The sequence below is a fragment of the Camelina sativa genome, chromosome 15 (genome assembly GCF_030686135.1).
Source record: "Camelina sativa cultivar CO46 ecotype springtype chromosome 15, ASM3068613v1".
NCBI lineage: Eukaryota > Viridiplantae > Streptophyta > Magnoliopsida > Brassicales > Brassicaceae > Camelina > Camelina sativa.
Genome location: NC_141894.1, coordinates 15,326,346 through 15,449,513, shown reverse-complemented (window position 1 = coordinate 15,449,513; position 123,168 = coordinate 15,326,346). Strand labels below are relative to the sequence as shown.

Here is a 123,168-nt window from a genome sequence, read left to right as displayed (position 1 = left end):
AAATAAAAATTTCTACATATTAAAAAATAATTTGTACAAAAAAACAAGAATTTTTGTAATAATAAAAATAGTTGTTAAGCTGCTTACTTCTTTTTTGTAGTAATGATTGATGAGTATTAAATATAAAGATATTAAAGATAATGTACAATAGTTAATTTGGATGTGAAACTAAATTTCTTCTGTTGGCATACTTTTTCAAACATTATTTATATATATATATGATGTTTCAAAGTATTTTCTAATGATTAATAGAAATTTATATTATCATACTGATTAGGAGTAACTTCCTCAAAATCGCAAAGAAAATCTGTGTTTTCTGTTCTTATTGTATGAAACAATTTGATAATTATTTTATACTATTAATGCATAAATTATTTTATACTATTAATGCATAAATTATACTGGTAACATTTATTTATAGTAAACTATATGATTTTTAAAAAGTTTATTCAATCTTATAGTAGCGTATACTAGGGAATTAAATAACAATAATATTAGTTCATTTGGATAATTGAGATATTAATATTGTAAATGTTATGGTTTATGAAATATAATTTATATGATGGTAAATGGACACAAATGTTAGTAAAGGACTCAGTTGTAATTAATATACAATTGTTTGTTAGTATATGTAAAGCAAATAGTTATGATAAAATATACAAATTCAAAATATGCACTACTGATACTAAAATAAAATTAAGGGATATGGTCTATGGTCACAGCGCAAAGATGTGACCCTTTTTTAGTTAATACTTATATGTCAAAAATGTATAAAACGAAATATTATGATAAAAACATGCAATCCTTTAAATTAGTTTTAGGATTATTGTATATATCCAAAGCATGCCAGAACTAGAAACTAGCTAGGAATGCATGAGCTGCTGCCCAGTCTAACTCCAGCTGTTCCGATTAAAGAATGTTCAGTAAATGACTCCATCCGCGTCAAGTGAGAGACACTCTTTGAACAATCCATGAGCTTTCTCACAACGGAACCACACGAACCAAAGGAAAAGGAAAGCGCTAGCTCACTCTACCAAGCTCTTTCCCCGAGGTGGGCTAGTTCCTCCAACAGCCGTGTTAGCTAATCCCCAAACCAAAGCACAAGCCAGCACTAACTCTTCTGGTATGTTGGCTTTCAGAGCTGGTATGTGATATTCGGAATTGTTTTGACCTTTGTGATAATTATTATGGCTTTCGAAGCCCGTGTGGGATACTTGAGATTGGAATTTGACCCTAAGGGATATTATTGAACTTCATGGTAATTATGGCTTTCAAAACTAATGTGATCTTCAAGATCGTTTTGGCCTTCTTGGGATTGATTTTTAGGATCGTTTTATTGCCTATGGCTCAAACTCGATAATATTGATACAGTAAAAATTTGGGAAATTGGAAAACATATTTACTAGGACGTTGCTAATGAATTTTGTTTTGTTTTGTTAAAATGGTAATTGTTATTATATAGCTTTGATTTCATTGGCGGTGGAGAAGTCTAACATTCATGGTAATAGAAACATATACTGTACTAGTTATTTTATCCAAAATTATTATTATAGGTTATTAGGTTTTGATTTCATACTTAATTAAGAATACGCCAAATAAATAAGGGAGAAAGAAAGTTGAGGTTTGATTGGGATAGGTGTCACGGTAATCTTACGTGAGATGGGTACGTACGGACGTAGGTTCTCCAAAAAAAATCATGCATTTTTCTACGTTATTTTCGAGTTTACAAATATACAAAGCTCCTTTTAGTTTATTGCATGTTTACGACTCGTGAATCACGCACGACTCACGAGTGTACCATACATAACTTTTCACAAAAGGATAATTTCTTTTGTCTATAAAAGATATTCTCTTACTAGCGAAGATATACTGCTACAAATGTTTTACATCAACCAAGATTTATAAGTAATTTAGTAAAGCTTCAACGAACGAATATAGTTTTTTTTTTTTTTTTTTTTTTTCCTTTAATAAATGAGAACGGATATAGTTGGTGCCTTGGTGGGATAGATCATATTATATTTTAGCAAAAAAAAAAAAAGAGATAGATCATATCATTTTTCTATGATGCACCTTTCTAAAGAGAAGAGCTAGTCACAGTTTTCGTTTGTTTAGATAGATCATATCGTTCTTTTCTAACTAGAGCCAAATAATAATGGGTTAATGTCTCAACATTCAAAAATTTCATTCATAGCAGGCTCAATATTGTTAGAGAGGATATTTGCATATATAAGATATATGCATGGCCTCCTATAAGGTCCGTTAAAATAACGCTTAAGTGCATTTGAAGTTTTGTACTCTCTACTCGATCGTCTTTATTTTTAGAACATTCGAATTGAGCTAATCCTAAACCACCAAGTCGTCCTCCTAATTAATTATCGTGTATATATAGTTATACAATCAACAAGTGTCTTGATGACCAATTTTTTTTTTTTTTAAATAGCTTTCTATTCCCTCGTGGTTCATGATCTACTTTAATACTGTAGTTTTAGTTTACCATCTTACGAGAGTGTAGTTGTGATGATCGCACCGAAGACAAAAATGTTGTAAGTTGACAAAATCCCAATTTCAGTTCGATCAAAAAAGAAAGTTGGAGATTTGTGGAGTTAATTAACAGCAGCATCATTATCATTTTGAAGTGAAGCTAAAACTAAACTAGTAGAGTCGATAAATATTAACCAATAAACCTGAGGCTTTTACAAGATTTGAGTAATAAAAAAAAAACTAAGCAAGTCCTAGTGGAAGTCTCCACACAATGTTTTGTGCTTCTTAACTCGAGAATCTGAATTCTGACCTTCACAATTTGAAAACCAATCAAACCTATCATTCTTCTTTACCTCAGAGAATAAACATAACTCTTCTTGGTTTCTTCTCGGGTAAGCCCGACTAGACCCGACATCTATTCTTTTCGAGGGTTCTGAAGATATACCAAGCCTCAAGGACAAATCACACATCCTCTCTGTTGCTTCTTCTGGGGGTTTTATACCAATAGGCATGCCAATGATTATGGGCGCTTCAGGGACTCTAATAGACATGTCCACTTGCTGAGTCTGATGATTACCTCCGTAATACAAAGGATAGACCGAACCCAAATTGACTGGAGCTGGAGCTGGAGCTGTAGTAGGAGCAGGAGCAGTGCTATTTCCTTGTCTTATTACCAATGGCTTTTGATGCATTTGCATGGACTCATGTAGAAACGGGTAACCGCGAGGTGGAGCTACACGCTTGTTGCTGTTATCATCATGTACATCCACTGGGATCGCAGCAGCTTGAGAGGTATGGATTGGTTTAGTGGATGGTTTTTGAGCTTGCTGCTGATGATAGTCATGCTGGTATGGCGGCTCGTTAGGCGATGCAGAAACCGGTTCCTGGATTTTTGGACCCAGGTAAGTCCTTATGTTACTATGTCGTTGGCTTCTTGAAGCTCTAACAGCAATGCATCCCAGGTTAAGAGCAGCTAACCATAACCCAAAAAGAAACCACAGATCAAACACACAATAAAAAGTAACAACGCACAACTCTTTTAGAAGTTCAATTCATAAATTCAGCAGCTTTTAGATACTAACTTCTACACAGTTTCCATGAGCGATTCAAAATGCATAAGCTTCACACTAGAGCTATTGAAACAGTTAAAAGAATCAAAAAACAAAAAGAACAATTACCTTCAACACAAGGAGGCAAAAGAGGACCAGTTTCAGTACTCTCATCTCTTCTAATAATAGTATCAATGGCATCATTTACTCTATTCCACATAGTATCAGCATCTGTATACTCTTCCTAATGGAAACCGAAATCCAAAGTCAGGATTTGGCTTTGATGAAACTGAAAACAAACCATAAAGAGAGAAGAAATCTAATATAGAAACCTCGGAATTGGCTTTAGAGTACATGATCTCCTCAGCTTTTAACACAACCACAGGGAGCTTCTCCTGCCACTCCTTGTTCTTCCTTGTGGCCGCGCTGTGTGCTTCCATGGCAAGCCTGCAACAACAAAAAATAAAACCCCCAAAATTAAGAAACAGAACAATAAAAAGATAGAAACCCTAAGAGAGACTATGGTGGCTTGAGTGAAAAAAACCTGAAAATCTGGCGGATAATGGAACCACGAATAGGTTGATGACGATCACTATGCCAAGCTCGTTTCACACACTCGTAAGGTCTTGGTCCTGGCCTCGGCATTTTTACTCCTTCTTAAATACTCGAAATTAGCTTCTTCCTCACAACACTAAAGCAGTGACACACTTAAGCAACGACTCACTCACTAAATCAAACAAATCGGTCAAAATCTCCGGCGTATTTTCCGATCAGTGAGTTCCGGAGTACGAGTCGTTCAAAGGTGTTTGTGGAAAACCTAAAAAATCTCTAGGGGACCGATCCAAGGAAACAGATCTGAAGCTTTGAAGCTCTGAATCGTTTGGGAAACTCGTATTCTTGAGCTCTCATATCGGGTCACATCTCCATCACCGTAGTGGAATCTCCGATTTGTAGTAAGCTAGCTAGCTACCACGTCGCCATCGTCGCCGTTTCTGGAAATGGAAACGGTGTTGTGTTGTGTGATGTGATTAATTGATTCGGGACCGCTTCTCTAAAACGAACCAGTTTTGTTCTTTTACTATTTTACCCTTCTTGTACTTAACTGTCCTTTGTTTGTTTCCCTCAAATTGAAGAATACCGGAATTATATTTACTAAACCGGATTTGGATTTTTGTTTATAAGAAACGACAGCGTTTTAAGTTGTGTCTACCACTTCTGATTGATTTGAGAAATCTGGATTCGTCTCCTCCATTAAAACATCTCTGACATCGATCTCCATCTCTCTCTCTCTCTCTCTCTCTCTCCGTCGACCCTCGTTGTAAAAAAGATGAAAGCTTTCTACGTATTTGCCGTCTCCCTTATTCTTCTCACCTTGAATTCTCGGGTTCGTTTTGTTATTCCTTTATAATCTTCTTTCTCAACTCCTTACGGGGATTGTTTTTGTACATATGAGACTTATGGATCTGACTTGTTTTATGAATTGGATCGATGTTTGTGGATAGGGAGAAGCAAGTGGTTCTGTTTTCTTTATTGATGGATCCAATAACCAATATCTTCGTCCACGATCGTCTAGTGAGGTAATGGTTCTCCTCCCAATATAAGTGGACGAGCGATTTGGTGATTTTGTATTTCTATCTGAGATCGTTTCTGGAAAATGAGTTTACGGGTTAAGTCTCATTCGGTATAGGTTTTGTTTAGAGTAATTGTTTCTCTCGTTTTGTGGGTGTAGATCAGGTCAATGTAGTCTTACAACAATAAGATCCAATTCTGAAGTTTTCTTTGTATGGTTTTGTTTCTTTTGTGGCTCTTGATGAGAGATCAACGAATAGGTTCCATATTCATGTTTGAACAGTACTCAAGTTTGTGACTTTATGAAAAGAAGTTAACCTTTTTTTCCTTGAATTGAAATCTACAGGCGCTTCCTATGTCTCCCTTTGAAATATCTGCAGCAGTGTCTGCTTTGTTGGGTTTTGCACCTTCAGCAACTTTGACTGCTGATGGCTCATCCAAGGTTTTTGAGTGTTCTAGTAAAGTTTGTTCTTTTCTTTTTTTTTTTCGTTGGTTAAGTTCTGTACTTCATCGTCTATTTGTTTTGTGTTTTTTTTTTTTTAATAGCTGAACAAGATTCTAAAACCTAATCCATTTGAGAGGCCTCAGGCTGCTTTTGTGCTAGAAATCGCTGGAGCTGATGGTATGGGAATAATACACTGGATAGCTTTAGTTTTCTGACATGAACCAGAAATTTAAAACTGTAATACATTCAAGTGTTTATTATTTACTTGCAGATGCGCTTGTGGAAACGAACCCCAGTCATTCTTTCTTGGGAAATGCCATAAGGAGCAATATAAAGTCTGACTCTTTCAAAGCTGATATTGAACTCTCAGGTGCCATCATAGCTTGAATAGCAGAACTATCCAATGAGCATGAATAGTTTCTAATTTTCTGCATTTGGGTTTGAGTCTTGTTTTGGATTATATTCTGACAATCTTTTCATAATTCTGCAGACAGTGAAGTAGTTGTTGTGTCTGTCGATGAAGCCTCATCTGATGTGACTGACAAGGACATTAATGATTTTGTAAGTTAACAGCACCTGTCATTCTAAGTGCAAACACACTATTGTTTTCTTTGTTAGTTTTAACGTGACCACCAGTTAACTGTGTGGTTATAATATCCTTAGGCATCTTGGTTGGGTGGATCATATGTTGCTGGCTCTGCTGAACCATTGTCTGGATTGTTGAGTGTCTCTCTGGCTGGGGGTGCTAATGTGGAGTTCAATTTAGAAAAGGTAATATCCTTAACTTCATCAAATTATAGGAAATTACATTGGAGATGTTCCTGCATTGCCTCTAGATATTGTGATTTCCGTATGAAGAAGGCATATGACATGTGTTATCCTGGGCAGGAAGCAGAGAGGAAATTTGTATTGAACATTTTGGGTCTATATCAGAATATCAGACGGGCTGTCAGCGTTCATGATGATTTATCTCATGATATTGAGAGAACTGCTGAATTAACAGTTGGACGCTTTGGTGGTATCGATGTAAGGGCATTCATTTTTCATTGTTCTTTTTTCTTCCTGTTTTCTCAGTGTCTTAGTTTTGATATATGTATATTGGAGGGTGGGAAGCTCAATGTATACGTAAATATATCCTCCTTTAAATCTCTGGAAAACTTATGACATTTCCATTGACCCGTAATGGTTGTTGGTTGTGCACACTTTTCCAGCTACTCCTGCTTAGCTATTTTAGGAATAATAGAGATTTCGAAACTGAATATGATAAGTTTTCATGGAATTGGAAATTTTTTTAGTTGGTTGTAGTCGTTTAAACTATCTTTCTCCTTGTTGTATCCAAAGGATCGTAAGACAGTAAGACTAGTAAGGACCTCGTAATGAGTTTATCTTTTTAACTGCCTTATCAATTATTTGGTCTCTAACGTGATCAAAGCATTAATAAACGTGACAGCTTGTAGACTTTGCTGCCACTTTAAGTTAATTAACATTGAAAAGTCTTATTGTTCAATCATCTTGCTATTGTACTTGTCTTTTGTGTTTTTTTTTGCAGAGCTTGTCAATGTCTGATATCATTTATTACTCTCTCTCTCTGGAAATTACAGGCTTTAGCACAGGAGTATGGACAAGGTATGGCTAAGCAAGGGATGAGTGTCTTGCTTGCCACCCTATCAAAGCTATTTGAACTGTTGGAGACATCTCATAAAGGTGAGTTGTCTCTATGATTTAATAAACTCGTCTTTAAAGATGTGTCTTAGAAAGTAATTCAAGATGGTGGACTCTTAGACTGAAAACTTTTCAACGGAAACATCTCTCTTTTTCTTAACTGTATTTTTAAGTAAGCTTAGAGATTTATGGGCTCTTGCAGGCCAAATTGTTGGGGTGATCGTCCTTGATGAGAGAGTAAATCAAGTTTCAGAAAATCTTCTGAGCATTGGGTCTTCTCGTTCATCTGCACGCTCAATGGCGGAAGTAGAGGGAATCCCACGTCCAGCCATCATTATCGCTCAAGTTTTACTTGTTAGGCTGACTCTTGCATGGTTGACCGGAATAATTCTTCTCATTGCAACTATCCTTGGGGTAAGATTACATGCCTTCTATCAGTTAACTACTACCACGCAGATTCTTTGGTCAATGTAGTACAGTTGTATCTTTCCACCTAAAGTGGCCTGCCAAAGAATTCTCGTAGTTTGTATATTATCTTCGTAGCTGAACACTGAACGTATTAAGTTGTTGGAAGTTGACATGGTTATCATGGTGGTTGCAGGTGTACTTCCTTATGTACATGCCTTTGACGAAGGATACACTGTTATATTCAAACGTGAAACTTGATTAAGACATGAAATGGAGAGCTTCAAAACGGCAACCGGACACCGATTCTGTCTCCAGGTCGTTCGTTTACATCTTTTTGTGTGTATCTAAGCCGTGTTTCTCAACTGGCCGCATTTGAAACCAGTGTCATTTGAATGTTTTAAGAGAAGGATGAAACTTTTAGTGGCCAGAGCAGTTGATGTGTTGTGTATATTGCCATATTGGTTGCATTCTCTACTTATAATTATTTTCTTTGTTACTACATACATTTGAGTCTCTGTCCTATTAATAAAGAATACGTTGGACACTTCATGTAATCTTATGTTTCATGAAAGAGCTTTTTGATAATGGAATCTGCATAGATTAGTGCAATGTCTCTAAGGAGCTCTCTATTATGCGTCAAACATCATTATGCTGCCCGTTTACAATTTTCATCCCCGAGATGGCGTTGCCTTCATTCAGACATGCCTAGACAAAACATACCAAACCAGTTGAGGTACTTATTCAGAGTTGTTTCTGGGTTGTAGTGAAGTGGTTTTAATAGGTTGCAATTTCTTCGTCATCTGTTATTAAATTAAACTAATTTAAACGAGATTTCGAGATAATTATAAGTTCCACTAGCGATAAGAAAAGAAGTTGTGTTTTCTCAAGTTAAGTAGGTGAAGAGAAACCTCAACAAACAAACAAAAAATACAAATCATTTATTGGGGACATGAGTATGAGGAAACTCATGTTTTTGTCTGACGCTCTGATCAAACTAAGTATACCGAGTTTTCCTGCTATTGTCTCTTTAGATTTTTGCGGTTCATAAATTCGTCTTAGGTTTGGCTTTGTAGGCAATGCGTCTGGTCACACTGCGCATTGTCACAAATTCCTCTGCAGAAGATGGATGTATCCCAACCTGTGTTTGTTCACAGAGCAAATTTGATTATTAGTTAGAGAAATGTTTGGACTTCTTTTTCTAGAAATGTTTTCCAGGAAGATTCTACTTACCGTGCTGTCGAATTGTGCTTTAGTTGCTCCACACTTGAGCGCAATTGCAATCCCCTGCATTGAGCATAAGACACCAAGTAATCAAACTCAAGTCGATTACAAACGTTAAAATGATATCAATACTTCTAAAAGCTCAAATCATGTTGTCTTCCACCCTGAATCTCGTAGATGGGTAATGGGTTAGAAGGAAGAATTTTTCCTTGCTTTCAGAACCTTAAGACAGTCGTCGTCTTAAATTTACCTAAATCATTTTAGCCGCTACCTCATGTACGATTTTTGAACGTTACAAGTTTACATTATATGGTGGGAATATACATACTCATGCACCACCCACACTCTGAAGGAATAAAATGAAAGTAGAAGCTATTATTTAGGAAAACTTGCCTGCATGATTTCAGCTGCATCAGGACCGCACATGGATGCTCCAATAACCTTATCAGTCTTCTCATCAACTATTAGTTTCATCAATGTCTTTTCCTGCCGTCTATCACAAATAGAAAATGTGTTTAGATTAAAGAGAGGGATAGAGTCCTCAAAAGAGTGATCAGGTGCAAGCATGTTGAAGAATCAGGGAACGATTCTACAAAATGAAATCAAGAACTGTGTGGGCCGGATATAAGGATTTTTCAAAAAATCAGAATTTTTGATGCTTGCATACCCAGAGATGGTGTTCTTCATGGGATTAAAGCCTGAGGTGAAAACCAGAATATCACCGGTTGCTTGTTCCACTGCTTCTTCTTCGCTGAGACCCACCACAGCTAGTGGTGGTATGCTGGTAAACAGAAGAAGAAAAAAAGTGAAACCTTCATAAATACTTCAGATTGAATTGGTATACCACTGTGAAAACATATGCCAAAATAGAAGAACGATTTGTGGAGTACTTTCAATTCTCTATAGTTCCAGATAGTAATAGAGAACGAGAGATTGTTTTGGTATACAGTACATATACAGATATACTTTAAGTCATCATTACAGTAAAGAGGCAACCAGTGTCTACAATATAACACAAATTAAAACTAAAATTTCCTCCAATCAGAAAGAATGCTTACCAAAATACAGCACAGGCAACGTTGCTGTAGTCTGCTTTAGTAGGCTTCCCACCAAAGACAGTGTTCTGCAAATATCAGAACAATCCCACTTAACAAATGGATTACATAATTAGACATTTCCAAACAAAAAAAGCTGATACATTTGGTGGTGGAACAACTCTCGGGTGGTTTGTGTAAACTATAAGTGCAAGGTACGAGGCACGTACCGCGAAGCAGCTGGCCTCCATTAACGCTACAGGTGTAAGGTTAATTCGGTTTGTGGCATCTCCCACAGCCCATATGCTTGGTATGTTAGTGCGTGAGTACTCATCAACCTGAGGATAATGTAGTGAATTAGTAGCTGCAAGAGTAAATATAATATCTGCAGCAATAGGAACTTTATTACAACCTTCACAGCTCCAGCCTGATCAAGTTCAACACCAACAGCTTCTAAATTTAATCTCTTGGTATTAGGATTCCTGCCTGTAGCAAATATGAGCAAAAGATAAATTTGAAAAATTTGATCAGAGGGAGGAAGCAAAACACAAACATTCAAGGATTGGAAAAGCAGAATAAAAGAAAACTATTGTTCCATAAACCCAAAAGCCACGCAGGTGAATATGTATTAAAGTAGAAGAGAACAGAGATAGAACTACTCTATTATAATCAAATAGAAATTTGAGAATCAGATAATAATAAAAAAATTACCAGTAGCAAAAAGTACGACATCTGCCACAAATTCTTCTCCATGAGACGATATGACTTTGATCCCATCATCTGTTTTTATCAACTAAATTGATATTGTATGTTCAGTTAAGGATGATCTCATAGCAGTGAAAGGAACTGTATATCCTATATAGTAGAGACATGAAAAGCAACCAACATATTCAGATACCTGAGTCAAACTTGTTTGCGGATGCAGATTAATGCCCCTTCCTTCAAGATTTCTAGCAACTAGTGCCCTCATTTCGTCATCAAACCCCCTGAAAAGGTAAAATTTTAGAGAGAAAAGACGCCGAAGAAAAAGGAATGAACTATCAGTAATTTGACCGAGAGCCAAACATAAGGAAGGACTTGTATCACGTGACAAAAGAGGTATGGTTGGTATTTTGTGACTGACAGAGAGTAAAATCGCACCTTAATGGAAGTTCCTTCCTGAAGAATAAATCTACTGTAGCTCCCATTCCACGCCATATTGATGCAAACTCCACAGCAATGTACCTAATTAACAAGTAAACAGAAAAGAGGATTAAACCATTGAAACGACAGCCATGCTTGGTACATCAGAAGGAAAACATTGAGGAAGACATTACCCTCCTCCAAGCACAACAGCACGCTTAGGAAATTCTTCCAAGCTTAAAGCTTCATCTGATGTAATAGCCAGCTCCTATAAAAGACAATTTATGTACATAAATCAGTAGACGTTCCCTACATAAGAGTTTATAGTTTTTTCTCGCAGACTAATTTTACAAGAAGTCATATTGCAAACATACATTATTCCTATTAAAATCTTTCCAAACTTACTTCGAGTATAATGATTTCATAAATACCAAGCAAATCACCCTATTGTACATAAAAAATAAACATGAACACAGAACTTACATGTCCAGGAATATTAGGCTTTTGTGCCCGACTGCCAGTGGCAATCAATATGTGCTTTGCGGTATAGCTTATTTTCGTGCCATCTATTTGTTTCACCTCCACATCATTGGGACCGACTATTCTGCCTTCACCTTCATACAATTTCACCGCAGCATTTGCCAATAGCCGCTTGTAAATATTATTCAGTCTTAGTATCTCATCAGTCTGCACATAATGAATTTATGATGAAATTTTTCACATCACCAAGATATCCAATGTATACTGAACACAATAGAAAAAATATTTAGCATGTCATAATCATTTCCCACCATTTAACTTTTCATACTTGACCAAAAATAATATAAGTATCTTCAGGAGTTTTGATAGTTTCTCTTTGTGAGAGATCTAACACGCTATACTGCTATATTACCACCAAACCATCCAAAAAGTTAACCCCAAAGATCACTTGTCTTCAAAAAATTTCATCATATGACCTTAACAACTTACAGAATAAAGGGAGCCAGTCCAGCATTTACAGAGAAAGTAATAATGCTAAAAAATTTCGAAGTGCAAGTGTATCATGACATTAAACCCGTGTAAAATATTTTACACCGTTCATAAAATATTAGAAACAATAAGGCATTGTAGTAAGTCCGGCATACCTTCTTTTGCAAAAGCTTCTTCCATGTGAAGTCAACATTCTCATTTATTTCCCACCCGTAGTTTTTAGCATCCTGTCAACAGACAACCACAATACACATCGTCAAATACAATTTTCTCTCACTTTACATGACTAAGGATTTATTTTCTTCTGTTAATAGAACAACATATAGCCTAAAAAAGATAATGAACAGGACTACAAATGTTAAAATAATGATAGGGAAAATGAATAATTAGGAACTTTGCCCTTACAGCTAAAAGAAAGACGCTGAAATGGTAATTAAAAGGAAACAGTGGTTCTTACCTCAAGTTCACCACCGTAAGTTGCCCCATAAACCAGAATCTTTTTGGGAACACAACCACGAATAACACAGCTGAAAAACACCAACAAAATTATATAATCGCGTAAAATCAGATGCCAGAACTAGCTGATGAAGGAAAAGATAAGAAAAGCCCTATCTAACACACATTTAAACAAGTTTTTTTTTTTTTAAAACGTTTCACCCCAATGTAACAGAAGAGTAACTATATATCATGCACTAACGAAGATAGCAGAGGTAACATATATGGATAGCAGAAAACTTACGTTCCACCAACTCCTCCAATCTCCTCAGAGCTAATAGGGTGAAATGGAAGCTCACAAATACCCACCTACAAACATTGATACAGAACAACAACAACACCACCATTAACAAAAACAAAAAGATACCATCACATACATAACACAAAAGAGACCAGAATCAAAAAACTGAAACGGAACACTGCAAAGTAAAAGATCTCAGAGATACAAATTCCATTTCGGGGAGACAACAGCCCAAAAAGGTAGGCATACAAATATACACAGACTAATGTTTCACGATCCTAAAAAGAATCAATTCACCTTAGCGCCTTGATTAGCCGAAAACCTAGCAGCACGAACACCACCACTCCCGGCACCGATTACAAACAAATCGAAATCATAGTTTGCTTCCTCAGCCGTCGCTTTATCAACCTCTCCATCAACAAGCATCTTCCTCGCCATAATTGTATAAAATCACAAATCCAAACTGAACAGGGAAAGAAAAGCCAAATCGCTGATCAATCAACAACAGGAAATGAAAAAAAAAAAAAAAAAAAACGAAATCAAACGAAGGAACACAGCGAATCTCGAATTAGTATAAACCCGATCGAGACGAGGTTGTGTATGATGATGATGATGAAACCGTTTTATGAATCTCAAAGAAGAAGACGCAGTGGAGAGAAGTGTACCTTAAAGCGATGGAGTAAGAAGAGAACACTAATAAAAAGATCCAAAGAGGAGGAGAAAGAAAGAACACACAGATACGGTGACGAGCCAAATAAACCAAATGATTGTGTTGGTTTATGTAGTGTAAGTAAAATCGGATCTGTTTAATTAAGGTCAGTGATCACACGACCCAATGGGTTTTTAATACTGAGTCAAAAATTAAAATACTATTGATTTGTCAATCGTTCGTACTTTATGATGACGTGGAATTTTATTTACATCGGATATTTTTATTTTGTTATTAGTTGTATTAAATAAATACCAACTTAGTGCTCCCTACGAAACATATGCTAAGCTATCGAAAGCGACTTTTATTTAAACAAAGAAGAAAGATAATAGAAGAATCTTGAAAACTCTATGGTCTATATTGAACAAACGATACTACGCTATTAAAGTGTAAAGCGTACTTAATATGGTGCTGGTTGCTTTCATTACGTGTCTTTTCTTACAGCCAATGGCGTTTAGCGAGAGAGAGAGAGAGATAGCTAATAATAAAGAAACAGTAGGCGAAGAGCACAAATTGTTCTTCTTCTCAAGGTTACATTTATTAAAACACAAATACAAGAGTTTTAAGTCACAAACTTTTCACCAAAATGCTTTTTTACTTGGGGACGTTTCCATCACATCTTTAATGAAAACTTTTTCCCCACCTCTTTCTCTATTAATATTACAACTCAGCAGGATCCTCTCATCTCAGCTAATTCCTCTTTATGATTTCTTTAAGTTACTCCAATAATAATCATATCAGAGATGTGAATATACTTATATGTTATATAATAAAACAGATTTGATTTTAGCAGGAACAACTTAACGCTGAATTGCCGAAACACTTAGCCTTGTGTTTCACGACTTTGACGTTGTGCGAGAATCTTCGGCTTCTAGGTGACAAGTGAACTCTGTCCATCATGTTTATCTGAGGAGCGTCGAGGATTGCCTTTGGCAGCGATAATGCCCATTGCATTCCCCATATAGCGAGCGGTCTCATATATATCAATGACCGGTAGTGCCCATCCATTGTCCAACCTTCCGGTGTCTGGAACCAATACCTGTATTCGGTTCAGACCAAAAAAAACATCATTGTCATGCTCACCAATTACACCTTTACACGCTACCGCATTTGCTGTTTTTACTCTTCTACAACTTGATGAATAGATACCATCAACATCAACATCTAGACCTCTAATCTTTTCATATATTCTGAATTCTGTATAGCTTCAAAAAGATTACATACGAAAATCCATATACCAAGGTTTATTAGCTGTTGTGATTCAAGGACTACTTTCCAAGGTTTAGTAATAAACAGTGTCATTTTGATATGTATATCTTATGCGATTGTGTGTGTGTGTGTGTGTGTCTGATACCGATAACATTTAATAGATTGAATATAAAGAAGGCGGAATACTTACCCAAAACCTTCTTCTGACCAGCCAGCTGTGAAAATTCCCTCAGCAGTGGTGAATCCTTGTTCTTCCATTCCAGAGAGGATCATAGTAGCTGCAGCTGCGTAAGTAACACCTGTCCATATCTCACGTGACTGCATGCACGTCTCATCCACTTTCCCATCAGGATGCATCCCATTTACAGCACCCATTTTGCCTCCTTTGGTCTTCATCACATTAAAATCAAATATCTTTTGCATAGTGCTTCTAATTTTGGATTCCTCGAATAATGGAGGCAGACCTGAAGATGCGGCATACCATTGACCTGCCAGCTGATCAGTCTGTATAGATTTGCTGTTGCTGCTTGTCCCACTGTCGTAGTTGAAGTATGATCCATTCCAGAGTTTCTTTTCCAGTGCTGCCTTTGCATTCAAAAATTTATTCTTACACAACTCTGCAAAGAATTTGTCACCGATTTGGAGAGCCATTGCTGCCGCAGCTTGAAGAGCAGCAAGCCACAGGCAACCGCAGTAGGCACTCACACCATGAACAGTCCACGTATCATATGTCTGATCTGGGAAACCATCATTCTCTATTAGATCGTCATTGTCTCTATCAAACTGTTCCATGTACTCCATAGCAGCACGAACTGCAGGCCAAACATCTATTCCAAATTGGTAATCCCCTGTGGCTGCAAAATCTCTATACACCTGAAGCACAAACTTTGGGTTAAGATCTTTCCACCTGCTTGTGTCATGTATGTTGTAGGCATTCATCTCGTTCCACGGATCATGCATCCCCAGATCGTGAGGAACCGCACCTCTGACCTTGCGAATTCCCACATTTCCTTCTGCCAGGAACTTAACCTTCCTCCCATCTTCAGACAACACAGCTTTGGCAAAATCTCGCTGGATATTAAGTTCTATCTTTGGGAATAGCATAAGGAGCGCATATGATGCATAAAAGTGCACATCATACGTACACCACATCACATACTCCACACCTTCCAAATACAGAAACCGGCCAACATCATCGCCATCATCTACATGCCGAGTGTCAACAAATAAACCATTCCGGTTATGAATAGCTGATACTTCATCATTGCTTTTTATTCCAACGCTGTTGCCGTTACCAAGGTTGTTATGTTGATCATTAATGTCAAGTCCATTCGCCTTACCATCTGAATTTGCTAAACTCGATTGTTGATGCTGACTATTCCCATTGGAATCGAGTGAAGCAGAATCTGCAACAGAAAACCTTTGATAAGGTGATACAATAGTTTGCAGGTAACAAAATTTTGTTAAAAGCAAGGACACAAATTTACACTCAAAAGATTGCCTTTGAAGAGGCATATAGACGCTTACCTATCCAAACTGTACCACCAGCAACCAAAAAGTAAAGCTCATTAAACAGAGTGAACTTGTACCTACAAAAAGCAAAATACTTCAAGGGAGAACAGAGAGAGAGCAATGTATTCAAAGATGGATTAGGTTCCAAAGTGATTACCACTCAGGGAGCCTTTCATCTTTGAGAATGGGATTTTGCCATGCCTCAATATCTTCCTCCCACCTCTTATAATCTGAATTTGAAAACCAGTGCTAGTCAATAATGCATACGCAGCACCAGTCCACAGAAGATGGAAAGAAAATTGTATGTGTGTGTAACAACAAACAAATTCAATTAACAGCATTATCAGGTAAACATCCAAACAGAACAGTGGCAACTTAAATGAAGCATATGACAGTCAGACATCAGACTATCAGAGCACCACGGATACATACTTGTCAGTGCATTATGCACAAGGTCCAGTGCTGCTCTTGGAGAGGTTCCATAAAATTTAGTGTATCTCCTGCAAAACGAAGACCGATAAAGACAGAAAACAGAACTCAGAAAAAGAAAATGACACAGTGCACTTGCCAAGCTAGTCAACCTTAGGAAGAGACTACTAACGTTGCACTTTATTTACCTGTCATATGTGCTTCCCTTTGAAAATTTCACTTTCGGTGACGACCATGAAAGAGCAAAAGACACAGTGCACTTGCCATGAGCTTCTACCCATGCCGAAGCTGAGACTGCTGCACAAATAGTGTCTCCAGCTAACGAAGGTGTGCTTGGCCCGCTATTGAAGTTTTCTTGATCAAATTTTCCATCCTTTTAGAGTGAATAACTCAATGTTAGTCTCATATATAAATATATATGAAACCAAAGGTCTTATACGATTGACAATTCAGACCAAACAACAATGATCAATGAAATCCACATGCACATAGTATGATAACGATGATACAAAGAAAATCACCTTTTCCATTGTATCCCACATATCTTTCGCTGTAAAAGAACTATCTTCAGACAATCCAAAGCATGGTAAAACAGTTACATTAACATTCTGCGTCTCAGAAGCAGCAATCGCAAATGTAACCGGAGGATTTCCTTTGCCTGTCCTGCATAACCATCACACATCAAAACAAATCTACCCGCTTAGAGTAAAGAACACAAACCTTTGACTGCAATAAGAATATATTCTGGAAGATCAACTTCATCGACGGATCATGTGAATTAATAAGCCACTAAAGAGTGTCAAACACTCAAGAAGCAAGACAAGTGTAAATTTTTAAAGGAAAAGGATTTAAATGGCGATCCTTTCTCTATGCAGAGAGAGTAAGAATAATATGCATTCCAAACTTTTTGAATCGATAGATAGAATCATTTGTATTGATATCAAGCATAGCAACCATTCAAAAGAAGACGGATAAGAAAATATGACTAGACTATATATTCATGCAGACACACAGCATTAGAATGAATAACGCTACAAAAGAGTTGAAAGATAAGGAGACACGCATACACTTGGACAGATAATGCATCAAGATAAGGGCAGTACATTAGTACATTGAGCACTCACACATTAAGAGAAGCCTATCTAGGGAACAATTTGGTGCTAATCACTGAATGGGAGACTCTGGCTCAACTAGCTATTTTCTCTGTGTTGTGCATTTACTATGTCCGATAAGGTGTCCTTCGTTGGAAAACTTTCTAATGATGAGTTAGTCCCATTATATATTTTGCTTATTCATCAGATCATTGCATACTTCAACTCTAGGCAGTGGTACTGCTTTTAACGGATAACACTTACGGTGCTGCCATTTCCTAATTACCCTCCACTAAACCAGAAAGAAATAATGGCACTGAGGACCACACTTTTCAAAGCGTTGAATCTACCACGGAATATATGTAAACCAACTGTAATATATAGTTATTAGGGTAAAATGACTTGCTTGTGATGTAAGAGGACACCGGAGACCCCATCTTCGCCTCTGAAAAGAAAAAAGAACCCCAAAAAAAAATTAAACATCAACTTGAAGCCACAATCACGTATGGAAATATGGCACATATTTCATCTTACATGAATGGCTCATTCACATGACCCCCTGACATATGTGAAGTCCCACCCATTGAATTCTGCACAACATAAAAGGTGATAAACATAGGTTCCCTCTACTCTTCTGGATATAATGTACTTGAAATGATTCAAATGTCAACTCACCGCCCAAGTGAAAAGGAGGCTGACTTTTGCCCTTTCCTTTCCAGTGTTCACTAACTAAAACAAAAAGTGTACGTTATAAGGTTTTCCTCATATTTTTTTTTGAAAAGGACTGATGATCTAACCATTTCTGATATATAATATACGGATATGTGGAGGTTCATTATCTAACTTGCCTCAGCCATCAGACAAATTTAACAAGAATAAGTAAAATAGCATTCCTAAGAAAGATGGAATCTCCCACCAAATAAGCCATCTCACATATCTGTGGGAGCTACTGCTACAACAAGAATCCCATGGAAAGTTCATGTACATTGTCGCTTTGATTACCTACTAATCTAAGGGAAAAGCATCACTAGAGATCCTTACATGTGGAATGTGCACAACCTAGATATTGAGAAGCTTGCTAGCTAAAATGTAAATCCATTCTTATGTCACATGCTTTCACAGAAGCTGAGTACCAACCCCGTGTGAATAAACACTCAATGAACGGATTACTTACTGTATATACAAAAACTGCTGCTGGAAGACTACTATCTCGATAATTATTTGGTATGAAGGGAGATATTTGCCGGCATGAGATCTTCAACTCTGGATCAGGCTCACCTACAAATAGAAGAATCATTACAAGTGATACACGGAGAGGAATATGCTAGCTTCAAATGAAAAAGTTCTGCAGGTTCGTACCATCATATATAGTCCAAGCCCGAGGAAATAGAGCATGATAAGTTGAATGCTGGCCATTCAGATTCCAGCCCCATGAAGAAATACCTTTATCACGTGATTTCCTGAGACCATGAAACCAATCTAAGGTACGTGAATTAAGAAAAAAAAAAAGCATCATTGAAATAAAGATATTTATAAAACAGAATTTTACCCTAAACTTCCATGCTGGCCTGGAGCCAAAACTGATGCAAACTTTTTGTGTCCACCATCTCGAGAAATAAAAATCTGCAAAGAATGGGCCAAGAAAATGTAATAAGATACACAATTTCAGAAATTATAGATAACATAAATTGAAAACATTACAAACAAGAAAACATTTATTGTAGTAGTAACATTATCAAAAGCGTGCTAGCTGAATGACGAAGAGAACATGGGTAACCACAGAAGAAAACTTACTGAGAACTGATTGGACATCATAGGTGAAGGATCACAAGTACCAGGTGTAATTTGCCACTGCTTAAATTCACCCCTGAATCCCCTAGATATGCTTCCACTTCTGCAAATTTACCAGCAGCATCAGTCAAACCTAAACTAGGAAACTATGGCAAATAAAACGAAAACTCAAGAGGATATCTGCTATGTACCCCATTCCTCCAAGTGGAACACCTTGGGAAGCAGATGGTTTGCAGTTCTCTTTGGTGAAAGGATCAATAGGTGCTTTCTGTAGCAATCAGAAGTTAAATCTCCACAACAAAGACTATAACTTTGCACCATAATCATTTTTACAAAAAAGGTTTTGTGTATATCAAGAAATTTTATTGTTTCAGAGATTTACCCTTCCATGAGAGGCTTCTTCCCTGACATAAGACCATAATCGTATCCCCAAACGTACCTGTACTTCCGAAAGCAAGAAGTAAAGAAACACCCCAACGACATTTAGTAAACTCCGAACTAAATCAAAATCTGGAATTTGACAAAATAACAAGATGTATTGATTACCATTTTAATGGCTTCCCTAAACGTAATAGTAAACTCTTTTAGGATATTGGCATGGCAGTTTAACCTCCTCCTCCATGCGTGTGGTGGCGGAGCAGCACTATCAAGATCAAGCTACAAAAACGAGCGGATACCAAAACCAAAAAAAGTAGCATAAGTCCAAGTCCAAGTTAAATTCTCCAAATCCTAATGAATCTTTCTCAGCATCTAAATCTAAAAACTAGCACAAAAAAAAAAAAAAAAAACAAATAGACTCACTAATTGCAAGGTACTTTTGCTGATGAACTCCTCAGCCGGCCATGAATGCTTCCTACGGTGAAACAAAGTTGCCCCCACCATATCTTCTCAAAAAATTCCACACTGATATCATCAAAGGAAATTGGATAAACAATAAGAATCAACACGAACTTGCTTATGCTTCTTCACTTCCAAAAAAAAAAATCGATTTTTGTTTTTAATTTTCAACCTTTTATTTACATCAAAAAGAACAAAAGTTCTTTCTTTCTCAGGCAAGCATTTGCAGACGACGCCGTTTGAAGTCGCAGCAAATCTGGAAACTTTCAGATCAAAACGCTACGGGCGAATCTCGAAAAAATTCGATCTGTCAAAAAAAAAACATGAAATCCGATTCCTTTTTCTCAGAAGAAGGAGGAGGAGAAGAATTGGATTCGAATCTTTGGAAATTGGTGTGATTGAAAAGGAATCTATGTGGAAGGAGGAGGAAGGAGGAGACTGGTGACGTGGAGACGGCGTGGCGAGCGGAGGATGGACGAAGCTTCTCTTTCTCATACGGTGGCAACTGGCAAAGTGCCTCTTTTGATTTGCGTGCGTATTATTGACGATGACGAAAAGATTAACACTTTCGTTGCGTTACGTTTTTTTTCGCATTTCAGTCCTTTTATTTTCGTCAAATCTAGTCCTGGGCAAATAACCGGAACCGAACGGACCGAACCGAAACCAAACCGAAATTTCGGTTCCGGTTCGAGTATGGTTAGTAGATAATAACCGATTGGATAGTGTTTCAATTATCTATGGATATCGGTTATTAACCGAACCGAACCGATATCCATTCGGTTAGCCAAGAATTGAACTTGAGTCTCCTGCAAACTTGACCGTGCAAAGTGACCACTGCACCACGTTGAAGTTATGTCATTCTAATACATGTTAAAATATATAACGTAATAAAATTAAACTAAAAAACCACACCAATATCATATATATTTAGACCAAAATACCAAAATATTTTAAATAAACCAAATATTTGGAAGTTTTTAGATATATTTGTTAAATTATAATCAAGTTTAATTTAAATAATATTTTTTAAAAAATATATTACACTGTTTTGGATACCCGGAACCGAACCGAAAATAACCGAAACCGAACCAAACCCGAACCGAAATTGTAAATTAACCGAATGGATCCTAAATCTCTATATCTGAACTACCCGGAACCGAATGGATATATCCGGAACCGAACCGAATACCCGAACGCCCAGGACTAGTCAAATCTGTTGTTTTTTTTATCCTTTTTTTAAAAAATATCTAATCAGAACCACGTTTTATTACTAATTACAAACATTATTATTAACTGAGAATCTTATACCGACCACATCTGGTTTATAATATTGAGAATCTTATACCGACCACATCTGGTTTATACAAACATTATTATTAATTTTTAATTGTTATGAATCATCATATAATACATAAAGTAAATAAAAATATTTTATTTTTCTGCATATATTGTGATTTGATTTTTTTTAATGGATATATATCTCCATATACTTATTTAAGCAATATTGTTAGAAGTTTAACCCATATATTTTACCAAAAAAAAAAAAAAAAGTTTAACCCATATATCTAGACTTTTAAAATCAAAAATACATTTCAAGATATAAAATTAAATAAAAATAGAAAAATACTACTTTACAAATATATCTAGACTTTTAAAAATCAAAAATAAATTTTATGATATAAAATTAGTGTCTATATGACATTAATAACTTTTAACTTTTTTATAGAAATAATATTACATTGGCAAATCTTTTGATATGAGATATATATTGGGTTACTAATAATTTGCAGGAAAGAAATTTGAACTTGGCTGATTAGTGTCTTGTTAGAAATGTTTATAATTATATTGATTTTAAATAAAATTAGAAATCATAATAAGTTTTAATTCTTACTGCAAGAGAAATGTTTATAATTATATTTATTTTAAATAAAATTTATTAAGTGTTTACTGCAAAATAAGATTCTCAAATTCAAATCTTGTCTTCATAATTTGGAAATTAATTCTTATATGGTAAGTTATTGTTTTATTGGTCTTTTAGATTTACTGCTAAGATTTACTTTTTTTTGGTAGTGGTAATCCCGCTTTAATTTATTAAAAAATGAAAACGAACTTAAACATGTATATATGAGCTTTGAACTCGCAGTTCCTTGGCCATCCTCCCTTACAATTGACTCCATACTTGGCGGACAAGACTACTAAAAATGATTGTTAGGTACATGCAACAAAAGGAAGTAAATTGGTTTAATAATCAAATAATAATTACAAAACTTATTTATATTTTTTTAGTTAAAGCTATAAAATAATTATAGGATATAATCGACAAAACTAAAATAAAACATAGTGCCTCCAAAATATCTACATGACGTGATCTAACATGCCATCGTCTTCTTCATTTGAAGATTGTTCCAAATTACCTTGAGTTTTTTTCTGCACAAAAGAAAAAAAGACTAAATATTGGGTTAAACCACCTTAAATCGTGTCTTTGAAATGTAAATAGCACAATGCTACGTAAAAAAAATCACATTTGATATTGTTTACATGTACGATAGAAGCATTGTTTGTTTTTTGCCAATGACCTATGAAAACAAAAGAGTTATGTTTAGCATTTTTTATTTTATTTTTGTACTGCATCGAGTGAGATGGTGAAGTGGAAATCATGCTCTCTATATCATAAGGAGATATTGAAATAAAAAGATAGAAATCATTGAGTCAAATTATATGATATGTACATACACAAAAAAAGAAAAAAGAAAATGGGAATAACATTTCAAACCTAATTTTTAAACATAAGACCATTGGAATGATTGGATCCTTCGTCCATTTCATGAATTAGCGGAGAAGGAGAAGACAAAATGGTCCTATAGAAAAAGCAAATTCTATAAGTTGAATCATCAAACCAAATTAAAGACTTGAAAAAACACGCCGAGGTCCCTCTGGCGCAGAAACCTGGACTCTTTTGAAAAGGAGTTAGATGTAAGGATTCACAAACATAACCCTCATATATAACGTTTTATCAATATGTCATTTATACATATTTTTCCTCATATAGTAGTGCTTCAAGGGGTACAAACATGCACTAAAAAAAGGAGGCTCTTCTTAGCTATCAATTCCAAAAATGAAATAACATATAGATAATATATGTTATCTGTAATTCTGTAAATATCATTCAATTTAGTAGTTTGAAGCCAAACAAAAATATTGTTAAGAAATTTGATTTACCAACTCTTTGGAATTTTTTTGACATATCCTTTATTTTATCATATATAAATCACAAGTCACATTACCAATAAATATATATCACATAGATTTTATTTTCAATTTAAAAATATAGCAAAATAAAAAGAAAATCTAAGACTCTAACTTCCTCGTTCAATCTCCACTATCTCCATCTTCCATAATCTTAAATTCCTTAAGAGCTGATATAAAACCAATGCACTAGCAAATTTCTTTCCAAAATTACTCGACAAAATACTTATCAAAAAACTAGTATTTAGACATGCACAGTATAATTTGTTTATTTTGAATAATAATTATTTTAGAAGAAAAGCGATAGTATTCTTAACGTAATATTAAATCAATAATGTTAAATCACACCAAAAAAAAATCAATACTGTTAAAATTAAATTTAATATTTTGGATTTTGTAATCCGTAGATTATGATTTGATATAAATACAGTTGCAATTACATGGAACTTTATGGATCAATTACAATTTGATATAAATACAGTTACAATTTTAAAAATCATAATGTCACTGTCTATGACATTTTTTGGTTGTCTTACGATAGTTAATTGATGAATTAAAATTTTGTCAAATAACAAAAATCTATGCATAGCGACATCGACGTGTTTTAAAAATATATAACAAGTAACACTAATTGTATTGTATCATACTCATATATTTGTCAAATTTAGTAGCAGAAAAGAAAAATCGTTTTTTGAAGAGTAATATGTTAATATCCAACTGTTCATGTATAAATCTTTTCAATAGTAAAATTAACCTAAGTAAACTAGTTATGAACTTATATATGGCAATGGTTTAACAATGTTTTTCTGTAACATTTTGTGTGTGTCACTTTCTAAATTAAATGTTGTTGTTAAGATTAAAAAAGTCAGACTTGGTTATCGAATTGCATAATAAAACAATATGCGCAACGACATCTACGTAATTTAGGTGTATAATATTCAAATATATAATTCCGTAGCAATTTTAATTTAATAAAAAGAAAATTATGTCAAACGATGTACCACATAATTTTAGCTAAGCTCATGTTTAAACTTTTGTTTAGTAAATCACAGTAGAGGTTCCAAACATAAACAAAATGAGCTATAACTTTAATTTTTTTTCAAGTTTTATTATGGACGAGGGTATTCATAATTTTTATTTTGAAAAAGAAGTCTGAACAGAACTCGAGTGGTACCGTTGATCAAAAATAGTCAAAAAACTGTTTTCTTTTGTTTTGTTTGTGTAGTGTTCTATTCCTTCGTAACTCCAACATTCATTTAAGTTTTCTTCGTCTCATAAAAAAATTTATGTGCATATATGCATGTATGTGAACATCTAAAGTCGACAAAGCCAATGGGGGAGTGGAGGCGGAGGCACCGACGTGGAGAAAAGAAAAAAGAAAGAGTCAAAAGAAAGAGTCGTTGCCGACGTTATAGGGATGGTGGATGATGTACCTAAAACAAACCGAAACTCCGGTTCCATAATCCAACCGTAAAATATGAGTGAATATTAAATGTTTCTATCCAAATTACTCCAACGAACCGAAATTTTAAACATTGTACACGAAAACATGAGGTTGAATTACATATTCAAGGTATATTCAAAAATATTTGTTATATTTAATGATACTTTTATGTCGAAATATACCAGAAGATATTCAAAAATTCTTAATTATATATGCTCCAATTATGTATACCCTTTAACAAGATGTAACCTAATTTTGTTTAAACTAAAAAAAAAATTCAGCTTGTGTTTTTCTCTTCTTTTCAAAACCAAATCAAACTCGATCCAACCGATATTTACCAGAACCGAAACTAAATCAAAATGGGTTCAATCTGATATTTACCAGAACAAAACCGAATCATATATAAAAAAAAAGCCGAATCATATAATTATAAAATTTGAGCAGATGCTAAATTGTATTATTTGAATCCGAACTCGAATCCGACCCAAATCCGATCATAAAATATGAATGTGTTAGTTTAGCTAAAACTCAATTGGGTGGGGTGACATATGTTTTTTGCTCAATTTTTATTGTTTCGGGCTGATCATGACCATAATTTTTTTTTTTTTTTGTCATAAAGAGGTAAGTTCTTACAACATACACCGAAATAGATAAAGAAGAAAAGGGATAAGGGCTCTATGAGTTCTTCAAGAGAATCTGTTGGAACCAGGGTGGATTCGACCATGAAGACAAGCTTCGCGAGATCCTTGACCACCAAGTGGTCAACAGTAGATGTAGCGACAAACGCAATCGAGCTTTGAATAGGGGGTTTCTCAGTGGCATCTTTAGATGGGTGTATCGCCACCATGAGAAGTAAAGTAGTTGGATCAATGGTATTCAACACTTTAAGATCGAGGCTTAAATCTCTAGAAGGAGCTTCAGCTGGGGATCGAATGGGTTGGGTATCAAACCGTAGCAAAGCAGGTGAGTCCTCCCTCACATGAATCTCATGGCTATGGAGGTTAAGGAGTTTCACACAAAGCTTGCAGCCGGTTTGGCCTTGATTAATAATAGCAGACCTGAGTTTCCTATCTTTCAGTGATTTGTGATAAATGGGCACCATGGTTCTACGCGTCAGATTCACGCAGCTTGTAGGATCAAGTTCCAGATTAGAGTTCAGCAATAAAGGGACCTAAACACTGCTAATCGATTGGCTTTGACAAGGATATATCTCAGACCATTCTGAAGACCACCATATACTGCTACCGAGGAATCCTCGACTTGACCAAGCAGATAAGATTGGAGCTAGAGAAGTTGAGTTTGACATCCCATTGTCAATCACGGGTCTGGGTAGGACACTCCAGAACCCGACCAGTACACACAAAACACAGCACAAGAAGCTTCGACACTCACATTGACTAGAGACAGAATAAACAGTCTCAGCCTTCCTTGAAACCGAGGGTATAATACCGTTCTTTTTTAAAACAGATTCATCCCTATGAACAATGAACAACAACCGAAGCATCCTAGATAGGCAATAAAACGATGTAGAACTAGAGGACTTGCTTTGGTCTAATAATCCAGGTTGATACTCGAATATCCGACTCAATGGTATCGATACAAGATTATATCGAGAAGCGACCATCGGTGATGGACTGAGCACAAGGTTAAAAACAAAGTACCTCTTGGGCTTAGACTTAGGTGATGTTAATGGGCTGAAATAGGATCCAAGGCCTGATAACTCCAACCCTAGAAACGGATTGGGTGGCCATGGTGGGCTGGTGGTGCGGCGGCTGACCAGAGATGGTTTCATGATTTGCAGTGAGCTCCACATCTCCGGTAGGCGGGACAGCAACATAGTAGGGTTCTGAGGGAGAGTGGCGGCTGGGGGAAAGATCCCATGGAGGAAACCAGTTTTTTAAAAATGTAGATCTTTGCTCTTTACATCCACCATTGGGGGTAATACCAACAGCGAGAGGAAGAGGGGGTTCACCGGATTCCAGATCCTTCCTTTGTCGCAAGTTATTGAGGTTGTAGAGCTTAGAATATTAAACAGGGTTGAAACCAGAAATAAAAAGGGAGAAAAAACCTTAGCGAGAAATCTAAGGGAAAGAACAGCGAAGAAAATAAGCATAGCGGCGGAGATGGTCCGACGCCGGTGAGCTTGGAATTTTTTAGCGAGAAAAAGGCTTCGATATTCGTACCTGAGAAAAAAAGAGGGGTCACGTCTTTTCTATTTTTTAATAGAATTGATCATGACCATAACTTAAATCGGAATAATTAAAACAGTTAAGATTAATCAATATGCAATTAAAAACAAATCGAAAATCAAACTAGTGTGTATAATTGGACAGTCTAAATAGTAAATATAAATAGTTTTAGAATTTTTTAAAAATTTCCAACTATTTAAAGAAAAATGGTTGCAGACATCTTGTAATTTGTATAACAACAATCAATTGGACATGAATCATGAACATATTTGGAGACAGTCATATGTTGTCCGTGCGGATTGACTAGACTAATTCATATCCCACAGAAAAAGACAATGTTCATATGGGCGGGTCATATCACTCCGGTCAGGACCAGTTCGATAGCGCGTAGGTCTAATAAGTTTTTCTGAGTAACACCCTGAGGTCACAAGTTCGAACCTCTCTCACCCCATTTTTTTTTTTTTGCATTTTTCCCAATTTCGAACAAATGATGTCACAATCTCATCGTTTTACACCACCGAGGAATCTGTAAACCGCAATAAACATTTTTAAATGGAAACAAATAATCAAAAACTTTTTTTAAACAGAGAAAATTACATATGAACTCGGTTGCGCCACGTGGTCCCTCCATTGCCGTTACCTTCCGGTGAAATACCCCCAACAAAAACACTCCGCTTCTTCCACTTAGAGCCGTAGAGCACCACCACCACTGCTTCTTCATCTACCACCACAAATCTCCAATCGATCGATGGAAGCAGCAGCAGTGCCACGTCTCGTCTACTGCGGACCTGAGCCAATTCGATTCTCCGTCTCCTCACGCCGCTCCTTCATCTCCGCTATCCCTCCCCGTATTAACAAACGCTCTCGCCGGATTCTAGCCGTCGCTACTGATCCCAAACCTACACAGACTACTACTCCACCCAAGTCCACCACCGTTAACGGATCTTCCTCTTCTTCTTCTTCATCTTCATCGTCTTCGTCAAAAGGAGTCAACAACAATGTTTCCACGGTACGATTCGACTTCTTATAATCTGTGAAATTCAATTTCTCCTGCCCGATGATTTCGTTATTCGAATTTTGATTTGTGGCGAAAAATGTTACAGAGAGTTAGCGATGTATCGAAAGAGATTAAAAGAGTGAGAGCTCAAATGGAAGAAGATGAACAGTTATCTGTGTTGATGAGAGGTCTTCGTGGTCAGAACTTGAAGGATTCTGTTTTTGCTGATGATAATATTCAGCTTAGGCTTGTTGAGGTAACACTAACAACAACAACCAACTCTTTTGGCTATTCATTGTTTCAGCTAGGTTTTGGCAACACTCTTAGCATTGTTAATGTTTGATTTCTTCTTTTGTTGGGGTTTTGTAGACTGGTGAGAGCAGTGAGTTCTTACCTCTGGTATATGACCCTGCTACCATCTCTGCGTATTGGGGAAAACGTCCTCGTGCTGTTGCTTCTCGAATTATTCAGTTGCTTTCGGTTGCTGGAGGGTTTCTTTCACGTATCGCTGGGGATATAATTAACAAGAAAGTCAAAGAGGTGATATTTTGTTTAGTGCTTTCTTAATCGTAGATGATAGATGGGAAGCTTGTTTGCAGTTTGAGTCTCATTTTTCATCTGTCATCTGTCATCATTTTCAGAATGAGGTTGCTAGGGCAATTGAATTAAGGGAAATTGTAACTTCCTTGGGTCCAGCTTACATTAAACTTGGGCAAGCTTTGAGTATTCGACCAGATATATTGTCACCTGCTGCAATGACAGAGCTACAAAAGCTGTGTGATAAGGTATAATGCAGCAATTCTGTCGTTCCTTCATCCATTTCCATATTATGTTGATTTCTACCATTCGAGTTTTATGCCTTTGCAGAACTAAATGTGGCTAGTTTTTGTTTATGTGAAGGTCCCTTCATATCCTGATGATGTAGCAATGGCTCTAATCGAGGAGGAGCTTGGGAAGCCATGGTTTGATATTTATTCTGAGCTCTCTCCTTCCCCAATCGCTGCTGGTAAGTCCCGACCATTAGTTAACATGCTGGCCTAACCATTTTAGTAGGTTTTTGTTTATGTCTAATGATTTATTCTTTTTCTCGTTGTTTAGCATCCCTGGGACAAGTGTACAAGGGACGATTAAAGGAAAATGGGGATCTAGTGGCGGTGAAAGTACAAAGGCCTTTTGTTCTTGAGACGGTGACTGTTGACTTGTTTGTGATACGGAATTTGGGTCTATTTCTGCGGAAGTTCCCTCAGGCAAGGTTTTGTCTGACGGCTCAGCTTATGCAGTTTTGTGATTGTTCTCTTTCACCTCAATAACATTCGATCTTCTTGTTCTTTTGGGAAACTTTGTGCAGGTGTCAGTAGATGTTGTTGGGCTGGTTGATGAATGGGCTGCTCGCTTTTTTGAGGAGCTGGATTATGTTAACGAGGGAGAGAATGGAACATATTTTGCAGAAATGATGAAGAAAGATCTTCCACAAGTACGCTTCATAACTTTTCTAAATGGGCACTTCAGTTTGTTGTTTATATATGAGCCGTATGGACGTCTGATCATAAAATTTGTATTTGACATGTATCTCTGTGGATTTACATCTATGGAATTGTTCCTAATACTGAAATTACTTTTCCAGGTTGTTGTGCCTAAAACCTACCAAAAGTACACGTCAAGGAAGGTTCTTACAACACAATGGGTTGATGGAGAGAAACTGTCACAAAGTATTGAGAGCGACGTTGGCGAACTTGTGAATGTTGGTGTTATTTGTTACCTAAAGCAGGTAATGTTTCCTACATACTTGTTGAGGAGCATAACAGATGTGGTCTTAGGTTACTTGCGTTCATGGAATTTTCCTCTTGGTTCAATTTCTTCTGTAATCATCCTAAGCGACATAGAGCTTGGCTTGCATATAAAAATACCTCCTGAGACAGTTAACTTCTTAGGGTAGTTATCTATCATTTTCTATCTGACATTGCATGGCTATTCAATGTTTTTAACCGATAATTCCTATTCATCTAGTGAGTAGAATGATTTTGAGCATGTTAAAAGATAAGCAACAGCTTTCGACACCAAAATACCTCTTCATATCAAAAGTCTGTGTTGGCTTTCTCTGTCCTGTTTTCTGGTCATTCTGCTCACACACTTTTTCCTGTTTTAAAAACAAGATGATGTGCATGTATATTGTTGTTAACACTCCTACTGTTTTGTGCTTCAGTTGCTTGATACTGGGTTTTTCCATGCTGACCCTCATCCTGGAAATATGATTCGTACCCCAGATGGAAAGCTTGCCATCCTTGATTTTGGTAACGATTCTAGTTCCATTTATTACATTTTGTGGAAAATACCCTTTGGATATCACAGTTACATTCAATGTGATATGAGAAAAGAAAAAAATTGTTGACATCCTATCCTTGTCTGTTCACTGACAGGTCTTGTTACCAAGTTGACCGATGATCAGAAGTACGGAATGATTGAAGCCATTGCACACTTAATTCACCGAGATTATGATGCCATAGTCAAAGATTTTGTCAAGCTTGGCTTCATCCCTGATGGGGTCAATCTGGCACCTATATTACCTGTCCTGGCCAAGGTTTTTGATCAGGCGCTCGAAGGTGGCGGAGCCAAAAACATCAACTTTCAAGAGTTGGCAGCAGATTTGGCACAGATCACTTTTGACTATCCTTTCAGAATTCCCCCTTACTTTGCCTTAATAATTAGGGCGATTGGTGTGCTAGAAGGTATAGCTCTTGTGGGGAATCCTGAATTTGCTATTGTGGACGAGGCTTATCCTTATATTGCTCAGGTATATTATATGAACTCTATTAGTATTAGTGTTATTCAGTAAGTAGAGTAGAATTTTTCTTTCTGGCCAGTCCATTCATTCACTGTCTTTTAAATTAATCTTACAAAATACTGATGGTTAACGTCTTCATATGATAACCTCAAAATTTGTAGCGGCTCCTGACGGATGAATCTCCTCGCCTGAGGGAGGCTTTGCGATACACAATCTATGGGAAAACTGGCGTTTTTGATGCTGAAAGATTCATCGATGTGATGCAAGCCTTTGAGACATTTATTACAGCAGCCAAAAGTGGAGGAGGGGAAGATATGAAGGGAGGCATGGCGGAGCTAGCTCTTATGCAAAGTAAGACAAGCAGTTTGAGTCCTATGTTTCCAGCTAGTGCATCCCAACCGGACCAGCCAGCTCAAACGAGAGTCGCTTTGTCCTTTCTGCTTTCCGAGAAAGGGAACTTCTTCCGCGAGTTTCTGTTGGATGAGGTAATAATCAAAATCTAAACCACTTTTTCCCGTCTTGTTACATACTTACTCTGAACTACTGTACAAAGTATAATTTGGACACTAACAAGCTCATAGTCACCACGTGATGATTTTAGAACATGCTTATTCATGGCATGGTGAGTTCTGACCATTTTTGTGATTACTCAAAACAGATAGTAAAAGGCATTGATGCAATCACAAGAGAACAGCTGGTGCAAGCAATGGCGGTCTTCGGATTCAGAAACACAACCCCAATCTTCGGTATGTTACCTGCAACATTGGGACCGTTCAAGCCTGCAGCACTCCTTCCATCCGTGACCGAAGAGGACAAGGTCATCTTAAACAATGTTCAGAAAGTAATCGAGTTCCTTACAGCAAGAAGCTCCATGTCAAATAATCCTGATCAAGTAAGATTCAGTAATTTCTCATAAATTCAACGTTATAATACTTGAGTTTTTTACTTATGTGTGGTTAATATCATAAAACAGGTTGTAGATGTATCTCAAGTTGTTCGGGAACTGCTTCCTGTGTTGCCTGGGATCTCTGCCACAGTACTGCCTGAGATAATGAGTCGGCTTGGGTCACGAGTGATGGCAAGAATAGTCCGGGACACGTTTTTGTGAATAGTTGGTTGCAGTGCCATAAGAGGAGGCCACATTTTTCTTCTTCTTGTTTTCTTTTTCTTCTATCTAGGCTGTATTTAAGTTGATAGTATAAATCTGTATGTAATATAAAGTCTTTTGTTTATAAAGTCCATGACATTATTAATAAAAACAATACCTTATATCTATAAGGAAATTTCTACACATTTTATACTCTAAATATAATATAATACTAATAATATTTATGGAATATAATTAAGAATAAACTAAATCTGTTTTGGAATAATTGGCATATTAATTAAAAAAAGGGATAATTGGAAAAAAAAAAAAAAACTGATTTTGAGTTTTCTTTTTTCAAAAAAACCAATCGCCTGTAGAAAAAAACTTATTAAAAGCAAGATTAGTTTTCAAGTTTAAGAATCGTTCACAATCGTTCAAAATAAGTTCACAATTGCAAATTTATTCACTGTGACTTTCATAATGTGAGTTTAGTAAATGTTTTTTTAAGAAAAAAAAATAGCAAAATTGTGATTTAGAATTTTTTTCCGTTTATCCTTGTTCTCTTTAAAACAATTTTTTTAAAATTTTTTTGATATTTTTTTAATAATAAAAGCCACATTTTTTACATGTCCTAAGCCCCAATTAGCCTTAGCACGGAGCTGTGTACAATTGTGCATATAAGTTGCATTTCGAAGTGTAAAAGAAATATATAGCTGATGAAAGATTGCTTGTTCGTCTTTTAACACATATACCTGCTGTAATAATAACACAGTTGCGATGAGACAATGACTTAGCCTTGCCAAATATGGCCGTGTTGGACATCTAAATATATAAAACTAGATTAAGACCCGTGCTAGAGCACGAGTTAAAATTCATTTTATTTATATTGTAATTTTTATATAAAATATAATTTATGTGATTACTTTTTAAAGTTTTTTTGGATAAAACATTATGCAATAAATCATATGCTAAATATGATGGCTGAAAAAAACACATATTTTGTAAGTTTTATATTGTTAAAGATTCTATATAAGTACCCATGCTATAACAATGATTAAATTTTATTTTATACAAAATTTTGTATATTTTATATTTTAAAATAAAATTTTACTGTTATATTAGTTTATGTATGTGAAGTTATTTCAATAATATATATTCTACATCATGACTTGAATGTCATTATAAGACATAATTTTTTAAATTTAGTTTTTAAAAAGCGAGTTATTATATTATGAATAATTTAATATATTGTTATACTTTTTGTTTTAATATACTTGGTTTCATGAAATTCTTTTATATTATAGTGATATATTATTTACCTTGCTATAACAAATCAATTTAGAGTATTTATAGTTTCTAACTTTTATATCAAGTTTCAATATTTTAAAAATATTTCAAAATAAATTATTTAAAGTTTATTATATTATATAAAATTATAAAATTCAATAAAAAATAGGAAATTGAATTTAAATATTCAAATTTTGACCGTTACTCAGTAAAAATTTAACTAAATAGATATTATTTATAAAGAATAATAATACTAAATTTTGAATATTTTATAGATTGACAATTTATATTTTTTTAAAAAAATTCAACTTATGGTATATCCAAAAAGAAAACTATTTTTTAATTATAATAAATAATATGATAATTTATTTGTTTCATAAAATAGACTCAAATATATAATTTAGATATATGTTAAGTATAATGATAATTAACAAATTAATATGTTAAGTTAGATATCAAAAGATTATTTGATGAATAATTTAATAAAGAAAATTAATATGGTAAGTTAGATGATATCAAATGATTATTTAGAATATTTTCTTTAAGATTTTCAGAAACAAACTTGTAACCAATTAATCTATAACCTATTTGTAACCAACTTATCAAAATTATATAATCTTGTGCACTTCAATAAAACGAGATAATAAAACATGTTTTGATATCAGAAGATGTATTATTGACTATAACATAATATTCTAAATACAAAGGTCGAATCACATAACAGGCTTATTGGAAACATAGGCAAAAGAAGAGATGGTTCAAAATATTTGCTAATCAGTTCCACTCTTTCTTCAAGAAAACAGTGGCAGAGCTTGCTCTCCTGAAGCATAAGATATGATACGCTTTTTAAGTGGCGAAATGTAGTGAGCCCCGTGGAACGCAGCCGCTCTTAAAGCATTCAGTGGTCCGAAATCCACTGAGTACATCTTCTGGATTCCATCTAAAACTGCCATCATTGCCATATTTGCAGGTTTTCTCTCTGCTTCATATCGCTTGAGCAGATTCGCCTACAATTAAAAAGATCAGGCAATCAATACAGAGGAAAGAAAAAAATAAAGATGGGGTTTAGAACTTAGAATTCGAGCGTATACCTCGCCTATATCGGTACCAAGAGCAATGCCCTCTGCAATGGCTTTGGAGAGAGCGCATGCATCTGCAAATCCCAGATTCACTCCTTGACCAGCCAACGGGTGAACAGTGTGAGCTGAGTCACCGACAAGAGCCACACGCTTTGACACATAATCTTTTGCGTGCCTTAACGACAAAGGAAACATCATTCTTTCTGAAGAAAGCTTCACAACTCTGGGAGGAGTTTCAAACCTTTCCTTGGTGGATATGGTCACATTTCCTGTAAGCCAAGAGAGACTATCCCGTGAACTTGTAGTCTCTGGATGTGGACCATATCCAGAATCCAGAGCGTCGTTTACAGCTTTGATGAAGTCATCCTCGTTCATAGATTTGCGATCTGATGCCTCTTTTGGGTCCATAGTCCATACTATGTTGCTAAACTTATCACCAATGGGAAGAAGTGCGATGGGGCCATTGGGTAAAAACCGTTGCCACGCTGTGTAGTTTTCGAAAGTGTGCTCAACAGTACAAATGATAGCATTTTGTGAGTAGTTCCATCCAGTTGTTTTGATCCCTGCCAACTCCCTCACTTGCGACTTAGACCCATCAGCGCCTACCTGCACAAAAATGGTTAGATATCCTAAACTTGATGAGATTTAGAAACAGTTCCACTTAAATCTGGCGAGCCAGGAACACCTACCACCAGTTTTGCATAGACACTATTTCCATCGCTTAGTTCCAGCTTAGCAAGGCGTCCTCGCATAAACAAGTCAGTTGTAGATGGCACTTCACCAAGATCTGTCAGCGAAGAGCTAGGTAGCATATCCATCGCGTTCAACCTTGCGGGATAAATAGTCTTCTGGAGATCTGATTCCTGCGAATATAAGGCCCTCATAAACAGTCTTTCTGGAAGGTTGATTGTTTAGCTATGCTTCATATGTTGGAAAATCAAATTAAAAGGTAGTTCGAGGTTTTGAACGAGTAAAAGCACTGTAGTGGAAATGCAAAAGGATCGAGATGCCAGTTACAAGCATTTGGCTCAAACAACATATCCTTACAACAAAAAACATGATAGACTGCATCAAGATGATGAATAAAACTAGACTAGAACAGAATAAAAAAAGCAAAATACCTGTACACAAGATAGCTGAGAACTCTGAAGAACTTTATTCTCCACCACACACCTGGATCATGCCAAGAATGAGAATGGGTACACAACTATTAACATCATCAAGGATGCAGATGTAGATAGCAATATGCTTACCCCAAAACATCTTGATGTACATCATTAGCATTGTATCTTGTATATCCAAAGCCTGTATAGTCCCATACCTAAAGTACGAATCATGACAAATAACTTTGTTTATCCTTCTAGCATATCAGTGTCAGTATACGCAGATGCTTCATAGAGTACATCACACCTAAATAAATCTGATTGTAGTTTTGCTTTTATAGTGTAACTTCAAACAAAGAAAGGGATACTTTATACTTTATACTTCAAACAACTTCCACCAAAATTGTTACCCAAAGATTTGACAGAGAAAACCAATTCCTTAAGAGTTTCTCTTTGAACAAATAAAAAGATATCAGACACCATCATCATAGAAAAGCTTCGGAAGGAATGTATAATGTTAACAATCATTACCTGCATCTTATCAAAATAAGCATGTCGCTGTTCCTCAATGTATTTCCAGGCGCCAGTAGCTGCATAGTCCCAAAGTAATAACTAAAAAGGATATCTATAGACTGTGGGAAGTGACAAAGACTGAGCTCAAATATGGGTTCCTAGGGGTATATTCAGCCTTTTTAGTTACCCTTATGCTAACATATAGTAGCTCTTCTGTTGGCCAATTCTAGAAAGTTCACACCACTTCGAAAGAATAATGAGCAGAAACTGTGGGAAGGAACGAGAAAGTCCATTACGTACCTTTGAGGAAGGATATTGTTGCAGGTGTAACTGTACTGACTCTGGGATCAGGTGGATTCCCTTTCTCTATGATATTTTTTCTCCCCAAAAGAGGATTGTTGTCAATAATCGCGACATTCAAGTGTTTCGTCAATGGCTTGCTTGCTGAAAGAACAACAACAACCATGCCATCAAATGAACAACTATCTATTTAGTTGGTGGCAGAACATAAATTACAGGCTAATCGAGAGAAAAAAAAATTCAGGACTAGCAACCATTGCTTACCTAAAGAAGCAGCTAAAGCGATTCCAACCATTCCACCACCAACAATAGCAATGTCATGTTGTGGACCATCGTCAGTAGGATTTCTTTTTGCAAAACTCTCCTAAATCATGAAGTAAATTAATCTACAACTTGTATAAAATTATACTTCATCGTCCCATTTTGGAGATGCTTTAATATCTAATAAAGGATATCACAACTATTATATTCATGTCCCAAACATGATAAACTACCACAGTAACCAGCTAAGGCTTTGAATGCCAATATCCTCTCACAACAGCTGCACTAAGAATATGAAAAATCCAAAGTAGCGAACCTAATTCTTCCAAGACTAGTATGAAATGTCACAAGGACATAAAGAGGGGGAACTTACATTGGAACCAGAAGTAGAAACTTTATGTGTCACATCAGTTGAGCAAGTCCTCCGCAGAATCTTTGTTCCACAGACATTTGAACTAAGTTTCCTAACCAGCACCCTGTCCTAGAAAGCCAATTAATATTAGACATAGCATGATATAATATAATCTTCTCTATTATCCAAAGAAGCTAAATAATCTAACAAGCAACCCAGATTCCTATACAATTGCTGAAAACTTGACATACAACCACCAAACATGATGATCACCGACAAAACAAAACAAAAAAGGTTGAGACTTTAACAGAGTAGTTTCTCAAAACTTGGAACAAGGAAACTTAAAAAAAGCAACCCAACATCAATTGATTAGCCAAACAAGATGAAAGATTAAAATTTGATTACACAAATTACAGTGATTCAAATTAATAAAACCAAATTACAGAACCTGTTCATGGTATTGTGCAGGGTTGAGACAACAATAACTGGGTTTCAGTCGTTAACGGAATCTAAGACCTAAGGAAGGAAGTGCGGTGGTGTGCGACTTTCTGGTGAACTTTGGCTTTTGCTCTTTCTCCAGTGGGCGACGAGGCGAGGAGGAAGTCACAAGTTCTCTCTCGAAAGCAAATTGCTGGTTTCCATAAAAGACCGGTTTACTCGGTCCGGTTATTCAATAACCCGTTAAGATAACCGAATTTTTGTTGGCTTTGTAATTTTTTTAAGAAACCGGACCGGTTTACTATTGAACCGGCGATCTAAAAGGGCTTGTTTTTCTCACAAGTCATCACAACAAAACACACTACTTGGCCAAAAAAGATCCAGCAGCACATAATATGTTTTTACATCACACTTAAGAAGAAGAAGAAGGAATAAATCCCAACCGAATTTAAAACATACATTATTGCAAATGTCTTCAGTTTATGTTACAAAAAAATGACTGTGTGAACCACTTCAATAAAGCATAAGCCTTTCTTTGATATATGTATACTCACGACCAAATCTCATGAAGAAGACCTGCGTAGGTTAGTTATTATATGTTCTCAAGACTTGTTGAAGTGATTATTAGTTAGCCTTGTTCTGCCTTTTTACCCTTTTTGGGTTTTTGTTGTTTATCTTGTTTCCTTTTCTTTGATTCAAGACTCACCCAAGTATAACCTGTGGGAATAGCAAATGGGTCTTGTAACGTTTTCGACTTACTACTACTACTCGTCGAACCATCTTTGTTTGATCTAGACCGACGAAACCACGACGACGATGAGTTTGTGAAGTCAGTTGCAGCAGCTGGACTCTCATATCCAGAAGCAGTCGGGCTCGAGAGAGGCGTCTTAAACTCATCTACAGGCTCAATTTCTTCAAACTTTGTAAATGTAACTAGCACTTTTATCGTAGGTACCACTGGTATAGCAACCTACATTTACAAAACAATCTCAGAACTGAAGAAACATTAGATTAGCTCTTAACCTTAAACGTCAACGTACCTTGACTGGAAATGTTCCAGTGGGAAGCTTTGTGGTAAGAAGTTCTCTGAGACGACGTATAGCTTTAACTTTGTTTGCAAGTATGTCAAGTAAAGGAAGCAGCTCTTCAGTTTGTAATGGGAAGTTTGGAGATAGCCAGAGAACAGGACGTAACCCTTTCTTGTATTCACTTTCTTGGTGTGTCTTACCAGAGACTGTTGCTTTTGGTTTCCTATAATGCTCATTATCTACTGAGTGTCTTCCTGGTTTTATCTGATTAGACTCTCCCAAGAGATTACTCACTTTCTCATTCACACAAAGGGAGCTTCTCGGTGGTGCGTATTGAATTTGCTTCTCTTGTTTACTCTCTTTTTTTCTCCATCCTCCTAACCAACCTTTCTTCTCTCCTTTCTTGTTAGACTGACTAAAATCCATGGCAGGAACTTCAATATGATCGTCGTGCTGCTGATGATGATCAATGAAACCATTCTCACCACTTACATTTGGGAAGTCTGGTAAATCTAACTTAAGAGCAGCTTCTAGTTGCTTTTGCTCTTCATCTGTTAAAACATCGCAGAGATCATCATCGCCGTTCTCTTTCTGATCACCCGATGCACCAGGAACCTTTCTAGACTTAATGCTAACAACCACATTGTTCATCTCATAAACCTTAGCTTTCCAAGGACCAACCATCTCACTCTTCTCCTGCCTCCTCCAATTCGTCTGAGGAGACAGAACAGCTTGTGTCACATCAATCCCTGGTCTAAAGATATTGCTCTTACACATCGCAGCCACTTCTTTCTTAACATCTTCTTCTGATGGAACTCCACAAGCACCATCCAATGCATTCACCACTTCTTTGTCTTTATGATTCACCATGTAAAGAGATCCACGAGAAACTTCACCATCCTCTGACCCATCACCAAGAAACAATATACTCTGATCAGACCGTTGAATCTTGAACCCATCAAAACCAGCCATAGTCATATCAGCTCTCAAATTAGATCCCACCTTCCAAACCTTATAAGTATCAGACGGTGCAACCTTAGAGACAAAAGGCACAACAGAGCTTTCAAAGTGAAAACTCATCTCCAAGTAAAAATCTTTCATCTTACTCATCGTAGCTATCAAACGAGGTAGTCTCCTACACCATTTAGCCCAAGCAAGTGGCTGATAGTGCCTGACTATAATCATCGCAATCGCTTCTTGTCTACCGCAAACAGCTTCTTGCAACGCGTTCCACCCTTCCTCGTTCTGTAAAGTCCAATCAGCTCCAGCCACCATAAGCATTTCAACTGATGTTGAGTCACATAGCTTCACAGCTAAATGTAGCGGCGTGTCGCGGCTTGGAACATCTCTTCTATCAATCACAGCAGAAATGGCATCTGATTTTGCTTCCTCGGCTAATGAAGCTGCTTCTGTTTGAATCTCACAAGGATCTTTAGGCTTTGGAAGAGAAGACAGTATTGACTTAAGACCAACATAGTCTTTAGAAGCAACAGCTCTGTGGACAGAGCTGTGTATGTACTTTGAAACATCAACGTTCTCCATTTGATCCCCAAATCAGAATCTCCAATATTTTTCAAGTCGTACAAAACCAGTAAATGGATCAAAATCTCAACCTAATTTTTCGATTCAGAACAAGTCAAACTAGAAAGAATCAGGCTAAGATCGAGAAACAGAGTTAGACCCTAGTCAAGAATCAGAATTTGCATTGTAGGTCTAAATCAAGAAATCGAAAGATGTATGAAAGGTCTCACCTTTTGTCTCTTCAACTTCTAACTTTCTCCGCAAGAAAGAAGATGACTTCTTCTTACTTCATCATCTCAAGCTTTTCACTCTTTTAATCTTCTTCTTCTTATTCTCTTGTGTATTGTTTTGTCATAGGAGAGAGAGAGAAGTTGAAAGAGAGATTCTTGTGATCTAATTACAGATCAGAGACACATGTGGGAACGTGAAACAAAAAAACCACACAGAGGGATTTAAGGGTAAAAGAAAAAAAAAAGAAAAAAAATCAATCTCGAGATTTGTGTGAACTCTAGAAAATGAATAAAGAAAAAGAATTTGATAAAATCTGTAGAATTAGGTAAAAATAAAATCTGACAAAAAAAAATTTAGGATGATTGAAAATTTAAGAATCAGTCGTGGAGATGCGATGTGTTTAGTGGGAGGGAAGCAAACAAATCCAAAAGACACATTGACATTAATATATATATATATATATGTATAATATCTTTCTTATTATTAATGAGAAATATATGGTAAAATAAGAAAAATATATGATAAAAATGTAGATAGTCAATATATTAAAAAATGAAAATTTGTTTCTGTCAAAATGGGTTGAAGTTGATGGATCAATCCAAACCAGTCTAATCCATGGATTTAATGAGTAAAAAATTTTGGACATGAATAGATTAATGTGTTTAATGAATTAGGATTAGAATGGATTAGTGAGTTAACCATAACCAAAACCAATAGAAATTAAAAAAAATCTAAATTAATATAATCTAAACCGATTTTAGTAAACCAAAGAAACCCTAATCTGCATCTTATCTTTCTCACCATCATAAATAGCTCTCAACCTCTCAAAGCTCTCTAACCAGATTTCTCTCATCCCAACTCTCTCACTATCTCTCTTCACCACTAAAGGATTCTGCGTGTTGCATGTTGTGATCCTCTTCCTCTTAGCAGCAAAAGCTTAGACTCTTTAAGGGTCTCCTTCTTCTCTCTTCTTCGATGTTACAGGCAGAACATCTCTAGGTAAGTAAGTATCCAGCGAACCCGGGTCTAATATTTGTTTTAATTCATTAAAATTTGTTACTTGTAAGAGTCATATTTTGAGATTAAGTTTGTATGATGAGTTTCCTCTAGAAATGTTGATGTTGAGTGACTTCTTCAGAGTTGAGTATGTGATGAACATTTATTTATCTGCTATGAATAAGGAAGCTGAAGCTGAAAGGTTGTATGCGAATGTTGCATGAGGGGATAAAGATGAGATTTGGCGTTGTTACTGACTGGTGACTGGTGAACGAGAATGTAATGATTCATAAGGAAATGTTCTTACAATGACCTCACTGTGAGTGCTCCTTCATTCGATGTGTGATGTTCTTTTGTTATTTATCTCCCTAACTGTATATCTCTGCACTTTAGTGAATTAGTCTATTGATCTTCATTTTGAGTTGCTTAGATCTCTCTTTCCGGGTTTTGTTTTAATCATAAGTTTTCATTCCATTGTGTCTTTGTTAAGATGATTCATTTCCATATCTGAAAATGTTTTGCTCCATTGAATATTATAATGTCTTTTATGCTTTTATTGTCTATTTTATTCCAAATGTTCAAACACTTAGGACATCTCCAACCCACCTCTATATTTGCTTTTTAACTCTATTTTAGAGTAAAATCTACTCCAACCCATCTCTATTTCTACCTCTATAATAGAGATCTCTATTTTTTCCTCTATATATAGAGGAACTCTATTTTTTCCTCTATAATAGAGTTGAACTTTTTTATTTATAAAATGGTCCTTAAACTTTTAACATTTTTATATTTATGATCAAAATAAATAAAATATATATATTTAAATAGTTTAATAATAATTCTCATAATTTAATGAAGTATATTAATAGGATAACTGATTATAAAGTTAAATTTGACTAATTTTAATATTTTGGTTTAAAATTTTAAAAGGTTTTCATATAGAAAAGGTTTTTGTATAGAAAAACATTTTTAAAATTTGAGACTATCAAAAGAAAATTTATATAAAATCTTATTAAATATAAATAACTTAAATATTTTAGTTTTTATTCATGCCATAACATTATTTTTAATACAACAAAGACTAATTATTTAATATTCTGGTAAATTACTTCTGGATCCACCAATAACATTATTTTTATATGATGCAATATATTTCTTTTAATAAATGTGATATTTAAATAATATTTATGAATGTTAAAAATTTAAATAATATCATAATTTTATGAAAATTTCATAAATACTAAAATAAATGGGTTAGTTTGCAACTTTTATAAGTAAAAAGGTATTAATAGTAAAATAAAAAAGGAATCTTACAGAATATTCTTTTTTTAGAGGAAAAAATAGAGGTATCCATTAGAGCAAAAGTCACCTCTATTATAGAGTTTCTCTATTATAGAGGTAAAAATAGGGAAAACCATTGGAGATGGTCTTAGAGAGCATAGAAGTCGTTGCTAATTTCCATTGGAAGGCTTAATCTTGTTTTGTCGTATTTATTGCCTTAATCTGATCAGCACCCCCATTATTCTTACTTTTAATTATTATTTTTGAAAATTATCTCTTTAGTATAAATTTGGATGATTAATTACAGTATTTCATTAATCACTATATATACATGATTTATAATCTCCCTTTTAATAAAAGGGAAGTACACAACTTAGTTTTTGTAAACTTTATATTTTTTATAAATGATTACAAATGCATAAAAATAGGTTATATAAAGGATATACATAAACCATAAATTAACAACTCTTCATATATAGACAATAAATAATAAATCCATAAATCCCATAAATCGTGGAGCAAATATATCTTCGGTTTTTTAATCGGATAATATATTATAATAAACAATAGTAATACATAATAGGCTTCTACGATAACATAGGCCCAACTATGACATTGTAAATCGTTTGTTTATTATCTTTCAATCCACATATGGCCTATTAATCAGAAGAAAAAGTATACAAAATATCCACATTTTAAACATTTTCCGAGAAAACATATTTTTGAAACTATGATTGTTTTAAAATATTATAAAAATAAAAATAAAAGACAAACAACAAACATACATGATCATTTTTTTTAAAGTAAAATTTGAAAATACAACACTTTAAATAAAAATTAAATTATAAAAACCGAAAAAGATTCTAATCCGTGCTACAACACGGGTCCAATCCCCTTTATAATAAAACGGAAGTACACAACATTATTTTGGTAGACTTTATAATTTTAATAAATGGTTACAAATAGGTTATACATATATTATAAATTAATCCATATATTAATTGTAACAAATAAAACCTTAATTGTAGCAGAAAATATTAAACGGGTTATTCTAAATTGATAGTTCATGGATATTCTAAACTTTATTTCGGAAGATCACGTAAATGGTTCCAAATATCTAGAATCACAATATTACCAATTTATTTTCCACAGATTTTATTGATAAACCACATCAATAAAAAAAAGTTATTAAAGGGATAATCATAAAAAGTAATCAAATCTCGCTAATTTAACAAGATTAATTGTGATCTTCGGGATCGTATTCAGAAATTAAAAATTAAACCTTAATGCTAGATTAGGACCGTGCTAGAGCACGGGTTGAAATTCCTTTTATTAATATTATAATTTTAGAATAAAATATCATTTATATGATTGATTTTAAAAGTTTCTAAGGTTCTAATCTAGCATTATTATGATCTTCAGAATCGTATATTATTATAAAATTATAATATAAATAAAAGAAATTTCAATCCGTGCTCTAGCACGGATCCTAATCTAATCTAGTATAAAAAAAGATTGTTAGTCTATTGATATGCCTTAAGTCTCTAATCCATATCGTCACACGTATAAAAGGCCACGTACGAGTTTACATAATTTGTGTCTCATATATAAACTCATGGCCGTATATATTTTTTTTTCAAAATGCAGGAGCATAAGTTGATCAGACAAACCTCTAATCTTTTAAACCTGAGACACCCGGTAACATTGTAAAAAACTAATTTTATTGAAACGTATTTTTGAGACATCAAATTTTTATCATAAATTTGTGACATTTTAATATGATATTATAACTAAATTTATCTGTTACAAATTCATAATATTTTCGTCATTATATTATGACGGAAAAAAGCATAACCAGAATTTGTCACAATTAGTGACGAATATGCTATGATAATATTAATCGTCATTTTTATGACTACATTGTGATCAATATGTTGTTGCAAATTAGTTATGAACTTATAACAGATATGCAAGTCATAGTTTGTGATATTAAAATGAGTAAACATTAGTCATAAAATAGTATAAATTGTTATATTATTTATACAAAGCCCATTAAGCCAATTCTCTAATCCTAATTTAAGAAGATTTATTTAAAAGATGATTAGAGTTTTATTCTTTATAATTTTGTGCCTCCTAAATCTAGAGAGAGAGTAAATCATTTGAGAGAAAAAGAACAAAAAACCACAGTTGAGATTAAGGATAAATCTTACATGTTAAGTTTTAATTTTTACAGTTGAGATTAAGGAGCCACGTAGTTTATTATCTAATATTTTCAGATACTTGTTAAGTTTTATGTCAGATTTAATAATTATTTGTAGATTAACTACACATTACCTTATAAAACATTGATACAACCATTTTTTTTATACGATAAAACTCTTTCTATGAAACTCTAATCATCTTATTAGCTTCTTCAAAAACTTTTACTTAACTGAATCAATTTGCACTTCTTCCTAGCATCGGTATGAGATAGTGCATCATTCAACTTGTTTCTCAAGTACCTTCCTATATGTTCAAAATATTGAATTTGTCTAAAATGATTAATATGAAGAGAGAATTAGAAAACCTAAAGAAAAGTTTGGAAGACTAGGCCAGTTGTCCTCAATACCTTGTTTGCCTAGTTTTGGTTTATTTTTATCATTGTTCATTTATTTACAGTTGCTTCTAAGCATAAATCAAATCAGTTTTGGAAGCTGAACATAAAAGAACAAGGATGTAATAAAAGTAGAGTTTCAAAGAAAAATGAATGAAATAGAAGCCAAACATAACACTAAAACGATAGAGATATAGAAAAATAAGAATCTTGTTATAAATAACGAGCTGTTGGCAAATACACTTAAGTCCAAATGTACGCATTTGCCAACAACTTGTTATTTAAAACAAGATTCTTTTGTGTTTCTATCTTAGTTTTTTTTAGTGCTATGTTTGACTTCTATCTCGTTAATTTTTCTTTGAAACTCTGCTTCTATTTCAGCCTTTGTCCTCTCATGTTCAGCTTCAAAGCTTGATTTCTACTCACGGCAACCAGAGTAAAGAACAATGATATTAAAAAAAACAAATCGAAATTAGATGTAAACATAGTATTCAGGAAAACTGAAATTCTCTTTCAAAGACTTCTTTAATTTCTCTGATTCTCTTCACAACTTAATCATTTCAGACATAATCAAGTTGTTGAACACATACGAAGATATTTGTAGAACATACTTAAGGATACTCTCTCCTGCACCATTGCTAAGAAGTGGTGGAAAGTGATTCATTTAAGTTTAAAAGGTTTCTAAAGAAGCAAACAAGAGCATAGCTTTATAGGGAGAGTATTTTATCATACAAAAAAAGTTTGTGCCTATGTCTTATAAGGTTGTGTGTGATTAATAATTCAAGTAGTTACTAAATCTAGCATAAAAATTTACAAGTATCTGAAGAAAATTATACAATAAACCAAAAATAAAATATAACTTTAAGATTTGTAATATATATATATATATATTGTCAATCAAACATTAATTAAAAGTGAATTCCAATGTTAGTTGTCTAAACCGGAAGAAAAGAGTTTACAAATGAAATTTCAGATAAAAGATTTGTAATATTTATTTTATTGTTTACTATATTAGATCACCTATATTTTATAATGATATTATCCTTAATAATCAATCTATCAAAATTAATTATGTCAACACATTTCTCCATTTTATTGATCATACATGTTTTGATGGATTCACGTTTTTAGATCTCACTGTAATGTTTTACTTATCCGATGAAAACAGTTTCTTTTGACTCCAGTTGTGAGTCCTACAAAAGCAGGCTCTTGTGTTCCTGAACGAGGAAGAGGGACCTTAGACATGCAAGTGTAAGTTTGAGTACTCAGTGGTTTTGAGCGGTTGGGAGCGATTGGAAACAGTTCTTGTGATTGGTACCAATCGCTAGCAATCGCTATCACCCGCAAACGCAGCGTTTGCGGGAGATAGCGGGAGAAACAATCAACACATGTCTCTGACTTTTATTATGTGTCATTTTGAGATTGTAACATGTTTAAATTCCAATAGTATATGATTTTTTTTGACTTAGATGATTGGCATACTAATAATCTATGTTTTTATCGGTTTTTAACCGTGTTTTACATTCAAATTTTGAGTTTTTTCGATTAAAACAAGTTGGTTTCTCGGTGTTTTTGTACTATTTATTATATTTTCAGGTCCTAAGATGTTTTGGATAGAAAGGAGAATTATTGGACCATTTTGGATTGCTACCGGACGTGATGGGATGAAGTCAGGAGTTCAAGACCGATCAGTCCTTACTTACGAGCATTTGGTCCCCATTCTTTCAGAAAAAATATCTTTATATTGATCCAGGACGACAAGAGAAGCCTGGACAGATCGTTCCCATACCCGATACATTTTTTTTAAACTGGCTTTTTAGGATTTTATCTTGATATTTAAGTAGAGCCTCGATTTCTAAAGATAAAACTTTTATTCGAGACGACTTTTCTGCTATATGTAAGTTTGGGGAGACAATTTTTACTTTTGATTCCTTGTTTAATTTAGAGACGATTTATAGATCCTATATGCATTATTTTGCAATTCAATAATGTTCTTGTTTCTCCATGTCTTAGTAGATTCTTAATTGGGTTTAGGGTTTTAGAATGGTTGCTATGATTAATTAATCGATGTTAATTAGGTTGTTAACTTGGGGATTGATCTTAGTTTTTTCATCTACTGTTGTTCTTAATGCTTAAGCTAGAATGATCACCTAGATTATGATCTTAGGTTAATCATCGGGAACCAAAAATTTTGTTGAGTTGCTTGTAAAACATAGGTGAGGAAAATAATCTTTAGCCGATGAGAGTTGAAATTAAGACACTTTGTGAATAAATCAAACTTGAACTTGTAAATGCTTGCTTAATTTGCTAGATTCAAATGAGAGATTCAGATCTAGTGAATTCCCTACATAAATAGGTAACAATGTGAAAGTAGGTTAGCTTTACAATTGTGATTTAAATTCGAAAACGATGTTTAATGCATATCTATGTTGTCTGCTTTCCTTATCATTTTTTCTAACGAGTTCTTGTCCTCAATGCCTTTACTTATTAAATACAACTACTTGCGTTTATTTATTGTTTTGTTAGTCATTTTAATTCACAAATTCTTTGTTTTAGCTTTACTTAGTGAAGAATTTATAGTGTAATTGCTTGGTATACGAGGATTCAATCTTAAAGTATTATAATGATATACATACCACTTGATCGTGGTAGAGTACATATTAGGTTTTAATTGACATTTGGTCATATACTATATGGAAGAAGGAAAGTTGGCACTGTATATATTTTTGGAGTATCCATTCATATATGGTAAAAAGGTTAATGATAAAAGTACAAAATGCTTTCGTTTATCAATCGATTTATTTTACTTGGACTAGTTAATATTACTAATATATTTTCTTACATATTATAGATAACAATGACGAGATGATTATTATTTGATCTGATCCAAATAATGTTGAGGACCATTTTGTAGAAAACAAAAGAAACATGAATGAATTTAATATGTTTTCTGGTTAATTATATAGTTTTAGGATCTTTTTGTATGGTTAAAAAACATGAATTGAAATCTAAGTTTCTTCGCTTAGTTTGAACTTGTGTAATGAATTGTGTAACGGTGTTTGCAGGAGAGAAAACATGAATAAACAATGTGATGATGATTGTGTCTCTAATTAAACAACTTTGGTTGGTCAATAGTCAAAACTTTTATTTTTTTTTCTCGACATGTTTCTTCTTCTTATTATTGCTAGTTCTTAGTATATCTTCCTCCATCATCAATAAGAACCATCATGTATGGAACTTCATAGTGTAAGTTTAGAGAGATTCATTCACAAAGTGACTAAACTTACACTATGAAGTTCCACAAATGAATCTCTCTATATATGATTATAGACCATTAATTGGACAAACAAGGCCTCATGCTCCTTAAAATTTTATCCGATTCGAGTGATGTATTTGCGTGTTAGGTTTATTATTTAACATAGCTGGAAAGATTTTATATGTCTAGCCGGCTCACAAAATGGTCCGTGATATCATTAGAATAAGTTGGAGTGAACATTGTTGGAGGATCTTCCGGAAGTATACGAATGTTAATCGGAATTGTCATTCGAGTGTTTGTAAGAGAAAAGGTCATAGTAAAAACAGTCTCAAAACGCCAAGAATATGGAAAACAAACTTTTTGTGGTATTTTCTTAATAGGGGTAAAATAAAATAATAAAAACACTTTTAATTTGTTGCTGCATGTAAAGCATATGTTTGCACAATATGTAGTATATACACGTAGTACTCTAATACGTGTTGCTATACAAACTACAAAGGTGACTTTTGTCTAGCAGGTGAGTATTAATTTGGTATTGTAGGATCACGTTACAAAAATTTGGAGCTAGGAGTTTAAGGGAACTAGCATGTGAATAAGTACAGTAAGAGTATCTAACAATAATTCTCCAGTATTCGATTAGCAATATTAACGGCTAAGTTAAATGATTGTTGAGAATATTACACTATTATATTAAATTTTGATGGCCGCTAAAATTCAAATATACAATGAAATCTTATAGGGAAACTTTTCCACGTCGATTAGATAAAATTTGTCCATTTTATTTATTATTTTTTTAAAATTGGTTAAAACTAATGTATAACCAAAGTATCTATAAGTATGGATGGAGCTAAGAAGCTAATGACACATGAACAAGTGTGACCGACCACGTCAAGTACTAAGACGTACTGTTTCCCTAAGAGACTGCCAAATCGACACGTGAAATCGGTGGTGTTTTAAAAATATATACATTAGATTTCATGAATACTCTCGTAAGCACAAGTGTTGGTCGTTGGTTAAGCGGTCGAAGAGACTATACACGCCGATCTCAACGTACCACGTGAAGTACATCAAAGTCACGTGATATACAACGTTATATAATCCGGAAACAGATGATATCATCATATCTAAGTTGAGGAATAATTTGTCGCCATATATTTTTGTCTCCACCCTCAAGTTTTAAATCTTCTTGTGTTTGGTTTCATTGTCTAATTATGGTCGTAGTATGTGAATGTGTTGCAAATTGGCTATTAGTTGCATCAAATGAAGTTTGATTCTCTTCGACTTAGTTTTTAGAATAAGACTACGATATAACTACGAAAACCGTAGTCTTAGATGATATAAGGCGGTTTGGTAGCAAAGTTTGTGTTGGTATTGATTTACTCACTACCTTTGATTTGGTTCTCTGTCTCCGGTATTATAGTGGATCTACGAGATGGAAAAAAATAGTGGATCTACGGTTTATGTATCTTAGATTCTTAGTGTTAGAATCAGTATTTTACAAGTTATTAAATTCTATATAAAACTAATTTGAGCATCGGTAGTTCTCTTATAATACTCGTTTATTCTTAATTATTTTGTTCTTCAGAAAAATTGTTTTCCTTTTTAGTAATTATGATGTTGTGAGTTCTGTTCGTACATACCCTCAGACGAGAGACTACATACCAAAGATTAGAAGAACTGTTTGTTTGGTGTCATACAATGATATAATCTATTTTCGTTCTTAGCTCTCAGAATTTATTAGACCGCTAATATTTTTTTTATTCAGTGATTTTTGTTTCATTTAATTCTATTATAGGAGTATTTTATATAAATATGATCTGAATTTCGTGGATAAAACAAAAAAAATTAACTATATCATAGTATGCGACAAAAGTTGCTTTCCGAAAATCGATTTGCCTCTTCAAACTAATTGTACATCAATAAATGCAAGTGGTCGTTCGGGTCATCCGATTTTAAATCGGATAACTCAAAAAAAATTCTGAAAAGTACATGAAACAAACATTTCAAAATTGAAAATTCATTTGAATAAGCATCATGTATACAAATAAAATGAGACTTGTTTTAGTAAATGAGACATTTGATTAATGTTGATAATTCTGCATAGACTACTAGTCAACTTTTTCCTCCACTAACATGATTTGAATTTCACTTGTATGCAACTTTGGGATATTTGGTTCTGGATCTGCTTTATATTTTACTAGAAAAGCCTTGTGATTTTATGATTGGTCGGACAATTCCATAGTCAAATATACCTATTACCTAGTACGGACTGAAGATATACCACAGAGTTTTACATGAATCAACATTAATAGAAGCTTCATAGATCTAATAACTGTCGTGAGTCGTGACCAAGTAAAAACCAAAGTTTAGAAAATCTAAAATTTATTCTAATGTAAATTCATTAATATATACATGCATTAGGTTCCCTATATGGCTTGTCGTCAGGTTGTATAACTAGTCTAAAAGGTTTATCCACATAATAATTTGTTTATCAACTATTTCGATATTTGATTCGTGCCCTTGTCCGAATAACTAATTTGTTTGTCCAAAACTCGAATTAATTATCTGAAAACTTTGAAAATGTGAAATGAATAAGTTGGCCATATCTAACCAAAAACATTTCCCCAATAATCTTTCAGAAGCAATTTAGAAAATCTGAAAAATTGATGTTATATACAATACAACAATTATTAATTTAGTTTTGGTAGTATATATAAGAAAAAACTATTCAATCATAAAAAATCAGTTACAAATAATATGATTATATATAAGAATATGATTTAAAAAGTGAAAATATCTTTCAAAATTGTGGAATAGCATTATTTGATGGACATATATATCTCCTTATTCACAGAGCACACGATTCATGAAATATATGTAAAAGAAAAAAAAAAATCAAGATGATTAGAATGGCCACTAGCATTTAGGATACAGACTTGATCCCAAAAAAAACTTTTAAGACACCATCACCTTCGACTTCGAATCTCCGCAATGTTGCCACGACCACCTTCTTCCAGTCTCCGGCTGCACAATGTTGTATTTTGTCATTATTTTATGCTGTAAAAAAAAAAAAACTGTGAGTTAAATCAACTCATACCAAAATTTTCTGACTGCGGTGTCTGATAACCAATCCAATCCGGTTCAAGAAACTTGGACCCTAAGTGATCCTAACAAACGGTCCACTACCATCTCCCCAGTGTATTCCTCCACTAGCAGCATCTTCACATTATTCGTTGGACATTAATCACAATAATTGACTACTAACTTCTGAGAGATAAGTTTTTAGATATATTATCCTTTCTAGTAATAACGTGGAACCTTTATTACACACCACATGAATTTTACATTAGTGTTAAAACACACACACACCTAGATACTTACCAAGTCATACCATTTATAGTCAGAGCCGGCCTGGAGATAAACTAGACTACAAGCGAGGGAGAAGAATAGGCCTCATAATTATTATTTTTGGTAAAATTTTCTTCTAAAAAAATTTAAAACAACTGATTAAAACCTTACCAAGAATCGAACCTAAGAACAACATACTCAACTTTGACTGTTTAAACCACTAGACCACAAGAACTTTCTTGAAAAATTGGCCAAAAAATAACTAATATTGCAATCGGCCGCAAACATGTGCTTTGCTTGCTTGGCCTTGTGGCCGGCTCTGGTTATAGTACGTATAGTATATATACACACTTCCTTTGATATCTTCTACAAAATCTCATTCACCAACTGTTCTCCAAAAAACAAAAACAATTTTCATTCTCATTGCACATCTTCAGTTCTGTAATAAAAGTAAGGCATGCAAACTATTCATTTTCTCTTTATCTTGATGTTTCTAATTAAACTTTAAAGCCAATATGTACCCAAATTGGTCTCCGAACCATAGTACGTCAATCTATACCCAAGGATCACTTATGAATTCTTCATTCGTTTGTTATTAGCTGACCCTAGCTATAATCTAGCTATATCCAAGTGCCAAGTATATCAGCTGACCCTAGCTATAACGGTTTGTAATTATATATAAAGTACAACATGATACGCTATTTTGTCCCAAGTACGTAGAGTTTTTCTTTTTCCCTGATAATAATTCTGAAAGATATCATATTAGACGACTTTTTATTTTTTTTTATTGCCAAATCTATGCCATGAAAACGTTTGACTAATTTTCTTTGTGATAAACAACGTGTTTAAATATTTTTTGTTGAAAGTATATGAGTGACGCAATTAGAATCGTTGATTTTCAAAAGTATATATACATTATCTACCAAAAACACCACGCGGTTATATAGTCTATAGAGCAATCTGGATTCGCTACTATATGTGACTAATAGACTAAATTGTAAAAAGGTTAAAAATATTATAGTTCTTCCATTAAGTGTTGGCATTGAAGTTCTAGTGAAATAATCCGAACCATTGAATAGAAAAATAATTTACAAAAGAAAAAAACTTCACATTATAGGGAAACCTATAATATGAATTTGCTACTATATACAGGATGTGTCTAATTAACAAAAAAATAAAAAGGTAAAGAAACAAATATTTCAGTTTTTCTAATATTTAATTACTACTTTTGGGAGATTTGTGAAATATATCCACCGTTGAAACAAAAGTAAAAAATCTGTGAAGCAATCAAAATCGTCGATTTGAAAAGAAAAAAAAAACTTCAAAATATAACATACCCTATAATGTACATCCGGATTTGCTGCTATACATGTGTAACCAATAACAAAAATCTGTAAAAAGCAAAAGAGATTACATAATTATTCCAATACTTAATTACTAGTTTTGGAAGATTTCTAACCTTTTTTAAGATTGACTATCAAAACAAAAATCTCGACCGTTCAAACAAAACAAGTTAAACAATCACAACCATTGAATCAACAAGAAAAATCTACAACATGTAATACTAGACCATATAATCTAGATTTGCTATTAAATATGATATTTTTGACAAATGTCAAGACCCTGTTACATTTTTCTCTATAACCTTTAAATCGACCGCTTAGCTTTTACCTTCATGTTGAGGACAGAACCAAAAAAAAAAAAAAAACATTTACTTATAAAACGTGACAATACTTTTCATGTTTATGCTAAGGTCGCTCACAAATTAACCCACCATGCAACACTCTCTTCGTTCTGATCTTCTTCGTTCGAAGACTTCTTCTTCTTCTCACTTACTTCCACAAACCAAACATGTAAACATCTCCCGACGAGTTCTTATCAACCCTTTCAAGATAACAACACTTCCTGATCTCCCTCCTCTCTTCAAATCTCCGGTCACGCCACCACCGGTTAAGCTCAAACCAACCCATCCAAACTTAAACCCTCTCCAGAAGCTAGCGGCTACGATGCTCGACAAGATTGAGTCCTCTATCGTCATACCGATGGAGCAGAATCGACCGCTTCCTAAACCGACCGATCCAGCGGTTCAATTATCAGGTAACTTCGCTCCGGTTCAAGAATGTCCGGTTCAAAACGGTTTAGAAGTCGTTGGTCAGATTCCTTCTTGTCTACGAGGAGTTTACGTGCGTAACGGCGCTAACCCTATGTTTCCACCGTTAGCCGGACACCATTTGTTTGACGGTGACGGAATGATTCACGCCGTTAGTATCGGTTCTGATAACCAGGTTAGTTACAGCTGCCGGTACACTAAAACGAACCGGCTTGTTGAAGAAACCAAGCTTGGAAGATCGGTTTTTCCTAAACCAATCGGCGAGCTTCACGGCCATTCCGGTCTAGCTCGACTCGCTCTCTTCGCGGCTCGAGCTGGGATCGGTCTCGTGGACGGGACACGTGGCATGGGTGTAGCCAACGCCGGTCTTGTCTTCTTCAACGGGAGGTTATTAGCCATGTCGGAAGATGATCTCCCTTACCAAGTGAAGATCGACGGTCAAGGAGACCTCGAGACGATCGGACGGTTCGGGTTCGACGATCAGGTCGACTTCTCAGTGATAGCGCATCCTAAGGTGGACGCTACCACAGGTGATCTGCACACGCTGAGCTACAACGTTTTGAGGAAACCTCATCTCAGGTATCTTAAATTCGACACGTGCGGGAAAAAGACACGTGACGTGGACATCACGCTCCCTGAACCAACGATGATTCATGATTTCGCCATAACCGAGAATTTTGTCGTTATACCGGATCAGCAAATGGTATTCAAATTAACCGAAATGATTCGGGGCGGGTCACCGGTTATCTATGAAAAAGAGAAAATGTCAAGATTTGGGGTTTTGTCAAAGCAGGATCAGACCGGGTCGGGTATAAATTGGGTCGACGTACCAGATTGTTTCTGTTTCCATCTATGGAACGCGTGGGAAGAGAGAACCGAAGATGGAGATCCGGTTATTGTCGTACTCGGGTCGTGTATGAGTCCACCCGACACGATTTTCAGTGAATCAGGAGAACCAACCCGGATTGAGTTAAGTGAGATCCGGTTAAACATGCGGACAAAAGAATCGAACCGGAGAGTTATTGTAACCGGGATAAATTTAGAAGCGGGTCAAATAAACCGAAGTTTTGTGGGACGGCAAAACCGGTTCGTTTACTTGGCAATAGCTGATCCTTGGCCTAAATGCAGTGGCATCGCTAAGGTAGATATTGAAAACGGTACCGTGACAAAGTTCAATTACGGACCAGGCCGGTTTGGTGGCGAACCGTATTTTGTACCAGAAAAAGATGGAGAAGACGAAGGTTATGTTCTGGGGTTTGTGAGGGACGAAGAAAGAAACGAGTCCGAGTTTGTCGTGGTTGACGCAAAGGATATGAAGCAAGTCGCTGCGGTGCGTCTGCCGGAGAGGGTACCTTACGGTTTCCATGGAACGTTCGTGAGCGAGAATCAGTTGAAAGAACAAGTTTCCTGATCGCAATTGTAATGCAACCCCCTAGTTTAAGTTACTCATATTGATTATTTTAGTGGTGTTGGCTTCTTTAGCGTGATTATTATTAGTTTTAGTAATGATTCTCTAAATTATTTATAAACTGTAGCAGATGATGATATTAACAAAGAAGTCCAATTTCTATTACCGTAATGAGTTTATCGTGACGTGATAAAATAAAAGTTTAAAATGTTGGTAATGTACCACTTTCATGTGTGTTTATTACAAACTTTATTATATATAACAACATTCAATTTGTTTCAAATGTTATTTATCTATATTGTCGTTACATACTGAAACAGCAATAATCTAAATCTTTACCTTTGACACGCTAAGGATTCCGTGACTTTGTAACAAATTTAGAATTACAATTATTGGTTACAAGTTAGAACGAAGTTAGAAGTAACCGAAAAAACTCATTGTCCCACGTGATCCAAAAGCAAAACATTAATGTCTCAGATTCCACTAATTAATTTGTGTGTTACTTTCATAATTGAAAAATTTGTAACTATTAGTAATAAGGTTGAAGTGGTCCATTTTTTTTTCATATAACGTTTTTGCAGCCAATAAAACTTGGGACACTAAAAAATGTCACGACAGCGATGAATGATAATTGTCACTAGCTAAAATTAAGTGACTATAATAGTATTCGAAAAACTATGGGACGATGCATTTGTTATGGAGTTTTAGTATAGTAGTCTATCACTCAAAAGTTTGTTAAGTTATATATTAGCATAATTTCAATAAAAAACCTATACCATACTTGGGTCAATGGGATCTAGATTCATCATTGAAGGTAAACTGTGATTCTTAACAAGAACAACAAATAAACCCTTACTATACATAAGTCTTTTGGGTTTCAATTGTAAACTGTAAAGTATGTGTTTTGATATTTGGTGCAGAGACAATTTTGGAAAATTGGCTGTGAAAAAAAGAGTTGTGGAGTGCTAGTTTTTATTAAGATCGCCATGAAAATTAGTAAATGCGAGTATAATTTGTTAATATATTTTAATTTAATAAATTATTTGATCAGAAATTTGTACTGATACATGCTCGAATACTTTTTGACTTTACTTTTTTTATGGGTTAGAAATTTCCGATTACTTTTTCATTCGACTATATTTATTCCAAAATCTATTTATGAAAAACGTTTTCCAATGACTTGATTTATTAAAAAAAACAAGTCGAAAATGGATTTTTTTTGTGTAGTATCTACGCCAATTTTTTTCTTTTAGAGAATGTACAAAAAATCTACAACAGATCTATAGATGTCAATAGAACTTGATATAAAACATTAATTTCATTTTAATAATATTTAAGAAAAATGTTATAATAGAAAGTTCTTCAAAATCCAATTATATGTTTAAATGCCAGATTTATTAATAGGTCAAACATAATAAGTTCTGAAATGTTCAACCATATTTTTGATATTTAGAAGAAAACAGAAATATTGAACTTAAACATATCTCTATCAATCTTAAAATCTATAACTTTGTATTTTATATTGATTTCCAACATGTTTAGATTTAGTACTTTTTTGGTAGAAGTCTACTAAGTTTAATTCGGATAAGATGCTTATTGATTTTGGATTTAGCTTAATCTATGAACGATATAGATAAGGAGACGTAGTTTATAATATTGATGATACTTTCCAGTTTAAAACATTGCTATATTGATAGTTTACTCACCCAACAACTTGATTGTGTTAGTTGTTTTCAAAATATCAACTAATGAAACAGCGGAAAACAAAACAAGAACGTAGAGGAAAAAGCTAATCTCTATGATACATACATATAAGCATAAGTGCATAGCATCATAAACAAGAAAGGATCCAAAAACTTATCAACACATATAGATACCTATCTTTTTCATAAACATGCATGTACTAACTTCTAGTAAAACATATAGATACCTATCTTTTTCATAAGGATCAACTAGTTATCCACAATCTATCCTCTCTTTATATATTTTTTAAAAAAATTATCACAAACGAGGAATTATGGACGAAGCTCATACATTTGCCGAGGAAATTTTGTTTGTTTTCTTCCCCAAATGGAACAGAACTAAAAAGCTAAAAGAAGCACAATTTTTAGAATGTCCGAACACTTCCCATGACCTAAAAACTCACTTGCTATTGTCATAGATAATTAGTCATATATAATTTAATTATATGTTGAAAACCATAACTATTGTGTCAAAAATTGCTATAAAAATTAGTAACAATATTTTATTATTCAACATGCATTTGCTTGTGAGCTTCAACATCACAATTTTAGAGAGTCAAGATGATCGCCGGTCGTAATTTTTTAAGAGAGTTAACTATCAAGGAGGATGGTTCATAAAGTTTGTTTGTCCATGTACAAAACCAATAATGGCCTTATATTATACAGAATAATGACTAATTTAAACCTATGTAACCATTAAAAAATAATCAGTAGCGAACTCATGATTTTATCAAAATTGTCTTTTTCTTACATACAAAGCTTAAACTCGATCAGTTTCTTCAACCGCTCATAATTAAGTGTGTTTACGAAATTTGGTATGTGCAGTTGCACACTTCACAAACATTCAAAACTGCTTCTGGATATCACCATCGACTATATTGTCACAAATCTATCGCGTGACGTGTTACATATATTTTACCTTGTTGGAATTTAAAACAGAATGATGTTTGATTTTACTTTTCACCCGAGTTTCCTAATTTGATATAGGCTTCGTTAGGCTGAACTTGAACTTCTAATAATTGGTCCATTTAACATTGAAATGATATCCCTTTTTTCCAACTGTTGCCTCTCCTATAGTCATCCTCATCCCCTCTTCTTCTTACTCGCACGTACATAGCAAAAAAATAATAATTTACAATAATATCTTAAATTTATAGCTAGCTACTAGCTACGAGTTTCAGAAGTAATGCAATAGTTTACAAATGTTAAATTTCACTACATATAAATTGATATATTTAAATCGATATATATATATATATATATATATATATGTTTGTCGTTATGATAACTGAATTTTTTTGAATCTTATGTAAAACACGATACTTTTTTTTTTTTCAATCCAATTCATTTCATTTAAATTTGAACAGTCACATACAAAGTGGAGTCTTTTAAGATCGCTTTTGCTAGAGCATCAGCTTTCTTATTTTGCTCTTTGGGAATAAATCGAAAAGAAAGTTCTTGAAAAGTAGAAGAGATAGTTAGGATATCGTGTAGAATCTCATGGAGCTCTTTGTGAGGAGTCTCCGAGTTGCTGGCTTCAATTAATTGAGTCGAGTCTGAAGCTAAAGAGAGTTTTGAGAAGCCTAGATCTGATGTTTGTGTCAAGGCTTTGAGTAAGGCGAGTCCTTCTGCCCGAAGCGGTGAACCCACATGAGTCATCCGGATGGATTCGGATCTTTGGGTATTAGAGGCAAGATTTGAGAAATGCCATCCCAGGCCTGCAGATCTCGATGATCGATCCCAGGAAGCATCGAAGAATCCAAGGGTTACATCTCGTTCCAATAATTGTTGTCTAGGGGTCCTTCGAATGACGTTCCGTTCTTCCACTGGTGCTTGTGCCCCTTGCCACTCACGAGCTAGGGTGATTGCCAACCGTAGAGTCTCATTTGGTGGGTCATGGTGTTTTTCAAAAACTTGATGGTTGCGAGCGGTCCAGATTTTCCAAAGGATCCAAGGGAACGGAGGTTCCTGTCCAAGTCCGGTTGGTGGTAAGCAAATACTCTGCTGTAACGTTTCATACGCCTCTGTAGTTGTGATAAGAGATTTGATTGGATTGGGTGTTTCAGCGGAGCCTGCTCCCAGATCTATTTTGCGAAAGAGCAAGTGAAGAACAAGTGAGTTGTGGATTCTCTTTCGCCACAGAAGGGGCAACAAGCCGCCACATTGATTTGCCGCGCCCTGAGATTCTCCCCTACAGGTAAAGCTTCTCTCATCATTCTCCATAGGAAGAACTTGATCTTGGGGAAGTTTTGATATTCCAGATGTATTCTTTCCACTGAAAATCTTTGGTCGTGTATTGTATCAGGGTAGAGGTCGGATTCTGGACAATACTCTTATAATATCCAGACTTTGTAGAGTAGATTTCGAAGGATGTGGAAAGCCAAGCATATCCATCCTTCCCATCCAATTTACTTAGCCTGGGAGGATTTGGTCAGCATAGCCTGGGAGGATTTGCATAATTTTTCTTTTATCCCAATCCAGTGTCTCATGGGAGATAAGATGATGAACCTCGAGGTTAGCAGTGGCTTGAGGAGCTGGTCCCATTGGCACCGTTGGGGAGGTAAGAGAGATCCAAGGATCTTTCTAGATAAGGGTGTCTTTCCCATTACTAATTACCTTACCCAACTGTGACTTCAGGAGCTCTTTACCAATAAAGATGCCTTTCAAGTCATGTGAGGTAGAAGGCGGGGGAGTGCTTTCTAGGAAAGGCGTTTTGTAGTAGTATTTTCTAAGGAGGACTCTAGCTAGCAAGCAGTTGGGCTTTGTCAATATTCTCCAGCTTATTTTGGCAAGGAGTGCATCATCAATGCTTCTTGTACCGTTGTTGTGTCATATGATCCAGCAAATTGGAACAGGTTGTCATAGTAGTTCGTTATTACCTCCAGAATTTCCTCTCTTCATACCATGCATGACCGTCATCATCCATCGTCCTCTAGAACTGAGAGCTTATTAACAGTTTTCCTCCCTTTTGTGATAGCATGGAAGTAACCAGTATTTTTATTCCCTAGAGTCAAACCACAATTGTCGGCTTCTCTGCTTCCAGAACTCCTCTTCATCCCTATAGGCCTGTTTTAACTTTGCTGATGAACTTGACATGGTGAGGTCTAGTTTTTGCCGAGCTTCCTCTATCCTCTTCTGGCTATTGGTGGCTATGTAAAACACACTACATGTTGGCGTATGTATGAGATTTTAATGGTATTAAATCAAAACAGTTATTACAGTATTACACCAATACAAATATTTTAATTACATGTCGGAATTTTTTTTTTCATTTTAGGTATACGTGAAAAAATTAAAATATCAAAATATTTTACAAAATTATAAATTGGAATGAGATCGGGACTAGCTAGTAGCTACTATACACTAAGTAAAGTGGATGGAAACAAGGTAGACGAAAAGAGAACCTGAAATCGATATGGACGTAGGTTTTGTTGTAGTTTTAAGTTTTGTTTTAAGGTTAACATCAGTTTATGTTGTTTCGCGTACATTAAAATAATACTAGTATGTTTTTTACTGAAAATAATAAACAAAGTGGAAGAAGAAATCAATAATTTAAAGAAACATTAAGAGCATCATTAGTGGAGTAAAGCAACCCTAAGAATATTTTTTGCAAAATCATTCATTTACTAGAGAACCCAAAGAAGGTTACTCAATCTTTTAAATAATAATTTTTTAATTTATGTTTAACAATTATCAAACTTTAATAATCTAAAATGACAAAACAATTATTAAAAATTTTATATTACATAAAAATTTGGAATATTACATAAATTTTTTTATATAACTTGTACTTTACATTCTGTTTGGGCTATGTATGTTTTTTCAAACTTAAAAATAATTTACTTTAATTTGTAAAGCCTTTTATTTGTTGTAATTTTTTTCGTCGTGCTTTCTTATCTTATTCGTTATTTACGATAAGAAAACTAGAGATATGTTTGTAAATGTTCGATCAAAACCTTTATTGATCGTGTTTAGTCTCTTTCTTCTCCTTATGTGCCTTGACTCTCCCATGAGGTCTGCCTTCAAACCACATGAACTTATATATATAAACTTTTAACATCATTGTTTGCAGTTTTTTCCATCTAAATTTTTATATTGAATCCCTAAAAATATATAGCCGGCAGAGACGCAGAGTTCTTTGGAGACTAAACCGTAAAGGAGAATTGGAGATGCATACAAAGATACAGAAACAAAGAGAACTAATACTTGAGGATCAGAACCAAAACCCGAACACAAGAAAGATCAAAAACCAACTTAAATTTAAAACGTGGCCAAATAACCAGGAACTATAAGCAATCTACATTTCTGGAGACCCTTGGATACGGTCATACAGACAAATCAAGGCAGCCAACACACGCGACGCGACCATACGTCAAAGGAATCTTCCTCTACGGATGAAAGATTAGCTCAAATTCTGAAAACTCAGGCTTCATAACACATGAAGAAAACAATACAAATTGAGCCACCAACAATCTTTTAGCAATAAAACAACACAACCCTAGGGTTCATATTACTTTTGCAGTTATAGCATTTTTTTTATATATATTAGCAAACTAGTGGTCTAGGAATTGGATTATGCGCATTATAGAACCACAACTTAGTACTAGAAAAGAACTTTAACACTGGTAAAATTGCACCTTTGGCACATGCTACGAAATGCTCTAATCAGTATATACATACACATGCAAAATGCAAACACATCATTTAATGTTTGCACAAAATCTATTAGTAGTTAATGTTTACTCATGCCTAACTGTATTTGTCAGCTTTTTGTAGTAATAGTATAGCCCCTTAGTCTAAGTCGTCTACGTAGAATTTGCTTCGTTAAAATTAACTCTTGTCTTTTATCTTCTTGCTTACGCCTTCATCCACACTAGTTTGCCAGTTCTTCAGAAATCATCTTTTTGTTTTTTGTCTTACTTCTAAACTTCAGAAATTGCTTGTTTTCAAAATTATATATGTATGATATGTTTGATGAAATAAAATTACAAGCAAATATATATATATATTTTTTTTTTGGTAAAAGGTTAAGGGCAAGCCCAATGGGGGGATATATTTTAGGGGCTCTTAAATTATTTATTCATATATTTTTGTAGTTTGAGATGATTAAGAACTTTGGGTTTGTTAATTAAAAGCTTTCCCCCAATGGTGGGTTCTTATTTTGAGTTTCTTAATTAATTTTTTTTTTTGAAAAAAAAAAATCAATTAGAATATGAAATTATTGCATTTGAGATATATGTTTATAAAATTATTACATTTCATAAAATTTATAAAATTATTGCATTTCATAAAATATAGACCAAGAACAACACTTACTAAACACAATGTTCTTATTCATAAAGAAGGTACAAATAAAGAAAATTATATGTTGATGCAATATACATATTAATTGTCCTCGTACTACCAAATAGACACCAATGCAATGCATAGACAGCTTCATAATTGGACAGTTTGATTGATTTCAGATAAATCTCAGACTGTGTTTGAGAGACTAGGATCTGGAACGTTTCTGTCGGTAATATCACTCGTACACAAGTTCTGATCATAACCATAAACTTCATGCTGCATCAACCCGGAGTTACCCATACTAGACATGTTCTGATCACAACCATAAAACTGCATCTGCATCAACTGATCCAGCCCATAGTTATTCACAGATTCTTGTACTGCTTCTGTGTTTGAGACGCAAGGATGTTGAAAGCTGCTGCTATTGATGTTACCCATACTACACATGTTCTGATCATACCCATAAAACTCCTTCTGCATCAACTCATTCATCCCAAAGGATTCTTGTACCCCCGAGTAATGTTCTGTTTTTGTGACGCAAGGATGTTGGAAACTGTTGTTGGTGATGTCACTCATGCATATGTTCTGATCATAATCACAGAGCTCCTGTTTCATTAACTGTTTCTTCAACTGAGATTCTTGAAGTAACGCTGAGAAATCCTGATTGAGATTTGATGCAGAGACTGGGATCCGAGAGAGAGTCTTGTCTCCATGGTTATACATTATGACAACCCGTCCCGTGGACCCCACTAGCCTCACTGCTAGCCCGCTAGCCTCACTGCTAGCCGCCCAAACGGACCCCAAGCTGGCCCTGCAGGGCATCGATCCTAACCCCTCACTGGGCAAATGGAACTATTCATCCAAATCCACAGTAGGTTATTGGTGTACCAGGCGTTCCTCGAACCCTGGTCCCCACCCTTTAACAACCTTCCCACGGGACGGGTTGTTACATACATAAAGAGCGAGAACTGGCAGCATCAATCATTCTGCATCACCAAGCATCAAGAGACACAGCAAGCGCCTCACCTGTCGGATTAAGACAACACAACAACACAAATCATCAATCACATATATCAAAAAACCGCAGGATCTCAATCATATAGTAAGAACCCTAAACCCTACTTGTTACCGAAAAACACAAGGATCAAACAAAACCGAGGCAATGATGCTAAAGTAAAAATGTTACTTGGTGAACGAAGAGAAGCTGAGGAGGCAAGTCTTGAGGTGTGTTCACTTGCTCCTTGGTCTGTGCTTTGAACTCTGCCTCTTCTTCTTCATCCTTCTCTAAGGATAAATCCCATATCCTGCAAACACAACAGATAGCAAAAATCAATTGAACTGCAAACACAATTCAGCCATCTTGTCCAGCCAGGGACACACTCAAGTTACCACTTTTGGTCACAGTACCATTATTCTCAGAATTCAAGAAAGAACCTGACAGAGAAATGATTTCATATCGGCCCTGCAACAACAAACACATCCAATACAAGATTAAATTCTCAGCTCCCTTAGTTATACCTCAAACTTAACAATTCCACTAGGACTGGTAGATTGACGAAGCATCACATTAGACCATCCAGTAAAGCTCCATATGTAACTACATTCGGCCTCTCGCTATCATCATCATACTGCTTGAAGTACATATCTACATCTGGAACATCTTTGCTGCCACACATCCTTTCAAAAATCTGGCAAGCTTTCTCCACTTCCATCAATGATAGAGCTTCCCCAAACGCTTCCTTATCATCATCTCTAATCTGTTGCAAGAGTTCTTCCGGAATATTTTCGTCATCATCACGTACAATCAGGTCAACCAAAGCGGTATACACAGGAGGAGTATGCTTATAACCAATCTGCCTACCTGCCCAAACGAAGAAGCTGATAACATCAGAAGGTCTTTGTATCAAAAGCAACACTTCAATCACCAAGCTCTCACTCAGTTTCTCTCTAAATTGCCTAAGAAACTTCTGGGATTTGCTCCCAAACACATCATCGCCACAAGAAACAGCCTCTGTGATGGCTCTAGCATCAATAGGTTCAAGCTCCTCCGATTTCAGTCGATTCAATCTCCTTTGATCGATTCGACTCCGAATTCAATCTCCTCAGATACAATCTCGTCCAAGTTCAATCGGGCCAAAAAAAATAATTGAGAGATTCGCGACAGAGAGCGAGAGAGAGAGAAAGCGAAAGAACACAACACAATCGGGCCAAAAAAAAAATTGCTCTTAATAAAACTTTTCACCCAACCTTACGCTGACACGTTACCGCCTCTTATCTAAAATTGAGTATACTAATTAAGAGGAGCTCTTCTTCTTTTTCTTCCTTTTTAATTTAATTTTTTTTACTTTTCCACTAAAACTCCTCTCTAAATCCCCCCGTTGGGGATAACCTAACAAGCAAATAAACTCCTCTCTAAATCCCCCGTTGGGGATAACCTAACAAGCAAATATTTGAAATATCTTATTTATGAGAATAAAGCCCTTTGCCGTAATTAATTAATTTACATGTTGTAATGGACAAGATATCTAAACCTAGGTTTCACCAATAACGACTTTCGAATCTAGAGCAACCATTGATTTAAAATTATCCAAATTAAACTTTCATTCAACATGTGTTTTAAAATTGTAAAACAAATAACCTTTTATTTAGAAAGCTAGTTACATATATAGATTTCATAATCCACCGTCTAACGCTTTTAACCAATGTGCCAATTTTTTAAATATATAATATCGACGTTCTGTCTCAGTTTGATTTTCGGATTCCGAGGATGAGCCGGGATCCCACCAAGAAGTATTTGAAATTTGTTGTTAAGACGATAGCATTAAATAAAAGTCCACTTTACTGTAGACGAATAAAATGCAGATAATATATACTATTGATAAAACAAGAAACCGTTCCATATCTGAATGTGTTTTTTTTAATAAAGATTATGATGTTATTAGTCTACTTGATTTTTTGCAATTTTCTCTACATCAAACGAAATGATCGTTCTGTCAGAGACTTAATACAGATAATCTGGTTTACTTACGCTTTTGTATCGTACAAATTCAAAAGTTAGGGTTATACAAATATTCTAGATAGTTACTATATTAATATACATGGACAAGATAGTTTGAAGTTTTCTTTCAACATGTCTGCATTTAAACTCTCATGTGGTTTGTTTAAGTTTGTTCGATAAACAAGTGATACATATAGATATATATATACAGTTACAGTATATATATTTTGTTTATTTATTGACTGCTAAATTTTATTGTTTCGATGATACCCTAAAAATAAACATGTGGTATATATGACTGCTAAGTTTCACAAATACTATATTGGAAAGTCGATAAACTGAAAGAATAGGGATGGTGTGAAGTTGAAAATGAGGGAAAAAAAGAGAAGTTAATGCGTTTGATAGAAATTGAAAGTGGCTAGTAGGAGAGGAAGCAAGTAAGCATGGGTTCCATTTTCACCTTTTCACTTGCTTTAATTCTCACTTCTGAAATAATTACACTTTCCATGTGCTTTGCTTCAAAGGATTCTCACTTTCTCCTATTCTTCTTCACCTAATAAGTCACATACTAATCTTAAATCCTACTTATTACTTTGCATGATGCATGTCGTGAGAAAAGTAACAATTTTTCTTTTGAAAATGTAAAAATTCGCCTCTTTTTTTTTTTTTTTTTTTGTCAAACAATTGCCTTCATTCATTCAATATGAAACACTAGTATCAGTACAGAGAAGGAGCAACTTGCTAAAGTTTGAGACATTACAATAACACGGCAATCCCCAATGCCAAAGAGAAGTAAACAAGAGTTCATCGATTTTGGATCCAAGAGAGCTATGAGACCAAAGGCTTGGGAGCCTAAAGGCACATGAGAGATCATGGAAATCGAGAGTCCATCCTCAAAAGCTTCAAAGGACGGATTAGTTGTCATGGTCGTTATTAGACACTGTGACGTTGAGAGATGATTCAATGTGTTGGTGTTCACCGGGACGAAGAGTATCCGCAGTAACAGCACGGCAAGGAATCGGGTGACTATGTTGTTGTTGTCAGATAGGGGTTGCTTTAACATCCAAAGCATAGGGTTTGGATCATTCTGAGGAAAATCAGGAGATGCAGCTTGAATCCATGTGAGGGAGGAGGTTAGGGTACGATGCTGTAAATCATCAGATGACCAGCTTGATTGGTAGCCGTTAATGAACATAAGGCGTTCAAGATACAACATACCACTTTTGCTAGAGACAGTCAAGGAGCAAAGACCATACACGAGAATGCTTTTAAAAACCAAATTCGGTCCCCTAGAATCAACTAAAGCCAGGTTCCGATCACAATTCATGAACAGCCAGAGCAGCAATGTGATTACCTTTCTCCAATGGAGTCTTCGACCATTGAGTAGAGGGCACGCAGACATAGCTTGACACTGGTACGACATGAGGGGTGATACAGAGAGTCTCGACTTTTTACTTTCCCCTTCTCGAGAAGAGCATATTAGTGCATACCGTTTTTGGGCTAATGGGCTTATCTTGGACCCTAAGTCCACTAGGGAAAACCCTAGGATCCAAGAGAGAAGCACCATGGGAGTTGGTTCTGTCGGCCGCCCGAGTTTAGCGGAGATGGCTGCGGTGCAGGGATGTTCTCCGGTGAATGAAAGCTCGGCGGGGGTAGTTGGTGGCCGCGGCAGAGGTCGTCATTAATGTCTAGGTCCACTGGGGAAAATCCTAGATTTTGAACCGATTGACAAGATGAACAGAGACTGTGACAGTTGCCCGAGAAAAACAGAGAAGGAAGCATCTCCGGTGAGTGACAGAGCGGTGGGAACAACTGGTGCCTTCGGTTTAATTCGACGACAAGATCTAGGTCCACTGGGGAAAACCCTAGATTCTCGATGGATTGCCGTAGAGAGGGATGGGTCGACTGGCTTCCCGAGATTTGCGAAGAGAGACTCTCCGGTGAGTGGTAGCACGGCGGGAGCATTCGATGGTCATGGTTTGGATCGGGAGAGATTTTTTTAGGGTTATATAAAGTTTTAAAAAGGGGAAAAATTGAAGAAAAAACTTGAAGTAAAACAACAAAAGGGGCCAGAGAAAAGCTGAGTAGGAAAGGAAACGGTTTGATTCCGACGCCGGCGAGCAACAGCTTCACCGGCGTCGGAAGGTGAGGTTGGGGGAGTGTCCTCGATAGTTGTGCCTGGGAGGATATTAGCTACCAGTTTTTCGTAAAAATTCGCCTCTATGTCTAAAATAAAGAGAGACCAGTAAGTGGTCACAAATCTATGACAATTCGTCGTCCGTAGTGAATCGTAAATGTTTAGACCTCATCAATGGAAGCAGAATGTTTGGGTTTGATTCATTAGAGAGAAAAACTATTTATTGTGTTCAATTATAACTTGTCGGCTTTATAACTGTTACCATAAATGTGTCCACAGGCTCACTTAATGAGGCTGTGACTTGTATGAATCTTCAAATCAAAGACATAAGTAAAAAGACCTTTTTACATAGTGAACCGAGGAAAAAAGGAACATGCATGATTTCCACATAATTACCTAATTATTCATATATAAGCTAAAATATGGTTTTATTTAGTTACATGTTTCATTTTTTTTTTAATGCACCGTAGCTTATATATAAATATATTCACTCTAATTCTCTTTGCCTTTTTATCAAACGTCGCTATTTATAACAATCTAACTTTTGCTTCCCTTCATTCCCATTATATCCTCATCAAACAAACAAAAACGACCAAAACTAGGAAATGAAGATGAAAGGTTTCATGATATTGGCTTCTTCTCTCCTTATTCTTGCCTTCATTCATCACTCAGAATCAGCTTCAATGCAGAGTTTACTGATGAAGAATGGATCATATGAAGAAGAAGAAGAACAAGTTCTAAAGTATGACTCCATGAGAACAACCACTAACTCTTCGGCTTTGGACTCAAAACGAGTAATTCCCACGGGTCCAAATCCACTTCATAATAGGTAACTTTGGACTCAAAACGAGTAATTCCCACGGGTCCAAATCCACTTCATAATAGGTAACTTTGGTAACTGAAGAACAAGATATGCTATGTGTATATGTATCTTCTTTTGTATTACAATGTTGAATATATAAGGAACCTAATTAAGTTTGATTAACTACTTGCAATTGCTATTCTTAATTTTCCTTTTCGACGCTTCTTTTTTATACTTGTTTTTTGAAGTGATTTAAGGATACCATATATTTACATACAAGAATTATACGTACGTGTATTTGACAACAACAAAAACAGTATATGTGTATATTAATATGTATATACATGGTTGTAAAATAAAACAAGATTATAAAGATAATTAGGAGGAGGTTGACATTTCAATTAATCTTTTGAATTTGTTATTGTGCATAGACTATTGGACTTTTTGGGGCAGAAGTTTCTGAAAATGCAATTAAATCCACTTATGTCAGAAGAAGCTCACTTTATAGTTAATACTTAGTGTCTGTCTCCCAACTCCTATCTTGTCTATTCTTTTCAAAAAAAAAAAAAAAACTAATGTGTGTTTTACCCAGATGGATGTAGTATCTTCACTTTCTGGTATGATCACTTAATTATCATGAGATCGATGAAAATAATTTTTGATTTAGCCATATCGAACTCAAGTCTTACCAAAAGAACCAAGACCCAGCTGAATGTTAACTAAGGTTTTTCAGTTTTACTGATTCCACATACTACTAAGTACTAACAAACCATAATTGATATTTGATACCTTTAATCAAACCAAATACTCTCTCCGTTTCATAATATAGGATGTTTAAAGAATTATTTTTGTTTCATAATATAGGATGTTTCCAACTTTCTATGCAATTTTTAGATTAATTTTATACTCTCTCCGTTTCAAAATATAAGATGTTTTAGCCAAAGCACGCATAATAAGAAATGTTTACTTTTAAAAAGTTGAACCAATAAGAAACAAGACTGCATAAAATAAATAATAAGAAAATGTAAAAGTAGTCTAAAAGTTGCCTCAAAAATGGAAAACATCTTATATTATGAAACAAGCAAAAACCTCTAAAAGATCCTATATTATGAAACAGATGGAGTATTTTATATTATGCAGTCTTGTTTATGATTAGTTAAACTTTTTAAAAATAACTATTTATTAAAATACGTATTTTAACAAAAACATCTTATATTTTGAAATAGAGGGAATATTAGCTAATTAAACTCAAATTTTAAGCGTTAGTAATATTAAATTAACTCAAGGCATACAAACAAAAACAATCACTTTCAGTTTGATTTCTGTAATTCTTGTTTTCTAAAAGGCAAGAAAATCTAGAAACTGAAACTATACTAGAGTACGACGTTTTGTAACCAAACCAGAAAGCAAATCACTTTGATTTTTTTTTCTATATATAATTACAATCAGGAGTTATCCTAAAAGCTTTCTAAATTCAAAGACTAATTTCCTGGGGCCGGAATTTTCTTCCCTTTACCACTGGACCAAGGCGACTTGATTAAATCACTTTGATTCATTCCTCATCTATCAGTTTCTTGACCTCTCTACAACGACTTGGTCATGTTTGCGGGTAACTGTTTCTGATCGTATTTGACTTGGCTGAACCTAGGATCCGTGATGAGATTGTAAGTATTGATGTTGAGGTAGATTCTCAGCATGTGTTCGTGTGTCCAAAAGAATCAATCAGTGCGGTGAGCTAGTAAATGAAGGCACTCGGGCACGTTTCTCTGGAATAAATTCAATACCCAACTTTAGTTTCTTGTTTGCTTTAATTTGTCGGGCCTAATTATCGCTTCGTGTGTTTCATCGGATGAGAAGGTGGTGCATCTTGGGCATGCATATGGCATTATTCTTGGAACGTATAATACGTATTATTTGCAGAGATTGTATTGCATGTGTTATGCATTATTTGTTTAAGAAAGGCAAGTTAGTTGGATCAGTCTTATATATCCTTCTAAATACCTCGAAATATCTAGAAACATAGAGATTTCTTTCTTGTCAAACAAAAAAAAAACAGAGATTTCAAATAGGAGTAATTGTTAGAGTCCCTACGACTCTATCTCTATGAAAGGCGTGTTACTTAGCCCGAGTCTTAGGGGGTGTATTGAAACCATGATTTTGGAAGATTTGATGGGATTTAGAAAATTTGGAATTTTGAAAGATTTTAGGGAAGTTGGTATGATTTATTGTAAAATTCTTTCAAATCCCACATAAAACCATGAGATTTGGATTTCTCTATTTTTAACTAAACAAATCCCACCTAAATCCTCCAAAATCTCAAAAATCATTAAAATCCAAATCCATAAACTATTTTGAATAACAGTGGATTTTAAAGTAGATTTTTAAATCATCAGTTCAATAACAGTGAATTTTAATAGATTTTTTTAAATACATGATTGAATAACATAGGATTTGTAAGTTTCACACAAATCACTTAAAATGTCAAGTTGAATACACCTCCCTTAAACGAGGAATTTAGAGGTTATTTCCGTGGGCGAACTTGACTTCTTGAGGCTATATGACCACTATTTTAGGAAGTGTTTTCATATCGGGCAAAGTGTTGGAGGTAGATTCATTCCACTCACAATTAATAAAAAGAGATATTAAAAAAAAAAAAAACTGAATGAATATAGAATGAGAAAAATGTCGTAAAAAACATGAAGTATAGAATATGCTTTCTTATTGATTTCACAAAGACAATACAATCAAATATACACATACGAGAGACAGCTAAACCTAACGTGTCTATTAACTGCATAGTATATATACAAGTCATTAATATAACATATGGCCTAATAGAATTTACATAAATCCAAACATGGTATATATAATCAACATTTTGAACGTGCAATCGTTTTTGTAAAATAAGACAAAAGTAATTTCGTTGCTACTTCGTAATTTTGATGTAGAATCTATCAACTATCAAGTATCAAGTATTCCGAAACGGAAAGTTATAGGCAGCGTTATTTATTAAGTATCTTTTATCATGCACTTATTACAGTCACTCAATCAGTAATCAATTATGGAAAACCATTCTTCAGTTGTCATTTAATGCTGTGGTCGTATTTATTGACTAGAGTATCAATTCTCTGATTCTTAACAATTTGAAGTTCAAACCAAGAAAAAGAAACATCTGATAATAAAAATCACTTAAGATAAGTGTATTTATCAAAATATAATAGTTGGGCCTCTGTCCCACTTATCCACTTATCATAAAGAAAATTTGTTGGGCCGCCATCAGCATGAATTGAATTAAATAACAACAATTTTTAGTTACCATTTTCATTGTCCCTCTATCTTGATTGATTCGTATGTCTCTCTTAGACGCTTACTAATTAAGTAATTATCATGTTATTCTAATATTCTATCATGGTCACGTATTACTCTTTCACTTAAACAAAGAGCTACGGAACTTTACTCTACATCATTTCTAACATTTTACGGAGAAAAACGGCTTTTACATACCTGGACAATTTCAATATGTTCGATTTATATATCAGACTATTGACTGTGCGAAAACATACATAGACTTTAAAAATTTTGAATTTCATACCCGAACTTATAATTTTGTGCTATAATATACAAAAACGTGATTAATAAATAACTCTGTTAATCTCGCCGTTACGCCAATCTGACGTAGAATCCACGTGTACAGAAAATATCAAACGACGTCGTTTTAATCAAATTAAAATAAAAAGATGTAACAAGCTAGGCTCGAACCAGCAAAAAGTTAGAACTAGCAACCTCTCTTTAACCATTGGGACACAACAATTTATTAGAAAATCTATTAGAATATACCGAAACATTTATATTTTTATTTCTCTTCTTCTCTTTCCATGGCTGGCACATACAGATTGTTCAACAACAACAATGGCGAAAATAACTTACTTCACCGCCGAATCCATGATTGTCATAGCCATGAGTTCCTGAGTAGTACCAAACCTAACCATGACGACGAGTTTGACGCCGACGTCTAAACAAACAGCGAAGAAGGAAAATAGTTGTCTGGCTTTATCGCAACCCAACTCAGAAACGAGAGTAAAAACACCGCCGGAGACAATCACGATGAAATTGGCAACGCCAGAACCATAATCGTTCTCCTCAGCCTTGAAATCCTTCAAAATTCATAATCTGCAATTGGATCAATAAACTAAAACTCAAATCTAGATACATCACCATAATCATTAAATCACTTACTTCGCCGTTGTCTAATTTCTGAATTCATTTTCTGGGTCTAACCAGTTTTGATCAAATTCAACTAGGTTTGGATCAATTTTAGGAATTTTTGATTTCATACTTGTTGAATTAAAGCTTGTCTTTTTAATGGTTGTTGAAAAGTTTTTGTCTTTTTTTTTTATAATGATGTTGACAGCTTGTTGAATAGAAGTTTTGTTCGCCATTTTTGTTGTTGTTGAATAACCTTTTTCACGAGCCAGCCATGAAGAGAGAAGAAGAAGAAGAGAAGAGAAGAAGAGGAAGATAGAGATGCCTATATAGGCAACTGTTGTTCATCATATTTCAAAAAATGGTCTCGTCACAGTTGTTAAGGAGTTCTTATTAGATTTAAGCTTCAGCAGTTTGAGCCTAACTTGTCACATGTTTTTGTTTTTTAAAAAACAACCAAGACGACGTCGTTTTATTCAGTCTACACACATAGAATCCACATCAGCGTGACTTAACGGTGAGATTAATAGTGTTAAGCATTAAACACGTTTTTGTATGTTTACGCACAAAATAAAAAATTCATGTATGAAATTCAAAAATTTTAAAGTCGATGTATGTTTTTGCACAGTCAATAGTCCGATGTATGAATCGAACACATTAGAATTTTCCAGGTATGTAAAAGCCGTTTTTCCCATTTTACGGTAACATCAACTGTACTATCAAGTGTGGGGTAGAATAACAAAAAAAAAAAAAAAGAGAATCCACCAAAAAAGTGATTGTGGTCAAATACAAAATCGCAAGAGAATCCAAAGATAGAACAGAAGATGGTGCTTCTCATGATGTTGCCTATTATATACAGAGAGAAACATCTAATAAGATTCGTAACCTTTGACATTTTTACATGGCTTGTCAAAGTCCATGCGTGCATGTTCTTTAAGCTTTCATTTCCCGCCTGTAAATCTACCAATTGCTCTTGAATCTATTCTTGATAGAACAAAATCGGTAATACTTATCTAACCGCCGTAATTTTAAAATGTACATCTCTTTTTTTTGTGACAATAGATATCTTCAAAAGATTTGCTTCTTGTGGGTCGTGATATCTTACCATTGTTCCTATTATCTAGACGAGTGTCAATTCCGTTCCTCTTTCCTCTTTCCAAAATGATTATGCAGATAATCACCTGATATATATACTTTGTTTCCATCACTACTTTATGATATATCATGGTTTTTAGGTGTTTTTAGTCATGATATAAGTCTTATTTATAGAGTCTTTTTGGTGTTAGAGTTTTATTGAGTCTTTATAGGGTCTAGCATGGATGGGAGCATAATGGAGCTAAATATGAGGATTTGGAGCACAATCAAGCATTGAAGCTGAGTTGTGAAGTTGGAAGACGAGTTCAGAGCTATGCATCGATCGATGCAGATGATAGTGTCGATCGATGCAGCATCCAACAGAAGAATTGGATGTTTTCCCACAAGTTTTGAAAATTTACAAAGCTGCCCCAAAGTTTTTCATATTTGCATCATTAGTCCATGGACGTGTTTAGAAATATAAATAGGATTTTTGTGTCATTGTTTAGACCTAAACTTTATTTTTCCCTGCAACTTTTTTGAAAGAACCCTGAGAGATTTTTAGAGAGCTTTTGGAGAGAAGAATCAAGACTCCTTCAGAGAAGATTCAGAACTCATTTTCTTCTTCTTTTAATCTCTTAATGCTATCTATTTTATTCATGATTTGTGTTCTTACAATTATGTCTGAGTAGATCTGCTTGTTAGGTTTAAGGTTTCTCATTAGGGATTTCATGGATTGTTAGATTGATTTATTGTTTGGACTCATTATCTTTCTTGTTCTTCACCATAGTTTTTTTTTAATGCTAGATCTTTGATTAGTCATCTAGATTTAGATCTTAAGATTATTGATTGATATAAGAATATAATTGATTTTCCTGACAAAAACTTTTGGTGAGCAAAATTACTTTTTGCAAAGAGATTTGAATTAGTGATTTTGTGAACTTATCTAAACTTGATTTTATTGCTGATTTTTAACCTAGAATTTTACAAAGAGATTTGGATTTTCTGATTTTAAATTTAGATAATATTTACAGTGAGAACTGATTTATTTTACAATTGTGTTTAGAGTTCAAGAACATTGCTTAATTATTGAATCATGTTTGCTTAATTAATTGATCTGATTTTCTATGATTTCTTGAGAATTTCCCTAGGTCTAGCGTTTATTTTTATTGATTTACAACTCTTTTAAATTCTGTTTTTGCATTGCTATTTAAATTACAATTTTGGTTTAGCATAATTAAAAGATTATTAAATCTATTGTGTAAATCTGGAGTCTTTGTGGATTCGATCCCTAAGTACTACAATTGATCTCTTAATTTGAGAGAGTGGCTCTAGGGTAAATTTGAGCATATCACTTTATATGAAATATTTAATCAATAACTACATAATCTCTTAGCCAGATTGTCTATATATGTAACCGATTTCACTTACACTTTCTCCAAATTCAAAGCTATGAATAACACAATATCAAACAAAACAAAATCACAATACTTCACAAAGTTATAACCTCGTGCTTTTTACATTTTATCGTAACAGCAACCAACAGATGATAAAAGCCGGTTGGAAAGAGCTCTTAATTAAGCCATGTGTGAAAGCTTTCGGTTGATAAAGTTTTTCTTGCTACATTACGTAATTGACAAAGAAAACATGAAAATTGATTAACGCAACCAAAAAATAGTAAGGCATCAACTTATTAATAAACGCGTCTTAAGTTCCTCGTTTTAGGTTCCTATGGTGCCTTTTAATTCCTTAATGCTTGCTTGCTCCATCATAAAGTGTGTATACAATGTATAATAATGTAAAACGCAAAATGCATTCTTCTAGTTCGTTGTATGTAGCTTAACATCTATATTAGTAGACATTCATCTTTACATCGACGACTCAATTAGAAGAATTCACCTACCTATAGGTATACTATATAAATGATACCATAAGAAAGTCAAGTGACTTCTCTAGTCATGGACGGTTAAGAACATGCCTTACAATTTTGTGTGAATTTAGCATTATCATCACATCAATGCTTTTTTATTTTGTATTCTTGCTTGAAGTGTCCAACGTGAGATTTTGAAATGATCTCTAAAGTTTATTTTAATTATTTAATTTTGTGGATGAAGGTTTGTCAGTAATCCCTAAAGATGATTTCATGCGAAAAATCTTATATAGTAAAATAAAATTTTAATAAAATTCAAGATTTGAGAAGCTGACACATGTCATTCTATATTCAACTTTAATATATAAAGTCTATTAATTTTATTAAGTTATTAATTAAAAACTCATTAAAGATCTATTTTAAAGACATAGAGAATAGTTATACAGTATTAAAAATGAATTTATTTCATATTTCTTATTCTTTTATTTATAATGTATTAAATGTTTAAAAGGAAGATGAAAAATCACATGAAACTTGAGAACTTTGTGTTAAAATATTATATGAATTTTTTTCAATGAACGAACAAAATGCTAACGTGACAATAAAAAAGTGATAGTATGATATTTGAGAGTCTATATTATTTGTTATAAAAACACATACATAAGATTATTTTACTTATATTATGTTTAAAGTTTACATATGTTTTGCTTATTTTTTTCTAAGTTACTTTTTTATATTAAAAATATATGTAAGATATCTATATGAAACAATATATATAAGATATTACATACATACAAAATTTTATCGATAAAATTAGTGAAAAATACTTAAGTATATATAATACGTTTTTAGTTTTATGATAGAAAATCTTTCAAAGTTTTACACCAGTTATATTAAACTTTCAGTAACAAAAAAGTAAAATGTAATATATATATATATATATCTATTATAATCACAAATTAAATAAAAAAATATGAACAACTAAATACATTATCCATGTATCACGTGGACAACGATCTAGTACAATAGAAAAGAAAGAATAACACATAATATTAAGGCAGAAATGGAGGTGGCTCGTCAACTGGGAATCGTAACTAAGGATACACAAGAGTATGGAATCTGGATGGGGACGGGACTCATTGTACGAGGTACGTTGATGGTGATAGTATTAATATATTTGGGTCAAGTGATCAACCACAATTCTCTCTCTTACTGCGCTGATGGTCTTGTTGATGTTGTCTCGGGTTCCACTGCCATTACCATTTCCAAGAACCATTTCACACACCACTATGAGCTGAATCAAACAGCTAAAAGCCCTTTTCTTATTATTACAAAACTCGGTTTTCTTGATCACGACATTGTTGGGGCAGGTGATGTTGCTAGGCCACGATGATTGGTTCATCCGAAACAAGTTGATGCAAGTGACCATTGCGTACAACCATTTTGGAGAGGGGCTCAAACAAAGAATGCCAAGGTAAATCTACAATGTTACATATTGTGTTTAATTGGGCTTATTACTTGCAATACAAGTTAAGCAAGACTTTGAGTATATTCATGCGCAGGTGCAGGCATGATTACATACACTGGGAAATGTATGCCATTGGAGGAAGTGCAAAGCCAACTATAATCAGTCAAGGCAATAGATATGCTGCTCCTAAAAAACGGTTTGCCAAGGAGGTTCAACTCTTCCGTATTTTTGCTTGCTTATAAACAGAGAAAATGTATCTTTAATTAAGTAATTCCAAAATTTGAAACTGGACAGGTGACAAAAAGAGTAGGCACAGAAGAAATGAGTGGAAAAAGTGGAACTGAAGATCAGAAAATGACATTCTAGTGAATGGAGCGTTTTTCACACCATCAGGGGATGGAACATCAGCAAAAAAAGCACATGCCTTAAGCTTACCAGCTAGATCAGCCTCAATGGTGGACTCAATCACTGCTACTGCAGGTGCTCTTGGTTGCCGCAGAGTAACATATCACTCTTTCAAACCATTAGTAGTTTAAGTATACAAAAAAAAAAATCTAACCCCTTTCACACATTTGATATCCAAAATGTTCTCATACTTTTTATAAAATTAAATTCAAATGAATTTATGATAGACTAATTTAAGATAAAAAAACAAGATGGTATGATATTTGAGAGTCTATTTTATTTGTTATCAAAACATATATATAAAAGAGTTTTACTTATGTTTTGTTTATATTTTACATGTGTTTTGCTTATTTTTTTGTTAGATTACATTTAAAAAAATATATATATATATATACATATATGTAAGATATTACGTAAATGCAAAATCTTATCGGTAAAATTAGTTGGAAAATTCTTAATTATATGTAATATGTTTCAGTTTTATGATGTTAGAAAAAGGGTGATATTAGATACTAAATATGTAAATCATGATGAATATATTTAAGGAATTTTAGCAACATAGAATTTGTTGCTTTATCTACTGTTTTGGAAAATAAAATGTTTATTATAACAAGATGAACAAGATTTTATTGTGGATAATAACTATATATATTCAACATTTAAAAGAACCAAAAATATGAAATATATATATATATATATATATACATGCATGCTTGGGTAACCATCTAGTCTGATATAAAGTTAAGGACAGTTGATTGCTTGATATGTTGTTTTGTTCTTTCATTTCTGTTCCATTTGTATACTAGTAGATTTAGCACGGCTAAGATAGGCCCATCAGTAGCCAATTGTGTTTTGTCAGTTTAAGACTACATTATTGGTCCTAAGTACACCCACAAGGCCACAAACTAATTCTGAACTTAGTGTCCGTTAGAATATCATAATGCATGTGAATCCAAAGTTTGATTGATATATTCCCTCAAAAAGTTTAATTAGTACGTGTCGTTTTCCAAAATACGAAAAACAATCATATTATCTTAAACATAATAAGTATATAATCTTTAATTAACTTGATTTTCTTTTAAAATTTTGAGGGAGTAAGTAAGTGGTAATGTTAAAAAAGAAAAGAACATTTTGGGAAAATAAACAAAAACATGGAGAGATTCCCACAAGGAGAGACTCTCGAGGCAAAGACCCTTGAAACAAGGCAACACTTCCTATTTCTTTATTTCTAAAACTGCGCCGTTTAAGACTCTTATGGTCTTACTTTCTTTTATTGTCTTTGTTTACTTGTAATAATGGCTCATGGTGCGCTAATTATTTATGCACTTTGCCTACTTTGTTTCGTCTTTTTGAAAGTACATATGATAGAGAAAATATTTCAATGTCCTTCATGTGCCGGTAGCTAAAACATAATTTATCTCTCGATGCTAAAGGAATAAAGGATCATAGTTCACATTCTGCATACACACTTATTTTTACCTTGGCTAATTTTTGTTTGGAAAATATGACGTAGAAATAAACTAGTCGTTGGTATTTGGTAATAAGGAGAAAAAGAGTAGAATAAGGGATTAAAGTAAACTAAAGGGAGTTAAAAAAAAGAGATCAAAGTAAACTAAAGGTAATGATAATTAGAGTGAAGAATTAGGGTAGGTGAGAATGAGTGTGGCTCGTTGTGGTCACGTGAGGCATCCTCAAAATCAGGGATTGTTGTTTTGTCCTCTACACTCCTATACCTAAACCCACCCATCCTTTGCTTTTCTTTTTTCTTCTCCTTTCTTTATTAATCCACAAGTCTTATTACTAAAAGCTTTAGAATTTGCTTAACCCATCTCTTAGTGTGATTTTTATGTATACTATTACTAACTAATAGAGCAATATTTTATTTATAATTTTGTAATGTTATTTTAGTAAGTTTTCTATCATAACTATCTTCCTTTTTGCATACTTTTTGGTCAATTGTTTTATATTTAATTATAAGCTTTTAAAATTGCTACTATAGTATTTATTTTAAATATAGAAATATAGAAATTTGACTACAAATCAAGCTAAATCTTAAAATATGTATAGAGAGAAAGGGGTGACTGAAACTCGGAAAGGAAACAAAATTAACACAAAATTACTTTTAATGAATTTATATCTCAGTTGTTGTATACACGTTGTTTCAAGATCAACTAGATCTTTGTGAAAAAAAAATCATTGGATCTAGCAAAGGGTTCAAAGTCTAGTCGTCTTATTTCAAACGATTCTCATGTTTATTTAATTTACATCAACTAAATTAATTGCAAAAGCACCCGATGGACATAATTAAACAACAAAAAAATCATAATTTTGTTTTCTTCGTGATTGTAGGAAATGGACCAAATGACAGATCCGAGAATCCCATGAGCATAGTTGGTGAAATCTCGGTTTATCGAATGTACTGAGTCCCATTGTTACCTCAACCTTTGTCTACGGTTCCTAAGTAAATTAAACTCAAAATATTATATATATTTTTTTTATGAATGTAAAATTTATTCAACCAAAAAACCTTATTACAATATATGTATCTTTTAAATCAAATGTTTTGAAATTTTTAATAAATTTTAGCTGAAAGAAAACAAAACACAAAAAAATTAGCTTCTTAAGTCGAACCAAACCCGAAAGCCGTCTTCAAACTAAAAACCAAATGTTGTATTTTTTGTACAGGTTATATATTTGTTTTATGCATATATATTAGGAGAAAAACAACCAAACATTACGTTTTCTAATTAAAAGCTTAAATGATGTTGATTTTATATGCGCTTATTGTGGAGTGACGTTACCTTCGTTTCTTTTGGCTTTGGAATGACTTGATAGTCTATATTTCAATGACTCAGTATGTGAGCTTATGATGTTGTTCTGTCTAGTAAGAGAGCGATACACTTTTTTGTACATCTACTTTCAAATACCATTAACCTTTTCTCTTTCTCATTTAGATTGCATTTCAGTTCGAAGTTTTATATTTTTATTTGTTTTACTAGCAGTCAAGAATATAACAATTATAGAATTAGTATATTTCAATATGCTACTAGAGTATTAAAATATCAAAGTTAACCTACTCAAGTAAAAACAAAGGGAATAAAAATGAATCACCGATTCAACCACGCACTTGCTTGGGGTTTGAGCAAACGCAGTTTGGATAAAATAACAAAACAAAATATTTTATTTTAAGCAATCTTAATTCGAGAATATAAAAATACATATACCCATAAATAGAGGGTTAATAGTGGGTTCAGTAAAACAAGAGTGTATTAAACTGTTTGAACCTCGATACTCGTTAATATTGTAAACAAAAACGACTACTAACTAAAAGTACTATTAATTGAACTTTATTTGGCTTAAAAATTACTTTTAAACATCTTAACTAAGGCTATTTCGTTTAGTTAGATATGTTTCAACTCTTCACGCAATGTATCCAATCCGAGAAAATGAATATATGTATGTATCGTATTAACAGCAATATTACAAAACAACATACGAAAATAGTATAAAATACTAGTAGTAAGTAAAGAAGAGATAGGGCATAATAGGTGAGGTGGCGAGGAGGTGGGGTGGTGCAGTTTTGGTGATCTCAAGGCATTGTGTTTCCCTATTTTCCTTTGTACTCTTTCTCCTCTCTTAAATCACCACACCGCTATTTTAATTAATTTTCTCTCTCTCGTTCTCTCCCTTTAAGGATTTGATAAAACACAATACAAGTATTAGAAGAACTTAAACCCCTCTTATGTTATCTTCCTAAGCTTGAGTTTAATTCAAGCAAGAAACAGATTTCGAGAGAGAGTGAGCACAGAGATAGAGAGAAGAAGGGCACCGAACCCTAAATGGGTCTAAACCCGAGATTTTAATCTTCTTTTCGGATTTTGAGGCAAATGTCTCTTCATTCCTTAATCTTCTCCTCCTCCTCCTCTTCTTCTTCATTTCTCTTCTCTTTCTTCTTCTTCATCCTTTGTGTCTCTCTCTCTGATGCAGAGCAAAACCCGGAAGCTTCTATCCTCTACTCATGGCTTCACTCTTCTTCTTCTCCTACACCTTCATCTCTTTCTCTCTTCAACTGGAACTCCATAGACAACACTCCTTGCAACAACTGGACTTTTGTCACATGCTCTCCTCAAGGTTTCGTCACCGACATCGTCATTGAATCTGTCCCTCTCCAGCTCTCCTTGCCTAAGAATCTCCCGGCGTTTCGTTCTCTCCAGAAACTCACTATCTCCGGCGCTAATCTCACCGGAACTTTGCCGGAGAGTCTCGGCGACTGCCTCGGTCTCACGGTTCTTGACCTTAGCTCTAACGGTTTAGTTGGTGACATTCCTTGGAGTTTAAGCAAGCTCCGTAACCTAGAAGCCCTAACCCTCAACTCTAACCAACTCACCGGAAAAATCCCACCGGACATCAGCAAATGTTTGAAGCTCAAGAGCCTAGTTCTCTTCGACAATCTTCTCACCGGAACAATCCCGCCGGAGCTAGGGAACCTCTCTGGTCTCGAAGTGATAAGAATCGGAGGAAACAAAGAAATCTCCGGCCAAATCCCACCGGAGATAGGAGATTGTTACAATCTAACAGTACTTGGTTTAGCCGAGACGAGCGTCTCCGGAAACTTGCCTTCTTCCTTAGGTAAGCTCACGAAGCTACAAACACTCTCGATTTACACAACAATGATAAGTGGAGAGATTCCTTCAGATTTAGGGAACTGCTCTGAGCTTGTTGATCTCTTCTTGTACGAGAATAGCTTGTCTGGTTCAATCCCTCAAGAAATCGGAAAGCTAACGAAACTAGAACAGCTGTTTCTATGGCAGAACAGTCTCGTTGGTGGTATCCCTGAAGAAATAGGAAACTGCAGCAATCTCAAAATGATAGATTTGTCTTTAAATCTCCTCTCTGGTTCAATTCCAAGCTCCATTGGTCGTTTGTCTTTTCTTGAAGAGTTTATGATCAGCGACAACAAATTCTCTGGTTCCATACCAACTACAATCTCGAATTGTTCGAGTCTTGTCCAGTTACAGCTTGATAAGAATCAGATATCTGGTTTGATACCGTCTGAGCTTGGAATACTCACAAGGCTTACTCTGTTCTTTGCCTGGTCTAATCAGCTAGAAGGAAGCATCCCTCCTGGTTTAGCAGACTGTACTGATCTCCAAGCATTGGATTTGTCACGTAACTCGCTTACCGGAACAATCCCTTCTGGTTTGTTTATGCTAAGGAACCTCACAAAGCTTCTCTTGATCTCAAACTCTCTCTCTGGTTTTATACCTCAAGAGATTGGTAACTGCAGCTCTCTGGTGAGATTGAGGTTAGGTTACAACAGGATCACAGGAGAGATCCCTTCTGGTATTGGCTCGCTTAAGAAGCTAAACTTTCTCGATTTTTCGAGTAATAGGCTACATGGGAAGGTCCCTGATGAGATTGGAAGCTGCTCAGAGTTACAGATGATTGATCTCAGCAATAACTCTCTTGAAGGTTCTTTGCCTAATCCGGTTTCTTCTCTCTCCGGTTTACAGGTTCTCGATGTTTCGGCTAACCAGTTTTCAGGCAAGATTCCAGCGAGTTTGGGACGGCTTGTGTCGCTGAACAAACTAATCTTGAGCAAGAACTTGTTCTCCGGATCAATACCTACTTCTTTAGGTATGTGTTCAGGGCTTCAGCTTCTTGATCTTGGAAGCAATGAGCTCTCTGGTGAGATTCCTCCAGAGCTTGGTGATATTGAGAATCTTGAAATCGCGTTAAACTTGAGTAGCAACAGACTCACAGGGAAGATTCCTTTAAAGATTTCGTCTCTCAACAAGCTCTCGATTCTTGATCTCTCCCACAACATGCTTGAAGGAGATCTTGCTCCACTTGCCAATATTGAGAACCTCGTCTCTCTTAACATCTCTTACAATAGCTTCTCTGGTTACCTTCCAGATAACAAGCTTTTCAGACAATTATCTCCTCAAGATCTTGAAGGAAACAAGAAACTCTGTTCTTCTTTAACTCAAGATTCTTGTTTTCTCACCTACGGAAAAGGCAATAGACTTGGAGATGATGGTGATTCTTCTCGTACAAGAAAGCTTAGGTTAACACTCGCCCTTTTGATCACCTTGACGGTTGTGTTGATGATTCTTGGTGCAGTTGCGGTTATCCGAGCAAGGAGGAATATCAATAACGAAAGAGATTCAGAGCTTGGAGAGACATATAAATGGCAGTTCACACCATTTCAGAAGCTGAACTTCTCGGTGGATCAAATCATAAGATGTTTAGTTGAACCAAATGTGATCGGTAAAGGATGTTCAGGGGTAGTTTACCGAGCTGACGTGGACAACGGCGAGGTTATAGCCGTTAAGAAGCTTTGGCCAGCGATGGTTAACGGTGGTCATGATGAGAAGACCAAAAACGTTAGAGATTCGTTTTCAGCAGAAGTTAAGACGCTTGGGACTATTAGACACAAGAACATAGTTCGGTTTCTTGGATGTTGTTGGAACCGAAACACGAGGCTTTTGATGTACGATTACATGCCCAATGGGAGCTTAGGGAGTTTGCTTCACGAGAGACGAGGATCTTCGCTTGACTGGGATCTTAGATACAGAATCTTGCTTGGTGCAGCTCAAGGTTTAGCTTATTTACACCATGATTGCCTTCCGCCCATTGTTCATCGCGATATCAAAGCCAACAACATCTTGATCGGTCTAGATTTCGAGCCTTACATTGCGGATTTCGGTTTAGCAAAGCTTGTTGATGAAGGTGACATTGGTCGGTGTTCTAATACCGTCGCTGGATCTTATGGTTACATTGCTCCAGGTATGTTCCTAAATTTTTTATGCTTCTGACTACCAGCCACCAAAGCCGTTATTTAGGGCTCTTGCAATATTTTCTTAAAAATAGGTTCACAATCACAATCAAAGAGACTAGTTTAAGACATATAATTAAGAGTCATATAGTTTTCTTACAGTTTAGTTTCCATTTTATACATAAATACTTTTTATAGTTAGAAATAGAAGTCTAATAGAATCTTTGTATTCTAAGTACTATAATATATGAATTATCTTAGATTGGATTGGTTCCATTTGTTTTTGCAGAGTATGGTTACAGCATGAAGATTACAGAGAAGAGTGATGTTTATAGTTATGGTGTGGTTGTTCTTGAAGTGTTGACAGGGAAACAACCTATAGATCCGACGGTACCAGAAGGGCTTCACTTAGTGGACTGGGTGAGGCAAAATAGAGGTAGCCTCGAAGTTCTCGACTCTTCATTGAGATCAAGAACTGAGGCTGAAGCCGATGAGATGATGCAAGTGTTGGGCACTGCTCTGCTGTGTGTGAACTCGTCTCCAGACGAGAGGCCTACCATGAAAGACGTTGCGGCTATGCTCAAGGAGATCAAACAAGAGCGTGAAGAATACGCGAAAGTTGACTTGCTGCTTAAGAAATCTCCTCCGCCAACAACAACATCAACGCATGAGGAAGGTCGTATGGATAAGATGAACATGACAGCGACCGCCGCTTCCTCTTCTAAAGAGATGAGACGAGAGGAAAGATTAGTAAAGAGCAACAACACTAGTTTCTCTGCTTCGTCTCTGCTTTACTCTTCTTCTTCTTCGATCGAGTGATCTAGCTAGGGCTCTTGAAGGTTACTTGATAGGAAAGCTTTTGTGTGTTGTTTAAGAAATGAGTTTTTTTTCATTGTTATTTAATTACCATATTAAATCTTTAGATATGTGATGTAAAAAAAGAAGAAGAATAGAATGAAAGAAGGCAAGTCAGTAATGATATAGAACTGTGATTAGCAAAGGGTTGTGGACTTGTGACATGAAATTGCACCTTTTTGGATGGTTTGAGATCAATAATTCATGTAGTTTTCTTCCCGGTGTATATTAAGATCGAATAATAGTTATTGTTTACAGTTTTTATCATAAATAAACACATTACCTTCCAAAAATATATTAATATTGATGCATAAAACTATTTTAGCCTTTTAGGTGTATGTGCAACGTGAACATCACTGAAATCACTGACAACTCATTCCAACAAACAAAGATGGGCCCTGAAGAAATGGCTAAGCCCACTGTAGTTTGTCTATTAACTCTATTCTCCAACCGTAACAAAGAAAAAGAACTCCTTCCATGTGCTATGCAACGTACGTATACAGCTCACACTATAGTCCAAACAAAAAACCAATTCTATGTTCTTGCCTCACCAATCTTGTGCAACTGATAGAGACACTTGTCAGACATCCACCTACCTTGTAATCATTAGGTCATCTAGTCTCCCCTATTATAAAGACAAGCTATGTAATATGAACCTATTATCAATGAAGAAATATCTTTGAGCCACCATTACTCTGTTTTCAACCTAGAGCTTTAGCTCTTGCTTTCATGGCATCAGAGCTCTGGTAGTACGCCTCAATGGCTACAACAGAGTCTTTTTCTTCCGCTCCTTTATCTATTTCTCAGGTTGTGACTCTTAAACTAACAGAGTCCAACTATCTGCTTTGGAAAACTCAGTTTAAGTCCTTTCTCTCACCACAACTGCCGCTCGGCTATGTCAATAGCTTAATCACTCGTCCAAAAGCCACTCGTTCTGTTACAGGTGCTGCTGGAGTCACTATAGAACCAAATCCTTATGAGACAAAACCAATCTCCAACTGAGGTTTTGCTCTGCATAACCCAAACCAGTAATGGACCTGCTATAGTCGATCTCAATAAGGGAAGAGAAGTGGCCTTATGAAGAACACGAAGCCCACAACGACTGTACTACAAACTCTGCATCAAGACAGGGGATCTCTGCAACACTATGATGCTCGTATGGTTACGTCTGTCCCTCAAATCAAGCTGAACAATATGGTCAAGCCTGCTCCCCAAATCAAGCTGAACAACTGTTATGATTGTCTTCTATCACAAGATGCCTTAGGCAATTAGTCATATGTCGTTTATGACAGCTCACAAGTTATGTGTTATGCCTTTTGTCTATATAAAACAAGTGTAGATGTAATCCTTGTTCCTAAAGTTGAATAAAGGTTTTTCACCATTATCTTCTTCATCTAGCTTTCATCAAGATCTTCAAAGATCTTTCATGGTATCAGAGCTTATGGCTCTTGATCCTACTCTTGTTTCATCTACTAATTCTACCCTTACATCTACACTTGTTCCGGTTGCTGCTTCCTCCTTAAGCATCTCACAATGTGTCACACTAAAACTCCCTTCCACCAACTACTTACTCTGGAAAACTCAATTTGAGTCTTTTCTCTAGTCAAAATCTGCTCGGCTACGTCAATGGTGGAACTTTACGCCCTTCCTCGACAGTCACTGTCAGATCTGGTGACACAACCTCTGAAGCTCCTAATCCCGACTTCAACACATGGGTACGCAACAATCAACTGGTTCTTGCTTGGCTCTTTGGCTCTCTCTCAAAAGAAGCTCTCCGTACTGTCTATGGTCTCCACACATCTCATGAGGTATGGCAAAGTCTGGACAAAAAGTTTAATCATGTTTCAGTCTCTCGAAAGCATGATCTCCATAGACATTTAAACAATGTACTTAAGCTAGGGAAAACCATGGCTGCATACCTAGATGAGATTAAGGCTATTAGTGATCAGCTAGACTCCATTGGCTTCCCAGTCTCAGACCAGGAAAGGATTTATGGTGCTCTGAGCGGATTAGGTCCAGAATATCAGTCTATTGACACATATGTTGAGAACTCCATGGATCAGTTCCCAGGACCAACCTTTGAAGATGTGGAGTTCAAGCTGATCAACTTTGAGAACAAGCTTCTCAAATACTCTGAGACTCCTGCAGTCTCTCCTCATTTGGCGTTTAACACTGGTCGGCAGAACTCCAACAGAGGTCGTGGTCAGAATAATGGCAGAAATGGAGGCTACATAGGACGCGACTCCTACTCCACTCGTGGCCGTGGATTCCACCAACAGATCAGCACTTCAAACTCCGGTGTTTCTGACAAACCTACTTGTCAGATCTGCGGTAAGTATGGTCACTCTGCAGCAAGGTGCTATAAGCGGTTTGATCATGCCTACCAATCAGAAGAACTTCACAATGCTTTAGCCGCTATGAGGATGACAAATCAATCAGGTCCACCCGGTCAAGAGTGGTATCCAGACTCCGGTGCTGCTTCTCATTTCACCAACAATGTTGAAGCTCTCATGTCTGCTCAACCCTACAACGGTGATGATAGAGTGATGGTAGGGAATGGAGACTTCCTTCCCATTACTCATATCGGTTTAGTCCCTCTTCAAACTCTGCAAAGTACATTCTTACCTTTAAAAGACGTATTGGTCTGTCCCCAAATGGCTAAGTCCCTTATGTCCGTTTCAAAACTCTGTGATGATTTTCCATGTTCCGTCAAATTTTTTTCTAATGGTGTCCTTTTGAAGGACAAGCGGACAAAGCTGCACCTAGCACAAGGAAAGAGGGATAAAGACCTCTACAGGTTGGAGATGCACCCAATGCAAGCTTTTTATTCCTCTCGGCAACAAGCAACAAGTGATGAAGTGTGGCATATGCGCCTTGGTTACCCTAATAAGGATGTTCTCCAGCTTCTTTCAAGTAGTAAAGCTATAGTAATGAATAAAACAAGCTCTCGTGTGTGTGATGCTTGTCAGTTGGGAAAGACATGTAAACTCCCGTTTCTTGCTTCAGATCTTGTTTCTACTAGACCTCTTTAACGCATTCATTGTGACATATGGGGTCCGACATCTGTTGCTTCAACACAGGGTTTTCGATTCTATGCAATCTTTATTGATAATTTCTCAAGATTCACCTGGTTTTATCCATTAAAGACCAAATCAGACTTATACTCAGTGTTTGTCATGTTTCAAAAGTTGGTGGAGAACTTATATTCTCAGAAAATTGCTTACTTTCAGTGTGATGGAGGGGGTGAGTTTACCAACAACAATTTGGTGACACATCTGGCAAGTCATGGTATAAAACAAATCATCTCCTGTCCATACACGCCAGAACATAATGGTTTAGCTGAGCGTAAACATAGACATATAACTGAGTTAGGCATGTCGATGCTTTTTCACAGTAAAGCTCCTTTTTCTCTCTGGGTAGAAGCTTTCTTTACTGCAAGCTTTCTGGAAAATCTTCTTCCTTCATCGGTTTTACCTGACCATATGAGTCCATTTGAGATGCTTACGGGTAAATCTCCTGTCTATACTTCTTTAAGAGTTTTTGGTTGTTCTTGTTATCCATACCTTAGACCATATGCTAAGAACAAGTTTGATCCCAAGTCTCTTCTCTGTGTTTTCTTGGGATATAATGAGAAATACAAAGGGTATCGGTGCTATCATCCACCAACAGAGAGAGTCTTTATCTGCAGGCATGTACTGTTTGATGAAGATCATTTTCCTTTTGGTTCCTCATATGCTCATCTTCTGCCACAATCAAAAACACCGCTTTCGAGTGCCTGGAAACAGAGTTTTTCACCACCACACCAGCCTTCCGTATTGCAGCCACACCCTGATTTTGCTGAAGCTAGTGCTTCATTGACTATTGTAGTGGAGGAATGTCCTGAACGTACGTCAGGCTTTGATCCTGTTACTATTGGCGACAACGTTCCTCTTTCCACAGAAAGTCCATTGGTCATCTCTAGTTTATCTCCTACGACAGCGTCTCCCAGTAATGTAACCTCTACAAATACAAACTTACCGGTAGTCGCAACAGATGATGGTTCATCTTTATTCACGGATGATGACTTCCCTCCTTTGTCACGAAGTGAAGATTCTAATTATTCAGCATCAAATTGTCATCCCATGACTACAAGAAGGAAGGCAGGAGTGATAAAGCCAAATCCTAAATATGCTCTAGTTACTGTAAAACAGAACTATCTTGAACCAAAGAAAGTGAAATCAGCTTTGAAGGATGAAGGATGGACAAATGCAATGACCGATGAAGTCGATACAATGAAAGTTACACATACATGGGACTTAATTCCTCCAGAAGAAGGTATTAAACCTCTTGGCTGCAGATGGGTTTTCAAAACTAAGCTATGTGCAGGCGGATCTTTGGATAAACTCAAAGCGAGGTTAGTTGCTAAGGGATACGAACAAGAAGAAGGGTTGATTTTGTCGAAACTTACAGCCCAGTGGTGAGAACTGCTACTATAAGATCAGTTCTTCATACTGCAGTAGTCAACAAATGGGATATCAAGCAGCTTGATGTTAAAAATGCATTTCTCCATGGAGATTTAAAAGAAACAGTCTATATGGTACAGCCTCCAGGCTTTGAAGACAAGAGCAAACCAGACTATTTATGCAAGCTCAACAAAGCTATATATGGCTTAAAACAAGCACCAAGAGCATGGTTTGACAAATTTAGCACTTTTTTGCTCATTTTGGCTTCCTCTGCAGTCTGGCTGATCCATCGTTATTCGTTTATGACAAGGGTTCAAACAAAATGTATCTCTTGCTTTATGTTGATGATATGTGTCTCACTGGAAATAACGACACTCTCATCAGACATCTTCTTGATAGCCTCGCCAAAGAGTTCATGATGAAAGATTTGGGTCCTCTACATTATTTCCTTGGAGTGCAGGCTCACTTCCATAGAGATGGGTTGTTCTTGAGTCAAGAGAAGTATGCTACAGACCTTCTCATTAATGCCGGAATGAAGGATTGTGCCCCGATGCCTACTCCTCTTCCTCTGCAACTCGACAAGTTAGAAGGTCAGCATGAGTTGTTTTTGGATCCAACATATTTTAGGAGCTTAGCAGGAAAGCTTCAATATCTCACTTTAACCCATCCAGACATTCAGTTCTCTGTCAACTATGTTTGTCAGAAGATGCATCAGCCTACAGTTTCAGACTTTCAACTCCTAAAGCGGATACTTAGATACATCAAAGAAACTGTTCGAATGGGGATCAATCTGTCCAGCAACTCTGCTTCCAACCTCACTGCCTTTAGTGACAGTGATTACGCAGGCTGCAAAGACACAAGACGTTTCCACAGGAGGATTTTGTATGTTTCTTGGAACCAATATCATCTCCTGGTCTGCTAAGCGACATCCCACAGTCTCCAAGTCTTCTACTGAAGCAGAATATCGAACAATGTTAAAGGTGGCTTCAGAAATAAAGTGGATATCGTCTCTTCTCCGTGATCTGGGTGTTGCTCAGCCACACACTCCGGAACTCTTCTGTGATAATCTCTCTGAAATCTACTTGTCTGCCAATCCAATACTTCATAACAGGTCCAAACATTTCGATACTGATTTTCACTATGTGAGGGAACGTGTCGCACTTGGCACATTGGTGGTCAAACACTTTCCTGCACACTCCCAGCTCGCAGATGTGTTTACCAAGTCACTGCCTCAACAACTTTTTTTTGCTCTTCGTTCCAAATTTGGTGTTTGCTTACCACCCAACACAAGTTTGCGGGGGTGTATGAAACAAAACCAATCTCCAACTGAGGTTTTGCTCTGCATAACCCAAACCAGTAATGGGCTATAGTCGATCTCAACAAGGGAAGAGAAGTGGGCCTTATGAAGAACATGAAGCCCACAATGACTGTACTACAAACTCTGCATCAAGACAGAGGATCTCTGCAACACTATGAAGCTCGTACGGTTATGTCTGTCCCTCAAATCAAGCTGAACAATACGGTCAAGCCTACTCCCCAAATCAAGCTGAACAACTGTTATGATAGTCTCCTAGCACAAGATGCCTTAGGGAATTAGTCATATGTTGTTTATTACAGCTCACAAGTTATGTGTTATGCCTTTTGTCTATATAAAACAAGTATAGATGTAATCCTTGTTCCTTAAGTTGAATAAAGGTTTTTCACCATTATCTTCTTCATCTAGCTTTCATCAAGATCTTCAAAGATCTTTCAATCCGGAGTTTACTAACTGGATCTGCAATGATCAACTTGTCATGGCGTGGATCTTTGGTTCTTTGTCTGAACCTGTTCTGAGGGTGGTCTATTGTATTTAGTCTGCACAAGAGGTATGACCCGCTCTCGCTAATAAGTTTAATAGGGTTTCAACCACTAGGAAGTTTGAACTTCATAACCGTCTGCGTGCTTGTCTTAAGTTAGGTAGAACTATGGAAGAATATCTTAGTGAACTTAAGCAAATCTTTGATCAGCTTGAATCCATTGGATTTCTTGTGACCGATTTGGAAAAGATTCACGGTTTACTGTCTGGTCTGGGAAAAGAATATGAATCTGTCTCCACTGTTATTGAGCACTCTATGTACTTTGTTCATGGTCCTTGCTATGAGGACGTGGTGTTTAAAGTCACCGCCTTTGATGATAAGCTCAAGACTTACTCCTCTGCTTCGGCTGTCACTCGACATCTAGCTTTTAAGGCTGAGAAAGTTACTTTGATAGAGGAGGTTCAGGTAAAAGAGGTGGCAGATATGGTGGAGGTTACAGAGGTCGAGGTAACTATTCCACTTGTGGTTGTGGCTTTCAACAACACGGTCATGGTACACAAGGAGAAGATAATCAAACCAAGATAACAGGACCTGCTAGACCAACCAAATGTGGCAAGTATGACCACACTGCATACGACTGCTACAATCGATTCAATGAAGATTATGTTCAGCAACAAACCACTGCTATGCGTATCTCCAAGGGTGAATGTCACAACAACATAACTGAATGGTTACCTGACAGTGGATCTACTGCTCACATTACCAACTCCACTTCAAACCTGCAACACTCACAATCTTATTGTGGTAACGACACAGTCATGGTTGTAAATGGAGAGTTCTTGCCGATCACACACATTGGTATTGTTCCTCTGCAGACACTCTCAGGTAAATTTCTACCTCTGAATGATGTTCTTGTTTGTCCCAATGTAACAGAATCTCTGCTTTCAGTCTCTAAGCTTTGTACAAACTATCCTTGTACCATTAACTTTGACTCTGATAGTGTGCATGTAGAGGACAAGCATACCAAGCAGCTCCTCACAACAGGAAACAGGAGTAGAGATCACTACGTGTTGAAAAATCATGTCTTTCAAGCTCACTACTTTACAAGACAGCTCGCTGCAAGTGATGATGTCTGGCACAATCGGTTGGGTCATCCTAGTGTAGAGATTCTTCAACACCTCTCCTCCACTGCAGCAATATCAGTCAATGAACGCACCAACAAAATTTGTGAGTCGTGCAAGCTTGGCAAGAGTGCTCAACTTCCCTTTTCTTCTTCTAATTTTGTAGCTAGTAGGCCTCTTGAGAGGTTGCATTGTGATTTGTGGGGTCCTGCTCCTGTCACTTCAACTCAGGGGTTTAGATATTATGTGATCTTTGTTGACAATTATTCTCGTTACAGTTGGTTTTATCTCTTGAAGAATAAATCAGGACTTCTACTCAGTCTTCTTGCTTTTCCAAAGATTTGTTGAGAATCAGTTTAATCAGAAAATCAAGATGTTTCAGTGTGATGGAGGGGGTTAGGTCATTAGCAATCAATTTGTTACTCACCTTGCGAACAATGGCATAAAACAACTTATATAATGTCCACACACACCGCAACAGAACGGTCTAGCTGAAAGAAAACATTGACATCTGTCTGAACTTGGTCTCAGCATGATGTTCCAAAGCAAAGTACCACAATTCTACTGGGTTGAGGCTTTCTTTACCTCCAATCACATCATCAATCTCCTTCCAACATCTGTTCATCAAGCTTCTCTGAGCTCGTATGAAGTTCTCTTTGAAGTAAAACCAGATTAGTCGTATCTCAGGATATTTGGCAGCACTTGTTATCGTACACTTCGAGCCTATGGTGCCAACAAGTTTGATCCTAAATCTCTGAAGTGTGTGTTCCTTGGATAACATAACAAATACAAGGGATACAAGTGTGTGTATCCTCCTACGGGTCGTGTCTACATCAGTAGACATGTCCTTTTTGATGAGAGCTCCTATCCTTTTGAATCAGATTACTCTGTTCTTCTTCCTGCTGCAACTACACCACTATTGTCCGCCTGGCAAAAGAGCTTTCTACCACCTCAAACTCCCTCTATTGCTTCACCTCCTCCACACTCAGAGGAGACTGTTCCTGTAACAACTGACACAGTTGCTCCTGTAGTACCTGCAACACCTGTCTCGACAACACCTGCAAAACCCTTAAGCTTCGCTTCCTCTTCAAGTGATATAGACACTGATGACACTGATGATTCACAGGATGCTCCGTTGTTTGCAGAGGATGACTTTCCTCCTCTTTCAGCACCAGTTGTAAATGATCACACCATGGTCAAAAGAGGAAAACATAGAGTTCGCAAACCTAATCCAAAGTATGCACTTCACGCAACACACACCACTGAAAAAGCTCCAAACTCAGTGGCCTCTGCTTTAAAGTATCCTGGTTGGACAGCGGCTATGGGCGATGAAGTCGAGTCCTTTGTTGACACAAACATGTTCTCCTTGGTTCCATATCAGCCAGATATGAATGTTTTAGGCTGTCGTTGGGTCTTCAGACCAAAACTTAAAGCCGACGGTAGTCTGGACAGACTTAAAGCATGACTGGTTGCTAAAGGATACGATCAGGAGGAGGGTGTTGATTTCCTTGAGACGTATAGTCCTGTGGTTCAGACTGCAACAGTTCAACTAGTCTTTCATGCTGCAACTAGGCATGTCAATTAGGGCTAAAGCCCGCGGACTGGCCAGGCCTGACCCTGAAAAACACCGGGTTTGGGCTTAAATATATATGTCCAGAAAAAATCGGGCCTTTCAGGCTCAGCCCATAGGGTTTTTCGGGCTTAGCCCGACCGGCCTCAGGCCAGCCCGAAAAGTCCTTTAACAAATATATTTGTATTTTTTTGTATAACATTTTTGTTTGATTGCAATATTTGATTAATGATTAATTATAAATAAAGTTTAAAACTCTAATCCTAGTTTTCATATTTACTTAATAACATTATTTAATACTTTTAAAATTTTTTATTTATGATATTTTATATGAATTATATATAGTTTTATTTGGTTAAAGTATAAAATTTTTATTTAGTTTTAAACTTTTTCTTTTAAATTAAGTTGGTTGTAGTAAATATAGATGAATTATTAAAAAAAAAATTTTGGTCGAACAAAGGGAGTAAACTCCCCTAATTTCTTAAAGAAAAATTAAGACTCAAATACAAACAGACCGTGGTGTAACATAACCACTATTGTCCTGCGAAAGCAAAACTGCAACACACGGCGGAACAACTCCAAACAAATGAAAACCAAGCTGTAAAGAAAAAGCATAGGAAGCTAACCCATCAGCAAGACGATTAGCTTCTCTATGCACATGAGTAACCCGGACCACCCAGTCCCTTGATATAAAGCCATGGCACAGCCGTACCAGGAAAGACAGCGGATGAGTTGCACTAACCCCTGTCTGTAAGAACCCGACCACTATCTCACTGTCCACCTCCAACTCCAACCGCTTAACTCGATTATCCCATGCCACACACAGACCATAGTAGACCCCCCACAGTTCCGCCATCGGAGCTGAGCAAACACCAATGTTAAGAGAAAAACCCGCCTGCCAAAACCCTATTTCATCCTGCAAGACACCCCCTGCAGTTGCTAAACCCGGGTTCCCTCTTGAAGCACCATCAATATTCATTTTCCACCATCCCCTCTGTGGACGAGACCAACCTATTAACCTCTCCTCCCTTGCCGGTGCTGGTTTTATCAAACTCTTAGTTCTGTGAGCCAATTCTACCTCTTTAGCCAACTCCTTCAGGAACTTCACCCTATCCCTGCATTTACCCTGCACTCCAAACACATTGCCACATCTCCACTTTCGCCCCCACCAAGCCGCAACACTAAACAAAGTAGACCACACCAACACCCTTGAACCTGTCTCCACATTCAAGTTAGTGAAAAGCCATTCAAGTAAAGACGCAGAGAAAAACCAAGATTGTTTCTGAGCTGGTACCAGACGCCTCCAAACCCCATTCATTGCCGGACAATCTCGCAGTATATGAAGGATGGTTCCCTCTTTACCCTTAAAAACTTCACACAATGAGGAGGCGCATAGATGTCGACGAAACCTCTCAGAATTCGACATTAGAGCCTGGTGTCACCCCAACCACAGAAAAACCTTCACCCGCTCCGAAGCCACAACTCCCCAAACACGAGTCCAATACAAACATGAATTATTAAAATTTTGATTGATTTGTTTTATAGTGCACCTTTAAACACTGTTTTTTAAGGCTTATTAGTTTGAATTTTTGATCGGTAAGATAAGCCCAAAAAGCCCTGTAGCCCTGTTAGGGCCGGGCTCGGACTTTGAAATATAGGCTCAAAAATATTTCGGGCCTGGCCGGGCCAGGCTCAAATATATGCGAGCTCAAATATTTCGCAGCCTGGCAGGTAAGTTGTAGTACCTCACTCTTACTCGCCCGGATATACAGTTTTCTGTCAACCTTGTTTGTCAACGGATGCACGTACCTAATGTTGCTGACTTTAGCCTGCTCAAGCGAATCATTCGATACATCAAAGGCACTATTGACTATGGTATTTCCTTCTCAAAGAATGTTGATTTCACCTTACGAGCCTACAATGATAGTGGTTACGCAGGTTGTCAGACAACAAGCCGCTCTACAGGTGGCTTCTGCACTTTTCTTGGAGACAACCTCATCTCTTGGTCAGCAAAACGCTAGACATCAGTCTCTCGCAGCTCCACGGAAGCAGAGTACCGATGTTTATCAGACACAGCGGCTGAGGTAAATTGGTTAAAGGATTTGCTGGAAAACATTGGCATGCCTCTCACACATGCTCCAGAATTGTATTGCGATAAGTTGTCTGCAGTATATCTCTCTGCAAATCCGACACTTCACAAGAAAACAAAACACTTCAAAGTTCATTACCACTACGTTCGAGAACAGGTTGCTGAGGGATCTATGGTTGTCTATCACATCCCTGCCACTCACAACTTGTTGATATCTTCACCAAATCTTTGCCACTTCAAGTCTTTACTGATCTCAGGTCTTGGTGTGGTCTCTCCACCCACCCCAAGTTTGCGGAGGGAGGTAAGGAGCATCACTGAAATCACTGACAACTCAGTCCAACAAACAAATATGGGCCCTGAAGAAATGGCCAAACCCACTGCAGTTTGCCTATTAACTTTACTCTCCAACGATAACAAGGAAAAAGAACTCCTCCCATGTGCTCTGCAACGTACGGACACAGCTCACACTATGGTCCAAACAAGGAACCAATTCTTTGCTCTTGCCTCACCAATCTTGTGCAACTGATAGAAACACTTGTCAGACATCCACCTGCCTTGTAATTATTAGGTTATCTAGTCTCTCCCTATATAAAGACAAACTATGTAATCTGAACCTATTATCAATGAAAAAATATCTTTGAGCCACCATTACTCTGTTTTCAACCTAGAGTTGTAGCTCTTGCTTTCAATTGCATTGCATCAGTAAGCAATAAACATTTTTATATAATGTTTAATTGTATTCTTTATTCTTGTGACTATATTGCAACAATGTAAACTATTTAACACTATTTGCATTTTTTTTTCTTACGTTGACATTGCATAGATAATTTTACTCCTAATCATTCTGTTGGAAGTGAAAATAGGAGAAAAGTAGACAAATAAAAGTTGTACTGTATTTCATTTCAATTGGCTCAGTGCCTCAGTCTCTGCTATTTAAAGTTTTAAACTGACCGTTTTGAAATTTGGGTTCAAATTTATTAGTTAGAGTGATAAAAACGTTAAAGTTAAAGTGATTTGTTTCAGCCGTTACTTAATTACTTTTTTGCTAGTTTGCATATTGATATTGTCATATTAAAAAAATCCTTACATCGAACCACTATATTACCATTGACTCGACTTTTGCATTAGGAATTTAGGATATAAACAGCCCCTTAAAAAGTCCCAAAGAGAAGAACCAAAATTGTTCAAATCCATCAAATCTAAATACACTTTAAAAAGAAAAAAACATTATGAAAAGAGGATTTCAAAACTAATATTCTTTAGTGGATGATACAAATAGGAATTAAAAATCTTTTTAATAGCGTTTGTAAATTTCTTAATATATTATTCAAAGTAAATCAACAATTCGCGAGATTTGTAATTTTTACCAATTATAAATAATAATTGTATTGGTTTTACAATTAAGTTCCAAAAATGTATTAAATCTCAACATATTTCTATAGTCTAATTTTAATCAAAAATCTAACAAGTTATCAGTTTTAATCTAATTAAGTATATAGGTCTTTTGTTTTTTTTTTAAACCACTTAAACCTTAATTCTTAAATAAAATAAACATAATATCGATTTTACATAATATTTTTTTGAGTGACAAAAATAAAAAAAAATGCATTACAAAAATATTTAAGATAAGAAAGATGTAAGAAAAATTATTCGATAAATGGATTAATTAAACAAATGATACATGAATATGTTAGAAATTTACTGATCATCCAAATTAATAATGGAGACGGATACTTTCAACTCCATTCCCTTGTTATGTGATGATTGGAATTGATATTTATAAATCTCTAACAATAAAACCTGATTATTATTTTTTATTCAGCCACTTGGAGTTTTTAGTATCAAACTGGTTGAGGTAAGCTTTCACCCTTTTAAAGAGAGAGACCTTAACTTTCTCATATATGAGACTAATGCTTGAACAAAGAGATCAAAATCAAGCATATCATCCTCCATGTTCCACATCTTATTTTCTAAAAGAGAATGTTTTCCAAATTTAGATTCATAATACTCCCTCTGTTTTTTTATTAATTGTCGTTCTAGAGTTAAAATTTTGTGTCATAATACTTGTCGTTTTAGATTTCCAATGCAAATATTTGATAAATATTCCAATTTTATCCAACTATTTTAATGTTTTAACCAATCAAAAAATTAGAAAATCTATATATAATAGCAAACCCATTTTTGGAGGTCAACTTTAATCTAATGGATGAAATTGTTTCACTTATCTCATCTAACGGTTTAGAATTATTATGATCCCAACAGTCGCAAGTTTTTTTTCCAATAATCGTGTTTCTTCGTCGTACCCCCATCTTTTAAAAATCGTACCTATTAATTTTTACACCTTTTTGTTTCACACATCTTTGTTTTCACGTCTTTTTGTTTTTATATACAGATTTTTATGAACTTTGAAAAGAGTTTTTGTTCTTTAAGTATTATATTATTAATGATCTCAAAAGCTGCAATGTTTTGATTCAACAATTGTGTTTCTTCGTTGTACCCCTAGCTTTCAATGTTTGCAATTATTAGTTTTCACACTTTTCTGTCTCACACATTTCTGTTTCACACCTCTTTGTTTTCACAACTTTTTGTTCTTATATATATACAGATTTTGATGAACTTTGAAAAAAAAAATTGTTATATGAGTATTATTAACGATCTCACCCTTTGTTAATGATCTCAAAAGTTGCAAAGTTTCGATCCAACAATTGTGTTTCTTCGTCGTACCTCTAACTTTCAATGTTTGCATTTATTAGTTTTCACACCTTTTTGTTTCACACCTTTTTGTTTCACACCTCTTTATTTTCGCACCTCTTTGTTTTTTCATATATATATATACAGATTTTTATGAGCTTTGAAAAAACAATATATTCTTTGAGTATTATATTATTAATGATCTCACCCTTTGTTAATGATCTCAAAATTTGCAAAGTTTCGATCCAACACTTGTGTTTCTTCGTCGCACCTCCATCTTTCAATGTTGACACTGGTTAGTTTTCACACCTTTTTGTTTTACACCTCTTTGTTTATATAAAGTTTCAATGTTTTGATCAAACAATTGTGTTTCTTTGTCGTACCCCTAGATTTCAATGTTTGCACTTGTTAGTTTTCACACCTTTCTGTTTCACACCTTTTTGTTTCACATCTCTTTGTTTTCACACCTCTTTGTTTTTATATATATACAAATTTTTATGAACTTTGAAAAAAAAATTGTTCTTTGAGTTTTATGAATGATCTCACGCTTTGTTAATGATCTCAAAAGTTGCAAATTTTCGTTCCAACAATTGTGTTTCTTCATCGCACCCCTAGCTTTCCATGTTGACACCCGTTAGTTTTCACATGTTTTACACCTCTTTGTTTATATAAAGTTAAAATCTTTTGATCCACCAATTGTGTTTCTTCGTCATACCCCTAGCTTTCAAAGTTTGCACTTGTTAGTTTTTACACATTTTTGTTTCACATCTCTTTGTTTTCACACCTTTTTGCTTATATATATATATATATATATATATATATATATATATCGATTTTTTATGGACTTTGAAAAGATTTTTTGTATTTTCAGTATTATCAATGATCTCACCTCTTTGTTTTCACTCCTCTTTGTTTTTATATATATACATATTTTTATGAACTTTGAAAAGAAATTTTGTTCTTTGATTATTATTAATGATCTTACCCTTTGTTAATGATCTCAAAAGTGGCAAAGTTTTGATCCAATAATTGTGTTTCTTCATCGCACCCCCAGCTTTCCATGTTGGCACCCGTTAGTTTTCACACCTTTTTGTTTTACACCTCTTTGTTCATATAAAGTTACAATGTTTGGATCCAACAATTGTGTTTCTTCATCGTACCCCTAACTTTCAATGTTTGCACTTGTTAGTTTTCACAAGTTTTTGTTTCACACTTTTTGTTTCACACCTCTTTGTTTTCACACCTCTTTGTTTTTATATATATACAGATTTTTATGGACTTTGAAAAAAAATATGTTCTTTGAGTAATCTTGACGATCTCACCCTTTGTTAATGATCACAAAAGTTGCAAAATTTCGATCGAACAATTGTGTTTCTTCGTTGCACCCCCATCTTTCCATGTTGGCACCATTAGTTTTCACACCTTTTTGTTTTACACATCTTTTTTATATAAAGTTGTAATGTTTTGATCCAAAATTGTGTTTCTTCGTCGTACCCCTAGCTTTCAATGTTTGCATTTGTTAGTTTTCACACCTTTTTGTTTCACACTTTTTTGTTTCAAACCTCTTTTGTTTTCACACCTCTTTGTTTTTATATATATATACAGATTTTTATGAACTTTGAAAAATATTTGTTCTTTGAGTTTTATTAATGATCTCACCCTTCGTTAATGATCTCAAAAGTTGCAAAGTTTTGATCCAACAATTGTGTTTCGTCGTCGCACCCCTAGCTTTCCATGTTGACACCCGTTAGTTTTCACATGTTTTACACCTCTTTGTTTATATAAACTTACAATCTTTTGATCCAAAGATTGTGTTTTTTCGTTGTACCCCTAGCTTTCAATGTTTGCACATGTTAGTTTTCGCACCTTTTTGTTTCACACCTCTTTGTTTTCAACTTTTTGTTTATATATATATTTTTGTTCTTTGAGTATTATTAATGATCTCACCTTTTATTAACGATCTCAAAAGTGGCAAAGTTTCGATCCAACAATTGTGTTTCTTCATCGCACCCCCAGCTTTCCATGTTGGCGTCCGTTAGTTTTCACACCTTTTTGTTTTGCACCTCTTTGTTCATATAAAGTTGCAATGTTTTGATCCAACAATTGTGTTTCTTCATCGTACCCCTAACTTTCAATGTTTGCACTTTTTAGTTTTCACATGTTTTTGTTTCACACTTTTTGTTTCACACCTCTTTGTTTTCACACCTCATTGTTTTTATATATATATATATACAGATTTTTATAGACTTTGAAAAAAATTTTGTTCTTTGAGTATTCTTAACTATCTCACCCTTTGTTAATGATATCAAAAGTTGCAAAATTTTGATCGAACAATTGTGTTTCTTCGTCGCACCCCCATCTTTCCATGTTGGCACTCATTAGTTTTCACACCTTTTTGTTTGACACCTCTTTGTTTACAAAAAGTTACAATGTTTTGATCCAACAATTGTATTTTTTCGTCGTATCCCTAGCTTTCAATGTTTGCACATGTTAGTTTTTGCACAATTTTGTTTCACATCTCTTTATTTTCACACCTTTTTGCTTTGATATATATACCGATTTTTTATGGACTTTGAAAATATTTTTTGTATTTTGAGTATTATCAATGATCTCACCCTTTGTTAATGATCTCAAAAGTTGCAAAGTTTCGTTCCAACAATTGTGTTTCTTCGTCGCACCCCCAACTTTCCATGTTGGCACCAGTTAATTTTCACACCTTTTTGTTTTACACCTCTTTGTTTATATAAAGTTGCAATGTTTTGATCCAACAATTGTGTTTCTTCATTGTACCCCTAGCTTTCAATGTTTGCACTTGTTAGTTTTCACACCTTTCTGTTTCACACATTTTTGTTTCACAGCTATTTGTTTTCACACCTCTTTGTTTTTATATATATACAAATTTTTATATGAACTTTGAAAAAAAATTTGCTCTTTGAGTTTTATTAATGATCTCACCCTTTATTGATGATTTCAAAACTTGCAAAGTTTCGATCCAACAATTGTGTTTCTTCGTCGCACCCCTTGCTTTCCATGTTGACACCCGTTAGTTTTCACATGTTTTACACCTCTTTGTTTATATAAACTTACAATCTTTTGATCCAAAGATTGTGTTTTTTCTTCTCACCCCTAGCTTTCAATGTTTGCACTTGTTAGTTTTCGCACATTTTCGTTTCACACCTCTTTGTTTTCACACCTTTTTGTTTTTATATATATTTTTGTTCTTTGATTATTATTAATGATCTCACCCTTTGTTAACGATCTCAAAAGTTGCAAAGTTTTGATCCAACAATTGTGTTTCTTTGTCGTACCCCTAGCCTTCAATATTTGCACTTGTTAGTTTTCACACATTTTTGTTTCACACCTCTTTGTTTTCACATCTCTTTGTTTTTATTTATATACAAATTTTAAGGACTTTGAAAATAAATTTTGTTCTTTGCATATTATTAATGATCTCACCCTTTGTTAATGATCTTAAAAGTAGCAAAGTTTCTATCTAATAATTGTGTTTCTTCATTGCACCCCCAGTTTTCCATGTAGGCACCCGTTAGTTTTCACACCTTTTTTTTTTACACCTCTTTGTTTTTATAAAGTTGCAATGTTTTGATCCAACAATTGTGCTTCTTCATCTTACCCCTAGCTTTCAATGTTTGCACTTATTATTTTTCACACCTCTTTGTTTTCACATCTTTTTGTTTTTATATATATACAGATTTTTATGGACTTTGAAAAAAAAATTGTTCTTTGAGTATTATTAACGATCTCACCCTTTGTTAATGATCTCAAAAGTTGCAAAATTTTGATCCAACAATTGTATTTCTTCGTCGCACCCCTAGCTTTCCATGTTGACACCCGTTAGTTTTCATATTTGTTACACCTCTTTGTTTATATAAAGTTACAATGTTTTGATCCAACGATTGTGTTTTTTCGTCTTACCCCTAGCTTTTAATGTTTGCACTTGTTAGTTTCCGCACCTTTTTGTTTCACACCTTTTTGTTTCACACCTCTTTGTTTCACACCTCTTTGTTTTTATATATATACAGATTTTTATGGACTTTGAAAAGAAATTTTGTTCTTTGAGTATTATTAATGATCTCACTCTTTGTTTATGATCTCAAAAGTTGCAAACTTTCGATCAACAATTATGTTTCGTCATCGCACCCCCAGATTTTAATGTTGACACCCATTAGTTTTCACACCTTTTTGTTTTACACCTCTTTGTTTATATAAGTTGCAATGTTATGATCCAACGATTGTGTTTCTTCTTCGTATCCCTAGCTTTCAATTTTTGCATTTGTTAGTTTTCGCACATTTTCGTTTCACACCTTTTTGTTTGCACACCTCTTTGTTTATATATATATATATATATATATATATATATATATATATACAGATTTTTATGGACTTTAAAAAGAGCTTTTGTTCGTTAAGTATTAATAATGATCTCACCATTTGTTAATGATCTCAAAAGTTGCAAAGCTCGTTCCAACAATTGTGTTTTTCGTCGCACTCCCATTTTTCCATGTTTGCAGCTGTTAGTTTTCACACCTTTTTGTTTTACATCTCTTTGTTTATATAAAGTTGCAATGCTTTGATCTAGAATTTGTGTTTCTTCGTCGTACCCCTAGCTTTCAATGTTTGCACTTGTTAGTTTTCGTACCTTTTTGTTTCACACCTCTTTGTTTTCACACTTTTTTGTTTATATATATTTATATATATATATATATATATATATATATATATATATATATATATATATATATATGTACAGATTTTTATGGACTTTGAAAAGAGTTTTTGTTGTTTGAATATTGTTTCACACGTCCAAGTTTTAAAAATTATGAGTATTCTTTTCTTTAAATTTATTAATCAACATGATTCACTCATCTTCTTTATAATTTGGATTGTTTTATTTATTGATTCCTTCTTCTAACTTTTGTTTGAGTCGTTTTCCATTTGTACACACATGATCATGTCTTCCAAGTATTAATCTAAGGGGGGTGTATTGAATTTGATATTTTAGGAGATTTTGGGATATTCTTAAATCCCCTGTTATTTAATTGGTGATTTTTAAAAATCATCTGAAATCTAATGTTATTGAATGTGAGATTTATAAAAATCATTTACAATCTCTTGTTATTCAATCAATCATTTATAAATCTCACTTCAAATCTACTGTTATTCAAAAAATCATAATTTTTTTGAAAAAACCTATTGAATGTGATTCTAGGAGATTTTGCAAACGGGAAAAATGTCATTAAAATCATGAACTTTCAAATTTTGGCCATTTAAAACATGAACTTTGTTGTAGGCCATTTAAAACATCAACTTTCATTAACTAGCTTTTTTAAACATGAAGTTTCGTTGATCAGGCTAAAAAAGACATGACGTTAAATCCGATAATTGACCTACAAACAGACGTTACTATGCCGTTAATCACTCCGTTACTAACAAAACGACGTCGTTTTAATGGAAGTTTTAATTCGAAAAGTGTCATTTAAACCATGAACTTTTAAATACAGGCTATTTAAACCATGAACTTGTAAATATATGTCATTTAAACCATGAACTTGTAAATATATGTCATTTAAACCATGAACTTGTAAATGTATGTCATTTAAACCATGAACTTTCAAATTTATGTTATGTAAACCATAATACATAAAAATGGTGATCAATCTTTCAAACTTTATTGCAGTATCCTAAAACAAGATGATCAATCCTTCAGACTCTAGTGTAGTGTCCTAATAAATGAAAAAGACTCAAGAAAAAAACAAAAAGACACAAAATACATGACAAAGATCAAAAAAGAATGATGAACTGATGTTCTTCTCTCTCTTTCTCAGAATCGCATCATGAGGCAGAGTCAAAGAAATAAGAGATAAACTAAACTAGGGTTAAACGGGTTAGCCGATTAAGCTTATATACTTCTACAATTTCTAATAAACCAATCGATTCGATTACCGAGTCAAACCAAAATCCGGTTATTCAAATCAATTGCACCGAACGATTAAGCTTTCTCTCTTCGATTTGCTCCGATAACCAAAACTTTTAGGTTGTTTGGTTTTTACCGAATGCCCAGGGCGAATTCATGGTTTAAATGACATAAATTAAAAGTTCATGGTTTAAATGACATACATTTACAAGTTCATGATTTAAATGGCCTATATTTAAAAGTTCATGGTTTAAATGACATTATTTCAAACTAAAACTTCAATTAAAACGATGTCGTTTTGTCAGTAACGGAGTGATTAACGGCATAGTAACATCTGTTAGTAGGTCAACTATCGGATTTAACATCATGTCTATTTTGGCCTGGTCAACGAAACTTTATGTTTAAAAAAACTAATCAACGAAAGTTGATGTTTTAAATGGCCTACAACAAAGTTCATGTTTTAAATGGCCAAAATTTGAAAGTTCATGATTTTAATTACATTTTTCCCTTTTGCAAACATTTTTAGTTCAAAAATATGTCTTCCAAAATCACACCTTCAAAGGTGAAACTTCAAAATATTTGTTTAAAAAAAATCTTGTTCGATCTACCAAACAAAATATTTGTGCAACTCTCTCTCTCCTCTCTTTTCTCTTTACTCTTGAAAAATCCTAAAAAAAATTGTGTAAACGAGTTCATCTTCTGCAGGAATCAATCCTAGCAGATCTCAATTCGCTGAGAAAAACAACTCCTTGTTCTCAATATCACTCACCCATCAGATCATATCTATAATGGGGTTCCTTCGCTGGGTAAGCTCTCTTCTTTAATGGGTTCCTTCGAATTTCTTATTATTGGCAAAGTTTTTGTGATTTTTACTGAGATTTTGTTTGAATTTTGCTTAATTTTTTCTTGGGTTCGCAGAAAAAACATTGAATGATTCCTCCTTGTCCAAGAAACGTTGATGGGATTAGTATTGATCCTGAGCCTAACTAGAATTTCGATAGCTTAGTAACTGAGATTGAGTCTGTTGAAAAGAAGCTCAATGCCTTTTCAAAGTTTCCCCAGCCAATTACTAACCCAACCTCACGGTACATATATCTCTCTCTTGATCTATGTTTAGTTCATTCTGGAGTTCTACATTGATTTAGGATTGGTAACAATGTACTTGGATAATTATATGTTCATTGATTTAGCTATCATTTAGAAGTATACTTTGTTGATGTTCATTAGCGTGTTAAAAGGATGTCCTTAGACATCTTTTTTTGTTTATTTATTTAGCTAGTATTTACAAGTATAGATTGTTTCTGATGTTGATCATTTCCTGCAGAAAACAAATATTTTGTTGCATCAAGTTCTTAGAATTAGAAATTGTGTTTTAGCTGATTTCGATGTCAGTCATGGTCGCTGGCCACCGCGGCGAACTCCAGCTCTCCGGTGTCGCTCTAGCCACTTCTTTCGCAAACGTCTCCGGCTTCAGCATCATGGTAACTAGTTAGTAGTTATCTATCCTCCTCTGTTTCAAAGATCCGATCTAATCTCAAAGCCTTGAAATCTTTTTTTTTTCTGCAGTATGGTTTGGTGGGTGCACTTAAAACTCTATGTGGTCAAGCTTATGGAGCAAGACAATACGCTAAACTTGGAACTTATACTTACTCTGCAATAGCTTTGTACGTACCTATTTGTCTACTCATATCGGTTCTCTGGTTTTACATGGACAAACTCTTGGTTTCAATCGGACAAGATCCTGACATCTCTAAGGTAGCTGGTTCCTACGCGGTTTGTCTTATACCGGCATTGTTCTCTCAAGCGGTGCAACAACCTCTGACTAGGTTTCTTGAGACTCAGGGTTTGGTTCTTGAGAAATGCTTTGTCTCCTTTTTACTACAATGTCTATTTTTTTTTCTTCTTAAGTTAACCAAAGTATGAGTGAAGTTTAGGTAAAATGTGATTTCTGATCACCATGTACAATGTCTACGTACGTATTGCATATCCGATCACATGTATTTCTGATCACCCAAATGTGATTCTTTTCTTTCCTTTTTATATTCTAAAATCACCAAAAATTTAATTATCAAATCTCACCAAATCCTAAAACCTAAATCTCAAAAATTCTGTCAAAATATCAAAATCTCCCAATATTACACTCAAATCTCTCAAAATCCTGAAATATTAAAATCCAAGCAAATTCTCTAAAATATCAAATTCAATACACCCCCTAAGTAATTGATTGTGATTTCTAATATTTCATCGATTTATCTTTTTAGTCAATTTGGTTGGTTGCAACTATGAGCTCTTTTATTCTTATTCTATTATTAGTTTTTATAAATTTTGATAGAATAGTGATTTAAATTTTGTTTTATGTGAATATCTTTCAAAATTGATTATCTGACTATGATTCAGTAAATCTAGATTTATATATCTTTAACATTATTCTCTTATGGTCACGAAATCGATTTTTCGTTTTATATATACAACAAATATTTTATTTAACTAATTTGGTTGATTAATCTTAGTCATTATTTATGACTTTTATACTATACAGTTAAAAAAGTACCATAAAGTTTTCACTCGAAATGTGAAATGACAATGTTAGTCATTTTATGTTTTCACTTTTCCGTGCGGTAACGCACCGACCAACATCCTAGTTTATTTAAAAGGAATAAAATAATAAAATTAATAGTTTTTTAATCTGTGTGAAACAACCTTAAACGACAACTAATAAAAAAACAGAGGGAATATTGTTTTATTAGGGACAAGGTAGTATTGAGAGGGTATTTGGAGGCTTTGGGATCGAAAGATAACTTGGTGTGATCAGGTTTGAGTGTATCTTCATTGCTCCATCATCTAGGGAAGAAAGACAGAAAATAAGGTTAGGATAAATGGAACTGATGAAAATTCTATAATTATGAGAAAAAATTGCATCGTATCTGTGTAAAATCTAGCGACAAAGCCGTTTGTAGTGGGACGATTGCCGGGTCGATACTTAGGGTTACCGTTGGTCACAAAGCAACGTACTTATGCAGATTGTTCTCCTCTTTAAGAGCAAATCCGAAAGCGTATTGGTTCGTGGACAGCCCGCCATTTATCCTATGCAGGTCGTTTCAATTTGATCTCCTCTGTTATTTGGAGTGTGTGCAATTTTTGGCTTGGTGCATTCTGTCTTCCTCAACACTGTTTGGATGTCATTGATTCGATGTGTGCGGCTTTCCTCTGGTCAGGGCCAGATATGAATCCTAAAAAGGCCAAAGTCTCGTGGGAAGTGATCTGTAAACCTAAAGTAGAGGGGGCCTTGGTTTGAGATCATTAAAGGAAGCAAATGTGGTTAGTTATCTGAAGTTGATTTGGCGTATTGTCTCGAAGGGTGACTCTTTATGGGTTCAGTGGGTTTATTCAAATCTGTTAAAACAAGAACCTTTTGGTCGGTGGAGGATACTACGACTGTAGGTTCTTGGGTTTGGAAAAAGCTCTTAAGACTGAGGGGTGTGGCTGCTGATTTCTGCAGTGGAAGTGGGTAATGGGGAAACCACTTCGTTCTGGTATGATCGATGGTCGGATATGGGTTGTCTCATGGAGTTGGTTGGTGAACGTGGGGTTATCGATATGGGGATTAGTAAACATTGTTCGTTGGCTGAAGCGTGGACCCTTCAGCGATGGTGTCGACTTCGTGGGAACCACCTTACTAAAATGGAACATGCTCTGTCTGCTAAGCAGGATGCTAGAGTGGAGGCTGCGGATAGAACACTCTGGCGGGGGAGAAATGATGTTTTTCGGCCAAGGTTCTCAACAAAGGACACATGGAACCATATACGTACTGCAGGTAGTTTGGTTGCTTGGCATAAAGGAGTGTGGTTTACTCACTGTACTCCCAAATATTCTTTCTGTGTCTGGTTAGCGGTCCAGGATCGCCTTTCAACTGGGGCTAGAATGGTATTATGGAACACTGGGGCTGTAGGGACTTGTGGATTCTGCAACTCTGCACTTGAAACAAGGGACCATCTTTTTTTCTCCTGCGGTTTTGTCTTGGTTATTTGGTCTGCACTGGCTAAAGGTCTGTTCAAGGCTAGCTATACAACGGATTGGGTTTCGTTACTAGCTCATATATCTCAGTCTAACCTGCCCCGGGTTGAGAGTTTTCTTCTTCGCTATGTGTTTCAAGTCGTGGTGTATACGATCTGGAGAGAGAGAAATGGGCGACAACATGGAGATGCACCAAAGTCTGCTGATCTTCTGATCGGTTGGGTGGAGAGACAAATACGTGACCAGCTTTTAGCAATTGGTCGTCTGGGGGATCGTCGTTATGAGGAGGACCTCCAACTTTGGTTTCAGTCTCGTCTTTAAATTTCAGCTAATGTTGTTTTCTGATTTCTAGCTCAACTTTAAATTCGGAACAAACTATGCACAAGTTGTAACACAGTAATTTTTTCTTTTAAATATAATTTAACATTAAATTCAAAAAGAAAAAAAAAAATCAATAGAACAGACTTGTGGAGAGCTTTTTCTATATATGAGTGTTTTTTTTTTTCTTTACTTCGCTCAATAGAAAAAATTGGCCACTAAACATTTTGAATTAAATAAATAAATATATTCGTTGTAATACCTATATACACTTTGCTGTAACAAAGTTGTAATGTAAAAATGACTTTTTCTGTAAAAGTGACCGACCGGTTTACTATTTTACCGGGTATTAACCTTGGCCAAAGTGTTGTTGTAAATGATTCTCTAAACGCTTGTTTATTGATAGGTTATCGGAAGCCCTCTCCTCTCCTCTCCTCTCCCCTCTCGCCTCCTTGACGATGAGATGACGACGAGAAAACAAGCCGCGAGACACAAAAAATATTATTTTTCAGTCAAATAGTGCGTTTTGATCTGAAATTCCTAATCGTGGTTAAGACCGGTTAAATCACTAAATTGGGTTATAAATACCAAGTTTAAGTTAGCTCTCGAATGCATTTAAGTTAGCTCTCGAATGCATTTGTTTTTTTTAATTAATGAATCATTAGATTAGCTCTTAACTTTAAACAACCACATACTCTAAAACATCTATAAATTAATAATATTGAGACCATCATATTAGTTATATTAATTTACCTGTAAATTAATATTTATTGTTTTATTTTATTAATTAAAAGAAGTATTTTTAATTTTCGTTTTAAAAAAAAGATGCATAAATTTTTCAAAAATAAATTTAATTATTTGGAAATTATAGATTTTATATTAGTTTTGTAACTTAAATTTTAATGTTTAGAAAAAACCTTTTGACCCTAAATTACAAATATATAGATAAATTCAATTATCAAATTAATAGTTAATGATCTTAACTGTCGTATTTTAATAGAAATTTATTTTAGATGATTTGTAGGAAAACTTTCATTCAAAAGTAAAACAAAATTACTTACTAATAAAAAAAAGTCATTGAAGATCTTCAGGCTATCCACATCAGCAAATTCTAAAACAGCTTAGGAGATGCCTCATCAGCTTATCAGCTTCTAATATCTAGTATTACTTTCCTTTCTTTTTCTAAATTAAACGACAGAAAAAAATAAAATAAAAGACACACAGCCGTAACCTTAAAAAAAGGTTTCTTAGAACCCAATAAATGGGCCATTTTGGCAACATTATTATAGCCCAATTAATAAAATTAGAGCCATCGAGCCCACCAAACTAAAACATTCAGAAAAAAAGAAAAGAAAAAACTTCTTCATCGCCATCTCTTTCACCATGATCGACTCATCTTCCACATACCTGAAATCCTAAATCGATTCAACTTACTCAAAAAAAAACTACAGTTATCAAAACTCAGAGCTTCCCCACTCCGTCTTCTTGAAAGTCAGATTTAATGGCCATTATCTCCAAACTCATCAACAGTTTCAAAAGTCGAATCGCTATACCTTCCATCCATTTCCGCTCAAGTTTAACCCATAAATCTACTACTCTCCCTTCCCTTTCCTCACCATAATCTTAATATTTGACAGCGACGTGGGTTTTCGTCTCTTGGTCGGCCACAGAACAAGGTCCGCTCTGTTCTACTCCTCTTAGCGATTTATTTGTTCTTATAAGTTAATTTCGATACTACTAGAATAAAGAGAGAGTCTTTTGATATCTTCGACTATTATTTGGGTTTGGATATTGGTATCTAATTCTTCATTAGAATTCTTTATTATTTTACAAATATATTCTTAACCTAAAGCTACATTCGTAGATAGACATCACGCACATGGTTTGGGGAAATGGTTTTGCGACTCCACCAAGATCAAAGACGATAAAAATAAAAGCGGTTGCCAAGTTGTATTCACTCGAGACAAAAGTCTATAGTAAGCGTAGTAGGTCGATCCATGCCCACCGGTTCAACTCCGATGAACAAGAGATCTCTCTCAAGTATTCTAGATCAGCTGTTTAGTTCAGAATTCAGATTAAGGTTCGGTTAGTCTTTCATATATCCTTCCTCTGAAATTTTATAGAACCAAGTATAGGTGTACGAAGACATAGTTTCATATATATTTAGAACATGCGTTCCACCTTGCAAACAACCATGTAGGGTGTTTATATTATAATCCTTGCGTTTTCTATATTCCTAAATGTTTTGGATAATATGTATATACGATTATGAATATACATAGCTTTATATGTTTCGTTCATCCTCTCTTAAAGCCATCAGTCAAATATAAGGAGAGATGGGGACCTAACTCAGTCACAGAGTTCCACTTGATCAATAGGCTTGGTTACAGTCTTCAATTATTTGGTCTCTTTGAGATCTTTCCTGTGATAATATAGTGAATTTTAATATCTATATCAATTCACATTTTCTTTTTTTAGTTAGTCTGAACTTTCTAACCACAAAGTTATGATTTTTCTTGCTTTGTGCCCACTTTTTCTGCAAGCATTTATGCCGTTCTTACTCTCATGATTCATTGGAAGATATAGAAGGATCAGAGCCACAACTACTCATAGTTACTAACTGGAATCTCCTCCAAAAATTGACCTCGGATTAGTTAATAGCAATACAAGAGTTTGAGATGAGAATTGAGTGCCAAGTTGAAGATGAATACTACCAGGTTATTGCTAAGCATTGGTTGCAATGGCATGGACTCTTTAGCTTATAGTCAATTTGATTTATGCTAGCTTGTCATTCTGATTTAAGTTTTTCTTTACAACAATATAATATTTTATTGCATATGTTTTGTATTGTGTTTTAACTTTTAACCCATTGATGCCAAAAGCTTATTTGAATATATATATAATTTCATTGTCGAAGATTTCCTTGAGTCTTTCGAGGATATTATAGTTTACATGACATGTTTGTGGAAAAAAGGAAGTCGTTTTTAAACAATGAAACACAAAATTGACGAAACTAAGAGGGTTCTTAATTTGTTTCTTAAATGAGGAGGTATGTCATGAGAAAGCAGAAAATCACGAATGAGCAAGTAAGCAAATAAACTAATTGAAATTGGTTGAGAAAAGAAAAAGGGGAAAAATCATGAAAGCAAAGCAATATGCATATCAGCATACGTGGCCAGTTGATAACGATTAATCAAAACATGTCCAACGGTACAAAAACAGAGAGAACAGAGGAAACAGAGTTGATTATTATTAAGAGTAAACGAAAGATGAGACAACATTCTCAAAGAAACGCGGAATCACTTCTCACCTGCAGAGTCTCAGAAAGAGATTCTCCGGCAACGATGAGGAAAACAAGTACCAAAAGGTTCTATAAAAGTTAACAACTCTGAAAATGCATAAAAATGAAAATAAGCTAACACTACTTCTTATAATGCCACCTTACTAACAGTATTAACCGTTACTTGACGTTGACAGCCTGCAACCTTTGCCACCTACACACTGCCAGCTTGATTATTCCTTCCTCACGTGCTTGTTACTCTCTTATCCACAACAATAACCCCACGTGCGTTTAATGGCCTCTTTTGCTATATCAAAGCCCCCTTGTTTGGAAAACCTTGTCCACAAGGTTCAAAGGCTGGAAACTTACGCTGTAAGTCAAACAAAAACTCCCAAGTAGCTTCGTCTTCTGTTTCGTTTGTCCACTGAACCAAGACCTTTGGAACCGCACGCCCTTGCCTCTTAACCATTTGACGAGCCAAGATCTGCACAGGTTCCTTAACACTGATATCCGACACAATAGAAGGAAGCTGCGACGAAGTTGGAACGTTACCGACTGCTGCCTTAAGTTGTGAGACGTGGAAGACCGGGTGAATCAAAGAATGGTCCGGAAGCTGCAGTTTGTAAGCCACTTTCCCACAACGGTTGATAATCTTGTAGGGTCCATAGTACTTTGGAGCCAGCTTCTGAGTTGAACGCATAACCACCGAGTCCTGACGATATGGTTGTAACTTGACAAACACCAACTCCCCAATCTCAAAGTTCCGCTCAGTGCGATGCTTATCCGCTACCTGCTTCATACGATGTTGAGCTCGCAGAAGGTGAAACTTGAGAACCAATATCATTGCTTCGCGTTCCTGCAAGCTTCTAGCCACGACTGCAACCTTGGACTCACCATGTAGATAAGGAAGATGAACTGGAGGACTTTGGCCATAGACTGCCTCGAATGGACTGATCTGAGTAGAGGTGTGAAAATTTGTGTTATACCAGAACTCAGCAAGTGGTAACCAGCGACTCCACAACTGAGGGCGATCACTACACATACAGCGAAGATAAGTCTCCAAACATCGATTAACAACCTCCGTTTGCCCATCACTTTGAGGATGATAAGCGGTTGAGAATTTCAGATCAACTCCTTGAAGCAAAAACAACTCTTGCCAGAAGTTACTGACGAATACCGTGTCTCTGTCACTCACAATAGACCGAGGACAACCATGAAGACGAAAGACAGTGTCCATGAATGCTTGTGCAACTGATACTGCAGTGTACGGATGAGACAGTGCCATGAAATGAGCTGACTTGGTTAATCTATCCACCACCACAAAAATAACTGTTTTACCAAAAGATTTAGGAAGTCCTTCAATGAAGTCCATTGATAAATCTGTCCAAATTGTGTCAGGAATAGGAAGTGGTTGCAGTAATCCAGGATAAGCCGATGTATCGTACTTGCACGTTTGACAAACTGAACAACTTCTTATGAACATTTGAATGTCCACAGCCATGTTTTTCCAGAAAAATAATCCTTTCACTTTCTTGTAAGTCGCATCTCTTCCCGAATGACCCCCAACTCCTGAACCGTGCATCCATTGCAGAATGGTGTTACGTAACTGAACATCATTAGGGACTACAATCTTGCTCTTCCTTCTCAGAATGGATTGAACCCACGAATAGTGCCTTTTTGCTGCAGGATCAGCTTGTAACTCACTTATCAATCGTTTCAACTCCGGATCATTCTCATAATGAGATTGAATTTCCTTCATAAGGTCACACTCCAGGACTGTCATCGCCATATGCAACACTTCTGCTCCTTCGACCCGAGACAGAGCATCAGCTGCTACATTGTCCTTCCCCTGCTTGTATTGAATCTCATAATCGAACTCCAGTAGCTTAGGCAACCATTGTTGCTGAATGGGTGTATTTAACCTCTGCTCCAAAAGATATTTCAAGCTACGTTGATCAGTTTTGATAATAAAGTGATTCGGTAGTAAGTAATGTCGCCATTTCTGAACTGCAAAGACCACTGCAAGCAACTCCTTTTCATAAATCGAAAGGTTCAGCTGTTTCCCTTTCAGATGCCGACTGATAAAAGCCAATGGGTGGCCATCTTGCATTAATACTGCACCAATACCAGTAGAACACGCATCCGTTTCCACCAAAAACGGTTTACTAAACACTGGCAGAGCTAAAACTGGTGCCTGACACAACGCCATCTTCAAGTTTTCGAAAGCTTCCAGTGCTTCCTTAGACCATACGTATGAATCTTTCTTGGTCATTGCAGTCAAAGGACGTGCGATAGTACCAAACCCTTTGACGAAACGTCGATAATAACCTGCTAACCCGAGAAACCCACGTAATTGTTTCAAATTTGAGGGAACAGGCCAATTTGCAACAGTGTTGACCTTGGCAGGGTATGTAGATACCCCACCAGCAGCAATATAATGCCCCAAATACTCAACTCTATCTGTTGCAAACGCACACTTGCTTTCCTTGGCAAATAGTTTGTTTTGCCTCATTGTCTGAAAGACTTGCTCCAAGTGGTTGATGTGTTCTGTCAGGTTGGAACTGTAGATCAAGATGTCATCGAAGAATATGAGAACAAACTTGCGTAAAAACTCCCTGAACACATCATTCATCAACCCTTGAAACGTAGCCGGTGCGTTAGTTAAGCCAAACGGCATCACAAGATATTCATAATGTCCGCTGTGTGTCTTGAATGCAGTTTTGTGAACATCCTCTGGCTCCATGCGAACTTGGTGGTACCCTGCTCGTAAGTCGATCTTAGAGAACACAGAAGAACCTCCCAGCTCGTCCATTAAGTCCTCGATGAGTGGAATTGGGAACCTATTTTTAATGGTAAGCACATTTAGTCCCCTATAATCCACGCAAAGCCTCCAAGTATCGTCTTTCTTCTTGACTAATACTACCGGGGATGAGAAAGGGCTATCACTGACTCGAATGGTTCCTGCAGAAAGTAGCTCTTTCACCATCTTGTCAATCTCATCCTTCTGATAAACCGCATACCTGTAGGGACGCTGGTTGACCGGATCACTTCCCTCCTTTAAAACTATCTTATGGTTATGTCCTTCTCGAAATGGTGGTAAAGCTTTAGGCTCCTCGAACAGGTCTGCATAAGTGGTTTTTAATTCTGCAACAGCTGCATTAGCTGCATTATTCTGTTGACTTAACTCCACAGCATAAATCATTGCATCTTCTTGTTCAGCTACCTCTTGAGCACAGATCATAGAGATTTGAATCGCTTCCTCATGTTTTTTGTTGAACTTGATGGCCTTAACTGTTCGTACTGACCCTGGTTAATTCCATGAAGTAGTATTTTCTGACCGTTCCACTAAAATCCCATTTCTAACTTTTGCATGTTCCACATTGTATCTCCTAGTGGTGCTAACCATTGAGCCCCCAAAACTATATCACAACCACCCAACGGAATGATCATGAAGTCATCTTGAAAGTTTGTACCCTGAAATGACCATTGAAATTGTGAAACCCTCCCTTGAACTCCCAACTTACTTCCATCAGCTACTGCAACTCTCGAAATCCCTGCAGTTTGAACCTTCACCCCTAACTTCTCTGCGGTACTAGGATCCATAAAGTTGTGAGTTGATCCTGTGTCAAGACGAAGACCTGCAAGATAAGCACGCACCAAATAGTCTTCTGACAGATTAACTCTCGTCCGTATTAGATCAAACTTCTGATTATACTCCACTATTCCATCAGTCTCCTGCAAAGCTTTCAATTCAGCAATCGGGTCTTCCAAAACATCAACAAACCTCTCCTTCATCAACAACTTATACGATGGCCAATCGTTCAACAAGCTTTGACCAAACGGAGTTTGTACCAACGCATGATGCCACACAGACGCATGACTATCAAAGTGCATAGTAGCCATTCGTACCTTTGAATCATTTGGTGTAGCATCGAGAACGAAATAGTCTTCTACCTTGCAGATCCACTCTGAAAAACGTTCTCCATCAAAACGGGGAAAGTCCACACGTCCAAGACGAGTAACACCTGCATAATGACCAGATCCAACAGATCCTCCTCCACGTTGTTGACCCGAACCACCACTTCCACCTGGCAACGCCGACACCGCCAAAGGACTACACTCTTCATGAGATTTGCTCGAAGACGCCGGAGGACCCGGTATCAACTTGATCAAATGCATCATGTCAGACATATTCTGTTCCATCTTCTTATCTTGAGCTTCAATCGCACGTTCGATCGCATGAGTCCGGTCAAGAATGGTTCTCGTATCTCCGATCGTCTCGCTACCTCCTTCGCGAGCTTCATCACCCACCAGATCTTGCCGTACAATCTGAGATCTCGTCTCCACACCCATCGTTCCGAGGTTCGTCTACGCTCTGATACCAATGATAACGATTAATCAAAACATGTCCAACGGTACAAAAACAGAGAGAACAGAGGAAACATAGTTGATTATTATTAAGAGTAAACGAAAGATGAGACAACGTTCTCAAAGAAACGCGGAATCACTTCTCACCTGCAGAGTCTCAGAAAGAGATTCTCCGGCAACGATGAGGAAAACAAGTACCAAAAGGTTCTATAAAAGTTAACAACTCTGAAAATGCATAAAAATGAAAATAAGCTAACACTGCTTCTTATAATGCCACCTTACTAACAGTGTTAACCGTTACTTGACGTTGACAGCCTGCAACCTTTGCCACCTACACACTGCCAGCTTGATTATTCCTTCCTCACGTGCTTGTTACTCTCTTATCCATAACAATAACCCCACGTGCGTTTAATGGCCTCTTTTGCTATATCACCAGTGGCCTCACGGTTACCAGAAAAATTGTGGAAGTGAAATGGATTTCCATTGTGGAAGTCAAACTTTTATTTATTCAACAAAAATTGTGTTGTGTTTGTTAATGTCTAAAGTGCAAGCAAATTTTTCATGATATGGTGTAGTTTAAGCCGTGGCGGACCTAGGAATATATTTTAAGGAGGTCAAAATATAACTAAGATAATTAATATATATTATTTTTACCATAAAAAAAGAAAAATAACTTAAAAAGTAAAAATATATTTCTTTTATTAAAAAGAACCAAAATTAGATTCAATATTTATAAGTGAAACAAACAAAAAAGCTAAGAAACATGAAAGAAATATAGTTAAAACACAAAGTAGTAGAAAAATATGATAAAAACACGAAGGATCACAACACAATCTGTATATTTTTATGGGTCAAAACATAAATTTTGTAATTTTCAGAAGATCAAAAAACACAAATTTGTAGTGAAGTGACCTTAGTGCAGTGGCAGAAGATAAGGTATGTCCATTTGTAGAAGACACCATCACACCAGGGATCGAATCCCGCTTGCTACGAATATAGGAATTTGGCTAATGGGCCGGCCAGTTGTGGCCTAATAGTTGACAAAAAAAAACACAAATTTGTAATTTTTAGGGGGTCAAAACAGAAGAAATACACAAAAACTAGAAAACTTATAAGGCTATAATACAAAATTCAGAATTTTAGGGGGGTCAGTTGACCCCCTTTACGTGTGATTGGGTCTGCCATTGAGTCTAAGCATGCATGAGTAGTGTGGCTTGTGTGAATCTAGAAGTAAGTACTAGAGTATCTGAGTATGGGTGTAACTGTGCAAGTAGAAGATGGATGTGTATGGGTTGTAAGAGACATTCAAGTTAATACAATGTAGTCTTAATGAGTAAAACTTTTTTTTTCTAGAATAAAAAACTAAAACATAGTACCGTAACACATAGGAAGAGAAAAGATGAACCTCTAAGAGAGAAACAAAGGCTAAAAGTGGGAATGTCAACAGTTCAACACACCTAAAGAATTAACACTACCCTAAATAATTCTTATATTTGGATATAATCACATATGCCACCACTCAAGAAAAAAAAACAAAAAAAGTTTAAATTGTTTACCAGATTGTGCTGTAGCCTCCATATGTATTGTGTTATGAGAGTTTCTCTTTATATTTCCCGTGTTTTGATGTTTAGTATTTACATACATCGACACCTTAGACAATAGTCGTAGTCCATTGACCATAACAATAACTCAATTCCGATATACTAAATTCAGTTATCATATATTAGTTCGTATTAAATTCATAATCTTTTCATTAACCTCATATGAGTTAGAAATGCAAATACGTAGAAAAATTAAAAATATATAAATGAAATAGTGAATACAGCAAAAACTAAGATAACTTGAAAATAATAATGAGATGGATATCTATATATATAATATAAGTAAGGGAAATTACCTAGAATATTACATAAAAGTAGGTTTATTAATAGACTAACACGTTGAGATTTCTGTCTTACTAGAATAACACATAAAAGTTTACAAATTACTTCTATACCTGAGTTGTGTGTTTTATTACGTTTTATGCCATTTCTAATTAAATTTGTCTTTGATTATCAAGAGAAAGAAACAAAAAAAATTTGAAGAATCATTCTCATTTTGTTGGGATTCTCTTAAATTTGGGTTGGTAAAAAATATCAGATTGACGTAGTTTCAGATCTAGTTTTTAGATCAGAACAAAGTTTCAGATCTAGTTTTAGATCAAATTTGAGTTGGTAAAAAACATCAGATTGACAAAATTTGGGTTCACTTGCTCTCTCAGAACAAAGTTTCAGATCTAGTTTTTTGTCTGTGTTATCGTCGGAGTAGCAACAACAAGAGTGAGCAATCTTTCCCTCCCGTCAGCGCAGCGGTGGGTTTCTGACAAGCAACGCGGCAGTGACGCATCCACGGTGGCTGGGACGTGTGTTGCAGAGCGGCGGTTCTCTGGAGTCGACTCGGAGGTTTCTGATTTCTTTTGGGTGTTTCTTGTATATATCTCTTCTTAACGCGTCTCTGTCTCTCGCAGGTGCTTTTTGGAAGCGTGGCTTTCGACTCTGAAATCGCAACTTCTTCTAGGGTTTGATGATCTCTATACATTGATTTCTACATTCTAGGGTTTTTTTTCTTCACTCGAATTTCTTTTAGTTCCTATTATTGTTAATCCAGATTGATTGATTGATTGTGGATAACCCAAACAGAGAAAAGTGAAGAGTGAAGAGCGAAGAAGATTCAGAGCAGAATTAGGGTTTCCGATTGATTAATTACCCAAACAACAACAACGACATCTTCAATTGTATAATTCATCTTCTTCCCCATCCATCATCGTGTAAGTTATTATTCCGAGATTTTCTCTTCATCTTCTCTTATCTCATCTTTATCGTTGCTAAGTATCTTCTCTTGTATTCTTCTAATTCTCTATGTGCAGATCGGGGTGAGATGGTTTGATGAGTGAATGATGTTTCAGAACTTGGGGATTTATGGTTTGTCTTCTGGTTTTCTCTTTTTTTAAAGTTGTTTTTATTCAATCCACACTTGCAAATTAACTATGTATATGGTTTTTTTCTAATTCTGTATATGTGCAGGTCAGTGATGGATTGAAGAATGAAGAAGAAGAAAGACTTGAAACTGCTTAAGGTTTGTTTCATGATGATCCGAACAACAACAACAATGGTAAAAAAAATCCTCTTCTTGTAAGTACAATTTCATGTTAGATTTTGTTTTTCATTGATAAAACATACATCACCTTCTCTTCTCAACAGGATCTTTGATGAATTAGCAAGATATGGTGCCAAGTGATGATCGGAGGAGGAGCAAGCTGTTTCTTTCCATGGTTATTTCATTGTAAGTTAACTCTCTTCTTCTCTCTTGCTTCTTCTCACTTGGAGTAAAACAGAGACATATTCAGTGATCCTAATGGAAGTTATAAGATTCTCTAAATTCTGAGGTTTCTGTTCACTTATTCTGATTCTTGGATGGCTTTTTTTTTTTTGCAGTTACTGTACGTGGCCTTGCATCTTCTGCTTCATGCCAAGGTTTGGCTTACCTCTATTGAAGTTAGGGTTTTTATCTTGTAGGCTTGGCTTGGTCACCATTTAATCTCGGTTCTGACTTTGTAAGGACGTTAGTTTTCTCTTCATCTTTCTTTTGATTTAGCTTTTCGTAGATTCTTTCGCTTTGTTATGATTTCTTCTTATTCTATGATTTCAGGTTTTCGACATCTGATTCAAAAGGAGTTAATGGGCGGGCCTTGAGGAATCAGAATTAAAGGTTGGTTTACTTGGTACTAATAAACCTTGTTTTGCTTAGTTAGGGTTTACTTACTACATATGACTTTGTGTTTTGTTTTTTTGCAGATTGAATCATTCCATACCTTTTGCTACCGTAGATGCCGAGGAGCAATCTGGTGCTCATAGTGCTGAAGTACAGAGCTTTGGTGCATATTTACTACTCAGATTGAATTTTGTATTTGGTTCTTAAAGCTTCTTACTAAAGTCGCTGATGAGTAGTACTCTCTGAGCTTTACTTTCTTATTATGTTTGTAGTGATGGATCTTCGAATTACAACACGCTTCTAGATCCTCTAAATGGAAAGCGATTGTCATCATCTCAGGTCGGGTCCCCAGTTCAAGTCTCCTGATTATAACGGGTTCTTAACGCTACTCTAAAACTCAAGAGCTACGTAGGGTAAGAGATTTTCTTTTACATTTTGATAAACACATCTCTATTATCCTGGTTCCTCGTTATCAGTTTCAATCTTAATTGTCTCTTAATCTTTCTTTCGAGTTAGCTTTTCATTGGTTCTTTTGCTTTATTATGACTTCTTCTTGTTCTGTGATTTTAGGTTTTCAACAGCTGATTCAAATGGAGTTAATGGATCAATGTCGATTCTCAGGTTTGGTTTATTTTCAGTTTCTTAAACATTCTGGTTTTTTGCTTGATTGATCTTATCTCACCATTTTGCAGGTTCTTACTGTTTTTGTTTGCAAAGAGACCTGGGATAGCATATCACGCGAAGGCTCACACACTAGTTTTGTCTCTTCTGTGGTATTTGTTCTTCTACTGTAAGTTCTTCTTTTTTTATGTTTCTTCTGAGTTCTCTCACCGTTTGATAAATTAATTGGTATCATCAACTCAACTGTTCGTCTTCTAGTTAAATTTCCTCTCTGACGTCTCTATTTATTTTATTGCAGGATTCAGATTGTTTTTGTTTTTGTGTTTCCTACAGGACATGTGGAAGACCAGCAGCACATCGTCCACACACACACTCAGTAGGGTTTCGTTTCTTCTGTGGTATTTTGTATCATTCTACTGTAAGCTCTTAATTTTATTACTTTATGTTTATTCTGAGTTCTCACCGTTTGATTGGTAGTATCTTACTCTTTATCTTATGCCCTGAATCGAATTGTTATTGTTCACCGAAATTGGAACTTGGGCTCTGTGTTATTTTTTACTTGCCTCCTCAAAATTGTGCATATCACTCACTGTGTTTTGTCCGCTGTCTTCTCTCTGCAATTGCTTGCTGGTAAGTGGTAAGAAGGTTACTGTACTGCTACGTGACAGTCCTCAGAGGTATGGTTAAGATTTTTAAAAACGTTTTAGCATCATGTTATGGTTTTCTTATAACATAATTATTCAACACCGCTTGGTTATGAGTGATCTTTTCTTTTTTTTTTCTTGTTACAGGTGCATCCGTATTATATGTAGTAGCTAGCTACTGGGAACAAGAACTCTAAACGAGAAGCTATCATGGTTCATGGACGAGGGTGGTGAAGGCACAATTCAAAAATGTTGGAGCTGATTGCCATCTATGCTCTACCCATTAAGTAGGTAACTCCCACTATATACTTTGCTTTAAGTTGTGTTTTGATTTACTACCCACATGATTACGGATTGCTCTCTGTTCATGTTCATGTTTTGCTTTTGCTCTCTCTCTCTCTTTATTCACGACTCCTCAGCTCTACATATTTGGCTATGTTTTTGTAAGCTCTTCATTCTACTTTTAATGTTTCTTTGGAGTTCTCACCGTTTGTTAAATTTAATAGGTTATTTCAGTCTTATGTTTAAAATTTTGTGCTTATTACTCACTGTTTGATCCTTTAAATTCTTGAGGTAGGTATACCGTTAGAATTCATCCCTCTGGCTTATGGTATACACTTACAGGCCAAACCAAAGGTATTTACTCATGAGGAAGTTTCTAGCGTTTTTAAGCCTCCCAAGAGAACCTTGTTGCAGTACTTTTCATTATTGTTGTGTATGATCTTTGAGCATTACTGTCTAATATCAGGCTGAAGCAACAAATGCCAAAACTCAGAGACAAAGTCTAGATTCAAAAGCAAAATCCATGCAAGGACCCTTCCCAAAAGACTCTTTATACAAAGTAATATGATGTGGCAGTCCTCATTTCAAGAACCTTATAGAGTGTATTAACAGTCTTCTGTCAATGTATTTGTATAGAGTGTATAGATAATAAACGTGAGGATGATGTTATTACCATACTTATATACCAATCATAAGATTTTTTCCTGGGAGTTCTGTTATTGTTTTTTTGTATATATCTGTCTTACACACTAGAAAAATCATTACAATCAGTTTTAAGACTTACATATTCAAGATAAATCAAGAACCTACAAGACCATATGGGTTTCTTTTAGCGTCCATGAGAGACGAAAGATTCAGTGAAGGTCAAGAGAGCAATGGAACTGGACTCAGGAGAATCAGCTGTTTCACCTGAGATTACAAGACCTCGATAAACTTCTCGAGCTTATACAATATCAAGTAAGTTATCAGGAAGCTGAGCCACACTGTCCAAGAATTTAACGATGCTTTACATATTCGGTCTGATGGCTGCTACCGGATGTGAACAGAGTAAGCCGAGTTTCAGAATAAGTGCTGCTTGCTCCTCAACATACTCATCTCCAATCTTATGATCAAGAACCTGCATGATATCTCCATTCTCCCAACACTCTGACACCCAATCAGTAAGTACCATCTCGCTTTGCGTGGCAATATAGGTTTTCTCCCGCAAGCAATCTCTAGCATCACTACACCGAGTGCAAATACATCTGAACTTGTACTTGCCTTTCCTGTTCTTGAGAGCTCAGGTGAAATATACCCAAGTGTACCTTCAAATCAACAACATTGTTTTGTTTGTAAACAATTTGTGTTCATATGTACGTATGCGTTCATAACTTGTGTACGTATGCGTTCATATGTACGTACACGTTTATATGTACGTACACGTTCGATTTTAGGTTTAATGAACCCGAAATTACCATAATATCCTCGTCTTCTACCTCTAACATACGACTGAAAACCCTAATTTTCCC

The 123,168-nt window shown here is 35.4% G+C and overlaps 13 protein-coding genes, 4 long non-coding RNA genes and 1 pseudogene across 23 annotated transcripts; 9 read left to right on the top strand and 9 right to left on the bottom strand.

Annotated features, from left to right (window-relative positions):
- Nucleotides 1–2,603: 2,603 nt before the first annotated feature.
- LOC104746927 (uncharacterized) lies at nt 2,604–4,583 on the bottom strand. Its single transcript, XM_010468477.3, has 4 exons — nt 4,075–4,583; nt 3,863–3,977; nt 3,660–3,774; nt 2,604–3,454 (listed from the first exon to the last, which is right to left on the bottom strand). Exons 1-4 carry the CDS (start codon nt 4,173–4,175, stop codon nt 2,733–2,735), a joined length of 1,053 nt encoding a protein of 350 aa, XP_010466779.2. The 5' UTR covers nt 4,176–4,583; the 3' UTR covers nt 2,604–2,732.
- On the top strand, nt 4,566–8,158 carry LOC104746926 (uncharacterized). The gene is made up of 11 exons (XM_010468475.3): nt 4,566–4,914; nt 5,033–5,107; nt 5,446–5,541; nt 5,646–5,721; nt 5,816–5,914; nt 6,035–6,105; nt 6,208–6,315; nt 6,433–6,570; nt 7,146–7,248; nt 7,409–7,620; nt 7,808–8,158. Exons 1-11 carry the CDS (start codon nt 4,858–4,860, stop codon nt 7,874–7,876), a joined length of 1,104 nt encoding a protein of 367 aa, XP_010466777.1. The 5' UTR covers nt 4,566–4,857; the 3' UTR covers nt 7,877–8,158.
- A 287-nt stretch (nt 8,159–8,445) lies between these two features.
- On the bottom strand, nt 8,446–13,630 carry LOC104746925 (glutathione reductase, cytosolic). 2 transcript variants are annotated; one of them, XM_010468473.3, is made up of 17 exons: nt 13,362–13,630; nt 12,994–13,159; nt 12,700–12,764; nt 12,418–12,487; nt 12,116–12,187; nt 11,475–11,678; nt 11,186–11,259; nt 11,010–11,093; nt 10,768–10,855; nt 10,581–10,662; nt 10,282–10,355; nt 10,100–10,207; nt 9,894–9,958; nt 9,503–9,616; nt 9,229–9,328; nt 8,845–8,898; nt 8,446–8,752 (listed from the first exon to the last, which is right to left on the bottom strand). In XM_010468473.3, the coding sequence occupies exons 2-17, from the start codon at nt 13,132–13,134 to the stop codon at nt 8,657–8,659; spliced, it is 1,491 nt and encodes a 496-aa protein (XP_010466775.2). In that variant the 5' UTR covers nt 13,135–13,159; nt 13,362–13,630; the 3' UTR covers nt 8,446–8,656. The 2 variants fall into 2 exon arrangements, with proteins under 2 accessions (XP_010466775.2, XP_010466776.2); XM_010468474.3 differs by having other exon boundaries at nt 13,276–13,514.
- A 288-nt stretch (nt 13,631–13,918) lies between these two features.
- On the bottom strand, nt 13,919–20,905 carry LOC104746923 (uncharacterized). 2 transcript variants are annotated; one of them, XM_010468472.3, is made up of 19 exons: nt 20,447–20,905; nt 20,239–20,340; nt 19,984–20,094; nt 19,820–19,876; nt 19,629–19,705; nt 19,441–19,540; nt 19,196–19,269; nt 19,006–19,106; nt 18,821–18,924; nt 18,322–18,375; nt 18,181–18,236; nt 18,053–18,091; nt 17,077–17,218; nt 16,744–16,928; nt 16,559–16,626; nt 16,284–16,356; nt 16,142–16,203; nt 14,805–16,020; nt 13,919–14,444 (listed from the first exon to the last, which is right to left on the bottom strand). In XM_010468472.3, the coding sequence occupies exons 2-19, from the start codon at nt 20,317–20,319 to the stop codon at nt 14,192–14,194; spliced, it is 2,853 nt and encodes a 950-aa protein (XP_010466774.1). In that variant the 5' UTR covers nt 20,320–20,340; nt 20,447–20,905; the 3' UTR covers nt 13,919–14,191. The 2 variants fall into 2 exon arrangements, with proteins under 2 accessions (XP_010466774.1, XP_087345386.1); XM_087489260.1 differs by having other exon boundaries at nt 17,077–17,213; nt 20,447–20,854.
- Nucleotides 20,906–27,538: 6,633 nt separating this feature from the next.
- Nucleotides 27,539–32,225, top strand: LOC104746922 (uncharacterized). Of its 2 annotated transcripts, none has more exons than XM_019237342.2 (13): nt 27,539–28,162; nt 28,257–28,406; nt 28,520–28,690; nt 28,792–28,935; nt 29,051–29,156; nt 29,249–29,397; nt 29,499–29,624; nt 29,775–29,918; nt 30,354–30,441; nt 30,568–30,941; nt 31,094–31,417; nt 31,591–31,824; nt 31,906–32,225. In XM_019237342.2, exons 1-13 carry the CDS (start codon nt 27,902–27,904, stop codon nt 32,038–32,040), a joined length of 2,406 nt encoding a protein of 801 aa, XP_019092887.2. In that variant the 5' UTR covers nt 27,539–27,901; the 3' UTR covers nt 32,041–32,225. The 2 variants fall into 2 exon arrangements, with proteins under 2 accessions (XP_019092887.2, XP_087343807.1); XM_087487681.1 differs by having other exon boundaries at nt 27,735–28,162; nt 29,249–29,402.
- Nucleotides 32,226–33,959: 1,734 nt separating this feature from the next.
- LOC104746921 (uncharacterized) lies at nt 33,960–37,556 on the bottom strand. Its single transcript, XM_010468470.3, has 10 exons — nt 37,363–37,556; nt 36,936–37,038; nt 36,566–36,665; nt 36,302–36,445; nt 36,020–36,078; nt 35,639–35,706; nt 35,507–35,558; nt 35,075–35,248; nt 34,398–34,991; nt 33,960–34,313 (listed from the first exon to the last, which is right to left on the bottom strand). Exons 1-10 carry the CDS (start codon nt 37,368–37,370, stop codon nt 34,098–34,100), a joined length of 1,518 nt encoding a protein of 505 aa, XP_010466772.2. The 5' UTR covers nt 37,371–37,556; the 3' UTR covers nt 33,960–34,097.
- A 126-nt stretch (nt 37,557–37,682) lies between these two features.
- LOC104746920 (uncharacterized) lies at nt 37,683–40,565 on the bottom strand. Its single transcript, XM_010468468.3, has 3 exons — nt 40,132–40,565; nt 38,393–39,993; nt 37,683–38,322 (listed from the first exon to the last, which is right to left on the bottom strand). The coding sequence occupies exons 2-3, from the start codon at nt 39,920–39,922 to the stop codon at nt 37,981–37,983; spliced, it is 1,872 nt and encodes a 623-aa protein (XP_010466770.2). The 5' UTR covers nt 39,923–39,993; nt 40,132–40,565; the 3' UTR covers nt 37,683–37,980.
- A 403-nt stretch (nt 40,566–40,968) lies between these two features.
- On the top strand, nt 40,969–47,001 carry LOC104746919 (uncharacterized). Of its 3 annotated transcripts, none has more exons than XR_002035601.2 (3): nt 40,969–41,131; nt 41,314–41,447; nt 46,599–47,001. It is a non-coding gene; the product is annotated as an uncharacterized LOC104746919 (long non-coding RNA). The 3 variants fall into 3 exon arrangements; XR_015582420.1 differs by having other exon boundaries at nt 40,969–41,135; XR_015582419.1 differs by lacking the exon at nt 46,599–47,001 and adding an exon at nt 44,057–44,223 and having other exon boundaries at nt 40,972–41,135.
- A 6,160-nt stretch (nt 47,002–53,161) lies between these two features.
- On the top strand, nt 53,162–55,289 carry LOC104746918 (9-cis-epoxycarotenoid dioxygenase NCED6, chloroplastic). The gene has a single exon (XM_010468466.3). The coding sequence runs from the start codon at nt 53,382–53,384 to the stop codon at nt 55,125–55,127; it is 1,746 nt and encodes a 581-aa protein (XP_010466768.1). The 5' UTR covers nt 53,162–53,381; the 3' UTR covers nt 55,128–55,289.
- A 2,930-nt stretch (nt 55,290–58,219) lies between these two features.
- LOC147926684 (uncharacterized) lies at nt 58,220–59,089 on the bottom strand. Its single transcript, XM_087487157.1, has one exon. The coding sequence runs from the start codon at nt 59,087–59,089 to the stop codon at nt 58,220–58,222; it is 870 nt and encodes a 289-aa protein (XP_087343283.1).
- A 4,013-nt stretch (nt 59,090–63,102) lies between these two features.
- Nucleotides 63,103–63,845, bottom strand: LOC147926683 (uncharacterized). Its single transcript, XR_015581560.1, has 3 exons — nt 63,671–63,845; nt 63,339–63,614; nt 63,103–63,178 (listed from the first exon to the last, which is right to left on the bottom strand). It is a non-coding gene; the product is annotated as an uncharacterized LOC147926683 (long non-coding RNA).
- Nucleotides 63,846–65,844: 1,999 nt separating this feature from the next.
- On the bottom strand, nt 65,845–66,573 carry LOC147926682 (uncharacterized). The gene has a single exon (XM_087487156.1). It carries the CDS (start codon nt 66,571–66,573, stop codon nt 65,845–65,847), a length of 729 nt encoding a protein of 242 aa, XP_087343282.1.
- A 1,241-nt stretch (nt 66,574–67,814) lies between these two features.
- LOC109129277 (CLAVATA3/ESR (CLE)-related protein 19-like) lies at nt 67,815–68,272 on the top strand. The gene has a single exon (XM_019237104.2). The coding sequence runs from the start codon at nt 67,893–67,895 to the stop codon at nt 68,118–68,120; it is 228 nt and encodes a 75-aa protein (XP_019092649.1). The 5' UTR covers nt 67,815–67,892; the 3' UTR covers nt 68,121–68,272.
- A 3,619-nt stretch (nt 68,273–71,891) lies between these two features.
- On the bottom strand, nt 71,892–72,421 carry LOC147926681 (uncharacterized). The gene is made up of 2 exons (XR_015581451.1): nt 72,326–72,421; nt 71,892–72,259 (listed from the first exon to the last, which is right to left on the bottom strand). It is a non-coding gene; the product is annotated as an uncharacterized LOC147926681 (long non-coding RNA).
- A 510-nt stretch (nt 72,422–72,931) lies between these two features.
- LOC147926680 (putative pectate lyase 15) lies at nt 72,932–77,240 on the top strand (annotated as a pseudogene).
- Nucleotides 77,241–80,664: 3,424 nt separating this feature from the next.
- LOC104746917 (LRR receptor-like serine/threonine-protein kinase RGI1) lies at nt 80,665–84,887 on the top strand. Its single transcript, XM_010468465.2, has 2 exons — nt 80,665–83,898; nt 84,177–84,887. Exons 1-2 carry the CDS (start codon nt 80,997–80,999, stop codon nt 84,704–84,706), a joined length of 3,432 nt encoding a protein of 1,143 aa, XP_010466767.2. The 5' UTR covers nt 80,665–80,996; the 3' UTR covers nt 84,707–84,887.
- A 22,686-nt stretch (nt 84,888–107,573) lies between these two features.
- On the top strand, nt 107,574–108,718 carry LOC147926679 (uncharacterized). Its single transcript, XM_087487155.1, has 2 exons — nt 107,574–107,646; nt 107,883–108,718. Exons 1-2 carry the CDS (start codon nt 107,574–107,576, stop codon nt 108,716–108,718), a joined length of 909 nt encoding a protein of 302 aa, XP_087343281.1.
- Nucleotides 108,719–110,048: 1,330 nt separating this feature from the next.
- On the top strand, nt 110,049–111,631 carry LOC104746916 (uncharacterized). Of its 2 annotated transcripts, XR_761024.3 has the most exons (3): nt 110,062–110,391; nt 110,580–110,795; nt 111,259–111,631. It is a non-coding gene; the product is annotated as an uncharacterized LOC104746916 (long non-coding RNA). The 2 variants fall into 2 exon arrangements; XR_002035515.2 differs by lacking the exon at nt 111,259–111,631 and having other exon boundaries at nt 110,049–110,391; nt 110,580–111,015.
- The last annotated feature ends 11,537 nt before the right edge of the window (nt 111,632–123,168 follow it).

What these genes read in the sequence shown, in the direction of transcription:
- LOC104746927 (XM_010468477.3), bottom strand. Translation starts at nt 4,175, where the DNA reads ATGCCGAGGCCAGGACCAAGACCTTACGAGTGTGTGAAACGAGCTTGG. An exon ending in ACTCTAAAGCCAATTCCGAG is followed by an intron (nt 3,775 to 3,862) that starts GTTTCTATATTA and finishes GGTTTCCATTAG; the next exon opens with GAAGAGTATACAGATGCTGA. An exon ending in TTTGCCTCCTTGTGTTGAAG is followed by an intron (nt 3,455 to 3,659) that starts GTAATTGTTCTT and finishes GGTTATGGTTAG; the next exon opens with CTGCTCTTAACCTGGGATGC.
- LOC104746926 (XM_010468475.3), top strand. Translation starts at nt 4,858, where the DNA reads ATGAAAGCTTTCTACGTATTTGCCGTCTCCCTTATTCTTCTCACCTTG. An exon ending in AGAAATCGCTGGAGCTGATG is followed by an intron (nt 5,722 to 5,815) that starts GTATGGGAATAA and finishes ATTTACTTGCAG; the next exon opens with ATGCGCTTGTGGAAACGAAC. An exon ending in GTTGGAGACATCTCATAAAG is followed by an intron (nt 7,249 to 7,408) that starts GTGAGTTGTCTC and finishes GGGCTCTTGCAG; the next exon opens with GCCAAATTGTTGGGGTGATC.
- LOC104746925 (XM_010468473.3), bottom strand. Translation starts at nt 13,134, where the DNA reads ATGGCGAGGAAGATGCTTGTTGATGGAGAGGTTGATAAAGCGACGGCT. An exon ending in AGAAGCTTTTGCAAAAGAAG is followed by an intron (nt 11,679 to 12,115) that starts GTATGCCGGACT and finishes CATTATGTGCAG; the next exon opens with ACTGATGAGATACTAAGACT. An exon ending in GCTGTTGTGCTTGGAGGAGG is followed by an intron (nt 11,094 to 11,185) that starts GTAATGTCTTCC and finishes CTTGTTAATTAG; the next exon opens with GTACATTGCTGTGGAGTTTG.
- LOC104746923 (XM_010468472.3), bottom strand. Translation starts at nt 20,319, where the DNA reads ATGGTGGGGGCAACTTTGTTTCACCGTAGGAAGCATTCATGGCCGGCT. An exon ending in CATGTGAATGAGCCATTCAT is followed by an intron (nt 18,092 to 18,180) that starts GTAAGATGAAAT and finishes TTTTCTTTTCAG; the next exon opens with AGGCGAAGATGGGGTCTCCG. An exon ending in TGTGGGATACAATGGAAAAG is followed by an intron (nt 16,929 to 17,076) that starts GTGATTTTCTTT and finishes TCACTCTAAAAG; the next exon opens with GATGGAAAATTTGATCAAGA.
- LOC104746922 (XM_019237342.2), top strand. Translation starts at nt 27,902, where the DNA reads ATGGAAGCAGCAGCAGTGCCACGTCTCGTCTACTGCGGACCTGAGCCA. An exon ending in TACAAAAGCTGTGTGATAAG is followed by an intron (nt 28,936 to 29,050) that starts GTATAATGCAGC and finishes GTTTATGTGAAG; the next exon opens with GTCCCTTCATATCCTGATGA. An exon ending in TGTCAAATAATCCTGATCAA is followed by an intron (nt 31,825 to 31,905) that starts GTAAGATTCAGT and finishes ATCATAAAACAG; the next exon opens with GTTGTAGATGTATCTCAAGT.
- LOC104746921 (XM_010468470.3), bottom strand. An exon ending in CTTATTTTGATAAGATGCAG is followed by an intron (nt 35,707 to 36,019) that starts GTAATGATTGTT and finishes TTCGTACTTTAG; the next exon opens with GTATGGGACTATACAGGCTT. An exon ending in CTCAGCTATCTTGTGTACAG is followed by an intron (nt 35,249 to 35,506) that starts GTATTTTGCTTT and finishes TTATATTCGCAG; the next exon opens with GAATCAGATCTCCAGAAGAC.
- LOC104746920 (XM_010468468.3), bottom strand. Translation starts at nt 39,922, where the DNA reads ATGGAGAACGTTGATGTTTCAAAGTACATACACAGCTCTGTCCACAGA. An exon ending in CTGGAACATTTCCAGTCAAG is followed by an intron (nt 38,323 to 38,392) that starts GTACGTTGACGT and finishes TTGTAAATGTAG; the next exon opens with GTTGCTATACCAGTGGTACC.
- LOC104746918 (XM_010468466.3), top strand. Translation starts at nt 53,382, where the DNA reads ATGCAACACTCTCTTCGTTCTGATCTTCTTCGTTCGAAGACTTCTTCT.
- LOC147926684 (XM_087487157.1), bottom strand. Translation starts at nt 59,089, where the DNA reads ATGGAGAATGATGAGAGAAGCTTTACCTGTAGGGGAGAATCTCAGGGC.
- LOC147926682 (XM_087487156.1), bottom strand. Translation starts at nt 66,573, where the DNA reads ATGTCGTACCAGTGTCAAGCTATGTCTGCGTGCCCTCTACTCAATGGT.
- LOC109129277 (XM_019237104.2), top strand. Translation starts at nt 67,893, where the DNA reads ATGAAGATGAAAGGTTTCATGATATTGGCTTCTTCTCTCCTTATTCTT.
- LOC104746917 (XM_010468465.2), top strand. Translation starts at nt 80,997, where the DNA reads ATGTCTCTTCATTCCTTAATCTTCTCCTCCTCCTCCTCTTCTTCTTCA. An exon ending in TTATGGTTACATTGCTCCAG is followed by an intron (nt 83,899 to 84,176) that starts GTATGTTCCTAA and finishes TTGTTTTTGCAG; the next exon opens with AGTATGGTTACAGCATGAAG.
- LOC147926679 (XM_087487155.1), top strand. Translation starts at nt 107,574, where the DNA reads ATGTGTGCGGCTTTCCTCTGGTCAGGGCCAGATATGAATCCTAAAAAG. An exon ending in AGTCTCGTGGGAAGTGATCT is followed by an intron (nt 107,647 to 107,882) that starts GTAAACCTAAAG and finishes TGATTTCTGCAG; the next exon opens with TGGAAGTGGGTAATGGGGAA.